The 144179-nt window shown below is 39.3% G+C and overlaps 2 protein-coding genes across 2 annotated transcripts; both read right to left on the bottom strand.

The window, feature by feature from the left end:
* Nucleotides 1-3299: 3299 nt before the first annotated feature.
* Nucleotides 3300-4524, bottom strand: LOC132155478 (uncharacterized). The gene is made up of 4 exons (XM_059564284.1): nt 4455-4524; nt 4090-4347; nt 3750-3921; nt 3300-3453 (listed from the first exon to the last, which is right to left on the bottom strand). Exons 1-4 carry the CDS (start codon nt 4522-4524, stop codon nt 3300-3302), a joined length of 654 nt encoding a protein of 217 aa, XP_059420267.1.
* A 56-nt stretch (nt 4525-4580) lies between these two features.
* LOC132155477 (uncharacterized) lies at nt 4581-5859 on the bottom strand. Its single transcript, XM_059564283.1, has 5 exons — nt 5665-5859; nt 5458-5584; nt 5007-5305; nt 4826-4916; nt 4581-4738 (listed from the first exon to the last, which is right to left on the bottom strand). Exons 1-5 carry the CDS (start codon nt 5721-5723, stop codon nt 4598-4600), a joined length of 717 nt encoding a protein of 238 aa, XP_059420266.1. The 5' UTR covers nt 5724-5859; the 3' UTR covers nt 4581-4597.
* Nucleotides 5860-144179: the final 138320 nt, after the last annotated feature.

Raw genomic sequence — 144179 nt, 5'->3', positions numbered from 1 at the left:
CTGCATCTGCATGTTGAGTTAGTAAATGATGTAACTCGCTTTTTATCCAACACAAATGTTCCTAAAATTATCAATATTGCAAATGGACAAATAAAATAGATAACCTGTGTTTAGTTACTGTATGTAGATTTGTTTGATTGCATGACTTACACTCATCTAAAGCAGTGTTGACAGCAATGAGTGAACTCAGATGCCTGTTTCATGTCTGTTAAATGTGCTCACCTGCGATACTTATCAAATACTATCCTGTCAGATGATAGACATTTAGTAATAGTCTTCAAGATGTATATATGGTTTATATAAATCCACTTTTGAGTCGTGTACTTAATGGAGCTCCCCTGTTAGTTATTCATTATAAAACGTGTTTTTACAGCACAATCACAAATATGCTATATTATGTAAGTAACAAACAGGGTTTAGATTAAGCCAGGATCAGGCCATGGCTCAATTAGTCTTGCCTGTGAAACCGGACAATAGCGTCTTTACACCTTTTGCTTATATGTTGCTGACTTTACACCTTAGATTTAATAGATTATTAACTCCAAAATCAATACCACTGTATGAAAATAACTTGTACTCTTAAATTTAAATAATTTGTTCGTGAAAAAAATATATTCTCACCATTGTAACTCACAGCAAGCCGTCATATTCGTCGTCTTCCCAGTTTAATGGCGGTTGGCATCCAGCTTATTGGTGCAATACCGCCCTCTTCTGTTCCGGAGTGTGGATCAGATAATATGTTTTCCTACTAAACGTACACATCACTCACATTGTTCCCTAACATTAATATCTACATACACTAGCGTACTCTTCAAATACAGTTTCTCCAAACGTGTTTATTATTTTAGGTAGTCATTATCACGATAATCCATGTCCAAGAGTCAATTTCCTCGGATGAGATGATTTTTATTCGTTCCTTATTTAACACGATGCTATAAACACACACTGACCTCATCGAGCTTTTATATTGGCACTTCCGGCATTTTGAATTTGCATATTAGCTAAATATTTAGTTTCAACCGAAACATTTAGATTCAACATTTAGATTTAGATTTAACATTTAGATTTTACATTTAGATTTAGATTTAACATTTAGATTGAACATTTAGATTTAGATTTAAAGCCCATCTTTCAAGTTGAAGATCCCTGTGAATGACCGTGTAGATAAATAGTGTAGGAATTTGACTTGCGTGAAGAAATTAATCATAAATGTGCATTAAAACAGTTTTTTAAAAGAAATTGTGAGTAAAATTACTTCCGTTGTGAAAAAAGCTCTGATCGGAAGTGACGCAACGGCCGGTAAACATCGTCTCTTCGTAAGGGAGTCAGACAGTGAAGAGGTTGCAGTAGGGATGAATGTCAACTCTTACGATGGGCCATTGCCGTATAATTACGAGCCGCCTAGGCGAGAGAGGGGTCAGGCAGAGTTAAGGGGAAGGGTAAATGGACAGAGGAGAGAGATAGAGTTGTGGTGTGAGGAGAATCGGTTGAGAATTGGGCAGGTGTCTTGGTGAGTGACCACAGGCTAAAGGTAATTGTGGCTAACGTCTCCATGTTTAACACATTGCAGTATCTTTAATAAATCATATTTAGCAATATTGCTGTCGACTTTGTTGTTTTTCAAGCATCCATGTAGATTGTCACCATTTATGCCAGCAACATGTGTCTTAAAATAATTAGTTTAGATCCCAGATTTTAAATGAATGTTGTAGGATGTAGGATATAGCTTACATTTGTGATGGTCAGCTAGTCTGGATAGGGATAGAAATTCTGTGCATTTCTACACAACACAGTTTATCGTGAAATTTTGTAGAAATTGCTAGCTGATTTTTAATCAGTAACTGCTTTTAGACCTAGGTGTCCGCATGTTCTGCTTCTGCAGATGTCAAGCGTTTGGGCCGTATATCTAAACAACATAAGCGGCCAGCTGGAATTCCGAACTTAGTCGGCTGTTATACTACTCACCTCTTAGTATTTCCGACATTATGTAAATGAGTTCACATGTACTGTGGAGTACGTGTATGAAAGCAGTTAGTCTTCCGGCTAGGACGGGAATATGCTGTTCATGTAAATACAGTCATTGTAACAAGGATATTTTATTGTCACGTGAAGGGATACTGGTTGTAAGGCATGCAGATAAATGCATCTAATTGACAGCCTATACTGTACAGGGGGTGTGTCTTTTTACAGTGCATATTTACCCAAGTTTTAGGAAGTAAGTAGTCTACATGTCGTTTCTTACAAGGTCTTACACCAACCATTAGAGTTACAAGGAGGGAAGGAGAGTGAGTTTATCTTAGCACATTTGTTTAACAGGTGCTTGTGTGGTAGATGTGAGGCTATGCCATCAGCAGTGGAGAGTGTGTGCTGTAGGGAGGTCGACATCTATTGGTCCCTTGTCCAAAACCTAGATCCCCCAGAAGACATTACCTGCCTCACACTCCATCCAGGGTTTGAAGCATCCTGTCTGAATCCTTTTGTGCTGCAGATAGCATACATGAACTTCAGACAGGAGCATGGCCCTCTTCAAGCCAGCAGACTAGAGTAGGTTTTGAGCAAAAATTATATTACACTGCAATTCAAAGAAACAGCTTTTCTACACCAAAATAGTAAATCCTGTTAAGCAGGTTTTTAAACTCAGTGGTTTCCATATACTTCCTATAAAAACAACTTTGGTGTTGTGTAGTACAGTAGAATATCAGCCAACAGGACATGCAATATTTACCATTGGAATTGTTTACTATGAAAACATGGTATGATCAAAATGTAATTATGTCCCAATCTACACCACAGGCAGTTCCGATACACAGCATACAGGCAGGTTGTCCGCTGGACGTACGGAATAATAGGCAGGAACATTAGGAAAGCCATACCTTCATGTGTTGTGTCAGCAATAAGGAGGCAGTTTGCAGAGGAGGGACAAACATACAAAGGTTTCCAGTGGCCCCGCTTGGAAGACGATTAATAAATCCATAGTGAAACAAACTGTACTGGTAAAATTGATCTTTTATTACATTTTAAAACGTGAGTGACGTGCGAGATGGAGGCTGACTGCCTCATCCATGGCAACCTTCTGGACGGAAGGGGTGAGGGGGGGCGGTGCAGCAGAGGACAAGACGGCACTGCTTTCTTGTAGGGCCTGTGGTGACTTGCAGTATTCCTCTACCAGAGAGACCATAGGATTTGTTGCGTATCCTTGAGGAGAGAAATGTTTAGAAAACATTTAGTAACATGGATGACTCGCATAAAAAAGTGAGAGATTCACACAAAAAAAGATATTGAAAAACTAAGTGAAACTACTAACCGTAAGATGGTTTCTCCTTGATGGGGTGGACTACCCAGCCACCTTTCCGAAACCGTGGGTAGCGAACAGCGTAGCGTACCTCACCCTCACTAGTTTGCGCTACATCTCTGTTGCCATTACTATTGTAATGTAAGGCTGCCAAGAGAAGTCTGTATGAGATAAGTAGATAGAACATTAGGTCTCCAAAGCTAACCCAATGCAGTGAAATGCAACAGAAATATATGACATTAATGTTTTCAGTTCAAATGGGTCTAAGACAATGACTCATATTTGCAATTATTTTTTTGCAAACAATATGTAATGCTGTTATCAATCTATAACATTTTGGTCTGCTATACAAGACTGCATTAGTTTTTAGCCATATTCATTCTGTCATAATTTCCTGAAATTGAAAAAAAAAAAAACTAATTTTATTAGTATCGATACTTTTAAGTGATAACACTACCTGCTGTACATCCCAAGAAAAGAAAAGCCAGTGTGTTTGGGAGCAAAGTGCAGAATTAGGGAATGGTAGGCCTCCAGGGAGAATGTCTGATGCTGAGGTGACAATTGTCGAATATCCTTTACCAGTGCTTTCCTGGCAGCTACACTCTCCAGTTTAGTGGCTGCTGGTGATCCTGAATAAAACGTATTCTGTCATATAATCTCTCGCATTTCATAACACAAGTAATTATAAGTACACATGGGGTTACGTATTGATAAAACCAAACTAAAATTTACAAGCACTGAAAAAAGTTTAGCCTCAAAACATTTGACATCTTTTAACATAGGCTATTATGTTGTACCTGGTTCCAGCCACTCCTTGTTTCTTGCCTCTCCTTCCAACGGTGGATGTGCGCAGCTGGTAAATGCAGGAGAGCTGTGTTCATGTATGTCCTGTACATGATTTATCATACTCTGCAATTTTGCCTGCATCTCATCTGGATCTCCTGTAGGGGTGGAAGATGCGGTCCAGTAGAGATGGTTGATAATGGCAGGCCTCCACAGCTTCAGATCCTCACAGTCCCTCTCTTTTGCAGCAGCATCCAGTGCTTTCTGTACACCTGTTCCAGAGCAGACAAACAGAGCAGAGCAAATAAATTATTAGGAAAGTGAATTTAACTACAAAAACAAGTCTGTTATATAGAACTACCAACATCACAATACATACTTTTCCCAATATGCCAGATGTCAAAGAAAAGCTTTGTTCCTTCTGAACACATTTTCTCACGTACCCACATGGCCACCTAAAACACAAATTGATTTTATAGAATTTATTTTGAGTGATACTGTGCCTGTCAATGCTGTTCAGCTTTAGATCTCTCCTAGCATCATTACCTGCCGATTTCTGTCTGTTATCAGAGCAGACACTTGCATGTCTTGGTCCATCAGGAACTGCATACTCCGCTTTAGACCCTCTAGCTCACACCAAGAGCTGCTTGGGACTTCTGAGCTCTGTAAAACCAACTGATTATTACTGAACAGTAACTGTAATATCAGTAACTAAATCAGACACAAGATTTCTGTGTGACATCAACTTACTTGGACAAGCTGAACATCCAAAACTTTGTTAATTCGATCCTCAATCAAGGAGTAGCTACCATACTTGGCACAGTGTCCAGGAGAATCTGATCTAAGAACGTCAAAAACAGTTACATTTATAGGTTAATGCAAAAACACATTGACCTGTTCTACATCAGTGACGTGAGCTGGACCATTCTACCTGCAGTCACCAGACAGGATCAATCCACCTCCAGTCTCCTTCAACTCCCTGATGATCCCACTCTGCTCATTCCTCCAGGCCTGCACGATGGTAGGGATAGTGTAATAGCCCTGATGGCGGAAAAAAGTGCCGGGACTTATGCACTGCACTCCAAACAGCTTCAGCATCCTGATTGTCTGAGTAGCCATGCAACCTGAGAAGTGGATGGCACCGCTGAGTAAAAGGTTGCAGGCAGGCATGTTTCGATGCACCTTCTCTTGGTTTTGCCAGTAACACTCATTGCCACAAGTTCCGCAGGCCTGAAAGATGATAGAAGATTCAATACTCAAGCAGCTTTAAGATGAGCCAGTAAAAAACCTGTATAGTTAAGACACAAATAATTAATATACACACTGTACATTCACAGACTATAATTCAGCTCCTAATAGACAGTTGACAATTAAGACATTACCTGCTTGACTTTTATGAAAGTTCCTTCCGGGTGCATTATGTGTCCCTGGGTTTCCCCACAGCATGCAGGGCAAACTGTGAACAAGGACAGCAACTGCCTCTGGCAAACAATGAACTTGTCAACAGCACTGAAAACAAGAAAAGGAAAACACACATTAATTCTGACTATGACATCAGAAACAGTTTCCAATTATAAAAAGGTTTTTACTTTGGGTTACTGAGAGATTCCAGCTCTTCTGGTTCCTCCTCAGAGGACTCTCTAAACATCTCCTCCCCTGGACTCCATGATATATCACCAGAATGGTTGACGATATCAGAAAATGATCATTCATCATCACTTTGTTCAGGACTGGCCAGTGGAGTTGATCTGCGATGCTCAAACCTTTCGGTTTGAGTCCCCACATCCACCATCTGAGGCTTTACCTGAACACCTTAGATGAAAGAGATTCATCTTAATAATTTTTCACCATTGTACATTCATTGGTAACAACACATGCACTATCTAATGCAACCCAGTAAAAAATTTATTTTTCTAACATTATGAAGTTCTTAATTTTTTATGTTTACTGTCTGAAAAGTGGAAATGACAAAATAGTAACCATGGAGATCATGAAAATTTTTGACGTAATCCTTATTTGTGATTGTTTATGGCATGTATGGTGAATGCTAGATATATAAGCTAACTACCTAATGAACGATGTAAACATCTTATGTTGCACTGTGATCCACGATGGACCAGTTCTGGCTCTGGGTCCATTGTAGAGATGTCTCCATCTCCATAAGGATCTGAAGTGGCAGTTGCACCCGCCCCGTCTTTGCCGGCAGCACTCTCTCCCAAAATCTGAAAACAGACCGAGATTACAACTTTGAACTCTAAAAAATGTAGTCCTTTCATGAAAATCCCCCATTCATGCATTATTTAAAAGACTGTTAATCTTTTCAAAATCTTTTTAAAGTACGTTAGTCCCGAGCTGCATTCCCTCGCATGTGATTTGTTGATACCAGCTTCGATTTGTCAAAGAAAACCAAGGCAAATCCGATTGAACTAAGAAAACTAATATTGTAAAGAATTACATGGATGCGTTTTGGAGACGGTGAAAAGTGCGCGCTCTTTCTTTCAGTCAAACATGCGCCCTGTCACAAGGGCAGCAGTTCATCTACATTACTCACCGATCAAATAAGACTTTGGCGGGACAAAAAAATCAATTTGGCGGGCGCTAAAACAAGTTAAATGCTGGAAAATTAATGCGTGAATTTAACCGAGTAGTAATATGCGAATGCGACCACATAAAATTTTAATTAAAAAAAATACAATTTTCTGGAACCCTGTCTTAGTAGCTCAATAAAATAAGTGGCAGGAGGCTCATGTGCAGCCTCACGGGGTGTAACAAGAGTAAGCTGACGGCAGCTAGGTGGGCTTTCGTGCCATGCCAAGACTAATCCATTATAACGTCAAGAAAAATACATTTGCAGAAATTACATGCAGAGCTACATTTCGATGCAACAATTTGTATATGGTATTATAAGACTTACTGTGCAAAGCTCCCGTTTTCGACGCGCAGATTCTCTGCTAGTGCTAACATTAACGTTAGACTCTTCACTCCCGCCAGATTTTGCAGGTGGACTTGCATGCACCGATGGCACAGCTCCATTTGCCAGCCTAACCCACTCTTTTCGTCGAAATCCCATGCGAAATTCCATAAGATCTCCTTGGTTGTAGCTGTCCGGTGTGAAGTGTTTTTCACATACCACCGTGTGTCTTGTCAACGAAGAGTCAGCGAAATTGCTTCTCTTTGCCTGGACGAAACGTATCCAAGCACGGAAATCTTTGTGTTTCTTGTTTGGAAATCGGTGGACCCGATGGCCAGACAAGTTGAAGTTGTTGCATCCAAAACAAACACAAGAATTCACCATTGTGACAACTCAAACCTACTATAACTATAATAACGATAACAACAATCTCTATTTTCTGTTTCCACCTCTCAGACTACGTAAACCCACACTGAGAACCAGGGCTGCAGCGCCTATGTTTGCCTGTCGTTACGTCATATGACGCGTTCTCTGGGAAAAGGCGGTTTTTTGGAGCGTAGCTTTTTCTTAATTTCTGCCCGTGGGTGTTGTAAAACATATGTATTCTTATGTACGTCTTTTTAAATTTACATTTTCATACAATATTCTGTATAAATTAAGTTATAAAATTAAATTGAAAGATGGCCTTTAACATTTAGATTTAACATTGAGATTTATATTTAACATTTAGATTTAACATTTAGATTTATATTTAACATTTAGATTTAACATTTAGATTTAAATTTATATTTAACATTTAGATTTAGATTTAACATTTAGATTTAGATTTAACATTTAGATTTAGCATTTAGATTTAACATTTAACATTTAGGTGTAACATTTAATATGTATGTTTAACTATTTAAAATATCTCTAAGTTAACAAATATTGTTGTAAATGTGCTAAAAAGTGACCATCAAAAATTCATACCAGTTTTTAATGTTTGAAGCTAAATGTGACAAAATGTTGCTGTTATTTTCAGCATGAGCAGCTTTACAAACAACACCCGATAGCAGACAAGAGTTTGGAAGAGAGTGGTTGAAAGCTTTCATATCCTAATCCGTACTATTATAATAATGCTGTAAGCTTTTTAATTGAAGCAGACATGCAGTTGTGTAGTATAAATAACTGCATTATAGTTCTTGTCCATGTCCTGCAGCATTTGCAGTAGTTTCTGGTTTTCTCTAACCATACAGTATGTGGATGTCACCAAGCTTTTTAATTCCTAACATACCCTGTTTTGTAAGTCTTCTATCCCTGTTATAGGCAGGTGATTTACTGTGGATTTGTAAGCAGTGTGGTTTCTATTCTCTTTCTGTTGATTAGCTCTTCTAAGACATTGAAATTAAGAAAGGAGACATTCACACTGATGAGCCACAGAAGATGTAATTAAAATAATATTCTGTAGCGTGCATTAATCTCTATTCTTTGTGAAGACCTTGACAAGATTGGTGAGCATAGGGTAATAGATTAAAAAATCTTGTCATTGTTTGTATCTGTGTATGTGATATCAGAGTCCATTTGGGTGAAAAAATTTGTTTAAATAAATAAATAAAACTGGCAATTTTGATTGTGTTGTTTTGAAAAGGCTACAGATTCAGAGGGCTATTGGAGGCAAAAGCAAAAGGGATTTGTTACTGAGCAAGCTGGAAAACAGAAGTCACAGCCTATGGCATCACTTCTTGTTATGAACTGTACCTGTTTTTGATTAAATGATTATTGTGGACTTTGTGGCAAGTTTGGGACAATAAGACTGATGGCATCTAGTTTAGAATAACCAGACATTTATCTTGCAAAATTTAATCTGATCAAGTTTATACTGGTAGTGAAAATATTTTAGCAAGAAACACCCACATAGGTCATAATTTACAAATTATATCACATTTTGCACCTAAAAAAGGCCTTTGACACTGTTAATCACAGTAATTTAATAAATAAATTAAATCAATTTAAAATGTCATCCGAAGCCATTCAGTGGTTTAGGTCTTATTTGGGTGGAAGACAGCAGTGTGTCAGGGTTAACGGGGCTAAGTCTCCTTTGCAGATAAACAACACGGGAGTACCGCAAGGTTCTGTACTTGGCCCTCTGCTGTTTACAATGTACATTAATGACTTACCAAATTGCTATCCAGGTGTTGGCTGCCAGATGTATGCTGATGACACTGTCATCCATGTGTCCACTACAACACCCAGCCTTGCAGGTGAGCACCTGACTCAGGCATTACATAACATCTCTAAATGGCTTGAGTTGTCTCATTTAACTCTTAATGCTAAAAAAAACTGTTTCCATGTGCTTCTCCATAAGCAATAGGCCTACAAGGGATGTATTTGAGGTGCAGATTAAAAATGAAGTAATTAAAACCGTGACTAAAGTCAAGTATCGAGGGATTATTCTAGATAAGAATTTAAAATTTGACAGTCACATTGAGTACATCTGTAAGAAGGTCAAACCAAATCTTAATTGTTTTCGTGTTATTGGAAGAGATTTGTCATGTCAAACTGCAAAACTTTACATGCATGCAGTGATTTTTTCACATTTATCATATTATGTCACATCATGGTCCCAAGTCTCTCCAAATAAATTAAAGCCTATTGTTTCAATATATAAACAGGCAATAAAATTTATGGACCAGAAAACCCATGAGATGGCATCATTGAAATGTTTTAAGAAAGCATAACCTTCTTAGTTTTGATAGTTTCACTGATTTTAATTATCTCAAATTGGTTTTTAAATGTCTAATGAATCATGTTTCACCACTGTTTTCTGAATTGGTCAGTAGGCGTCAGAACTCTAAAAGGGCAAACACACTAGCCACTATTAGTGGTGACTGTCTTGTTCAGTTCAGTTTCAATAATATCTGTGCAATCAACTCTAGCACTTTTCCTGTTCTTGTCTTTTCATTTATATAAAAAAAAAAAAATAAAAACCTGGCTATGTGTTCAATACTAGACTAATTGAGACTTGTCATGGCACTTGTATACTGTAGTTGTTCTCTTGTTGACCTGACTGCTTCTATTGTTCTCATTTGTAAGTCGCTTTGGATAAAAGCGTCTGCTAAATGATTAAATGTAAATGTGTGTAATACCCATGCGATCGGAGTCATCGGACTTGGAGAACACCCGGCCGTGATCAAACACTGCTTGTGTTTTTTGTAACTTGCAACTTGTAAAATTAGGAAAAGACAAGAGTGAGCCAAAAAATCTCTCTCTCTCTCTCTCTCTCTCTCTCTCTCTCTCTCTCTCTCTCTCTCTCTCTCTCTCTCTGCCCTTAGAATCAGAGCGTGCAGACTCTGAGTTAATGAAAGTGCAGGCATGGTGATAATGCTTGCAGACTTGACACACTAATATTTAATATATTTCAAATCAGCAACACAATCTGAGGTTGATACAGCTAGCACGCATGTGCAGTCTCGATCGCGTTTCATGTTTCTATGGCAACCAGTGAGGGACACTTTGACCGCCAAACCGCGCTTTACATTTTCTTCCATTTTTATAATAATATAAATGAACTGTTTAATCTTAAAATTTTATTGGTTTTATTACGGGTTCGGGTCCAGCTTTCAAATAATAGACGAGTCCGGGTCGGGTCCGGGTAGGCATTTCTCGGATCTACACGGGTCCGGGTCCGGGTCCAGCTTTTGAAATATTAGACAGGTCCTTTTTTCACATTTATCATATTATGTCACATCATGGTCCCAAGTCTCTCCAAATAAATTAACGCCTATTATTTCAATATATAAACAGGCAATAAAAGTTATGGACCAGAAACCCATGAGATGGCATCATTGTAATGTTTTAAGAAAGCATAACCTTCTTAGTTTTGATAGTTTCACTGATTTTAATTATCTCAAATTGGTTTTTAAATGTCTAATGAATCATGTTTCACCACTGTTTTCTGAATTGGTCAGTAGGCGTCAGAACTCTAAAAGGGCAAACACACTAGCCACTACCCAGATAGCAAACGGATGTGGGCCACTTCAGGCAATGATGCGGCACTGCAGGCCTTTTTATGGCCCAGACAAAATGGATGTAAATCTGAAGTGGTCCATATGTAAAAAAGCAAATATGGCCCAAATATCTAAAATCACATGTGGGCCTTCTTAGGCAAAGATGCGGTGCTTACGGCAATGTGTAATTTGAATGTGACCCTAAAGTGGCCCATGTGGTAAATAATAAATATGGCCCAAATATCATAAAACAATAGTGGGCCACCTTTGGCAAAAATGTGGCACAACCGACAAAGGCTAATCTGGACAAAGGCCAAATATGGCCCACATATATTAAAGCAATTATGGCCCTGTTATCTTAAAATGTATGTGGGCCAGTTTTGGCAAAAATATGGTACAGTGAGCACTGGCTTATCTGGTTGTGTGCCAAAAGTGGCCCGAATATAATGTTGCAAATATGGCCCATTCATCTTAAAACATATGTGGGCCAGTTTTGGCAAATATATGGCATATCAACCATTGGCTAATCTGGATGTGAGCCAAAAGTGGCCCACACATAATTCTGAAAATGTGGCCTATTCATCTTAAAACATATGTGGGCCAGTTTTGGCAAATATATGGCATATCAACCATTGGTTTTTCTGGGTGTCAGCCAAAAGTGGCCCACATATAATGCTGCAAATGTAGCCCATTTATCATAAAATGTATCTGGGCCAGTTTTGGCAAATTTATGGCATATCAACCATTGGTTCATCAGGGTGTGAGCCAAAAGTGGCCCACATATAATGCTGCAAATGTACCCCATTTATCGTAAAACATATCTGGGCCACTTTTTGCAAATATATGGCATATTAACCATTGGCTCATCTGAGTGTGAGCCAAAAGTGGCCCACATGTAATGCTGCAAATGTGGCCCATTTATCATAAAATGTGTCTGGGCCACTCTTGGCAAATATATGGGATATCAACCATTGGCTCATCGGGGTGTGAGCCAAAAGTGATCACATATAATGCTGCAAATGTGGCCCATTCATCTTAAAATGTGTCTGGGCCACTCTTGGCAAATATATGGCATATCAACCTTTGGGCTCATCGGGGTGTGAGCCAAAAGTGGCCCACATGCAATGCTGCAAATGTGGCCCATTCATCTTAAAACTTATGTGGGCCATTTTTGGCAAATATATGGCATATCAACATTGCCTCATCTGAATGTGAGCCAAAAGTGGCCCAAATATAATGCTGCAAATGTGGCCCATTCATCTTAAAACTTATGTGGGTAATTTTTGGCAAATATATGGCATATAAACCATTGGCTCATCGAGGTGTGAGCCAAAAGTGGCCCACATATAATGCTGCAAATGTGGTCCATTCATCTTAAAACATATGTCGGCCAGTTTTGGCAAATGTATGGCATGTCAACCATTGGTTCATCAGGGTGTGAGCCAAAAGTGGCCCACACATAATGCTGCAAATGTAGCAAATTTATCATAAAACGTATCTGGGCCAGTTTTGGCAAATATATGGCATATTAACCATTGACTGATCTGGGCGTGAGCCAAAAGTGGCCCACATATAATGCAGCAAATGTGGCCCATTTATCATAAAATGTGTCTGGGCCACTTTTGGCAAATATATGGCATATCAACCATTGGCTCATCGGGTGTGAGCCAAAAGTGGCCCACATATAATGCTGCAAATGTGGCCCATTCATCTTAAAATGTGTCTGGGCCACTCTTGGCAAATATATGGCATATCAACCATTGGCTTATCAGGCTGTGAGCCAAAAGTGGCCCACGTGTAATGCTGCAAATGTGGCCCATTCATCTTAAAACTTATGTGGGCCAGTTTTGGCAAATATATGGCATATCAACATTGGCTCAGCTGGATGTGAGCCAAAAGTGGCCCAAATATAATGCTGCAAATATGGCCATTCATCTTAAAACATATGTGGGCCAGTTTTGACATATATATGGCATATCAACCATTGGCTCACCTGGATGTGAGCCAAAAGTGGCCCACATAGAATTCTGCCAATGTTGCCCATTCATCTTAAAACATATGTGGGCCAGTTGTGGCAAGTATATGGCATATCAACCATTGGCTCATCGGGGTGTGAGCCAAAAGTGGCCCACATATAATGCTGAAAATGTGGCCCATTAATTGTAAAATGTATCTGGGCCAGTTTTGGCAAATACATGGGATATAAATCATTGGCCCATCTGGGTGTGAGCCAAAAGTGGCCCACATGTAATGCAGAAAATGTGGCCCAGTTATCGTAAAACATTTCTGGGCCAGTTTTGGCAAATATAGGGCACAGCATGCACATCATGTGGGTGTGAGCATAAATATGGTAGGATGCAGCAGACACTAGGTACAGGCTGTGAATGTGAGGAATGTGATATATTGTATTGGCAGGTCTTATAATCAGCTGACATATGTTGTGTAGATAGTATCTAGAAAAGTTCAAGTGTCTAGGTTCTAATACGTTTTTATAGTTTTGGGATGTGCCTTTAAATATTTGTATGAGATCATTTTGAGTTGCTATTTGTGCAAAACCTGGGTCGCAATGATTTTGCAAAGTAGGACATATTCCTGTATCAACATATTTTGTTGATTTTGGAGGTACATTCCTGTTCAAAAAAATAGTGCTAACCTTTTCCCCTCTAAACCCACAACCCTAGTCAGGTGAACAACACTGATGTTGAAGCACCTTACCCTGGTTATACGCCTAAACTTGACATAAACTGCAAACTTCAAATCAAATTGGTTGATTTGAATGTTGTTTCGGGATAAACAAGGTGAGATCAGATAAAATGTTTCTAGCAGTGTCATTTAACTTCTGAGGTGCGTTCCATTTGACCGTAAGTGTACTGCGAAGTGGACTTCACAGGGTATTCCCTTGTGTGCGATTCCAATCCGAAGGAAGCGAACATGTTCAAGTTCGAAGGGCACTGCGCACGGCACAGAGAATAAGGGAACATCGATATATCACTTCACAGGAAGTGGAGAGCGATAATCCCCCAACTGTCATGAGCGGTTATTGTCAGTGAAGTCCACTTCAACTGATATACCGTGCTCAGGGAGTAGGGAGCAGTGAACACTGCATAGGGACCCTGTCGAATGGAACGCACCTCTAGAATGGAGGTTCCAGGGGGCCTCAACCATCTTCCAAAAGGGAATCAAAATGAATTAAAATTATTTAAAGAGTAGGTAACACACAGTTTCTGACAATCTAACGTTAAACTTGAATACCTAGTATTGCATCCTTCATATCTCCGAAAAGTCTTTAGTTTTACAGTATTTATAAAAGATAGATATGCGCTGTTCTGAGTCTTTCCGAAAAAGCTCCTCGACATATTAGATCCCCCATAAAAAAATAAAAAAATAAGACAAAACAAGTTAAAACAACCAAAAATAAAGATATTTGTTATTTGGTATTTTTTTTTTATAGCAAATGTACATCTTTTTTAAATTTTTTATTTTTTCAAGCTCTGTAATATTTTATTAGGTAGAAGTTGTGAGTGAGGGGGGCCTTCAAATAGGGGGCCTAGTCGTAAAAAAAAAAAAAAAAAAGGTGATGTGTCAAGTGTGTCAAGTGACCCCTAAAGTGTAATATTCTAACAAGCTAACAAATAAATAAATATTTTAATTTGTCTAATATTTTGGCTAAATATTGTAATAATATTGTAATTTATAACAGTCATCTTTATGAACAACAGTTTCTTTCTTAAAGATTAAAACATGATAATACTAATTAATTAACTGATGAGAATGTATCAGTACATATTACTCAAATCAGTGTGCTAAAACGCTCAAGCAGATACATATGGTTCGTCCACTTTTTTTTTTTTTTAGCAAACTTCTTAGAGATAAAAAAATAAAATTTTTAGCAAGACTGTATTTGTAGTTTATTATGTCTGTGGGCAAAAAAATTATAAATTATAAATAAATTAATTAAACATTCAAACTGGAACGATTTTCCTGTTCCCCGCCTTTTAAATTCAAACGTAGCCGGAAGGTGTGGAAAAGGCGCCCCAAAAAAAAAACGTTAGTTGGAAGGAGGACAGAACCTGCAGAAATTCAAGGTAAGGTATAGGTTAAATATTAATAATATAAAATGTAATAATGTAAATAGCCTATAAATAATAATATTAATAATAAAAAAACATTGGAGCGTGAACTTAACTCATTAATTAATTTATTTATTCCCCCACATTTAAACAACCGGAAGGCGTGGAAAAAGGCGCCCAAAAACAAAACCTTAGTTGGAGGGAGGACGTCGGAACCTGCAAAAAGTCAAGGTAAGATAACTGATAAATGTGTCTTTTTGTTAGCGATTACATATTCAGTTGGAGTCCACATGTTATGTGATGTATAGAGGTAATGGCATAATTTAGCAAATTTGCATACTTTCTATTTGAAGATAAATTATTATTGTGGAACGTGCAAATTTGGCTAGATTAATGCTGCTCATGTATTTACACAAAATAACCTATAAAAAAACTAATGAGGATGAATCATGAATATTGCTCTTGATATAATTTTTATTAATGTTGGTTATTAGTAATGCTGTGTTCCATACATCCATATGACGATGTATCGTCAGAGATTTTACGATACCAGTAATAATACAGCTAGCTTGCACGTGTGCAACTGTGGACCGCGCTTAATTTCAATACAAGAACAACAAAATTAAGTAGAAAGGTGCAGGTTTCTAAAAATGAAAAGAGCAGAATAGGCTACAACAAGGTTTATTCTGGCTGCAGAGGCACAGAACCGGGTTGCCTGATATAAAGAGACAAATCCCCGGAACACATCTTCACACTTGCGCTATACGGAAATATCTACTAAGTGTGCTACTTATCTTTGTCAACCTGGCAACCATGTGTACGCGTGCTCTCTCTCCAACGGACAAACGCGCTTGCAGTTTACCAATTTTGTGGATACAATCGAAACTGGCTAATATGAATTAATTTATTATTTATAAATCATTTCATCCCATCCAACAGTCTTTTAAGTACATTTACTGATTGTTTATTTTTTATTTAATATTTTACATTATCATTGTTATTATTATTGTTGTAGGTTCAATTTTTTTTTTAAATTTATTGTTATGTATATGTAATACTTTATTTTCTCCTTAATTTCCTGTATATCTTTTTCCTGTATATCTCATTGTAACCAGTCACACCTGTTTCTGTTGAACTTATTACTGCAATGTCCAATAAGAGGTGATATTTTATGTTCATGGCTATTTGTGTTAATTTACACAGATTAAAGCTGCTCATGTATTTACACAAGCATTGTATAACGTAAAAAAAGCCTAATTTGATTATTGTTCTTGATATTGTAATTATTAATGTTGATTATTATGAAAATCAAGGCTTCAACCTGGTTATTTCAGCAGCATTAAAAACAAAGGTTAAACTGGGAATAAAGTATAAAGAAAGTGAGCAAAGAACACTGAAGCGGTTCATGAATTCAGTCTAAAATGATGTTGATGTTTTATGCTTAAATAATCACTGAAGCTGAATGCACTACTTTAGCAAATGAAGATTCAGAATTCAGAGCGCGCTCACTGAACAATTCAGCGGTGACTAATCAAAATGCCTCTGATTGGACATTGTGGTCATAAGCTCAGCACAAACGTGTGTAATCCTCAACGCTGCAAACCGCTGAGATCAGTCTCCCAACCCGTAGTCAGTTCTGCACAGTGAAAGTATTTAACTCATGTCTTATAAAATTACATGGTTAGTTCGTGTTACTTAATACATTAACTACTGTTAACAAATGAGACCTTATTGTAAACTTTTACCAAACTGTTTAATGCGCAGGTAGTTCCAGTCCATTTACTCACCATTCAATATTTATGTGATGCTTCCAATAAAGGACACACATACTGCTGTTTTTGAAGTTTTTAAAACTTGCAGCTTCACTTTTACAACCCGAATTCCGGAAAAGTTGGGACGTTTTTTTAATTTTAATAAAATGAAAACTAAAAGACTTTCAAATCACATGAGCCAATATTTTATTCACAATAGAACATAGATAACATAGCAAATGTTTAAACTGAGAAAGTTTACAATTTTATGCACAAAATGAGCTCATTTCAATTTTGATTTCTGCTACAGGTCTCAAAATAGTTGGGACGGGGCATGTTTACCATGGTGTAGCATCTCCTTTTCTTTTCAAAACAGTTTGAAGACATCTGGGCATTGAGGCTATGAGTTGCTGGAGTTTTGCTGTTGGAATTTGGTCCCATTCTTGCCTTATATAGATTTCCAGCTGCTGAAGAGTTCGTGGTCGTCTTTGACGTATTTTTCGTTTAATGATGCGCCAAATGTTCTCTATAGGTGAAAGATCTGGACTGCAGACAGGCCAGGTTAGCACCCGGACTCTTCTACGACGAAGCCATGCTGTTGTTATAGCTGCAGTATGTGGTTTTGCATTGTCCTGCTGAAATAAACAAGGCCTTCCCTGAAATAGACGTTGTTTGGAGGGAAGCATATGTTGCTCTAAAACCTTTATATACCTTTCAGCATTCACAGAGCCTTCCAAAACATGCAAGCTGCCCATACCGTATGCACTTATGCACCCCCATACCATCAGAGATGCTGGCTTTTGAACTGAACGCTGATAACATGCTGGAAGGTCTCCCTCCTCTTTACCCCGGAGGACACGGCGTCCGTGATTTCCAACAAGAATGTCAAATTTGGACTCGTCTGACCATAAAACACTATTCCACTTTGAAATAGTCCATTTTAAATGAGCCTTGGCCCACAGGACACGACGGCGCTTCTGGACCATGTTCACATATGGCTTCCTTTTTGCATGATAGAGCTTTAGTTGGCATCTGCTGATGGCACGGCGGATTGTGTTTACCGACAGTGGTTTCTGAAAGTATTCCTGGGCCCATTTAGTAATGTCATTGACACAATCATGCCGATGAGTGATGCAGTGTCGTCTGAGAGCCCGAAGACCACAGGCATCCAATAAAGGTCTCCGGCCTTGTCCCTTACGCACAGAGATTTCTCCAGTTTCTCTGAATCTTTTGATGATGTTATGCACTGTAGATGATGAGATTTGCAAAGCCTTTGCAATTTGACGTTGAGGAACATTGTTTTTAAAGTTTTCCACAATTTTTTTACGCAGTCTTTCACAGATTGGAGAGCCTCTGCCCATCTTTACTTCTGAGAGACTCTGCTTCTCTAAGACAAAGCTTTTATAGCTAATCATGTTACAGACCTGATATCAATTAACTTAATTAATCACTAGATGTTCTCCCAGCTGAATCTTTTTAAAACTGCTTGCTTTTTTAGCCATTTGTTGCCCCCGTGCCAACTTTTTTGAGACCTGTAGCAGGCATTAAATTTTAAATGAGCTAATTAAGTGGATAAAAGTGTAAAATTTCTCAGTTTAAACATTTGCTACGTTATCTATGTTCTATTGTGAATAAAATATTGGCTCATGTGATTTGAAATTCCTTTAGTTTTCATTTTATTAAAATTAAAAAAACGTCCCAACTTTTCCGGAATTCGGGTTGTAGTTCAAAGAACCTGCAGAGATGCAGGTAATTCATGAACGCATCTCTCACTCTGTCTTAGGCATGTCGTGATTGTTAAATAACTGATTGCGTTATCCAATCTAAATTGTAATGTTGACATGCACTCCCTGTAAATTTGCTTTGAAACGATATGTATTGTGAAAACCGCTATGCAAATAAATGTGAACTGAACTGAATTGAATTTTTTATTAGGCACAAGGGGGAGTCAGACCAAAAGACATTTTGATTTCCCCTTAGTCAAGATCTTTCTTAAATGCATGTTCGCATTTATTTTCAGATCATGCCACCCTTGCTAGATGGTGTAAAAAGTTACATAGTGTACCTGTAACAATAACACAAAATAAATACAATGCCTATCTTTTTTGTTTTGTTTTTTATTTTTTCTTGTAATTTTATTTTGTTTAGGGAATTTTGGCTTCTAAATTCTTACTGAGTCAACTGTTTTTTTTTTCTTCTTCATTTTTGTGTCCTTTAAAGGCCTGCAAGATTGCCATGATGCCGATGGGCCCAGTCAAGGAGGTCAATAAATCCTATAAGTTTGGATTGTTCCTGTTGCCAAGGTTCTGCAGTGTTCACTTCTACAATGTCGGACAAGTTTGTTTTTTGGATGAGCTAAGCTATACATAGCTACTGGAAACATGTTTTGTTTTTATTTCATTTCTACAATATTTTCTATACACATATTTTGTGTTTATTGTACTGTTTTTTTTTTCTCCATGTTTAGATTGCTTCCCAGTTTTGGAAATGTAATCATGCAATGGGTTTTTCATTGGCAATATTAATAAATAATGCAATTTTTTCAGAAATGTGTTTGGATCATCTGTTGTAAAATAATATTTAGGTAGGCCATTTTTACATTTCTCTTGACTGTATGTTGAATAATGTTGATGCAAAACTCACTTAGTGTCATTGATATTTTGTCACTGAGTTTCCAAAGTTTTAATGGCACGGCATGCACACACATGCCGTACACATACACAGTTACAGTTAATTTGTTTCATTATTAGTGGACCAGAACTGGTAAACAGGAGTGGATTGTCAAAGTGCCATCGTTCCATGCTGCAGTGGGCCACATTAGGCTCATGTGTGGTTTATGTGGTTTGTTACATGTGGCATTGCTATGGCTTCCATGAGATCCAAATGTGGCAAACAGGAACTGGCCGCCCAGTTGCCATCATTCCACGTGGTATGTGGGCCAGGGCAAGGTATTGCATTTGGGTCAAATCTGGGCCAGAATTTAAAATAACTGTGGCCCAGATTTGGGCCAGTCCTACTTTATTTGTTTTGTCCTCGGCTGACATGTGGCATTGCTATGGCTTCCTTGTGGCCGAGATCTGGTAAACAGGAGCGGGCCGCCCAAGTGCCATCATTCCACGTGGTGTGTGGGCCAGAGCAAGGTGTCGGATTTGGGCCAAATCTGGGCCAGAATTCAAAATAACTGTGGCCCAGATCTGGTAAACAGGAGCGGACCGCCCAAGTGCCATCCACGTGGTGTGTGGGCCAGAGCAAGATATCGGATTTGGGCCAAATCTGGGCCAGAATTAAAAATAACTGTGGCCCAGATTTGGGCCAGTCCTACTTTATTTGTTTAGTCCTCGGCTGACATGTGGCATTGCTATGGCTTCCTTGTGGCCGAGATCTGGTAAACAGGAGCGGGCCGCCCAAGTGCCATCATTCCACGTGGTATGTGGGCCAGAGCAAGGTGTTGGATCTGGGCCAGCATTAAAACGTAACTGTGGCCCAGATGTGGGCCAGTTCTGCTTCATTGGTTTTATTCATGGCTTAAATGTGGCATTGCTATGGCTTCCCTGTGGCCCAGATCTGGTAAACAGGAGCGGACCGCCCAAGTGCCATCATTCCTACAATATGTGGGCCAAATGAAAGTGGCAAATTTGCGCCAGATCTGGGCCACAGCTATTTTGCTATCTGGGTATTAGTGGTGACTGTCTTGTTCCAAAGTATAAGACCTCCTTTGGCCAATCTGCTTTCTCTGGAAAGGGGCCCAAACTTTGGAATGCCTTACCAACTAATTTTAAACTAGAGACCAATGGTAATGCTTTTAACAGAGGACTTAAACAATGGTTAAAAAAACAAACAACAGTGCTCACATGAATAGTTCTTTACATCATATTACTATTGCGATATTGTCTGATTATGTTGCCTTTGATTTGTAGCTTCTGTATAAATGTTTTTTTCTTCTTCTCTTAATTAGTATCATTACTATTAGTTTTATTGTAACATTGTTATTGTTATTTATTATTATTAGCATTGTCTTGTTTTTGTTTTTTAGTTTTTCTCAGAAAAATCTCCTGTGGACTGGTGTTGAAAATTAGAATGCGTGCTAAAACATTTAAACAAGTGCATATGGTTTGTCCAATGTAACTGTGATGTCCATGTTAAATAAAAAAAAAAATAATAGTAAAATAGTAGATGCAGTACCACTATAATAAAGCCTTATAGAAAATGAATTCACATGACAAGTAATATCAGTCCATGTACAGAGAGGAAACAGCAGATATGAGGAATTTGTGATCACAATTTCTATTTCTATTTTGAGTAATTATTATTTGCAGATTCTACCTTAATGGCCAGGTACATCTTGACTCCTAGATGTTGCATAACACAATCTAATCAAATCGGAGCTGATTATATTCACACATAGTCAGTATGTGTGCTTAAGAAAATTGGTGATTTTCATTATTAATAATATTGTTATAAATATAAATGTAATTATATTTCTATATTTATTATTTAACATGATTGGGTGTCATTAAAATAATCAAGTCACCTTTATTTATATAGAACTTTTAACAATACAAATTGTGTCAAAGCAACTTTACAGTATTAAATAGGACATTTTTGTGTCAATAATGTAAAATGACGATAGTAAACACTCAATTTTCAGTTAAAGGCAGTTCATCACTTAATTCAGTGATGTCATAATCCAGTTCAGTTCAGTTTCAATAATATCTGTGCAATCAAGTCTACGATATTGCTAGATGTGGCCCCAACTAAGCAAGCCACAGGCAACAGCGGCAAGGAACCAAAACTCCATCGTTGAGAGAAAGGAGAAAAAACCTTGGAAGAAACCAGGATCAGTTGGGGGGCCAGTTCTCCTTTGGCCAGACAATACCAGCAGTTCAATTTCAGGCTCCAGCAAAATCACATTGTGCGGAGGACTCATCTGGTTCCTGTGGTCTTGTCCCAACGGCCCTATAGGATACAAGGTCTTCACTGGTGATCTGTATCTAAGGTAGAGGTCTTCACAGTGCACCCGAGACCCGTCGACCCGTGACCCGACCCGGGACCTGTACGGGTTCGGGTCTATATTTTAAATGATCAGCCGGGTCCGGGTCGGGTTCGAGTCTATTACATCGGGTCCCGGGTCTGTTTAACATTGTGTTTAACATAGTGTTAACCAACTAACACAAGCACTTTTCCTTTTCTTATCTTTTCATTTATAACAATTTTTTTTTTTTTAATTAAAAAAAAAAAAAAAAAACCTGGCTATGTGTTCAATACTAGACTAATTGAGACTTGTCATGGCACTTGTATACTGTAGTTGTTCTCTTGTTGACCTGACTGCTTCTATTGTTCTCATTTGTAAGTCGCTTTGGATAAAAGCGTCTGCTAAATGATTAAATGTAAATGTAAATGTGTGTAATACCCGTGCGATCGGAGTCATCGGACTCGGAGAACACCCGGCCGTGATCAAACACTGCTTGTGTTTTTTGTAACTTGCAACTTGTAAAATTAGGAAAAGACAAGAGTGAGCCAAAAAAAATCTCTCTCTAATGAAAGTGCACGCATGGTGATAATGCTTGCAGACTTGACACACTAATATTTAATATATTTCAAATCAGCAACACAATCTGAGGTGAACTGTCACAATCTGAGGTTGATACAGCTAGCATGCATGTGCAGTCTCGATCGCGTTTCATGTTTCTATGGCAACCAGTGAGGGACACTTTGACCGCCAAACCGCGCTTTACATTTTCTTCCATTTTTATAATAATATAAATGAACTGTTTAATCTTAAAGTTTTATTGGTTTTATTACGGGTTCGGGTCCAGCTTTCAAATAATAGACGAGTCCGGGTCGGGTCCGGGTAGGCATTTCTCGGATCTACATGGGTCCGGGTCCAGCTTTTGAAATATTAGACAGGTCCAGGTCGGTTCGGTGTAGTACATTACGGGTCTCTTTCGGGTTCGGGCATGAATTTTTGGACCTGTGAAGACCTCTAATCTAAGGCTCATCTAGTTGTCCTGGTCTCCACTGACTTACAGGGCTGTAGAGGTCATGTCTACACTGTAAAAAAATCCAACTTACAGTTTGTATTACAAACTCAGTTTTTAAAGTTAATTCAACTATTTAACATCAAAAAAGTTGAGATAACACAGAAAAGTAAGTTAAATAGAAATTTAGATCAATTTGTTTGACCAAATTAATATTTCAAGTTAGAACAACTAACAACTTTATAAGTATTTCCCACAAAGGCTGATGAGCATGCGCAGTTCAATCACTTTTTTTATATACACAGCAAAATCTCTGGTGTAAAATTTTCAGGGACGGTGTAAAATTAACAGAGTTGACATTGTTTTAAGACTACATGGTGATAAAATAACATTGCTGTTGTTATTTGTAAAACAGTGTCAGTGTGAAATGTAAGTGTATTTTCAAATTTCACCCAAAGTGTAGTAAAAGGCCACGCCTCCACTTAACGCTAGGCCACCAGTCTGTGTCTGCCATTTTCTTTCAGTTGAAGCTGAAGGCGAAGAAAAGGCAGGTAGATCAGATTCTCACACGATATAGCTAAATTAAATACTTATTTTTTTATATTCACAGGGCCATGCACATGAGTAGATGTCATGGACAACTTTGATCAAATCGTTCCCTCGTTTAGAGAAATCGGGGCCATGTTGTACTAATTTGATACCTCAATAATTCAGATCATGGACGCGATTTAAAATAGTGGACTAAGTTATCTGTCCGTGATTTACCTAAAACGAATATATGTATTAATAAATCGTAAATTTATTAAACAAATTTCTAAATCGTCGCCACGACATTTAGGCTTCCCTTCTCTACATTATGCCATTTACACATTAAAACCACACAGTTGATCATGAGCAGAACAAATTTAATGTTTGTAACTGTAAAAATGCTGAGTTGTACAAAAAGATAAAATATCAAGGACAGGAGGAGAATTTACAGGTGCTAAAAACTATTGAAAGAATTGAGGCCTAATAGGTGGATGAAGCCGTGACACACTCTAAATTGGCGGGCAGGCACGCAATGTCACACGTTGTTATAAAGATGTTGCTTGACCAGCTTCAGGATGTGTCGGTTAGGAGAGTTCCTTTCTTAAAACCTCGTCGAAAAATGTTTAAGGTGTTCATGTAAGCTGCTGTTTTATTTAATATTGTCTGTGGAAGAACAAATACATGTGCTGTATAATGCTAACGTTAGATTAACAAAGCTTCTGATGGGTGCTGCAGGATTTGCTTTTGTGTGGACGTAAGTTAAACATTTACATTTTACATTTATCTGACGCTTTTATCCAAAGCGACTTACAATTGCTATATATGTCAGAGGTCGCACGCCTCTGGAGCAACTAGGGGTTAAGTGTCTTGCTCAGGGACACATTGGTGTCTCACAGTGGATTCGAACCCGGGTCTCTCACACCAAAGACGTGTGTCTTATCCACTGCGTGCACCAAAGACGTGTGTCTTATCCACACCAAAGACGTGTGTCTTATCCACAACACCACCCCGCAAACGAGAGCAATATCTCCAAAACGTGACTCAATTTAATCATTTATAAGCGAAACTTGCATAGTTGGTTTAAAAAGTTTATTTTACAAGTTAGATGTAACGGTGTTTGTGTGTGTGTGTAAGTGTGTGTGTAAGTGTGTGTGTTAGGTTTTCATATTAGCGTTATCTAGATGAGTGGCAAAAGACCTAATAAATGTGCTAGCTTATCTTAATAGTGAGAGTGTCGTTCTGAAGAAATGCTGGTCCAAGTCGAGAGTAAAGGGAACCCGAAATGGATCCGAATACCAGAGAAAAATGACTGTTTTGACTTCTGTGGATTCATTAAAGAAGGTACGTTTTTCACATTTCGAATAATTCTAAGCTCATTATGACAGTTTTATTCATAAGTATTAGTCTTAATACGTATACATTTTGATGTTGTTGTGGTGTTTTTTTTTTTGCATTAGACAATGGACCTCATTTATCAATCTAATGTAGAAATGAGCGCATATCCCTGTGATCAAATCAGCTTATGACAGAGTTCACGTGTGATTCACGAAACCTTTGTATGCAGCCAATCTCATCGTATGTACCAAAGATCGCACGTTCATAAATGTGGCAGCAGAAAGTAATCGTCACTTGAATATAACGCCCATAAAACACCCCAGTTTAGAAAGTTCGTCCCTGAGTTTGAACAAAAGTTCTTCAGCATTTATTAATCTTAGTTCATGTTAATTTCAAAATTTACTAATGCATTATTAAAATCAACAGTTGTGCTTGTTAAGAGTTAATGCATTCTAAATTAACATGAACTAACAATGAACAACTGTATTCTACAACTGTATTCTCTTCTTCATTTATTAACATTAAGAAAACTGTAATGTATTCTTCATTGTTCATGTTAATACATTAACTTAGATTAACTAATGGATCCTTATTGAAAAGTGTTACCTTAATATTAAATATCAAAACTTTTAAATATAACATTATTAATATTAAATATTCAATTATATGTAACAGAATCAGATACAAGTTATTTATTGAACTAATTATCCAAATAATTTATAGTCCTACAAAGCTATTATTATCAGAGCATATGAGCAGAGCGTCACTGAAGGTATCATTTTAGCAGCGTTGCCCAGTACAGCTGGACACCATGCTATAATCACAGTAGCGCTACTGCAAACAGGAGCAAGTATCATGCATATAAATATCCTGTCAGCGTTGTTTGAGCGGACTTTGTTTTCCTGGTGAGCATGAGCGGTACACAAGCACATTAATAGAGTGGAATACTGAGCAGAGAATCAAACCGTGCAGTGATGAAGAGAGTGACACATGCGCGCTGAACCCTGCCGGGCAGGGCGTGCACGTATATAATATTATTATTATGTAGCCTATTTTCGGCTTTGCGATTTTTATTATTCTACCAAATATTATAATTAAAGCTTGATACCTGGCATCCGTGCATTGATGCGGTACTGTCGCAGAAAATATTGTGATGCTATGCTGTATCTGTAACGAGGAGTCAGGGACATTTAGGATCAATGAGCAATGTTTATTAAGAACTCGTAGTGATAACAGGCAGGGTTCAGACAACAGCGTCAGCGATATCAGAGACAATCAAAGACAGGGTCGATGACCAGGCTTGAATCGGGGCAGGCGGCAGACAGTAGACAAGTCGTGGGTTCAACTTGCCGCATGGTGCCAATGTGGTTCTTAAAGACTCTGCAGGAGTTGATGTTGATGCTGATATTTTTGATGAGCTTGTAGGAACATCTAAGGTGTCCTTCAAAATTTTCGGATGGTGTTATGTCCAGAGCCGTAAGGTTCTGTTTTTGTGTTCAAGCTGTGTGGTTTCTCTCCCTCCCTGTCTTTTCATAGGAGAAATGGTTTCCACCTGGTTCAGCTAATCAATGCCCTGCTGCCCTGCTGTGATTGGATGCTGGGAGTATTTAAGCTGCAAATACCATCAGAGTGGCTGGTGGTGGCTTGACTATGCAGCAGCAGCAGCAGTTTTGAGGTCCCATCTTCAACTCCAGACCAGATACTTTGTTGAAGCCAATAGTTAACTGTGTATTTCTACCTTATATTGTGTGCGCTACTTATTGAAGTAGTTCTTTCTTTTTAGTCTTTCTATTACACTTGGTGCTTGAGATTAAAAAGGCAGAAGTGAATGTTCTCTCTAATAATTATTTGTATGATTTAATTAATCTGTTTTTCTCTTAGTTTATTTGAGGTTTGCTTGTTAAACAGTTATTTGTGGGGTTAGTAGGGAGGTGGGTGCCATTTATTTTGAATTTGACCTTTTTCTCCTGTTTATGTTAGTGTAACGATAAAACCTTGTTAACATCGGGAAGGAGGCGGGAACCGGCGGACAATCAAACAACATTTTAATAAAGCAAAATAAACACAAAACAGCGCACCAGCCCCTCACGGACGACTGGTGCGCGCAAATAAAAACCAAAACACAACTAAAAGCCCAGGCCTGGTCCTCTCTCGTCCTTCACTGTCGTCGCTCCAGTTTTATATCCTTCCATCTCCTCCATGGGCCTCGAGACCGGCGGGTCGAACAGGTGTAGCTCATCTCCAATCACTCCACCGGCCTCGCTCCCATGTCCCTCGGCCCCGCCCCACTCGTCACAGTTAGTAAGGGAGTTAGTTTATCTTGCTGTACTTTTTCTTTTCTTTTCTTTTAGTTTAAGTAGTTTGGTTAATAAGGAGTAAGACTGATTATGTATGTTGTTTTGGCAATGCCCCCTTCTGATTTGGATACCCCTCTTTTTGCCTAATTTGTAAATACACTATTTTTAATGAGATAACTATGTGGTTATTGTGAAACGACTCTGGGTCTGGAGACGGGGTGGCTTCATGCTGCTGCACATTCATTTCACCACCATCCATTTTTGCGGTTTCATTCCTCCCCTAGACCAATCAGGAAAACGTAACCGTAAATGGGGGCTCGTCCCTTGTTGATTGGTAGTATTGCAAACCTTTTGTGACAACTATTTGAGGAAGGTGTTCATTCTTTTGCATTGTTCACATTTGTTTACCTGGCTGATTCACTTTTTGATGAGGGAGGAGTAGTTTTTTGTAGGATATGGAATTTGATCTAATTTCCTTCACATTATATCCTTCTTGGGAAGTTTATAATCGTTGCAGAAAATAAGATTTAATTCATATAGCAGATTTCTTCTGCTATTAATATTAATATTCCAAAAGAAGCGAATAAACAGGTAATCAAGGAGGAGTTATTTGGAGAGCTAGTTAAAAATGGCGTTCTAGTACCACAAGACGAGGAGCGTATCGTTGGGGTGGAGTCTGATGCGATGGTGGAGACAGCAGTTTCTGATTCTAGTCCTAACATGGGGCCCAAAGATACTTGTTCTGAGCCATTACTAGCCATTAAGTTAAAGGAGATAGAATTGAAGTTGAAACAGGAAGAATGTGAGGCAGAGCATATTAAATTGCGTATGGTGGAAGTGAAAGGAGATCGTGATATCGAATTGCGTAGGTTAGAGATAGAAGCTTTAAAACTGCGTAGGCCTGTTCCATTGCCTCGATCCAGTTTAGCTTCTGCCTCGGTAGTGAAAATGCCAGAAGTGGATTCTGCTAAAAACTCTAGGTGTAACTCTTCTGATTGCCCGTTTGACTCCCCTCCTGATTTTGATGTAGCTAAATTCATTCGTTTCGTACCATCGTTCAGAGAAACCGAAGTAGACTCATATTTTACAGCATTTGAGCGTATAGCTGCAAAAGGACATGTGGGTTCTACTTTTGCAAAGTAATTTTGTAGGGAAGGTGCAAGAAGTCTCCGCTGCATTGCCAATTGAGCAAGCTCTCGATTATGATGTAGTTTAGACGGCGGTTTTGAGAGCATATGAACTAGTGCCTGAAGCGTATCATCAGAAATTTCGATCGCATGTGAAATCAGCCACAGAGACATATGTCGAATTTGCCAGAGAGAAGAAAACACTATTTGATAAGTGTTGTCTTTCCAGTGGGATCACAACCTTTGAGCAGTTTCAGGAGTTGATCCTGCTGGAAGATTTTAAAACGTGTGCACCAGAAAATGTTGTTGTATATCTTAATGAACAAAAAGTGCAGGCTTTAGCTGATGTTGCTATTGCAGCTAATGAATTTGTGTTAACGCATTGAAATGTGATTTCAGGAACTCTATTATATAAAAGCCAGCCTTCCATGGGGGGAAGTTCTGAAGTTTCTCAACCATCTAGCTGTAATATCAACACCAGTCAAGACTATAGCTCACGACATAAATCGAGTCCTAAACGTGCAGGTGATGGGCGAGCATGTTTTTTTTGCCTTGACCCCAATCACTTAATTTCGGATTGTAAGGCGTGGAGGCACAAAAATGCGGCTAAGTCCAAAAGTGTGGCGCTCCTGCAATCGGTTCCAAAAACATATGATGTGAATGCTACCATTTTTATCAACCATTTATTTGTACTGGTACTGTCTCCCTTTCATCGGAGTCAGAGGAACAACAGTTAAGGATTTTAAAGGATACTGGTGCTGTACAGTCTTTTATTTAAGAAGATTGGCTCCCTTTTTCTGCCGAGTCGTATACAGGTACGGATGTGCTAGTTCATGGTTTTGGAATGGTTTGTGTCAATGTTCCTCTTCATCAAGTGTATTTGAAGTCGGAACTTGTTACTGGGTTAGTGACGCTGGGGGTATGTTCACAGTTACCAGTAGATGGGGTTGATTTCATTCTGGGAAATGATCTTGCAGGTGGCAAAGTCTTTCCTCGTCCTATTGTTACTCATGAACCTGATACTACTGAAGTATCTGAACTTGTGACTCTGTATCGATCTGTATTTCCCGGCCTGTGCTGTAACACAAGCTCAGTCACTGAAATTTGGTGAGGTTTCAGATCTCTCAGATACTGTGCTGTTTTCTCAACCTGAAAATATAGAGAGGGTACCAAAAGTTACATCTAAGGTTGAGTTAGAAAACATTGAATCCCCTGTGTTAATGAAAATCACATTGAAAATGGGTAAGGAGGAGTTAGCTGCTGCACAGATTACTGATCCTTCCCTGGCCACTTGTAGAGATGCTGTAGTAGACTGCAGTCAAGTACCTAAAGCTAGAATTGCATATTTTTGGGAAAATGTAATTGGGATACACAAGTGGAAACTAGGGCTGTCAACGAATATTCTAAATTCGAATATGTATTCGAATAGTTTTAAAAAAACGAATTTCGAAGGTCAAAATTAATATTCGAATAAAAAATAAATGTGGCAAAAAAGGCCCGCGGTAGTAGAGGCGTGGTTGTGTGCTTTGCGAGTGAGCGCGCTAGCGTGCCTGAGGGTTCAGGGACAGGTCACAGCCTCACAGGAGTCGCACTGTCTGGCACAGCATCACTGCTGAAAGTTGACGCGTCTTCATGGAAGATGCCAGCAAGTGCAGAGCCCAACTCGACCACAGCAGAGAAAATGAGGTAAAATTGTTGACCCGCGAGATTGTTGTATGCAAGCTATTTAAGATACAGTTAGCAAACCATTCAACAACTAGCAACATGAGATCACATCTCAAAAATGTGCACCCAAATGAGCATGGCATAATGGGTGGAACTCCAGCTAAACATTCACGTCTTTACACTTAACGTTACTTTGCATCGCCCGCCACAAGCTCTTTGTCTGCAACATGACAAGAGGCCATAACGGATAAAATAATTTCGTTCATTTTTAAGGACATGAGACCGATCAGTATCGCGGATGGGGCACGCTTCGGGGAGTTCTGTCAAGCAATGGATCCGAGGTTTGATTATTTATCGTTTCATGTCAAGGAAAAGTTCCATGTTTACCACAGCACAGCTCGCTCGGAGCATTCAATGTCAGTTCTATATGCTGTAAAACTTCAATTAATATTAATAATATTTGTTTCAATCACTGAATGAAGCCTGCTATATTTGGGACAACAGTCGCGACCTTAAATTGCTTGCACAAAACTTTGTTCATTTAAACCATTATGCGCAGAGAACGTAAGGGTGAGAGAGCGTGAGGTCTGCAGTCTTGGCCATTAGTTGATTTCCTTGTTTTTGTGTAGGTAATACGTTGTCATATATGTTTAAACATAAATAGACTATCTATACAAGTAGTTATGTCTCTTTGTATTATTTTTGCCTGTTATTGACGTAATGCGCGTCATTGACAACATGCGCAACCAGATGTTCGAATAGTTCGAATATTCGTGTATTTTTTAGAGGGAATATTCGAACATCATTTTTGAGCAATTTTGACAGCCCTAGTGGAAACCTCTGCGTTGTGATGCAAAGTGGCAAGAGGTTCGCCAGATTGTATTACCAACTGATTATCGACACCATGTACTGGAGTTAACTCATGAGAATGTTCTAGCAGGACATTTAGGAGTAACAAAAACATTCCACCTAATCACCAGATATTTTTTTTTTTTGGCCTGGTTTGATGTCTGCAGTTTCTACCTTTGTTCGTTCATGCCATACATGCCAGTTAGTGGGGAAACCAAACCAGACCATTCCAGTAGCTCCTCTAAGACCGATTCCTGCCTTTCACGAACGGTTTGAACGGCTGCTGATAGATTGTGTAGGTCCCTTACCTAAATCTAAATCTGGGCATCAATATATCTTAACCATCATGTGCACTGCAACTCGCTATCCAGAAGCAATTCCTCTCCGCACCATAAAAGCTAAATCTGTAGTTAAGGAGATAATTTGCTTCTGTTCTCTCTTTGGTTTGCCTAAAGTTATTCAATCTGACCAGGGTTCAAATTTCACATCAAGAGTATTTTCACAGATGCTGAGTGAATTAGGAGTTAACCCTCTGGAGTCTAAGGGTATTTTTGGGGCCTGGAGAAGTTTTGTCATGCCCTGACATTAGTGCATTTTTGAAGCTTCTTATAAATATCTAAATGGGTAAAGTCTAATCTCACTGTAATCAGCACAAACTGGGCTATAATAATATGTGAAATGCATGTATGTGCATGATTGTGTTTTTGAGAAAAAAATTTTTATGCGTGATTAGTGAAAAACTAAAAATTTAAAACACTTGAATAAGGCAAAAAAACACATAAAGAACAATGGTTCCCGGGATTTTTGAGAACTGGAGCCTAGAATGTTTCTTTCTAAATTATGTGAAAATCATCTGGTTTACTCACTTACAGAAAACAATATATTGATTTACATTTTCTAAGACACTTTTTGTTGGTAAAAGTCATATGCGAGTAGGCGTCAACTATCATGAATATTATTGTGATTTACACCTGAGAAGACAAAGGCCCGCATAATGAGCTGCATAATGAGCCTTTCACTCAGGTGTGTGTGACTGAGAGGGAGGAGTTACAAGAAAGAATGTGAGAACAAAATAAATGTATATAATTTTATGTTTGTAGTTTATTTAGAATATATTTAATTATCCCACAACATAATTTAATATCCACTTGGGGGAGCAGTTAAACAGTTTATTAGAACAATCAAAGCTGACTTTCAAACTAATTTATTTGCATCATTACTCCAGTCAAACAATCCTTCAGAAATCCTTTTAACAATCTTATTTTCTACAAAAAAAAAAAAAAAAAAAAAACATTTATTGTTATTATTATTATCATCATTATTATTATTATTAATGTTGAAAAGAGCTGAGGATATTTTTCAGGTTTTTAGGGGGGGTAAATTGAAAGAACAGCATTGTTTGTTACATTTGTTACAGTTACATTTATTTGTCACATTTGTATAATTTACATCATGCTTAAATAATCACTGAAGCTGAATGCACTACTTTAGCAAATGAAGATTCAGAATTCAGAGCGCGCTCACTGAACAATTCAGTGGTGACTAATCAAAATGCCTCTGATTGGACATTGTGGTCATAAGCTCAGCACAAACGTGTGTAATCCTCAACGCTGCAAACCGCTGAGATCAGTCTCCCAACCCGTAGTCAGTTCTGCACAGTGAAAGTATTTAACTCATGTCTTATAAAATTACATGGTTAGTTCGTGTTACTTAATACATTAACTACTGTTAACAAATGAGACCTTATTGTAAAGTGTTACCAAACTGTTTAATGCGCAGGTAGTTCCAGTCCATTTACTCACCATTCAATATGTATGTGATGCTTCCAATAAAGGACACACATACTGCTGTTTTTGAAGTTTTTAAAACTTGCAGCTTTACTTTTAGTTGAAAGAACCTGCAGAGATGCATTCTGCCAGATCTGTACAAACTCCTTGCATTCATGGCGCAGCCCGTCAGCTAGCTGTCTTATTTTTTATTTTATTATTATTATCATTTTTGTTTTATGCTGTGACGGATTTAATTCTTTACAAGAGGTGTTGCAGTGGTTGCATCTCATGCTGAGAAAAGACCGGTGGTGCTCTGTCATGTTATTTGAATGCACTGTGGTCCTCAGGACTTGAGATGTGAGGCCAATAATCACAGCAAAGATATTAATGTTTACATATTGATTCTAAACATAATGCTAATAAACCCTGACTATCAGTATATTTGTTATACTGATTTTATTTGAAGGCACTACCTCCAGTTGAGCATGTTTCATTCAAGCAATCCAAGTGTATTTCTTTACTTGCAAACCTAGCATTGTAGGTAAAAGTTTTTTTTTTTGACAGGCAATGACAGACAATGTGAATCTCTGAATGTGGTATTGGTGTTACAATCACAAAACTTGATAAACCCCCATGTACATCGGAATTTAGTCCTGGTTACTTTAGTCTGGTCACTCAAGACAGGTGTTAAAGTCAACCTGAGTTGCAAACTTACTGCTTATTTCGCTTTTACAGTTTCTAAGTGAACCTTGGAACCATGGAACATTCTCGGCTGGGAACTAATTGATTGGTAAAATGTGAAAATTCTATTCTAAATATGTAAAACAAAATACATGAAGACCAACAACAACAACTGGCTATGTTTACATGCCCAGTTTGTGTTTTAATCGGATTGAATTCATTCCGGTTGATTAATCTGATTGTAGAGTTTACATGAACAATAAATAAAGTGATCGGGTCGAAGTGCGCATTTTTATGTCACAAGGAATTTGTTTCCTTGTTACATATAGAGTTTGTCACTTTTTGCAAATAATAACCACTCTCCTACATGGTTTCTTTATTTGTTTTTAACAGCAGAATTAATATTTATCCATTTATGGATAAATATACATATAAACCGCTGTGCTGTGCTGTGCTTCTCATTTTTATCATAAAAAAATAGCCCATGCCTGTGGATGAGTATCCAAAACAAGGTTGTCCTGCTCCACTTCACAGTTGCTGAGTGAAAGGAGAGCTTTATATTGACAGGACAAGCATTTATATGACACTTTATTCAAAAAGAAGAGCCACTCGTTCCACATGGCATCCGTCATTATGCTATTTATGCATTACTGCACATGCACAGTCCTTTCAGTTTCGGGATTCAGTCCGATCAAGTTTTTAGATGCACTCTCAATCGTATCAGAAGAGAAATAAACCACCCTCTTCAATCTGATCGAAATTTCATTCCAGTCGAGTCCGAATGATTAAGGTGTTTACATCAAGGGTTTTCAGTCCAATTGAGCTTTCAATCCAATTACAAACAGATTATTTGTTTACAAGTAAATGTAGCCGGTAGGGGTGTCCCCGACTAAGGATTTTCATTTGAATCGGAATTTTCGAATCTTGCTGATATTCGACTGATTGTCGAATCATATGTTTGGGGGCGGAGCAAAATACATTGAGTCAAGTCAGACATTTAACAGTCATAATTACTGATGTTAACACCAGTGATGCGCGGGTTGATCCAAAATGAGCGGGTGCCTGCGGTCACCCGCAGTTACCCGCGGTTACGAGTCATCCAAAAATATTTTTAATGAAATTCGGGTCGCGGTCGGTCGGGTCGTTTGAAATAAAGATGCCAATTAAACTTTTGTAATTTATATAGTACTAGACACAATTTTGAAATACATAGGCCTACACTTTATTGGCTGAATAACTGGCGCGATTATAGAGTGACCACCTGTCGCGTTCTTCATGAAACAATGTGCAGAAACACGGCAGCTAAACTCTAAAAATTCAAAGCATTATAATGGTGTTCTCATTATAATGGTATGGGTGTCACAGTCCAGTCATAGTTATTAATATTCAGCATTGTAGTTTGACCTACTCGTGCTGTGCGCTGAAGAGATTTCACCGTAGTATACAATGAAGCGCTTGACTCCACGATATATATACACCGGCTGAAATGTTTTTAAATCACTTGTACCCTACCTGTTCGAAAAATCCAGTCTCTGTCTGTGTCAGTTTGAGTCTTGGTAAAGTAAAAAAAAAAAATCTACAGGGGTGGTGGGATTTATTCATGCACTTTAAAATATAAATTTGAAGCTTCTTTCTTTTCAGATTCGTATTCACAGCTGTAACAAATTATGGTAGTGCTAAACGTAAAACAAAGTGCAAGAGGAGGATCTGGAATAAATGAGGAGTTTACTGACGACGAAGGAGAATACAGACAATATACTAGATAACATTCAGCATTAACATACAGATGCACATTCAGGTAAGGCTACAATACATTTACTTGTTACCATGCACATACAATCGAACAAACAATCACGGACGAGGGATAGCTCAACAGACCAGGTATTTAAACACAGGAGGTAATGAGGGAACTGGGGACAGGTGGGGATTAATCAATTAACCAAAACTAGAACAGGAAGACCAAAAACGGAAACAGATAGTTCATAAACGTGACAGTTCGCCCCCTCCCGGAACGGTGCGTCCTCGCACTGCAAGAGGAATACCCGCGGAGGGAGGGTGGGGGTTCTGGAGGCGGCGAGGAGCAGGCAACGAGGGAGCATGGAGGTAGGGACCAGGGCGGAGTGGATGGAGGGAGGAGCCAGGGAGGAGCCCGGAGCAGGAGGAGTCAGATGGTCCACCAGAGACCAGCCAGGACGGAGATCCATGGTGGAGTCGACGGCGGGAGGAGCCATGGTGAAGGGGCCGACGACACCAGAGGGCTGACAGGCGGAGACTGCACCGGTGGGTGAGGAGCCCAAGATGGAGCAGCACAGCCGCAGAGCCAGGGTGACGTCGAGGATCCGGAGGGCCTAGGTGGAGCAGAAGGCTCAGGCGACCAAGGCGGAGGCGGGGTCCTGGGAGACCGCTGTGGAGCCGGAGCGACCGAGGATGGAGGTGGAACCAGAGGGAAGGAGGAGCCTGACAGAGCCGGAGGGATGGAGTGACGAGGTGGAACCAGAGGAGTGGAGTCCCGAGGAGGCGGATGGTCGACAACTGACCAAGGTGGAGCCGGAGGGACGAGGGAGCCCAGTGGAGCAGGTGGGATGACAGGCCATGGTGGAGACGAGGGAGCTAAGAGCCAAGGTGGAGCCGCTGGGTCGAAGGACTGAGGAGGAGTCCATGGCTCGGAGGCTGGATGCGGAGACAGGGCCTTAACGCGCCGAGGCGGAGCTGGAGACTGGCAGTCCAGCGGTGAACCATCGCGTCCAGAAGGCACGGACTGAGGGTGAGCTGCGGGACTGACTGGCACCAGCAGGGATGACGAGGAACTGGCTGGTCTAGGAGAGAGAGGAAGGATGGGAGGGAACACAGGAGGATCAGGGCTGGACGGAACCAGCGGAAGTGGAGCAGAGGGACTGGCAGGTTTAGGAGGAGGTGGGAGAGGGAGGCCGGGAGGGAATACCGGAGACACAGAAACTTCAGAGCTGGGCGGAACCAGCAGAGACACAGAAGATTCAGAGCTGGGCGGAACCAGCGGAGACACAAAAGATTCAGAGCTGGGCGGAACCAGCGGTGACACAGAAAATTCAGGGCTGGGCGGAACCAGCGGAGAAACAGAAAATTCAGGGCTGGGTGGAACCAGCGGAGAAACAGAAAACTCAGGGCTGGGCGGAACCAGCGGAGAAACAGAAAACTCAGGGCTGGGCGGAACCAGCGGAGAAACAGAAAATACAGGGCTGGGCGGAACCAGCGGAGAAACAGAAAATTCATGGCTGGGCAGAACCAGCGGAAATGGAGCATAGGAACTCACTGGAGGAGGTAGGAGTGGGAGACTGAGAGGGTATACAGGGAGATCAGGGCTGGACGGCACCAGCGGAGAAACAGGAAAATTAGGGATTACCTCCATAGACCAGTCCATAAGATCCAGAAGTTGCTCCATATTTTCCGAGACCGGATACGGCTCACCCTCAGTCGCGGGAGTGTGGGCAGGGCTTTCCTCCACGCCCTCGATCTCCACGAAGACTCCCACGATGCACGGTGTTGCCGGTTCACACACCTGGTCAGTTGCGCTCTCGAGATCCTGCTTCCTGTCAGTGAATGGCTCGGGCACTGCGGCTGCGGCGGGCTCTGGCTCCGTGTGTCGGGATGGTGGCTGGCTGGTCTCTGGGTCGGGAGTGGGGCTGGAGATACCCTCTTCGGCGGTGCTGATGGTAAATGAAGATCCATTTTTCTCCAGCACCCACTCCACAAAAGCGGCGAAATCCTCTCGGGGACCGTTCGCAGGTAGGCGTGCCTTACTCCGCTCGCTCAGGCCGGTATAGAAAAAGTTAAGAGAGCGAGCGGTCGGGGAAGTGGGTAAGGCACGCCAGATCTAAAAAGTCCCTGGTATGGTCCTCCAGCGAACGGTCCAGTTGCTCCAGGCACAGGAGACGGACTGCTGGGATGGCCATTCCGGGAGAGGGAGGAAAACAAAAATAAAAAACCAAAAGGAAAGAAAAACGCCGCTAAATTAACTAAACTGTTTCGATCCGTGATTCTGTTACAAATTATGGTAGTGCTAAACGTAAAACAAAGTGCAAGAGGAGGATCTGGAATAAATGAGGAGTTTACTGACGACGAAGGAGAATACAGACAATATACTAGATAACATTCAGCATTAACATACAGATGCACATTAAGGTAAGGCTATAATACATTTAATTGTTACCATGCACATACAATCGAACAAACAATCACGGACGAGGGATAGCTCAACCGACCAGGTATTTAAACACAGGAGGTAATGAGGGAACTGGGGACAGGTGGGGATTAATCAATTAACCAAAACTAGAACAGGAAGACCAAAAAAGGAAACAGAAAGTTCATAAACGTGACAACAGCTTTATCATAATAGGCTGCATATTAACTTATTAGGAGAAAAACGCAAGTTCTATGTGTAATCAGACATTTGAGCGCTCACATATAGTCAGAATGGCATAATCATAACAGCCTGTGAATATTTGAATGTTAGATTGGTAGTCGAATCAGGCTCCTCGAATCAAAGCATCAAATCGTCGACTATTTGGGGTCACCCCTAGTAGCCGGCAATGATCGAGCTAATTAAATTTTTTGTCAAACTATAATTTGCCTAAAAAGCAGTCATGGTTTAAGTACACACTTCTATATAATGCAATGCTGATGATGATTTGTGACTGTTTTGTTCATGACCGTAATGCTGGTCTGCACCTTCAGGTCATGAACAACAGTGAGGAGAGTATTACATTTTCACCTTATTCACAGTCTAAATGCACTATTAATTTCAAAACAAATAGCTGTTGTTAATTTTGCATATCCAAACACAAAAAGTACTAGAATGTGAAAGAAGTGCTAAACTGTAATTTTTGTTCTTGTACAAAGTGTTAAAGTAAATGTATACAATTTTTTTTTGCTCTGTGATTTTACCACTATTACCCAGCTAGTTTCTAGTCCTCATGTCTTGCTTGTTCTATTGCCTGTATCTGGATAGCACACTTTCAAGTATATTAACACATTCTTCTTTCTGATGCCACATATACTTAATGGAGTGAAATAGAGATCTCGCTCCCGCGCCATGGTCTGCTTCCACATTGCCTTCTGTCATTTAATCATTTCGGATTAATGATGCTTGGTATTGGATGCAAACTTTGGGTAAAATCAAGGAAACTCTTTTACTGCTTTTGAAATTAGGATTCAAAATGCTCTGTGACAAATGTGACTTTAAGAAGTTCTCTGCTGCTTCTCACGGAGATATTTATAATCATAGACCAGAAGTCTCATAAAAGAGAATTAATTTGTCTGTTGGCACAGCCTGCCTACTAGTAGCTCAGAATAACATGCTGTAGGCTTGCACAGTGATAAATGACAGCGACATAGACTGTCTTTAGGATTGTGGTAAAACTGATTCTTTCTCCACCTATAGCTCACATTCTCTCTGATTCCCTCCCCCTCCCTCTTTATTAATTTCTTATCCTAACAAATGAGGCTTCATGTTCAGTTTATCTTGTAGCAGTGTTGTGAGTTCTGACCCAGATCAGTTCTCTGAGGTGTGGACTGATTACACAACCACTAGTATCTATCCATTGTTTGGCTCTTGTCTTTCAGCACTATGCCTATCTCTGTCAAATACCCATCAATAAAACAGAATGCTGTACAAGCAAATGTTTGAGATCCACAATGCTATTGAAAAGTTTTCCAGTCCACCTGTAACTATGTGTACAGTTATTACACAGTACCAAATTATTTCAGATAGAGCTGCCTTCACAAAGAATGAATGCTGTTGCAACTCAACTATACCAGGGGGTAACAGACTCTGTCCTGGAGGGCCGGTGTCCTGCAGCATTTAGCTCTAACTTGAATCTCACAGAATGCATTCTGTTTCCAGCATGTTAAAGGTTATAATTACCAGGGCCACTTATTGCTTTCACTGTTATGGGGAATTTGTAAGAATTAAATAAATCTGAATAGCTACTTAGACATTAATTGAACTGAAAAGCCTTCATGTAAACACCTTAATCAATCCGATTGAGCTGGATCAGAATGAAGGGGATGGTTTATTCCTTTTCTAATATGATTGAGAGGGCATGTAAACACTCAATCGGATCGAACCCTGAAAGGACTGCAAAAGTGCAATGATGCAGAAATAGCATATTGACGTATGAAGAGCTGCTCTTCCTTTTGAATAATTCGCACATTGCAATTTGAGCCTTGTGACATATAAACGCACACATCAACCCGATCACTTTATTTAGGGTTAATGTAAACACTACATTCAGCCTTATCAATCAAATGAATGAATTAATTAATTCCGATTGAACCAAAAATTGTGCATGTAAACGTAGCCAGTTAAAATGGGCAGCTTGCATCTTGGACCAACATTCCTGAGCCTTGAGGTTAAGCTGAAAGCTCTAGGCTGGAAGACATTAGGAAGAGGATCATCCATGAGCTGTAGCAGCACAACAATAAATATCATATAATAGTGTTAAGTCTCTAAGTTTGAATTCCAATTGTTTGTGTATGTATGAAAAATAAACCAAGTATGACAACAATTTCAGTTGTACTGACTATTCTGAATTCAAACATTGGAAAATTAATTCAGTTTATGCTAAATGGGTCTAGTCTTGACCATAGTATGGAATTTAAAGGGTATTACATGATGAATTAATAAAATGGTTAAATTATGCATATTTACATCTCAGTTGAATTTGCTGTCAGTGTGTTTGTGTGTGGTTCAGGTATTCCCTACTTTATTAGAAGGGGACCACATTTGTGTTTCAGTCTGGTTCTCATGAGAGCACCTGGAGATTTGGTTTGGTGCTCACTCTCCATGTAGTGTGTCTCATTGAATATAACTACTACTACTACTACTAATAATAATAACATCATTACACTTAATTTATTTAGTTTTATATAAAATACAACCCGAATTCCGGAAAAGTTGGGACGTTTTTTAAATTTTAATAAAATGAAAACTAAAGGAATTTCAAATCACATGAGCCAATATTTTACTCACAATAGAACATAGATAACGTAGCAAATGTTTAAACTGAGAAATTGTACACTTTTATCCACTTAATTAGCTCATTTAAAATTTAATGCCTGCTACAGGTCTCAAAAAAGTTGGCACGGGGGCAACAAATGGATAAAAAAGCAAGCAGTTTTGAAAAGATTCAGCTGGGAGAACATCTAGTGATTAATTAAGTTAATTGATATCAGGTCTGTAACATGATTAGCTATAAAAGCTTTGTCTTAGAGAAGCAGAGTCTCTCAGAAGTAAAGATCGGCAGAGGCTCTCCAATCTGTGAAAGACTGCGTAAAAAAATTGTGGAAAACTTTAAAAACAATGTTCCTCAACGTCAAATTGCAAAGGCTTTGCAAATCTCATCATCTACAGTGCATAACATCATCAAAAGATTCAGAGAAACTGGAGAAATCTCTGTGCGTAAGGGACAAGGCCGGAAACCTTTATTGGATGCCCGTGGTCTTCGGGCTCTCAGACGACACTGCATCACTCATCGGCATGATTGTGTCAATGACATTACTAAATGGGCCCAGGAATACTTTCAGAAACCACTGTCGGTAAACACAATCCGCCGTGCCATCAGCAGATGCCAACTAAAGCTCTATCATGCAAAAAGGAAGCCATATGTGAACATGGTCCAGAAGCGCCGTCGTGTCCTGTGGGCCAAGGCTCATTTAAAATGGACTATTTCAAAGTGGAATAGTGTTTTATGGTCAGACGAGTCCAAGTTTGACATTCTTGTTGGAAATCACGGACGCCGTGTCCTCCTGGCTAAAGAGGAGGGAGACCTTCCAGCATGTTATCAGCGTTCAGTTCAAAAGCCAACATCTCTGATGGTATGGGGGTGCATAAGTGCATACGGTATGGGCAGCTTGCATGTTTTGGAAGGCTCTGTGAATGCTGAAAGGTATATAAAGGTTTTAGATCAACATATGCTTCCCTCCAAACAACGTCTATTTCAGGGAAGACCTTGTTTATTTCAGCAGGACAATGCAAAACCACATACTGCAGCTATAACAACAGCATGCCTCCATCGTAGAAGAGTCCGGGTGCTAACCTGGCCTGCCTGCAGTCCAGATCTTTCACCTATAGAGAACATTTGGCGCATCATTAAACGAAAAATACGTCAAAGACGACCACAAACTCTTCAGCAGCTGGAAATCTGTATAAGGAAAGAATGGGACCAAATTCCAACAGCAAAACTCCAGCAACTCATAGCCTCAATGCCCAGACGTCTTCAAACTGTTTTGAAAAGAAAAGGAGATGCTACACCATGGTAAACATGCCCCGTCCCAACTATTTTGAGACCTGTAGCAGAAATCAAAATTGAAATGAGCTCATTTTGTGCATAAAATTGTAAACTTTCTCAGTTTAAACATTTGCTATGTTATCTATGTTCTATTGTGAATAAAATATTGGCTCATGTGATTTGAAAGTCTTTTAGTTTTCATTTTATTAAAATTTAAAAAACGTCCCAACTTTTCCGGAATTCGGGTTGTACTATATATTTTTTCCATTATATTTCCTTTATATACAGTCGTGGCCAAAAGTTTTGAGAATTACATAAATATTGGAAATTGGAAAAGTTGCAGCTTAAGTTTTTATAATAGCAATTTGGTGAGAATGGTGAGAATGTTGATGAGCACAAGGCTGGAGATCATTATGTCAGGCTGATTGGGTTAGAATGGCAGACTTGACATGTTAAAAGGAGGGTGATGCTTGAAATCATTGTTCTTCCATTGTTAACCATGGTGACCTGCAAAGAAACGCGTGCAGCCATCATTGCGTTGCATAAAAATGGCTTCACAGGCAAGGATATTGTGGCTACTAAGATTGCACCTAAATCAACAATTTATAGGATCATCAAGAACTTCAAGGAAAGAGGTTCAATTCTTGTAAAGAAGGCTTCAGGGCATCCAAGAAAGTCCAGCAAGCGCCAGGATCGTCTCCTAAAGAGGATTCAGCTGCGGGATCGGAGTGCCACCAGTGCAGAGCTTGCTTAGGAATGGCAGCAGGCAGGTGTGAGCGCATCTGCACGCACAGTGAGGCGAAGACTTTTGTAAGATGGCCTGGTGTCAAGAAGGGCAGCAAAGAAGCCACTTCTCTCCAAAAAAAAAAAACATCAGGGACAGATTGATCTTCTGCAGAAAGTATAGTGAATGGACTGCTGAGGACTGGGGCAAAGTCATATTCTCCGATGAAGCCCCTTTTCGATTGTTTGGGGCATCTGGAAAAAGGCTTGTCCGGAGAAGAAAAGCGCTACCATCAGTCCTGTGTCATGCCAACAGTAAAGCATCCTGACACCATTCATGTGTGGGGTTGCTTCTCATCCAAAGGAGTGGGCTCACTCACAATTCTGCCCAAAAACACAGCCATGAATAAAGAATGGTACCAAAACACCCTCCAACAGCAACTTCTTCCAACAATCCAACAACAGTTTGGTGAAGAAAAATGCATTTTCCAGCAAGATGGAGCACCGTGCCATAAGGCAAAAGTGATAACTAAGTGGCTCGGGGACCAGAATGTTGAAATTTTGGGTCCATGGCCTGGAAATTCCCCAGATCTTAATCCCATTGAGAACTTGTGGTCAATCCTCAAGGCGGGTGGACAAACAAAAACCCACTAATTCTGACTCCAAGAAGTGATTATGAAAGCCTGGGTTGCTATCAGTCAGGATTTGGCCCAGAAGTTGATTGAGAGCATGCCCAGTCGAATTGCAGAGGTCCTGAAAAAGAAGGGCAAACACTGCAAATACTGACTCTTTGCATAAATGTCATGTAATTGTCGATAAAAGCCTTTGAAAAGTATGAAGTGCTTGTAATTATATTTCAGTACATCACAGAAACAACTGAAACAAAGATCTAAAAGCAGTTAAGCAGCAAACTTTTTGAAAACTAATATTTATGTAATTCTCAAAACTTTTGGCCACGACTGTATATAGGTGGACAAGGAGATGGCATAGGGATGGTGAGAGGCAAAAGTGTGGGGATTATCTCACGAAGGGATGGTGAAGGGAGGATGACAATTATGCCCTGGCAGTTAAGTTGGTGTTTGGCTCATGACACGCATCCAGAGCATCCCAGTGCTGACAACACACAGTGGAGTTGAGGTGAGGACCCAAGATGTACTAGATGGTGTGGCTTCCGACTGATGGAGACAGAGCTCATGGATCCGAAGGCGCAGACGGAGGGCCAGTGGAGCTAGACATCATTGCAGGTTCCGGAGACCTGGGCACAGCCTCAGCGACGAGCATCATTGGTGGAGCCAGAGTACCGACTGGGACGATGCCAGTGTGACCGAGGACTGTGGTGTACCAATGGGAAAAACACATTGCAGCTAAAGAGGTGGAGGTTTGGAGCGCAGCAGATGGCCTGCAAGTCTGTGGCAGAAGTAGAGTGACGACTGACCAAGGGGGAGCCAGTGGGACGAGGTCACTTCTTAAGTACGACTGGCATGTTCTGCAACTAAGTGCTTGCAATTCAGACACTGAAGTATGAAGACTGCTTTATCACATGATCTGTGAAAGGGAATAATAACTGATATAAAATTAGCCAATAACAGTTTTGCTTCCATGACTGAATATATGCATTGTAATTTGCATTGATATTAGAATTTTGTTGACTTCTTGGTTTACCTTTTGACAATATCCTCATTAAGCTTGACATATGAGTGTCCATTCTTATCCTCGTCTCTCATCACTGTACAGACTTTAACTCTGTGAATACTCAACGAAGAGACAGGAGAGAGATATCTACAGAAAGCTTGACATGTCTACTTTTACACTAAACAAGTGCTGTCGAAAACAAATATTCTGTGATAAAGTAATCCAAATGAAAACAACGCGATGTCCGTTTTTCACGTCTCCCTTCATTATATCTAATGTGACCACGCTCCCGCGCTGAATGCGCTATTCAGATTCAAACTGAAGCGCGCAGCTTGAATACGCCCACACAGAAGAAAAAGCAGCAAGACTGTTCTTCAAGTTCTTTTATTTTACTGTTTGCTTCGCGATGAGAGGAATAAGACATAATTCACCCCAAAAAGATGCGATGTGGCTGAGGATTTGAGAAATGGATTTCCTCAGGAAAAAAAGAATGAGATACTTTATTCAGCAGAGATCATAAACAGGAGTAAGTCTCTTTTTATTCATTTATATACTTGTACTAGTTTTCACATAATGTGTAAACATTTTACTAGTTAGACTTTTTCCAAAGACTTTTTTCAAACTATAATTCCTGACTAAATGTATAAGCAAGTGAAATATTATGAAGTTTCAATAACAATATACGGTAGCACTTTATTTTACAGTCCTATTCCTCATGTACATACTATGTACTTATTATAGTACTTACAATAACTATGTAATAACTAGGTACTAACCCTGAACCTACCCCTAAACCTAACCCTACCCCATGTAGTTACCTTGTGTTACCAGAACTTTCTTAGATAAATACACTGTAAGTACACTATAAGTACATGTTAGTACACGTACTGTAAAATAAAGTGCAACCCAATATACAATACTATATCATTCATAAAACATCAACATCATTTTAGACTGAATTCATGAACCGCTTCAGTGTTCTTTGCTCACTTTCTTTATACTTTATTCCCAGTTTAACCTTTGTTTTTAATGCTGCTGAAATAACCAGGTTGAAGCCTTGATTTTTATAATAATCAACATCAATAATTACAATATCAAGAACAATAATCAAATTAGGCTTTTTTTACGTTATACAATGCTTGTGTAAATACATGAGCAGCATTAATTTGTGTAAATTAACACAAATAGCCATGAACAAAATATCACCTCTTATTGGACATTGCAGTAATAAGTTCAACAGAAACAGGTGTGACTGGTTACAATGCTCAACACTGTAAACCTCCTGCTAAAAATATAAATATTATGCAACATGAGCAAATCTACTGTATGATTCAGTATTAACATAATATAGGCCCACAGAAAGGTAAAGATATACAGGAAATGAAGGAGAAAATAAAGTATTACAAATACATAACAATAAATTAAAAAAATTGAACCTACAACAATAATAATAACAATAATAATGTAAATTATTAAATAAAAAATAAACAATCAGTAAATGTACTTAAAAGACTGTTGGATGGGATGAAATGATTTATAAATAATAAATTAATTCATATTAGCCAGTTTCGATTGTATCCACAAAATGGGTAAACTGCAAGCTAACCGGTGTTTTTTGAATGCAAGCGCGATTGTCCGTTGGAGAGAGAGCACGCGTACACATGGTTGCCAGGTTGACAAAGATAAGTAGCACACTTAGTAGATATTTCCGTATTGTGCAAGTGTGAAGATGTGTTTCGGGGATTTGTCTCTTTATATCAGGCAACCCCGGTTGTGTTCCTCTGCAGCCAGATTAAACCTTGTTGTAGGTAGCCTATTGAGAATGAGGAGATGTCGTCATGACACAGCGCCCCGCCCCCAGAGACCGCGTCTCCTCCCCTTTCCGCCATTTTGGGAGGATACCCGCCAGCACAGTTCATTGTTTACATTGGTAGTAGAGGAGGTTGTCGCACTATTCTAGAATGCCTTGAAAACACTGCTGTGTAAAAAACTGCTCGAGTGTCTCACATACCATAGGAACCATATGGAAACCATAGGAACCATTTGTTACAGTTTTTTCGTTTCCCTACATGGAAAAAGCATGAGGGAGAGCATGTCTCCGATGTGACAAAGAGACGTCGGATTTTTTGGGTGTCTGTAAACTTGATTTTTTTTCCTCACACCGTAATTTTCATTTTGGGTGAACTATACACACTAGCTGCTACATATTGTCACTATCCACGATATATATTGTTGCATTTTTGTATTGCAATATATTGTGACACGATATTGTTACACCCCCAATTGACACTATATCATTTGAACTGAATGCCATCACTGTTTGATCCAGAGCTGCTGTAAGTTACAGCAGAAACAAACTTTGTTATTTTACTGTTATTATTATTATATTATTAATCTGCTTTGATACAATCTGGATTGTAAAAAGCACTATATAATTAAATGTGACTTGACTTGACAAAGAGTGCAACTGTGTTTTCACAGTTTGGGGGCTTGAAGATGACCAAGTCGCGCACCCAGCCGCAGCATAATGTCTCGTAACTTTCCAAGGATTTCAGGCTTTTGAATTCTAGCATAGTGTAATAACTGATGCCAAAAACCAAGTAATTAACTATTTCCATGTAAGTGCAAGGTGGTAAAGAGTCTAGGTCTTTGTTCCATTCAGTTGCAGGCAGCTCGTATGGGTCGACGTTTTTTATATTAGCCAGTTTCTCTAAATACCTCTGTTTGGCATTGGTAGTAAGTTTCTCCCTGTAAGGACCCTTTTCTTTTGCCGCATTCTTCTCCATTTCTTCTTAATTTCTATATTATATATATGTATTTATATATATATTGCCCCTGGCAACCGATAGCGTATCCTCCCAAAATGGTGGACGGGCGCAATTCGTCACATGACAGCAAGCTAACGTGACGCATCTCCTCATTCTCAATTGTGCTCTTTTCATTTTTAGAAACCTGCACCTTTCTACTTAATTTTGTTGTTCTTGTATTGAAATTAAGCGCGGTCCACAGCTGCACACGTGCAAGCTAGCTGTATTATTACTGGTATCGTCAAATCTCTGACGATACATCGTCATATGGATGTATGGAACACAGCACTACTAATAACCAACATTAATAAAAATTATATCAAGAGCAATATTCATGATTCATCCTCATTAGTTTTTTTATAGGTTATTTTGTGTAAATACATGAGCAGCATTAATCTAGCCAAATTTGCACGTTCCACAATAATAATTTATCTTCAAATAGAAAGTATGCAAATTTGCTAAATTATGCCATTACCTCTATACATCACATAACATGTGGACTCCAACTGAATATGTAATCGCTAACAAAAAGACACATTTATCAGTTATCTTACCTTGACTTTTTGCAGGTTCCGACGTCCTCCCTCCAACTAACGTTTTGTTTTTGGGCGCCTTTTTCCACGCCTTCCGGTTATGTTTAAATGTGGGGGAATAAATTAATTAATTAATGAGTCACGATTCACCCTCCGATGTTTTTTATTATTATTATTATTTATAGGCTATTTACATTATTACATATTATATTATTAATATTTAACCCATACCTTACCTTGAATTTCTGCAGGTTCTGTCCTCCTTCCAACTAACGTAATGGTTTTTTTTTTTGGGCGCCTTTTCCACACCTTCCACTCATCTTATCTCTAAGAAGTTTGCTAAAAAAAAAAGTGGATGAACCATATGTATCTGCTTGAGGGTTTTAGCACACTGATTTGAGTAATATGTACTGATACATTCTCATCAGTTAATTAATTAGTATTATCATGTTTTAATCTTAAAGAAAGAAACTGTTGTTCATAAAGATGACTGTTATAAATTACAATATTATTACAATATTTAGCCAAAATATTAGACAAATTAAAATATTTATTTATTTGTTAGCTTGTTAGAATATTACACTTTAGGGGTCATTTGACACACTTGACGCATCACAACCTTTTTTTTTTTTTACGACTAGGCCCCCTATTTGAAGGCCCCCCTCACTCACAACTTCTACCTGATAAAATATTACAGAGCTTGAAAAAATAAAAAAATTAAAAAAGATGTACATTTGCTATAAAAAAATTACCAAATAACAAATATCTTTATTTTTGGTTGTTTTAACTTGTTTTGTCTTTTTTTTTTTTTTTTTTATGGGGGGTCTAATAGCCTATGTCCAGGAGCTTTTTCGGAAAGACTCAGAACAGCGCATATCTATCTTTTATAAATACTGTAAACTAAAGACTTTTCGGAGATATGAAGGATGCAATACTAGATATTCAAGTTTAACGTTAGATTGTCAGAAACTGTGTGTTACCTACTCTTTAAATAATTTTAAGTCATTTCGATTCCCTTTTGGAAGATGGTTGAGGCCCCCTGGAACCTCCATCCTAGAGGTGCGTTCCATTCGACAGGGTCCCTATACAGTGTTCACTGCTCCCTACTCCCTGAGCACGGTATATCAGTTGAAGTGGACTTCACTGACAATAACTGCTCATGACAGTTGGGGGATTATCGCTCTCCACTTCCTGTGAAGTGATATATCGATGTTCCCTTATTCCATGTGCCGTGCGCAGTGCCCTTCGAACTTGAACATGTTCGCTCCCTTCGGATTGGAATCGCACTTAAGATGGCGGAATACCCTGTGAAGTCCACTTCGCAGTACACTTACGGTCGAATGGAACGCACCTCAGAAGTTAAATGACACTGCTAGAAACATTTTATCTGATCTCATCTTGTTTATCCCGAAAACAACATTCAAATCAACCAATTTGATTTGAAGTTTGCAGTTTATTTCAAGTTTAGGCTTATAACCAGGGTAAGGTGCTTCAACATCAGTGTTGTTCACCTGACTAGGGTTGTGGGTTTAGAGGGGAAAAGGTTAGCACTATTTTTTTGAACAGGAATGTACCTCTAAAATCAACAAAATATGTTGATACAGGAATATGTCCTACTTTGCAAAATCATTGCGACCCAGGTTTTTTTCACAAATAGCAACTCAAAATTATCTCATACAAATATTTAAAGGCACATCCCAAAACTATAAAAACTTATTAGAACCTAGATACTTGAACTTTTCTAGACACTATCTACCCAACATATGTCAGCTGATTATAAGACCTGCCAATGCAATATATCACATTCCTCACATTCACAGCCTGTACCTAGTGTCTGCTGCATCCTACCATATTTATGCTCACACCCACATGAGCCATGTGCATGCTGTGCCCTATATTTGCCAAAACTGGCCCAGAAATGTTTTACGATAACTGGGCCACATTTTCTGCATTACATGTGGGCCACTTTTGGCTCACACCCAGATGGGCCAATGATTTATATCCCATATATTTGCCAAAACTGGCCCAGATACATTTTACAATAAATGGGCCACATTTTCAGCATTATATGTGGGCCACTTTTGGCTCACACCCCGATGAGCCAATGGTTGATATGCCATATACTTGCCACAACTGGCCCACATATGTTTTAAGATGAATGGGCAACATTGGCAGAATTATATGTGGGCCACTTTTGGCTCACATCCAGATGAGCCAATGGTTGATATGCCATATATATATATATATATATATATATATATATATATATATATATGTATATATGTCAAAACTGGCTCACATATGTTTTAAGATGAATGGCCATATTTGCAGCATTATATTTGGGCCACTTTTGGCTCACACCCCGATGAGCCAATGGTTGATATGCCATATATTTGCCAAGAGTGGCCCAGACACATTTTAAGATGAATGGGCCACATTTGCAGCATTATATGTGGGCCACTTTTGGCTTACATCCAGATGAGCCAATGGTTAATATGTCATATATATATATATATGTCAAAACTGGCTCACATATGTTTTAAGATGAATGGCCATATTTGCAGCATTATATTTGGGCCACTTTTGGCTCACACCCCGATGAGCCAATGGTTGATATGCCATATATTTGCCAATAGTGGCCCAGACACATTTTAAGATGAATGGGCCACATTTGCAGCATTATATGTGGGCCACTTTTGGCTCACACCCGATGAGCCAATGCTTGATATGCCATATATGTGCCAATAGTGGCCCAGACACATTTTATGATACATGGGCCACATTTGCTGCATTATATGTGGGCCACTTTTGGCTCACGCCCAGATCAGTCAATGGTTGATATGCCATATATTTGCCAAAACTGGCCCAGATACGTTTTATGATAAATGGGCTACATTTGCAGCATTATATGTGGGCCACTTTTGGCTCACACCCTGATGAACCAATGGTTGACATGCCATACATTTGCCAAAACTGGCCCACATATGTTTTAAGATGAATGGGCCACATTTGCAGCATTATATGTGGGCCACTTTTGGCTCACACCTCGATGAGCCAGTGGTTGATATGCCATATATTTGCCAAAAATGACCCACATAAGTTTTAAGATGAATGGGCCACATTTGCAGCATTATATTTGGGCCACTTTTGACTCACATTCAGATGAGGCAATATTGATATGCCATATATTTGCCAAAAATGGCCCACATAAGTTTTAAGATGAATGGGCCACATTTGCAGCATTGCATGTGGGCCACTTTTGGCTCACACCCCGATGAGCCAATGGTTGATATGCCATATATTTGCCAAGAGTGGCCCAGACACATTTTAAGATGAATATGCCACATTTGCAGCATTATATGTGGCCACTTTTGGCTCACACCCCGGTGAGCCAATGGTTGATATCCCATGTATTTGCCAAGAGTGGCCCAGACACATTTTATGATAAATGGGCCACATTTGCAGCATTACATGCGGGCCACTTTTGGCTCACACCCAGATGAGCCAATGGTTAATATGCCATATATTTGCCAAAAGTGGCCCAGATATGTTTTACGATAAATGGGCTACATTTGCAGCATTATATGTGGGCCACTTTTGGCTCACACCCTGATGAACCAATGGTTGATATGCCATATATTTGCCAAAACTGGCCCAGATACATTTTATGATAAATGGGCCACATTTGCAGCATTATATGTGGGCCACTTTTGGCTCACACCCAGAAGAACCAATGGTTAATATGCCATGTATTTGCTAAAACTGGCCCACAGATGTTTTAAGATGAATGGGCCACATTGGCAGAATTATACGTGGGCCACTTTTGGCTGACACCCAGAAAAACCAATGGTTGATATGCCATATATTTGCCAAAACTGGCCCACATAAGTTTTAAGATGAATGGGCCACATTTGCAGCATTACATGTGGGCCACTTTTGGCCAAAACTGGCCCACATACATTTTAAGATAACAGGGCCATAATTGCTTTAACATATGTGGGCCATATTTGGTTAACACCCAGATTAGCTTTTGTCGGTTGTGCCACATTTTTGCCAAAGGTGGCCCACTATTGTTTTATGATATTTGGGCCATATTTATTATTTACCACATGGGCCACTTTAGGGTCACATTCAAATTACACATTGCCGTAAGCACCGCATCTTTGCCTAAGAAGGCCCACATGTGATTTTAGATATTTGGGCCATATTTGCTTTTTTACATATGGACCACTTCAGATTTACATCCATTTTGTCTGGGCCATAAAAAGGCCTGCAGTGCCGCATCATTGCCTGAAGTGGCCCACATCCGTTTGCTATCTGGGAATGATCTCCTAAAGGGTACTGAATAGAGACTGGCACTGTATGATGAGGTGTACACTCAAACCTGCCAACATGTACGCATTTTTCGTACTCTGCACGCATTTTGACCCATTAATACGCTTGTACGATTCGATGCTCTCTAGGTACGCATTTTGTTGTTTCTCGCATTTCGCAGATTTCAGTTTGCAACCTATGACGCTGATTCTGCCGCTGATCCACAGTGTGTAAGTGGAGTGAAAAGCTTTCGGCCAATCAGAGCGGTGCATGTTAACCCGCCGCCCACCTGCCCCTCCTATCCGCAAGCTTATTTGGTAGTTAGAAAAGTGGTGGAATGGCTTGAAATCTAGAAGGTTTTAGACAGGCCGGGTGCTGATTAACGTAAGATAAAGGTAACAGTTAGGCTATGTTTAGCCTAATTCAATTTATGAACATTAAAAATGACCTTGACATCATAACAAGCAGTCCAGCTGTGACGAGCTCAGTTCAGTTCACGCGTTCATGTAGGCTAACATGTAAGGGTGGCACTGCCAATAACGCACCTAAAAGCTGGTAAAAGTAATGATTATGAATATTTTATATTTTATGAATATAATTATTAATAAACAAGTGTTTTCTGTATCAATGTCATGTCGACTGCAAAGATAAAGTTGACGTCTCGCGATCTTCGCAGTAGTGAACGCTCCAGAGAAATGCACATTTCATACTGATTAATGTTACATAAGCAGAGAGCAGTCAGTTTTCTTTCGTTTTGAATTGTTCTGTTCAACCCTCTTGAGTCGGTTAACGCGTATACGCGTTATGAGTCATTTTCTCCTGATAACCCCGAAAAGAACTTAAATTACACTTTCAGTTTTGATCATACAGATAAGAGCAAAATCGAATCTGTAAAGGGTCTACTTTTTTGTATACAGACATAATAACAACAAAATTTGTGCACTTATAAAATAAATATAACAAACAAGGTGTGCTGTCTGCAGCCTTTGTCTGCGCTGATCTTCATTTACAAACACGTCATTAAAATGAACTGTAACTCAACGAAGAGACATGAGAGATATATCTATAGAAAGCCTGACATGTCTACCTTTAAACTAAACAAGTGCCGCCGAAAACAAATATTCTGTGATAAAGTCATATGAAAACAACGCGTTGTCCGTTTTTCATATCTCCCTTCATTATCTTCTAATTCGACCACGCCCCGCGCTGAACGTGCTATTCAGATTCTAATGATTTTAATAAAAAATTAAAATTAAATAAAGTTGTTTTTTTTGTTGTTGTTTTTTTGCTGTTTGCTTCGCGATGAGAGGAATAAGATATAATTCTCCCCAAAATGTGATTTGGTTGAGTATTTGACATTTGGATTTCCTCAGAAAAAAAGAATGAAGCACTTTATTCAGCAGAGATAATAAAAATGAGTAAGTCTCTTATTATTTATTTATATACTTGTACTAGTTTTCACATAACGTGTAAACATTTTACTAGTTAGACTTTTTCCAAACTATAATTCCTGACTAAATGTATAATCAAGTGAAACATTATGAAGTTTCAATAACAATATGCAATACCATACCATTCAAAAGCTTGATGTAAATAATATAAATGTAACAAATAAATGTAACTGTAACAAATGTAACAAACAATGCTGTTCTTTCAATTTATTCCCCCGAAAAAACCTGAAAAAAAAAATTCTCTGCTCTTTTCAACATTAATAATAATCTATTAATATGAGCACAGAGATGTTTAGTTCTCTGGTGACAAGAAAAGTCATGATTGCCTCCAAAGGCAGCATTTGTTACAAAGAGACTTTCACTGATGCACTACTTAAAAAAGCCAAATCTGCAACCTTTAACAAGTTAAACAATGCAAAAGTTTAAACACTATGCATGGAAAATTATAAAAAAAAAAAATTTGTTTGTTTTTAGCAAACTGATTTTGATATTGATTGCTGGTTTTGCACATTTATTTAATGTTTTGATTTATTTATTTAGAAAGAATGTCCTCAGTTTACTTTTATTTCTGACAAGATTTTCAGGTGGAAGAAGTTTCCATGGGCTATGCCTCCTGTACAAAATGTTCGGAGTGATTGCAGTAATTGTATAACATTTATGGTCTACTTGTATATGTTATGGAGTAACTAATAAATCTTAATCGGTAAAAGGATATTATGTGTTAGGTGTTAGGTATCTCATAGGTTTCTCACAGGTGTGTGTGCAACGGTGGAGCATACATTTACGGTGGGCTGTCAGGTTCTCGTGTGCGTGCTGGGTGGGGGGGGTTGTAGTACTCATAAAATTTCTTCAAGGTTGGCAGCTATGTACACTGCTTTTCCCCAAATGGGCCTGCCCTAAGACGTATTAAGCCATGGGCATCAAGACTTTTTGCCTGAAGTCTCCTATTGAAAAAAAACAGTCCTCAGACCTGTCATTTCCTTGAAATACTTAGACTGACACAACAAGAGCCTGCTCGGGGCAGGACCCAATGAGATACCTTTAGCAGGGGCTCCCACAATGCCAGGTGACCTAAGGGACCCAGTTTCTTGAGACTGGTCTCTGGTGTATTTAGAGCTGCTAGCTCAGTGTAATTAGCATATATTTAGAATAGTATATTGCAGTAGGGAAAGCACACATCCCGAGGAGCACCAGTGTTGATGGTATGGGTGTTGGATTTGAATTTACCATTTCTCAGTAGCTGTTGTCTATCTGGCAGAAAACTGGTTATCCAATGACAGACAGAGTTAGGAACAGGTTAGGTTGGTCTGGAGGAGTGTTGGGATGATGATGTTGAAGGCCAAACTAAAGTCACCAAACAGGATTATTTCGTAAGCCCCTGATTTGTCCAGGTGTTGCAGGATATATGTTGACTACAACATCCACAGACCTGTTTGCTCTGTAAGCAAACTGCAGGGGGTCCAGTAAGGGACTAGTAATGTCCTTCAGACAAGCCAAAACCAGTCTTTCAAATGACTTCATGACCACAGACGTTAAAGCAACAGGTCTGTAGTCATTCAGTGCTGTGATTTTGGCTTTCTTTGGGATGGGGATGATGGTGGCGCTTTTGAAGCAGGCAGGGATTTCGCACAGCTCCAGTGATCTGATAAAGATCTGTGAAAAGATGTGGGCCAGCTGATCAGCACATGATGTAAGACAAGTTGGTGTAACGCCATCTGGACCTGGTGCTTTTGCTCTTCTGTCTCCTGAAGACCTGATGCACATAATCTTCACTGATCTGAAGTGAAGGAGTAGGGAAGAGGGGTGTTGCTGAAGGTTTTAATGGTTGTGTAGAGAGATGGTCAAGGCATGTGTGCGGTGAAAGACCTGCAGTTTCGAACTACAATAAAACTCATTCAGGTCGTCAGCAAGTTGTTGATTCACCTCAGTGCTGGGAGATGGTGTCTTGTACTTTGTAATGTCTGTCAGGGTTTTCAACACTGAAGCAGGGTCATAGGCTGAAAACTGGTTTTCCAGCTTTTTAGTAAAGCTTCTCTTAGCCACTCTAATCTCCTTATTCAATGTATTTCTGGTCTGATTGCTTAAGACTCTGTCCCCACTCCTGCAGGCATCTTCTTTGGTTTGTCCAAGCTGTCTGAGTTTTGCTGTGAACCATGGTCTGTCGTTGTTGTAAGTTAAATGACTCCTGGTAGGAATGCACATAGAGACTGATGTATAACAGCTTCTAAATCACTCCAATCAGTGCAGTCGAAACAGGCTTGTAATGCCTGCTTTGTTTCAATGGTCATCTCTTTACAGTTCTTAAGACAGGCTTGGCAGATCTAAGTCTTTTGCCTGTAAGTTGGAAGAAGATGAATCAGACAGTGGTGAGAGAGTCATCTGTCCTCCTTCTTACTCTGTTCAAAAATAGATTTTAACAACGTGCTAAACAATAATAATGTGTTTCTCAGATATAAAATGCCTTGTTAACGATGGTACAAAGCATGCGTGAGTCTATAGCCCTATTCGGACGGGACTAGTTTTACAGGGGGTTGTTGGAGAAATCTGTGTTTCACAGACATATTTGGTGATTTTAATCCCGTCCTAATCTGCAACGTCTGTGTTTTTCTCACACAATCTCTGTGATAATTCCAGAGGAAATTACCTAATGTTTTTCAGTAAACTCAGTGATCCTCTGAGAAAACTAAACCTGTCCGAATGTGAATGTCTGTGATTGCCGGTGATATTTTATTTCACAACGCGTTTACTTGTGTTTTTTGGCCAATGTAAATGACCGTTGATGCTCTTACCGCACGCATGTTTTATATATTTGCTTCCAGCAAAGAAAAATAATAATAAAAGAGAATAATAATAAAGTCAAGAGCCAGATCACATAAACTCTTAATACTGGTTGCTCACATTAATTTATGCACTCAGTTACATAATGCTTTAATTACAGATGTACCTTTATGAAAATTAAACATGGGTTTAGCCTAATAGAAAAAAAAGGAAAACAAGTTCTAAGGAAACCACACATTAACCTGGTTTTGCTATACTAGCCATTTAGTATTTAGTATTTATTGTGTAATAATACTAATGGTAATCAATCCGAATGACTATATGCAATGCACGCATACAGAGCGTGTGATCTCTGTGACACCCAGATGCACAAAACAGACCCTCCCACCTCTGTAATAAACACGGAGGTGTTAGTCCCGTCAGAATTGGTACATGAAAATCACAGACGTCAGGTGGTAAGATTAGAAACTCAAACGTAGTTTAGAAAACTAGTACCGTACGAACAGGGCATATGACTACACTATCTATCTATTAGGGGTGTAACGATTCACTCGTTTTCTCGATGCATCGATTACAAACCCTGTCGATTCATATGCATCGATCTTGAAACATGATTTTTGAATCGTGAATCACCGATCTTGGAGAGTAATCGATGCAAAATGCTAAGAATCGAATGAATCGCGATTTCTATAGCGATTCAATGCTTTCAAAATGTATACACTTTAAATTACTACACGCACAAATTAATGGAGACCTTGAAGAGTGTTCATGAATCGTGCCTCTTATCTGTCCTTCACGCGTTCCACTGTTTACCGACTGAGACTGTCACAGGATTGCGCTCGCGCTCCGTTCGTCTGTGATGCAGCTGACGTGTGATCTATAGGACTCGTGGCCAGTAATGCTAACATGAAGTAGTTTTACTTTTCTGTAGTTTGTTAATGGCTCTCTGCATCTTAGCGACGGAGTTACCGGAGCCGTCGACAGCTGTATTTATTGCATGGACGGAGCAGAAATGTAAGTGTCTAAATCATACGCACAGATCCATTGAATGATAAATGTTTTTAAACAATGCAGATGAACCGAATATACGAAGGAAACTTTTAAAATTAACCACAGCATTAACAACGACCTTGAAATAAGAGCGCGAGATTTATCTGATAATCAGATGCATGAAAGTAGCGTTTGTTTCATTAGCAAACAGACATCTGGCGCGTTTTCTCTCAGAATCATTCGCTGATGGAGAGGAAAAGTTAAATAGAGATGAAGACGTTTTCACACTGAAAGAGAAGCGATCTCGCTCTCATAGATGTGCCAGGCTATATCTGCAGCTAAACTGAATAAAAGCAGAATGAACTGATGAAACTAAAAAAAACCCACAAACAATTTATGAATGATGCAGTGCTAATTGACATTTATTACAGTACAGAAACTATAAAGTATATTTTCTACCTTATTCTGTGCAGAAAATTTAAATAATTGCTAATTAAATGTAGCCTAGTATATAAAACAATCATAAAATTGCCATTAGGAAAAAAAATATAGATTACAAATGATTGATTATTGTCCAGCAGTGTATTTGATTTATTACAGCTAATTAAAAGTAATTAAAAAAAGAAGATAATTCCTTGTAAAAAAATAATAAAATAAAATAATAATAATAATAATAATAATAATTATTATTATTATTATTATTATTATTATATAGGCTACATACATAAAATGATTGTATTTGACATTTCTGTCACTTCTGAAATTATGGCTACGCCCCTGGTGTGACAAAATGTTAGCTTATACATAATACTCTTTAAGCTCTTTTTTAAAAACTTGGCTTACATACATTTTTACGTATGCCATGTCGCATCATTAAACTAGCATTTAACAATGGACAAAATTTTTTTTTTTTTTCTAACCTATGGTTCTCTAACCATAAATGCTACTGTAATTTGCCCCCTGACTAAGCATTTAAAGAATTTAGTAGAAGCATTTAAATAATCCCGTGAATGCACTTAAAGAATGCAGAATCGAATTGTTATAATCGAATCGAATCGAATTTAATTGTGAATCGAATCAAATTGAATCGTTCTAAATTTGCAAAAATCGTTCTTGAATCGAATAGAAAACCTATGAATCGTAATCGAATCGAATTGCTGCCTTGCCAAAGATTCACAGCCCTACTATCTATCTATCTATCTATCTATCTATATATATATATATATATATATATATATATATTTATAAATATATTCCACTATTGTGGGTGTTAAGGCGCAGGGATATGTGTTGATGCCTCAGGTCGAGGAGATGCTCGTGGGCTATTTCTTCCCTGGGAGTTCATCATCACTTAAAAAGCCAACTCTCCCCACCAAGCCATGCTCGTGGGGTATTTCTTCCCTGGGAGTTCATCATCACTTAAAAAGCCAACTCTCCCCACCAAGCCATGCAGAGTAGTATCATCGCTGGTGGGGAAGGCATTTCAAGCAGCAGGTCAGGCTGGTGCTACCCTGCACATCATGGCGGTTCTGCCGATGTACCAGGCTGACCAGCTGAACAGCCCAGCAAGAGGCCAGATCTGAGGATGATTATTTTTTCAAAAAAGAAGTCCTGAGGGTCAAGCACTCTGGCCCGTGGGGGTGTGCCCCCCCAGGGAGGGGCGCAAAAAGTTCCAACAGAAAATAGATGCTCCTTCCTGGCACTCTCAGGGGGCTGCTGTACAATCGCCACCGCCATTGGTGTTACGGGGAGCAGTGGCCTCCGACAAAATGTTACATGCTCGATTGCCTCCTGCCACGTTTCAGGACACCGGACATCTGACATCCCCCCAACAAAATGAAGTGTCAAAATTAGTGCCCTTTTTGGAGAAGCTGGCAGCGTGGAAGCTACTGCCAAATATCTCCCCATGGGTAGAAAGGACTGTAGCCCTAGGCTACAGGATTCAGTTTTTGTATCATCCTCCGCATATCAATGGCGTTGGTCTCCACTTTTGTGAAACTGGAACGAACACATTTGTTGACGCAGGAATTGCAAACGCTGCTGGACAAAGGGGCCATAGAATGTGTTCCCCTGCCAGACAGACAGTCAGGCTATTACAGCCGTTATTTTCTTGTTCCAGAGAAAGACGGGGTTGCATCCAATTTTAGATCTTCATGGGTGAACCACTACCTCAGGACATACAAGTTCAAAATGCTGACAATCAAGATGATTGTGTCTCAGATCTAGTCAAGTGATCGGTTTGTAACTATCGATCTCAAGGATGCGTATTTTCACATCGAGATCTTGCCACAACACAGGAAGTCCCTGAGGTTAGCTTGCAGGGGCGAAGCTTACCAGTATCGGGGTTTTCTTTTCGGCCTAGCCTTGTCACCCCGATCTGGCTCCTCTACGACTCCGGGGCATCCTCATTTTGAACTCAGAGATGACTGGCTGATTTTGGCTCAGTCTCAAGAGCATGCCTTTCGACATCGGGATGTCGTTCTATCTCATCTATAATACCTGGGGTTGAGACTCAGCGCCAAGAAAAGCGTTCTCTCTCCTGATCAGATGGGATTCGGTCACTATGCGAGCACAGCTTTCTCCTGCACGCATCGAATCCATTCTAAACACCCTTCAGAGAGTTCTAGGTCTGATGGCAGCTGCATCAACGGTGATACCTTTGGGCCTCATTCACATGAGGTCATTTCAGTTGTTGCTCAGAGCCAGGGTATTTCATCAGGCAAATAAAGGTTACACGGCAGGGGCTTTGTACCCTATCTATATGGTTCAGACCCCGGTTTCTGACTTTGGGTCCCACTCTACGTCCGTGTTGTCATTGCAAGACTGTAACGACAGATGCATCGCTCACGGGCTGGGGAGCGGTCTTAGATGGCTGTCCAGCCCAAGGGATCTGGAGAGGTAATCTTCTTGAATGGCACATCAATTGCCTCGAAATGAAGGCTGTATTTCTGGCCCTGAAATACTTCCTCCAGCCGTTGAGAGGCTACCATATCCTAGTGTGGTGTATCCTAGTAAAGACTGCGTCTTTACACCTTTCCTCTGATTGCTCTGCTCCCGGTAGTCCAGGCCAAGGTCTGGGGCCTTGCCTCTTACTGATAGCACCCTGTTGGCTGACCAGAGTATGGTTCTCAGATCTAATATCCCTCCTCGATGGCTTGCCATGGGCGATTCCGGTCAGGAGAGATCTTCTCTCTTAGGCACAGGGGACAGTATTTCATCCCCAACCCAAACTCTGGAACCTTCACGTCTGGCCCCTGAGGGGGACCAACTTTTCTTATGGTCAAATATCCATTTAAATGGCATGCAGACTCCCTGAAATATGTAGGCGTAACCCTCCACAAAGATTTATCAAAAACTCTGGAGAAGAATTATAACCATCTTTACTCAAATGTGAAAAAAGATCTTGAAAAGTGGAATCTCATCCCATATCTTAGTCTAACAGCAAGGATTGAAACCATAAAGATGAATGTTTTGCCCAGGTTTCTTTACTTATTCCAAACTCTTCCAGTTTACATCCCAAATCACTCATTTGCTGAATGGGACAAAGCAATTTCCAGATTCATTTGGCAAGGAAAGAAACCTCGTATTTGTTATAAAACAATGCAGTTGTCAAAAGAGAAAGGAGGATGGGGCCTCCCTTGTCTTAAAAACTACTTCATTTCAGCTCAAGTTCGTACACTACTCTATTGGTGCGATCCAGAATACGATGCTAAATGGAAGGATATAGAATGCAATATGCTCTCGGATGTCCCCTTACAGGCCATACTGGCAGACATGAAACGACTGGAATCAATTGACAACTTGGGGAATAGATGGGTAGAATCTGTACTTACAGTTTGGAAAGAGCTGTTGAAAACATATAATTTGAAAAATGATATTAAAATTCTGAGTTGGCCGGCATATGATCAAAACTTCATACCAAACAGCACTGACTCCAGATATAAGACTTGGATAAATAAAGGTATAAAAGTATTTTTCCTAATTGTAAATGATAATCAATTAGATAGCTTTGACACACTGCAACACAAATTTGGTCTTGAATTAAAAAAAGGTCTTGCATTAGTTTTTATGTACAGAAATTAAAGTAATCAAATGTAAAACAGCATTGCATTTTGGACTATAAATTAAAGATTATTCTTTATTAAAGTTAAAAAAGCTTTTTAATCAAGAGCAGTGAGTGATTTCTTTGTTGTTACTGTTCGATTAATATAAAGACTGTCACTTTAAGAGAATGCACTGATCCAGTGTTCGTATTAGTATTGAACAAGAGTTAATGATTTGTAGAGGGGTTTTTTTTTATCGCTGTTGTAATGTCTGGGAATCCAGAATGCGCATGAATCAACAGAAACATATATTATGTGAACCCTGTTTGTTTTTACGTGTTATTTATAGTAAACCATATTACAGTTGCTTTGTCAGATTTAAGTTGAACAGCGGTCCCAGCGCGTGCCGAACCTTCCCAGATAGCACACGTACATCGCGGAGACGTCTTTGAAAGATCGTAGCGTCTGGTAAACATCGCATTCGAACGACCGTTTTTTAATATTAATGAGCCGTCTTCCTTACCTCTATACGATTAATCTTAAATAGTTTAAATTGTATGCTGCCACGCGGATCGAGCAGATCAGACGCGGCCGGGTGTCTCTGGCTTGCATTGTGCCACTCGCATCCAAAACACGGAATATATATTTTTTAAATAATTATACATACATGGCTCATTATTCGTCGTTGATTAGCATACAATTCGACAAGCATTAAAAACATTGTTGCATTTTTCCCTTACCAGTACATGTGAAAACAAAACATGTTTGCGCTGCCTAATGCAGTTTCACCATTTTGTCTTACTACATTACGAGGGAACTTAACTTTTTGTTTCAGTACAGAATAATAAAATACAAGCATTACACACATGGATTTATTTAAATAATGCTTTCAATGAGTTGTTAAGGGCAACTTTATCCTTACTGGATACAAATCTGAATGTATTTTGCAGAAAGCATAAATTAGACCCTACAACCATGCCTGGCTGCTGCTGCTTAGAATGTAAAATGTAGCATAACAAGCTTGATAATTTGAGTAACAATTTAATTTATTCCATGATCCATGGCTTTGTGTCAGGTGGTTCTTTTACTATGCCATGCATGGAAATAGTTAAACACACCAATCCATTTTCATATTTTGTTCCAAATAATGATGCTTACAAACTCCCAATGAGCAAGGCAAAGCTGGCAATGGTAAAGAAAACCCTTGTAGATAAATGAGGAAGAAGCCTTAAGAGTAAACAATATGCAAATGTTAATTTGATTCATATTACCTCATATATTTAATATTTAATGACATTTACTTTCCAGAGAATTGATTCAACTTTAAATATATATAAAAAAATTAAGGACACAATGTAATGTAGTAACTGCTGAGAGCATAAAGGTGAATATAGTCTCAAAGTCTGGCTTCTGCTGATGAGCTGGTGCTGATTGGAGGATCTTGGAGCGATATGACCATAGAGGATATGACCCACAACTTACTCCTGCTGGACGAGTTCTGCCAGAACACCTACACGAAAGATCCCTTCCCTAGGAAGTGTTGCAGCTACCATAATACCATTCTCAAAGATTATAATGAGCTTTAATAGAACAATCTAAAACATTTGCAATGAACAAGGAACAGATCGTGCATGGCAGACACTGGCTATGGACTGCATATTTATTATTTTATTGCATATTTATTATTTAATGAAACATTAATGGCCAGGTGGTTGTGGGAATGAAGGTGGACTAGAGGTAGATCTGCATCTGAGGATGAACTCTCTCCTAAGCTGTTTGGTAGAGAAAAGAAAATGAAAAATATGTTAGAGCATTCTATAAGGAAAGTAACTGTGGGTTATAATACTTATTTCTTACAAACAACATTGGTAGAAAAATGAACACAATACTGCCAACAACCTTCTTAATAGATACTTTAACAGCTGTGGAATTGAAATCAGATTGAACATGATTCTCACAGTATTTAATTTAAAAATGAAAGGTGCTCTAAGCGATGTCACATTTTTTAGGCCAAAACATTTGTCACATACAGCAAACATCTCCTCACCATCCGCTAGCTGCCTGTCCCCTGAAAACTGTAAAGAAACGCAGTCTCTGTAGACAGCCCAGGTTCCACAAACAGCAACAAAAACAAACTATGCTCACCCACACCACAAAACCAACAAAATGTTCCAGCCAATAACCAACAAGGAGGGTTTGGGGGGGTTAGTGTGCGGATGAGAAGGAGGGAGGGTCGAGCTAGCCTCCATTTTGTTTGACAAAACTTTCAGCGTCAACAAGTAGTGACATCACCCAACATCACTTTGAGCACCTTTAAAAAAAAAAACACTTTGTTTTGCTCATTTACCAGTATTGCTGAGATCTAATGTTAACTGGTAGGAGCAGCACCGTGTCCTAACCAGACAGGATAAGATTCTAGCGACAAAAATTTGTCTCAGTGGTAAAAATCACAGCTAATCAGAAGAGCGTGAACTCAGCAAGCACTCTCAACAAAATGGATAATTACACAAATCCATGAATATTACACCTTTTTTTAACATTATTAAAAATACATAGTAACTGAAACAATTGTGTTAACAAACAGTTTGAACGTTCTTGTTCACTTTTTTTTGTTCACAGGTGAGTTGCTTTCAGTACAGCTATAAAAGACAAACAAAATGATTTTCAAACTTGCATACTCTTTTAACATTAAAGAATGCACATATACAGTACTATACCTGAAATCGTCACACTTTTGTCCCAGCGGTGACGTCGCAGAAATAGTCTGGTGAGGACACGGTGTTGCACATATTCACTCGTCTGAAATAAGTAAATGAACATAGTCATTGTATTACATGTAACAATTGTGGTAATTACATGTATACCGTTAACAGTTACGGCTCATAAATACATGTAGAATATCAAACCTACATTTCATATAAATATTTTAGCAAAACTTATGTTTTAGTCAGAATTACTGCTCTCTCATCAACACACAACCATCAAATGCAAGTTATACTGTGGTGTCGTGGTGTTATATTTTGCCGATTGTACCCCTGTGTTAAGTACCTCTTTCTGCTTTTTTAGAGCAATTCTGGAGAAAATGGGTCTGTGGAAGGTAACTCCCATACAGGCAAAAAAAATAAATAAATAAATAAATCCTTCCAAAGAAGATTAATACACACATCTTTGCTGAAATGTATTGTGTTGTTGTTACTAACAAGCCATGGTTCATTTGCTCTGCCTTTAGGATTGCAAGTGTCCTGGGACAGGAGAGAGTGTGAGTGGGAAACCCACTGCTGAAACTTGGCCCTGGTTTGTCCTCATGGATCAGGTGTTGGGACAGAGGCATTGCACCACCCCCCGTCCTCATCGCCTTAATCCCTGAGGACACACCAGCAGTGGAGTTCAGCAGTGGGTGCCCACAGTGAGGAGCCGCCAGGGGCAGCAGCATCAGGAGCACGAAGGCAGAGGCGAGACAGAGGGCAACTAGAGAGGGAGGCAGAGGCGAGGACAGCACAGGAGAGTAGGGAGAGGATGGACAGATTGTTTACTCTTCTTAAGAAAACGATTGAAAATATATACATTTTTTCTACATATTCTTGTTTAACTTTTTTTTAGGGCACATCTAAAGTAGGGCTGTCACTTAACGTTCGAAAATTGATTGCACAATCAATCGGACCAACCAGCACAAGTTTCGAAAACGAAAATAGGGAATTGATTTCAACGGTCTTCTCTCTGAGCTCGTCACGATACGCCCGCAGCGAACGCGCATCACACAGCAACTGCAGGTTCTGACAAACACACATAACAGCAAATTATACTTCTGCATAATGTGTCTTTTTACAACAAAACTGTGAATTACTCTGCCAGTATTCAGACAGTCTCATGCATAGAGATACAGATTCGGGCTACGGTCTACAATCACCTACGTAGGCTAAATTTGTTTGACATTTCTAATCGTAAACAGCCATGTTGAAGCCTGCAGTGAGGTTTTTCATTGATGTTATGGCAGTTCACTCCAGTGTTTCCCACACAGACAAATTCGTGGCGGTGCGCCACAGAATCAACACTGGCCGCCACATTGCGTTTCGTAAAAAAAAAAAAAAAAAAAAATACACTATTTGAAACACACAGCGAACCATTCAGCTGAATTTCCTTTTCCCTGCTCTCCCTCCGTCTCTGTCACTCACGCGTCTCTCTCACAACACAAGCGATTTTTTTGTCTCGCCAAGACCTTATTTGATCGGTGAGTGATGTAGTAGATGACTGAAAGAACGAGCAGAGAGAGAGGCCCGGTCGCGCACACGTCCCCTCACCGTCTTCAAACTGTCTTCTCTCTCGCTCCCTCGTGCATATTAATCAAAATCAATTAAGAATTGGCACGATGGTAAAAGATCGGAAGACCGAAGTTTCACATGAAGTATTCGGGTATTTTTTTCCTGAATTACTGCTGGGTGTTGTGCTAAAAAAAATTTTTTACATTGCCTTATCTTTCTTGAAAAGCATTCCGTCCATTCAGCTGACATGAAAAACACTTTCAATAAACAAAACAAAACCTATCCAATGATTAAATGTTTTCTGTGTTGACAAATCTTGTGCGATGTCCTAACTGCCGGGATAATCACACAATGTGCACAAGTCCGCTAATGACACGTCCGAGTCGCGAACTAATGACTCCTTTGAACCGATTCAACCAAAACAATCTTTTAGTTTAGACTGGTTGCGGTAAATGCAGTTGGGTTGTCGAGGTCAAATAAACTTACTATAAATTATGTTGTCATTTTTTTTACTCTAATGCTGCGTTCACACCAAACGCGAATATGCGTCTGGCGCGAGTGATTTAAATGTTAAGTCAATGGTAAGACGTGTTTACGCGCGTCTGGAGGTCTTGCGGCGCAAATGAGGCATTTAGCGCGGCACAGTAGGCGCGAATTCGCATAATTCACGCGTAAATTCGCGTCTGCCGCCCGAGTTGAAAAATCTGAACTTCTGCATCAATTCGTGCTGCGTTAACCAATCAGGAGCCTGCCTGCCTGCTGCTGTCACGTGGTGAACTGACAGTTTAATGTTATTTTATGTTTGGCCTAAATAAATTATTTTGTAATATGACTAAAATGCACAACAAAGCAAATAATCTTTCACATAAAAACTCGATTTCAATATGAGATACTCATTTTGTATTGATATCTATTCTAGATTATATGAAACTTTATTAATCTAATGTACAGACAACAAACACAATATAAAAACTTTTCAAAAAAAAAATCACAGGACAGGTTTCACTTTTGGAGGCTGGCTCCATTTATTATCAAAACAAAAATAAATGACAGATTAGGTGCGGGAGAGGGTAAACTTCGAGCCGGGCTGTACAGCGCGGGCTCGTCATGCAGAGACCACTAGAGGCCGAGGCCTATATGGCATACGCTGTCCTCGTCAGCATCATCACCGTCAGGTCCACCAAACCTCCTCCTGGAGCAAATTGTGAAACTCCTGAAACCCCCGGAGGGTTTGGTGGACCCGAGTACTGCGACGATGTCCCCTATGCAGCTGTTTCTAATGATCGCGTTTACATGCACGTTATTAACTCGATTATGCTGAATAAACTGACACTGCATGTGGTCATGTAAATGGATTTAACCTGCATTATTGAAGTGCGGTGCGCATATGTGAAGTGCATCCAGACAGAGAGAGCACTGGTAGGAGGACATATATCGCAGACTCCGACTCTTTCTTGACCCAAGAAATTAAAACGTGGTCACATCTCGTGCAGAAGTACAGTCAAAATGCTGACATGTTGAAATACTCCGAGTCAAATACAAGAATGATTAGGATCTATTTTTTTACCTCACTCACTTTACCATGAAATAACCTGATTTAGCCTATTAATAAACACTCCACCTTTGCTAGCAAAATAGAAAAAGATTCTCATTTAAAACTAAGTAATAAAACAAGCAAACTGATGAGTAAATAAGTTAATAATCAAATAAGGGAAGGGTTTTCCAGACCATGTCATGTGAGTTTATTTTGATTTGACTCTAAAATGCAACTGATGTTTATTGTCATCTTCTAAACATCTATCCAGTATATTGTCTCTATTGTTTTGTGGTGCAAACCATGGGCGTAGATTACACGGGGGACGCGGGGGACGTGTCCCCCCCACTTTTTATAAAATGTAAATTCGTCCCCCGCACTTTTTCATAGGGAAAGTGTCCAACGACAACCTACTAACGTTACATCGAGATTTAAAATCCAAAGAGTCAAGGATAGTCTATCTACATACGTGACTTTCACGTTTCCATGGTAATCAGTCACTCGCGCAACACGACACGCCTTTCCGCGGCCAATCCATTTTTTTCATAGAGGTCGTCGCAATGAGTTCAAAACGGCAAAAAAACTCTTCACTCCTTTTTCACGAAAAAGTCAAGCACTGTAAGTAAGTTGTCATGTGGTATCCGAATTGGGTTGCACAATGATGAATAGCCTAACTCTTGTCTATTTCTCTGGTTGAATAATTAACAAGTTTACTACTAAAAATATTCACAACCCGCGAAACGTGCACTTATTTTCAATCTTTTTTTATTCGTAATGTGTTTTATTTTCACAGATGTTATCAAAGCTCTTCAAATTATAAACATGGTGATTGTTAATGCTGAATTAGTATTTTCATTCTACAGCTTGCTTGCGTTGTAACGTGTACATGATAGGGGTGGCACGGTTCACAAAACCAACGGTTCGGTTCGTATCACGGTTTTAGGGTCACGGTTTTCGGTTCTGTACGGTTCTTGTCATTATTTTTCTTTTAACCTTTAACACACTCCAAAAATTTACTTCAGCATATTATATATATAGCTTAATTATCTAATTATTAATTTACTTATTTATTTTATAAATGGGGCGTGTTTGTAAAACGCAGCTTCTCATTTCCCATTTCGAAGTAATATAGTGAGTGAGCGGTTACCGTGAGGAAACTTTCAGTGGCCCAGGAGGTCCATCCATCTGTAGCGAGAGCTACGTGGGCTGTGCCGGACAGTTCTTTATCAATTTCTCCTCGTGTCTCGTCATCATAGGCGTAATTTGCGAGGGGGACATTTCCCCACCATTTTTTGCCAGGGTCGATATTTAGCCCACCACTTTTGTGGTGGGCACGGATGTATGTACCAATACAAATAAATAAAGCATCTCCAGTTAACTAGCAAAGTATTATTTTTGTTCGTTTGTTAAATAAGAAGCAATCTAGCGCTGAAATGTGTTTTTTTTATCAAGTGATCAAAGTGAGTTATTAGAGTTAGAGTTATTTTAATTTATTCTGGTTCTTCCAAGCTTTATAATGGTAGTCAATGGGGGGCCAACTGAAACCAACAGAAGCACATCCATCCGTTATAAAAGTGCTCCACACGGCTCCAGGGGTTAATAAAGGCCTTCTGAAGTGAATCGATGGGATTTTATAATAAAAATATCCATTTTTAAGTAGAACTATCTTCTGACAGACTGCCTTGCGTATTAAATTTGAAAGCGTAACTGATGAAGTGTATGACGTAGCAGAAGCATTTTGAACTGCAAGAGGTGTTGTTGATTGTGAAAATCTGTAGATTAAATACATCATTACTGCAAAAAAATTAAAATAAAATTAAAATAAAGTACCTGATAGTGGAGTTTGTGGGAGAAGAGACAAGATCTATAGCAAAATGATGGCCTCTCACAGCGGTTCCATACAAAGATCAGTCGCCGATGGAGGTGCCACAGCCAATCAAGACTGGAGTTCTGCAGTTCTGAGTCAGGTAAGCAGAATAAAATACACTGTAAATAAACAGTATTAAAATAAAAAGTAAAATCACTAGTACATGACCTTCCATGGCTTAATTCTTCCATAAATTAAAGTATCATATTTTATATCATTAAATTATGTTTTTCAGGATTGGTTGTTGAATAAAATGTTATGCTAGTAACAATTAATAACTACTAGATATAATATAATAAATACAACTCCCGATTTGATACTATCACGATACTTGGGTGCAAATACAATATGCATTGTGATTTGACACATTTCATCCTCTGTTGGAACAAAAGTGGCTAACTTCTATCAACCTCATCTATAAGCAAGGACAAAAATAAAACAATTTAATTTTCTACTAAGCAATACATTAAAATGTAGCAAAATTAATAAACACTAATCATGAGCATATTGGATTTTTATTATGTAGCTCAGAATAAATAAATAAATAAAATAAACAATGAATGTCACGTGACCTTAGGCTATATATAGACGACGACCATTGTAATTTGCATCAGATGACCGTTATTATTTACTCAGCATACTGTACCCTCAACATTTTTGTGAATTTTTCCACATCAATAACTTGTAATTAGCAATTAACTGTATATATTTTGTATCTGTGCATTCGTTATAGGCGTTTTTACTTCTGTTGTTTTATTCATTCATTATAAGCCGGCTTTAGTTTGTTTGTAGTTAGTTTGTCGTTAGTTCGTCGTCAGTTCGTCAAATTGTTGGTAAGTATGAATTAAGCAGCCTTTTGATATGTTGAAGTTTATTATAAAGAATTATTATACATTAATATAACACACAGACACAATAAACCACAAATATAAAAACTAAAAACAAATACCGGAAAAAAAATTAGGGTTCTTTTTTTTTCCTTTCCTCACAAAACAGCTGTGAGTGACGACACTTGGAGCGGGAAAAAAAAAAGCTGTTCTGATTGGTTTAGACCGGGGCGTCCAAACTCGGCCCTGGAAGGCCGCTGTCCCGTAGAGTTTAACGTTAGCTCCAACTCGCCTCAACACAGCTAGTAAAAAGCTTGATTAGGTTGTTAAGGTGTTTAATTGGGGTTGGAGCTTAATTCTTCAGGACAAAGGCTCAACAGGAGCAAAATTGGACGCCCCTGGTTAACGTTAGACGATGAGAAAAGTTAACGTACAAATGTGAAGCGCTGTTCTACTTAACACTGGTTTTCGAAACCTTAACGTCAGTGGACGTTATCGAGTGTACAATCAGTCCAATTTTGCACACTCAACGGCTGTCCAAAATAGCTTATTCATTTTCCTTCACTCCTCCAATTTAACTGTGTTAAGTGAGCCATACCGTACCATGCAGTGGAAAAGCGCCATTAGCGGCCCAATGTAGGGACGATGTGTGCACGAGGCGAGGGAGACAGCGGCCCGATAACAAAAGCGTGCACGAATTAAGTTAAACAAGCACTAAACATATATGATGGTCATTATGCAAGACACACTATTTGTTAACATGCATGTTAATATGTCGTGTTAAACACGATTACCTTCATGGCGATGGCACACATCTACGCTCTCCGTCGACTCGTCTCGAACGCCTCTCCTCCTCCTGATCCGGAGCTGATCCGGAGGCGCGCGCGCGCGCACGCACAAACACGCAAACGAAAAAGTGACATCAGCATCGAACAGCCAATCGCATGCCCTGAAACAAGAGAATCGGAATTCACTTCTCGCAAGAGACTAATTCAATACTCTCATCTGAAGATTCGATTGAAGAATAAAATACATAAATGCATTTAGACAGCAAGAAGAAAATATCTTGCTATAACGAGAACATGTGTTTGTCTTATTTATACTCCACAATATAAACTAACTAAATACTCAATTTATTTAATAAAAAAACCTCTTAATAAAAAAACCTCTTAATTTTAAAATGCTATTTATTCCTGGGAGGCAAAGCTGAATGTTCAACATCATTACTCCAGTGTCACATGATTCTTTGGAAATCATTCTAATTTGATTAAATGCCCAATTAACATTTTTTATTATCAAAGGATTATCACCATCATCACTGGAATAAATAACATTTTTAGATATTTACATACAATTATTTTAAATTGTAATATATATATATATATTTGCAAAAGATACTTATTTCGGGGTTTCCGCGGGGTCTTAAAAAGTCTAAAATTCTGAACTTTAAATTTAAGGCCTTAAAAAGTCTTAAAATGGCCAGATTTTCATTCTAGGTCTTAAATTTAATTTAGTCAGGTCTTAAAAAGTATTTACCCTCGTTAATTTCCAGAAATGCTGGCCACAGAAAGTTATTATAAACTAGCAAAAAAAGTATCAATTTGTAGCCTACAAAGCGGAGCCCTAGAGCAGGGGTCTCCAACATGTGAAATATGAGGTTTATCTTTGTATAAAACCTTTTTTGTCAAAACTTTATTTGAACTTGTACATGTTAGTAGATTGCATGTTGCAAGACACTCTTTTAAAATCTGGCTATCATTTTTAATGGTATTTTAATGTTTAAGTAAACAAAAAGTGCATATTGATGCTAATCAATTTGTTATTTGCTGTTTTTGACATAAAACTTGTTGAATTGACTTCATTCTGTAGTATTACTTAGTATTTTTTGAACAGGATTCTGTGATAACCGTGATCATTTTGGTCACTTTAATCATCTCATCATTTCCTCAGTCTAGTTATGATCAACTATGATCAATAAAAAACAACAATAATTGTGTTTTTACAGTATAATATGCAAAAGTACAATTTTCTATTCAAAAAATATCTACCTCTCTCTCTCTCACACACACATCAGATAATCCTAGATAGATAGAGAAAGATAGATACTCTAATGATACCGTTATCTAACTTGGATAATTCGTTGTGTACTGTAGGTCTTAAATTTCAATCTTTATGGTCTTAAAATGTCTTAAAAAAACCTTACTGAAACCTGCAGAAACCCTGTTATTTCAAAAGCTATATACATATCTTTCTTACCAGTCTTAAACTTTTGTGCCTGTGTAAACTTAATATGCAAAAGCCTCTAAGGGCCGTCTGACAATTTCTTATGATTTTTATAAGACATTTCTTTGGTTCAGTAATTTCACTTTAATGGAAAGGTAAATGTCCTGTTCATCTCCATTAAAAACATAGGAGCCTGCTAAAGAAACTCACATTCAGAAAATTTCAGACGGAGCTTAGAGGCTTTTGCATCTAAAGTCTTCATCCTTTCAGTGCAAGTGAGGATGTTTTGAAGTGTATGTACATCAGTTGTGTTAATGCAGTTTAGCTAGTCTAGTCTTGGTAGGCCAGTCAACAAACAACAAAAAAGGGTTTTTTTCTGTTAAGGTCTTAAAACTATGGCTTGCAATGAACCATCCTATTAGACACTGAGAAGAAGAGCAAAGGACAAGGTGGATCAACAACTGCAGACAATACAAACTACAGCTTGGGGAGAGGAGTTGGGCTGCATGCACAGTGACAATACCTGTCAATGTCTAACTGAGGATGAAGACACATTTATGGACTGTGTCTCTCATATTGATGAGAATGAAGGTGTCAATATGGCAAGTCTTCTTGACGACAGTGAATCAGACACGGAGTCCGAATCTGATCCAACTTCCCTGGAAGACGATTTGGCAACTTGGGCAGCTGAACAAAAAATCACACACGTTGCATTGAATTCATTACTAGATATACTGCGTCAGCATAGTTTAAATCTGCCAAAAGACTCAAGGACATTGCTGGGAACAATGCGTTTGAACCCTGAAATACAAGACAAGGCTGGTGGCCAATATTACCATTTCGGATTGCTGAAGTCCATTACAGAGGTGCTACATCAGAACATCGACATTCTGAGCAGCATTGACATGCTGGAGCTTCAGGTCAACATTGATGGTTTGCCCCTCTTTAAGAGTTCAGCAACACAGTTCTGGCCCATTCTAGGAACACTGCAAAATATCAGACAAGAGGAACCAGTGACAATAGGCTTATTTTGTGGTACATGTAAACCTACCTCGCTAACTGAGTATCTTGAAGACTTCATCACTGAAGTAAATGAATTGGCCAATGGATTTGAATTTGAAGGAGTGAGGTTAACTTTACAACTGTCATCAATGGTTTGTGATGCACCTGCTCGTGCATTCCTGAAAAATGTTAAAGGTCACACAGGCTATCATGGATGCGAAAAATGCACAGAGGATGGCGTGTACCTGGAAAACAGGATGACATTTCCAAGAAGTGACTTGCCTAGAAGAACAAATGAGAGCTTCAGAAACAAAATCGATTCTGATCATCACCGTGGTATCTCACCCCTTGAAGAAACGTCCCTGGATATGGTCTCTGGCTTCCCCCTCGACTACATGCACCTTGTGTGCCTCGGAGTCATGAGACGGCTTCTCCACTTGTGGCTGAAGATGGGTCCTCTCACTTGTAGGCTGTCGGGTTTTCAAATAAACACATTATCAGAAAGGTTGGTGAATGCGCGAAGATATGTGCCCATGGAGTTTGCACGAAAACCAAGGGCACTGAGGGAAATTGATAGGTGGAAGGCAACAGAGTTCAGGCAGTTTTTACTGTATACCGGACCGGTCATGATGAAGGATCTCCTCACCACCGAGGTGTACAAAAACTTCATGCTGCTTTTTGTGGGAATCTTCATTCTGTGCAACAACAGTTTCATTGATGATTACTGTGATTACGCAAATGAAATGCTAGGTCTTTTTGTCACTCACTTTGGGCAACTGTACGGTCCACAGTTCTTATCGTATAATGCACACTCCCTCGTACATCTTGCAGATGATGCAAAAAAGCATGGCATTCTTGACAAATTCAGTGCTTTCAAGTATGAGAATCACCTAAACAAACTCAAAAGACTTCTGAGGAAACCAACATGCCCTCTGAGTCAAATAATAAAAAGATTCTCAGAGATGCAAAGAAGCTGCAAAACACCTCAGAAAACCAGGCCACATCTGCTAAAAAAAAACAGCATGAGAATGGTCCTCTCCCTGCATCCTTTCATGAGGCGACACAATATAAAGAGTTGAGGACAAGCCCTTACAATCTTAAACTAGACCAGGCAAACAGTCACGTCTACATCGGCGGCAAAGCTTCTAAGCTCCAGAACATTATTTCATTCAAGGATGAAGTTTATGTTGCCTACAGTACCTTCAACAACCAGGAATCTTTCTTTGACTATCCTCTACCATCCTCTACACTCGGCATCCATTTCGTTGGCGACCTCTCAACAACCGTTGAGTTCTGCAAGTTTGAGGAGATAGAGAACTAAATTTTTCTTGTCCCATATCAACATCATTTCGTTGCAATTCCTCTTTTACATACAAATTAATCCTTTGTCAGTGCTTTTTGTAACATAGTTGAACATTTTATTGGAGTAATTAAATAATATGGGTTTCAGGCTTAAAAAAAAAAAAAAAAAAAATGTACCTAATAGTGGAGTTTGAGGGAGAAGGTACAACTGGACCAATTGCCAAGTCATGGTACGCAGACGGCTACTCCTGGTGGCCTCCATATAAAGACCTTGACAGAGTGTTGAAGAGCGTCAGAACCATGGAGGAACCACAGCCAGAGAAAGGGTGGACCCGTCACAGAACCAGAATCCTGCATGAGTCAGGTAAGAGTAAATTATACATGATCTTGCCCAGCATACCTGCATTTCATTGTTCAGAATCTTATTTCTACACTGTAAAATGTGATCTCACATAACTCTAATAAACAACATGTAAAAGCTGTATTTCATTTGTCAGCATCTTTTCAAAATGTGGCCAAAAATTGGAAGGCGGCCAGCTACACATCTGACATAAATTCAGAACCTGAAATTGCCAGAAAAAGGATTCCCAAGTAAGTAACAAAAGACAAAATAAATGGTTTAACACATGAAAATCAATAATTAAGGTATTTTTGATGAAATCTCTGAGCATTCTGACCATTCAGCATATTTACGTAGCTTTGTCTTTAACCAGTGAAGAGCATCCAATTGTACTTTTTCTTTGTTTTCCTAGAAAGAAAACATACTCTGATAACATCTCATCAGATGATGAGGCACCAGAACCACCACTCCTTAAAAAAAGAAAAACCGCAGACAAAGAGAGTGTTCCTCCAGCACCGAAACCTCCAGCACTTCCAAAACGCACCAAAAAAAAGGTAATGGAAAATAACTTAAAAAAAATAAATGTTAATTAAATTAATGCTATGAATAACAATACACTTTCCATGTCGACTCAACCAAAGGTCGAAAAAAATATATATCTACGATTCTGCAGAGGGTGTGTGGGGTGGGCTTAAAATTACGATTTTGACCTGAGATTTTGAGCCAAAACACATGGGGGTTAGAAAGATAGCAGCATCGTTATTTTATTTTTACAGAGAGATTGGTAGTCTATTAGTAAAATCTGTCGACGTCAGCAAAATGATGACAGTTCCAAAAAAAAATTCATCCATGACATTCAATATTATACTATTTTTTATTTTCTGAAATTTGGTTGATTTGATGACTGATGAAATAAGTAAGATTAAAAGTGCATAACACCCAGATTACAATAAACGAAACTTCCTTATTATTAGGTCCTGTTGTGCAAACTCAGGTTTTCCAGAGCAAAGCTGTAAACCCTTTAAGCAACTGTAAGTTTTTAATTTTTTTTATCCAAATCTACAATGATTACTCAAAGCTAAAACTATGTCAGTGGTTCTTAATCCTGTTCCTTGGAACCCTCCACTCTGCACATTTTGTTTGCATCTCTTATCACTTCAGACTATTCAACTGTGGACTTCACAGGATTCCAGTTCGAAGGGAGCATATATTTTACATTCAAAGGGCATAAAAGTGCACGAGACATGCGCTTAAATTGTAGTTATTTATAGAGGTATATTACATCTCACTTCACACTTCTCTAATACATTTTGTCTGTGTGTGAAGACCCTGCAGAGGCGTTGTGAAAATCTGTGAATAAATGTTCCTAAGTGAAGTAAACTTCAACAGATTTCCTGTTAAGGAACAGGATTAAGAACCGCTGATATATGTAATTGTTGAAACATGCAGCTGAACAAATATAGCTATCAAAATGAACATTGCTAATGACCCCCCCAACTGTCAACAGTATTTGTCAATCAGCAACAAAGGGAAACGGAAGAGCAACAGCAGACCTGGTGTGAGAGTCTCCCAAGCTTTCAAGGTAAATTATTAGTTGTATCTGGCTGTTGGGTATGCTCAAATGAAAATGCTTTTTTGAAGTTTGTAAGTTATGGGGTAATGCCCTGTCACAGTTACACATATTACAAGTGCAACCTACCCACTCCACCTTTTGCAGCTCCAGTGCGTGTGTCTGAGGCAGACCATTACGGAGATGGCTGGAGTGTTGATCCACCTAACACAAAAGGTACAATAGCATAATCAGGGATGAGTAAATCAGAAACACATTCACAGAATTTAAATGCAATATAAAACTAAATAACATCATATGTGTGTTCAATCCATAGAGCACACATTCTCTGTCCTGAGAACATCAGGGGACGACCAAGGAAGAACACGGAGTAAGATTACTGCACATAAATTCACTTGAGTAAATTTTACAATTTGACATCCCTCACCCAAATAGAGTCAGTTAACAGATCACAGTTCAAATTGCAATTGAAATGCACTTTACAGTAAAATAACTGCAAAATGATTTTTGGACAAATGTAGCCAGACTCAAGGCACTGGGATGACTCAAAATTATCCACCCTTGTTAAGATAGATTCTGAAATGAATGTGTCCCGATGAGTGTGAGGCCTTAGAGTGTTAATTTGCAAATTTAACAAGTGAATCTTACCTACTCCACCTTTCTCAGCTCCAGTGGGCGTCTCTCAGGCAGAGCATCATGGAGCCGGCTGGGGTGGTGATCCACCTAACACACAAGGTAAAAGAGCATTTATTACAGTAAGTAGGAGGAAACAAGACAGGCTTGTAAAAAACTGGTAGGGACTACACAAGCTTCCTCCAGGGTTAGTGACATCACTAACCCTAAAAATTACATAAACCCTGACCCCGGGAACACACAGTCCATGTTAAGAATTGTTGTTGTTGTAGAGCACATTTGTGAGTCTGCTCAAGCTGTCGGATCCGTCTTTTCACATGCAATACAGTATTAACACAAATGCAATAGCATGTCACTCTGTAGGCATCTTAAAACAGTTCCCACACAACCGATTTATAGATTATCATGACAGAATATGCTAATTGAAGATAGTTAACTTCACATCAGCAACATAAATTCATCAACTGACCATTCAGAAAGGTCCTTTTGCACTACATGTTGTCACTTCTTTTTGAATCTCTCCATCTTTGTCCAACTCCAGTGTTTTATTATTTTCTGATATTTCAATTAACTACACATTTACATATTTTAGTGTGTGTTAACTTGTGTTTGAAACAAGCCAATCTTACCTACTCCACCTTTCTCAGCTCCAGTGGGCGTCTCTCAGGCAGAGCATCATGGAGCCAGCTGGGGTGTTGATCCACCTAACACACAAGGTAAAAGAGCATTACTTACAATAGAAAAGGGAGAAAAAAACAAATCTTATTCACAGCACTTCAACAAAATCTAAAACTGTATATTTCATGATCTTTTCCACTCCATAGAGCACACATTCTCTGTCCTGAGACCCTCAGGTGATTGTGACCACCAAGGAAGATCACAGAGTAAGATAAGAAATAATGAAAATAAATAAAAACAACAAATAACTGACAGTGTCCTTACCAGACACAGGCTGCGTTTACACTTGGCATTAACATGCTTTCACAGTGATCCAATCAAGCAGATTGGATCATTAGCCAATCAGGACATGGCACATTTACATTTGTTCACATTAAGTGGCCACTGTATCTGGATAACCGATTGGATTTCTAAAGTGTTGTCAATTTTTTATTGGCCATATGAGTGTAAAATTAATTTGAAGGAATATTAGACTGGTTCAAACTAAGCTTCTGTACTGTATATGTTTGATTTATGTTGTGTTTAGGACAAAACTTGTAATTAGGCTCTCTAAGTATATCAAATTTTGGATTTAAGATTTATCGTCCAATATATCGTTATTGGCTTTCAGATATAAAGAATTAATGGTTATCGGTTTCGGACAAAATTTTCATATCAATGTATCCCTATTTTGGAGAGCAACTACTCCTAGTCACCCCTTGTCATTTCAAAGATTTGTATAATAGAGAGCATGTCAAGTAGAAACGCCTCATCCATTTTGTGATTTTGCACCCATTTTGGGAGATGCGTGCGCAGTCAGTAGTGAGGAGCCAGGCAAAAGTATAAACATTACACTTGTTTCAAACGGATTTGACAGAATCAAGTGACGAGACCAATGCTGCAGGGGGTGCCAGGAATAGTCACACTCACATTTGGAAATATTAGAGTCCTAACTGTACTCAAAAGAGCACTGATATACTGACTGGTGATTGTTGGTAATGCCAGTGTAATAATTAATAAATTAACCATACTGTTTTTATAAGAAGTGAACAAAAATCTGTTTTATGCTTTTCGGTTTTATATTTTAGTGTGGTTTAACTTGTGTTGGTAACAAGTGAATCTTACCTACTCCACCTTTCTCAGCTCCAGTGGGCGTCTCTCAGGCAGAGCATCATGGAGCCGGCTGGGGTGTTGATCCACCTAACACACAAGGTAAAAGAGCATTCATTAGGCATGAGGAAATCAACATTTAAAGACAATCTAATATATATATATATATATATATATATATATATATATATATATATATATATATATATATATATATACACACACACACACACATATAATTACATTATCTGTTCAATCAATAGTGCAAACCTTTTCTGTCCTGAGACCTTCAGGGAACCACCAAGGAAGAGAGGAGAGTATGTTTCCTACAAATTATATTTTTACATATATTGTGTTATGCTGTTATGAAAATCATCATCAGCATTTAAGTTTTTACTTACCAAAATCCAGTCTTGAGTATTGTACCATGCAAGTCATTTATCGATTTAAATGATCTTCTGTATTGCAGCAAGGGCAATTCTGGAAACACTAGAAAAAATGGACATGAAGATCAACCACCTGACTTCACTTGTCCAGTCTCTAGTGGGAAAGAGACGCATTCTACCACAGATGCAGAATGACGAAGAGGATGACGTCTTTCCACTTGCATCTATTGAAGAGCTAGACCGGCTGGAACAAAGTTTAGTTGACAGAGGGTTTATGCAGAGAATGGTAAGAATCAACTGAATTTTCAACCTACAACTAATAATGAAATACTGTGCATGTTTACACGCTTGTCAAAAGTCTGAGATTATCAAGATTGTAAAAAAAATAATAATAATAATTAAAGAAGTTTCTTCTGCTCAGCAAGGCTACACTTTATTTCAGAAATGCAGTGAAAACAGTAACAGTTAAATATGATTAAACCTTCCCATTTTAATATATTGTCAATGTCAAATGTATTTTTTCTGATCAAAACTAAATTGTCAGCATCATTACTCCAGTCTTCAGTGTTATATTATATTCTAATATTCTGTTTTTCTGATTGGTTAACAGCAATTATTATTGGTGCTCAATTATTGATAATGGTTATTATCAATGTTAAAATAATTTTTGCTGCTTCATATATTTGAAGAAACGGTTATCCTGTTTTTAGGATTATTTGATGAACAGTTCATTATTTAATGAACAGAAAGTTCAAATGAAAGTTCAAATGAACAATTTATTTGAAATGTGAATTGCCGACGTTCTAAATTATTTACGTCTTATTTACATAGCCTAGACGTCGTTCTAACAGCTGGCAATGATGTCTCGGCGACGTAAACCATATGAGCACACGCCCTAATATAAACGTCTTCCAGATGAAAACGACGACGTCACACAGATGTCTGCGCGACGTGCGTGTGCTATCTGGGTTGGTTCACCACACAACCCAGATAGACATCATTGCCAGCTGTTAGAACGACGTCTAGGCTATGTAAATAAGACGTAAATAATTTAGAACGTCGGCAATCCGCTCTTTTAAAGATGTTCAGCAGATGTTCATACATCTCCAAGACATCTGATTTATGTAGCCCAGACATCGTTTTAATATATAATTCCTTCCATTAACAAAATTAATTCCCATAAAATGCAGCCGCTTGTCACGCTGTACGAGAACTAACGCAACTTCAGCAGGCGTGTACCACGTTAAACACAGCAAACAAAACAATGTTTCATAGCAACGGCAAACCGCGCTAAAATCTAATGAGAAAACATAACACTTACAATCTGCTGTTCTCTTCTGTTGCTCGACTGCTTTTTCTAAAAATTACTTGCAAAGGTAAATATGTAGCCTACTTTTACCTGGCTTTGGACATACTCTTCCTGCGTGAGTCTAGTCTACATTAAACCACGTGCTGCTGATGCTGCAATGCTGAGTGCGTGGAGAAGACGTGTTGACGAGTTGTGAGGAAACATATGTGCTTGAGGTATAAAACAAATATATTTTGAATACTAATTGTGACGTTTGTGATCGGTTATATCTTTAAAATTACGTTATGTTGATTGGGTTAGATAATCAGCTAGTTATAGAAGTTGTTGTGCAGGTGAAGTAACCACGCTTTCTTGAACCTAGAATAAAACACGCATTTGCTGTCGTTTTTAGAAATACATTTATTATAGGCAATATATTTATAATTAATCATTTATATTCATTTTTAATTAATTATAAAAGGCCACATTAACAGAACGCTATATTATCATAGGCTATTCAAATAAAACAAAACAAAACACTCTATATTCCTACAATATACTATTACACCCTCCCTGGGGCCAAGCGTAGGAAATCTTTGATGTATTTCTCTGCCTCTGCTTCCGTTGGTGACAACAGGACGGGATTCCTCATGGCTGAAGCTGCATTAAAAAAAAGAAAAAAGACACTTTAATTTTTTTTTTATCCGAGTACATTGGTCAAAAGATATCAAACGTGCAGAGAGTTCATGCGTCAAGCTCTTCCTGAGTGAGTTTACGTAAAACTACTGAAGCTGCGTGGAGAATGCGTAAGGAAAGATTGGCTTATAAATCAAATTGTAAGGAAAGATTGGCTTATAAATCAAATATCAAATATATCAAATAAATCAAATATTTTTTATACTACCGGTAATTGCGTTTGTGATCGGTTATGTAATAACTTTGAAATTACGTAGGCCTAATGTTAAATTGAAAATCACCAGTTAGGTAGTGAGCACGTTGTTTCGTGCACGTTTCTGTGGTTGGTCAATACTTATTTAACTGAACGTTTAAACCTCATTTTAAGTTCTTAACAAACTATTATAATTGCTAACTATTTTTGAAAACGACACGTTGCTGTTGGTATTACCACATGTTTGATTATTACCTCATATGAACATGTTAGCAAGTACTTAACGTACCTGACTGGCTAACTTCCCGCCATCAAATCTAATGCATATCTGTACAACATTTGAACTTGCCTATTAAGAGTGAGCCGACGTTCGATGCCTTTATTCCCCGCTTGTCTCCTCTCCCGCACCAGTTCAGTTCCCTGGCGACGTTCGTGGTTCTCCACACGGTCTTCTTCATTGTTGGCCCGCCACTGATGGATAATCTCCTCACCTTTAACAGGTAAATTTTAAGTAATATTTGAGCATATAGATGTACCTCTTCTGTACTTTTCTTAGTATCCGTCAAAAGTTTGGAATAATTCTTATTTTGTAATGTTTTTGAAAGTCTGTTCATTGACTATAAGAACTGTTTTCTATTTTGAAAAGCAATTCCTGCTTTGCAAAGCTGAATTTTCAGCAGCACTTGATCCTTCAGAAATCATTATGCTGATTTGCTGCTCAATAAACCTTTCTGATTATTATCAATATTGAAAACAGTTGTGCTGCTTCATAGTTTTGTGGAAACTGAACTACCATTCAAAAGTTTAGGTAAGTAACCATTTTAATCAGCAATGTTAAAAAATGACAAACACATTTATTACATTTCAGAAGATTCACATTTCAAATAAATTGTTCATTTGAACTTTCATTTGAACTTTCTGTTCATTAAATAATGAACTGTTCATCAAATAATCCTAAAAACAGGATAATCGTTTCTTCAAATATATGAAGCAGCAAAAATTATTTTAACATTGATAATAACCATTATCAATAATTGAGCACCAATAATAATTGCTGTTAACCAATCAGAAAAACAGAATATTAGAATATAATATAACACTGAAGACTGGAGTAATGATGCTGACAATTTAGTTTTGATCAGAAAAAATACATTTGACATTGACAATATATTAAAATGGGAAGGTTTAATCATATTTAACTGTTACTGTTTTCACTGCATTTCTGAAATAAAGTGTAGCCTTGCTGAGCAGAAGAAACTTCTTTAATTATTATTATTATTTTTTTTACAATCTTGATAATCTCAGACTTTTGACAAGCGTGTAAACATGCACAGTATTTCATTATTAGTTGTAGGTTGAAAATTCAGTTCATTCTTACCATTCTCTGCATAAACCCTCTGTCAACTAAACTTTGTTCCAGCCGGTCTAGCTCTTCAATAGATGCAAGTGGAAAGACGTCATCCTCTTCGTCATTCTGCATCTGTGGTAGAATGCGTCTCTTTCCCACTAGAGACTGGACAAGTGAAGTCAGGTGGTTGATCTTCATGTCCATTTTTTCTAGTGTTTCCAGAATTGCCCTTGCTGCAATACAGAAGATCATTTAAATCGATAAATGACTTGCATGGTACAATACTCAAGACTGGATTTTGGTAAGTAAAAACTTAAATGCTGATGATGATTTTCATAACAGCATAACACAATATATGTAAAAATATAATTTGTAGGAAACATACTCTCCTCTCTTCCTTGGTGGTTCCCTGAAGGTCTCAGGACAGAAAAGGTTTGCACTATTGATTGAACAGATAATGTAATTATATGTGTGTGTGTGTGTATATATATATATATATATATATATATATATATATATATATATATATATATATATATATATATATATATATATATATATATATTAGATTGTCTTTAAATGTTGATTTCCTCATGCCTAATGAATGCTCTTTTACCTTGTGTGTTAGGTGGATCAACACCCCAGCCGGCTCCATGATGCTCTCTGCCTGAGAGACGCCCACTGGAGCTGAGAAAGGTGGAGTAGGTAAGATTCACTTGTTACCAACACAAGTTAAACCACACTAAAATATAAAACCGAAAAGCATAAAACAGATTTTTGTTCACTTCTTATAAAAACAGTATGGTTAATTTATTAATTATTACACTGGCATTACCAACAATCACCAGTCAGTATATCAGTGCTCTTTTGAGTACAGTTAGGACTCTAATATTTCCAAATGTGAGTGTGACTATTCCTGGCACCCCCTGCAGCATTGGTCTCGTCACTTGATTCTGTCAAATCCGTTTGAAACAAGTGTAATGTTTATACTTTTGCCTGGCTCCTCACTACTGACTGCGCACGCATCTCCCAAAATGGGTGCAAAATCACAAAATGGATGAGGCGTTTCTACTTGACATGCTCTCTATTATACAAATCTTTGAAATGACAAGGGGTGACTAGGAGTAGTTGCTCTCCAAAATAGGGATACATTGATATGAAAATTTTGTCCGAAACCGATAACCATTAATTCTTTATATCTGAAAGCCAATAACGATATATTGGACGATAAATCTTAAATCCAAAATTTGATATACTTAGAGAGCCTAATTACAAGTTTTGTCCTAAACACAACATAAATCAAACATATACAGTACAGAAGCTTAGTTTGAACCAGTCTAATATTCCTTCAAATTAATTTTACACTCATATGGCCAATAAAAAATTGACAACACTTTAGAAATCCAATCGGTTATCCAGATACAGTGGCCACTTAATCTGAACAAATGTAAATGTGCCATGTCCTGATTGGCTAATGATCCAATCTGCTTGATTGGATCACTGTGAAAGCATGTTAATGCCAAGTGTAAACGCAGCCTGTGTCTGGTAAGGACACTGTCAGTTATTTGTTGTTTTTATTTATTTTCATTATTTCTTATCTTACTCTGTGATCTTCCTTGGTGGTCACAATCACCTGAGGGTCTCAGGACAGAGAATGTGTGCTCTATGGAGTGGAAAAGATCATGAAATATACAGTTTTAGATTTTGTTGAAGTGCTGTGAATAAGATTTGTTTTTTTCTCCCTTTTCTATTGTAAGTAATGCCTTTTACCTTGTGTGTTAGGTGGATCAACACCCCAGCTGGCTCCATGATGCTCTGCCTGAGAGACGCCCACTGGAGCTGAGAAAGGTGGAGTAGGTAAGATTGGCTTGTTTCAAACACAAGTTAACACACACTAAAATATGTAAATGTGTAGTTAATTGAAATATCAGAAAATAATAAAACACTGGAGTTGGACAAAGATGGAGAGATTCAAAAAGAAGTGACAACATGTAGTGCAAAAGGACCTTTCTGAATGGTCAGTTGATGAATTTATGTTGCTGATGTGAAGTTAACTATCTTCAATTAGCATATTCTGTCATGATAATCTATAAATCGGTTGTGTGGGAACTGTTTTAAGATGCCTACAGAGTGACATGCTATTGCATTTGTGTTAATACTGTATTGCATGTGAAAAGACGGATCCGACAGCTTGAGCAGACTCACAAATGTGCTCTACAACAACAACAATTCTTAACATGGACTGTGTGTTCCCGGGGTCAGGGTTTATGTAATTTTTAGGGTTAGTGATGTCACTAACCCTGGAGGAAGCTTGTGTAGTCCCTACCAGTTTTTTACAAGCCTGTCTTGTTTCCTCCTACTTACTGTAATAAATGCTCTTTTACCTTGTGTGTTAGGTGGATCAACACCCCAGCCGGCTCCATGATGCTCTGCCTGAGAGACGCCCACTGGAGCTGAGAAAGGTGGAGTAGGTAAGATTCACTTGTTAAATTTGCAAATTAACACTCTAAGGCCTCACACTCATCGGGACACATTCATTTCAGAATCTATCTTAACAAGGGTGGATAATTTTGAGTCATCCCAGTGCCTTGAGTCTGGCTACATTTGTCCAAAAATCATTTTGCAGTTATTTTACTGTAAAGTGCATTTCAATTGCAATTTGAACTGTGATCTGTTAACTGACTCTATTTGGGTGAGGGATGTCAAATTGTAAAATTTACTCAAGTGAATTTATGTGCAGTAATCTTACTCCGTGTTCTTCCTTGGTCGTCCCCTGATGTTCTCAGGACAGAGAATGTGTGCTCTATGGATTGAACACACATATGATGTTATTTAGTTTTATATTGCATTTAAATTCTGTGAATGTGTTTCTGATTTACTCATCCCTGATTATGCTATTGTACCTTTTGTGTTAGGTGGATCAACACTCCAGCCATCTCCGTAATGGTCTGCCTCAGACACACGCACTGGAGCTGCAAAAGGTGGAGTGGGTAGGTTGCACTTGTAATATGTGTAACTGTGACAGGGCATTACCCCATAACTTACAAACTTCAAAAAAGCATTTTCATTTGAGCATACCCAACAGCCAGATACAACTAATAATTTACCTTGAAAGCTTGGGAGACTCTCACACCAGGTCTGCTGTTGCTCTTCCGTTTCCCTTTGTTGCTGATTGACAAATACTGTTGACAGTTGGGGGGTCATTAGCAATGTTCATTTTGATAGCTATATTTGTTCAGCTGCATGTTTCAACAATTACATATATCAGCGGTTCTTAATCCTGTTCCTTAACAGGAAATCTGTTGAAGTTTACTTCACTTAGGAACATTTATTCACAGATTTTCACAACGCCTCTGCAGGGTCTTCACACACAGACAAAATGTATTAGAGAAGTGTGAAGTGAGATGTAATATACCTCTATAAATAACTACAATTTAAGCGCATGTCTCGTGCACTTTTATGCCCTTTGAATGTAAAATATATGCTCCCTTCGAACTGGAATCCTGTGAAGTCCACAGTTGAATAGTCTGAAGTGATAAGAGATGCAAACAAAATGTGCAGAGTGGAGGGTTCCAAGGAACAGGATTAAGAACCACTGACATAGTTTTAGCTTTGAGTAATCATTGTAGATTTGGATAAAAAAAATTAAAAACTTACAGTTGCTTAAAGGGTTTACAGCTTTGCTCTGGAAAACCTGAGTTTGCACAACAGGACCTAATAATAAGGAAGTTTCGTTTATTGTAATCTGGGTGTTATGCACTTTTAATCTTACTTATTTCATCAGTCATCAAATCAACCAAATTTCAGAAAATAAAAAATAGTATAATATTGAATGTCATGGATTAATTTTTTTTTGGAACTGTCATCATTTTGCTGACGTCGACAGATTTTACTAATAGACTACCAATCTCTCTGTAAAAATAAAATAACGATGCTGCTATCTTTCTAACCCCCATGTGTTTTGGCTCAAAATCTCAGGTCAAAATCGTAATTTTAAGCCCACCCCACACACCCTCTGCAGAATCGTAGATATATATTTTTTTCGACCTTTGGTTGAGTCGACATGGAAAGTGTATTGTTATTCATAGCATTAATTTAATTAACATTTATTTTTTTTAAGTTATTTTCCATTACCTTTTTTTTGGTGCGTTTTGGAAGTGCTGGAGGTTTCGGTGCTGGAGGAACACTCTCTTTGTCTGCGGTTTTTCTTTTTTTAAGGAGTGGTGGTTCTGGTGCCTCATCATCTGATGAGATGTTATCAGAGTATGTTTTCTTTCTAGGAAAACAAAGAAAAAGTACAATTGGATGCTCTTCACTGGTTAAAGACAAAGCTACGTTAATATGCTGAATGGTCAGAATGCTCAGAGATTTCATCAAAAATACCTTAATTATTGATTTTCATGTGTTCATTTATTTTGTCTTTTGTTACTTACTTGGGAATCCTTTTTCTGGCAATTTCAGGTTCTGAATTTATGTCAGATGTGTAGCTGGCCGCCTTCCAATTTTTGGCCACATTTTGAAAAGATGCTGACAAATGAAATACAGCTTTTACATGTTGTTTATTAGAGTTATGTGAGATCACATTTTACAGTGTAGAAATAAGATTCTGAACAATGAAATGCAGGTATGCTGGGCAAGATCATGTATAATTTACTCTTACCTGACTCATGCAGGATTCTGGTTCTGTGACGGGTCCACCCTTTCTCTGGCTGTGGTTCCTCCATGGTTCTGACGCTCTTCAACACTCTGTCAAGGTCTTTATATGGAGGCCACCAGGAGTAGCCGTCTGCGTACCATGACTTGGCAATTGGTCCAGTTGTACCTTCTCCCTCAAACTCCACTATTAGGTACATTTTTTTTTTTTTTAAGCCTGAAACCCATATTATTTAATTACTCCAATAAAATGTTCAACTATGTTACAAAAAGCACTGACAAAGGATTAATTTGTATGTAAAAGAGGAATTGCAACGAAATGATGTTGATATGGGACAAGAAAAATTTTGTTCTCTATCTCCTCAAACTTGCAGAACTCAACGGTTGTTGAGAGGTCGCCAACGAAATGGATGCCGAGTGTAGAGGATGGTAGAGGATAGTCAAAGAAAGATTCCTGGTTGTTGAAGGTACTGTAGGCAACATAAACTTCATCCTTGAATGAAATAATGTTCTGGAGCTTAGAAGCTTTGCCGCCGATGTAGACGTGACTGTTTGCCTGTTCTAGTTTAAGATTGTAAGGGCTTGTCCTCAACTCTTTATATTGTGTCGCCTCATGAAAGGATGCAGGGAGAGGACCATTCTCATGCTGTTTTTTTTAGCAGATGTGGCCTGGTTTTCTGAGGTGTTTTGCAGCTTCTTTGCATCTCTGAGAATCTTTTTATTATTTGACTCAGAGGGCATGTTGGTTTCCTCAGAAGTCTTTTGAGTTTGTTTAGGTGATTCTCATACTTGAAAGCACTGAATTTGTCAAGAAAGCCATGCTTTTTTGCATCATCTGCAAGATGTACGAGGGAGTGTGCATTATACGATAAGAACTGTGGACCGTACAGTTGCCCAAAGTGAGTGACAAAAAGACCTAGCATTTCATTTGCGTAATCACAGTAATCATCAATGAAACTGTTGTTGCACAGAATGAAGATTCCCACAAAAAGCAGCATGAAGTTTTTGTACACCTCGGTGGTGAGGAGATCCTTCATCATGACCGGTCCGGTATACAGTAAAAACTGCCTGAACTCTGTTGCCTTCCACCTATCAATTTCCCTCAGTGCCCTTGGTTTTCGTGCAAACTCCATGGGCACATATCTTCGCGCATTCACCAACCTTTCTGATAATGTGTTTATTTGAAAACCCGACAGCCTACAAGTGAGAGGACCCATCTTCAGCCACAAGTGGAGAAGCCGTCTCATGACTCCGAGGCACACAAGGTGCATGTAGTCGAGGGGGAAGACAGAGACCATATCCAGGGACGTTTCTTCAAGGGGTGAGATACCACGGTGATGATCAGAATCGATTTTGTTTCTGAAGCTCTCATTTGTTCTTCTAGGCAAGTCACTTCTTGGAAATGTCATCCTGTTTTCCAGGTACACGCCATCCTCTGTGCATTTTTCGCATCCATGATAGCCTGTGTGACCTTTAACATTTTTCAGGAATGCACGAGCAGGTGCATCACAAACCATTGATGACAGTTGTAAAGTTAACCTCACTCCTTCAAATTCAAATCCATTGGCCAATTCATTTACTTCAGTGATGAAGTCTTCAAGATACTCAGTTAGCGAGGTAGGTTTACATGTACCACAAAATAAGCCTATTGTCACTGGTTCCTCTTGTCTGATATTTTGCAGTGTTCCTAGAATGGGCCAGAACTGTGTTGCTGAACTCTTAAAGAGGGGCAAACCATCAATGTTGACCTGAAGCTCCAGCATGTCAATGCTGCTCAGAATGTCGATGTTCTGATGTAGCACCTCTGTAATGGACTTCAGCAATCCGAAATGGTAATATTGGCCACCAGCCTTGTCTTGTATTTCAGGGTTCAAACGCATTGTTCCCAGCAATGTCCTTGAGTCTTTTGGCAGATTTAAACTATGCTGACGCAGTATATCTAGTAATGAATTCAATGCAACGTGTGTGATTTTTTGTTCAGCTGCCCAAGTTGCCAAATCGTCTTCCAGGGAAGTTGGATCAGATTCGGACTCCGTGTCTGATTCACTGTCGTCAAGAAGACTTGCCATATTGACACCTTCATTCTCATCAATATGAGAGACACAGTCCATAAATGTGTCTTCATCCTCAGTTAGACATTGACAGGTATTGTCACTGTGCATGCAGCCCAACTCCTCTCCCCAAGCTGTAGTTTGTATTGTCTGCAGTTGTTGATCCACCTTGTCCTTTGCTCTTCTTCTCAGTGTCCAATAGGATGGTTCATTGCAAGCCATAGTTTTAAGACCTTAACAGAAAAAAACACTTTTTTGTTGTTTGTTGACTGGCCTACCAAGACTAGACTAGCTAAACTGCATTAACACAACTGATGTACATACACTTCAAAACATCCTCACTTGCACTGAAAGGATGAAGACTTTAGATGCAAAAGCCTCTAAGCTCCGTCTGAAATTTGCTGAATGTGAGTTTCTTTAGCAGGCTCCTATGTTTTTAATGGAGATGAACAGGACATTTACCTTTCCATTAAAGTGAAATTACTGTACCAAAGAAATGTCTTATAAAAATGCTCTTTTCATAAGAAATTGTCAGACGGCCCTTAGAGGCTTTTGCATATTAAGTTTACACAGGCACAAAAGTTTAAGACTGGTAAGAAAGATATGTATATAGCTTTTGAAATAACAGGGTTTCTGCAGGTTTCAGTAAGGTTTTTTTAAGACATTTTAAGACCATAAAGATTGAAATTTAAGACCTACAGTACACAACGAATTATCCAAGTTAGATAACGGTATCATTAGAGTATCTATCTTTCTCTATCTATCTAGGATTATCTGATTTGTGTGTGAGAGAGAGAGAGGTAGATATTTTTTGAATAGAAAATTGTACTTTTGCATATTATACTGTAAAAACACAATTATTGTTGTTTTTTATTGATCATAGTTGATCATAACTAGACTGAGGAAATGATGAGATGATTAAAGTGACCAAAATGATCACGGTTATCACAGAATCCTGTTCAAAAAGTACTAAGTAATACTACAGAATGAAGTCAATTCAACAAGTTTTATGTCAAAAACAGCAAATAACAAATTGATTAGCATCAATATGCACTTTTTGTTTACTTAAACATTAAAATACCATTAAAAATGATAGCCAGATTTTAAAAGAGTGTCTTGCAACATGCAATCTACTAACATGTACAAGTTCAAATAAAGTTTTGACAAAAAAGGTTTTATACAAAGATAAACCTCATATTTCACATGTTGGAGACCCCTGCTCTAGGGCTCCGCTTTGTAGGCTACAAATTGATACTTTTTTTGCTAGTTTATAATAACTTTCTGTGGCCAGCATTTCTGGAAATTAACGAGGGTAAATACTTTTTAAGACCTGACTAAATTAAATGTAAGACCTAGAATGAAAATCTGGCCATTTTAAGACTTTTTAAGGCCTTAAATTTAAAGTTCAGAATTTTAGACTTTTTAAGACCCCGCGGAAACCCTGAAATAAGTATCTTTTGCAAATATATATATATATATTACAATTTAAAATAATTGTATGTAAATATCTAAAAATGTTATTTATTCCAGTGATGATGGTGATAATCCTTTGATAATAAAAAATGTTAATTGGGCATTTAATCAAATTAGAATGATTTCCAAAGAATCATGTGACACTGGAGTAATGATGTTGAACATTCAGCTTTGCCTCCCAGGAATAAATAGCATTTTAAAATTAAGAGGTTTTTTTATTAAGAGGTTTTTTTATTAAATAAATTGAGTATTTAGTTAGTTTATATTGTGGAGTATAAATAAGACAAACACATGTTCTTGTTATAGCAAGATATTTTCTTCTTGCTGTCTAAATGCATTTATGTATTTTATTCTTCAATCGAATCTTCAGATGAAAGTATTGAATTAGTCTCTTGCGAGAAGTGAATTCCGATTCTCTTGTTTCAGGGCATGCGATTGGCTGTTCGATGCTGATGTCACTTTTTCGTTTGCGTGTTTGTGCGCGCGCGCCTCCGGATCAGCTCCGGATCAGGAGGAGGAGAGGAGTTCGAGACGAGTCGACGGAGAGCGTAGATGTGTGCCATCGTCATGAAGGTAATCGTGTTTAACACGACATATTAACATGCATGTTAACAAATAGTGTGTCTTGCATAATGACCATCATATATGTTTAGTGCTTGTTTAACTTAATTCGTGCACGCTTTTGTTATCGGGCCGCTGTCTCCCTCGCCTCGTGCACACATCGTCCCTACATTGGGCCGCTAATGGCGCTTTTCCACTGCATGGTACGGTATGGCTCACTTAACACAGTTAAATTGGAGGAGTGAAGGAAAATGAATAAGCTATTTCGGACAGCCGTTGAGTGTGCAAAATTGGACTGATTGTACACTCGATAACGTCCACTGACGTTAAGGTTTCAGAAACCAGTGTTAAGTAGAACAGCGCTTCACATTTGTACGTTAACTTTTCTCATCGTCTAACGTTAACCAGGGGCGTCCAATTTTGCTCCTGTTGAGCCTTTGTCCTGAAGAATTAAGCTCCAACCCCAATTAAACACCTTAACAACCTAATCAAGCTTTTTACTAGCTGTGTTGAGGCGAGTTGGAGCTAACGTTAAACTCTACGGGACAGCGGCCTTCCAGGGCCGAGTTTGGACGCCCCGGTCTAAACCAATCAGAACAGCTTTTTTTTTTTCGCTCCAAGTGTCGTCACTCACAGCTGTTTTGTGAGGAAAGGGAAAAAAAAGAACCCTAATCTTTTCCGGTATTTGTTTTTAGTTTTTATATTTGTGGTTTATTGTGTCTGTGTGTTATATTAATGTATAATAATTCTTTATAATAAACTTCAACATATCAAAAGGCTGCTTAATTCATACTTACCAACAATTTGACGAACTGACGACGAACTAACGACAAACTAACTACAAACAAACTAAAGCCGGCTTATAATGAATGAATAAAACAACAGAAGTAAAAATGCCTATAACGAATGCACAGATACAAAATATATACAGTTAATTGCTAATTACAAGTTATTGATGTGGAAAAATTCATAAAAATGTTGAGGGTACAGTATGCTGAGTAAATAATAACGGTCATCTGATGCAAATTACAATGGTCGTCGTCTATATATAGCCTAAGGTCACGTGACATTCATTGTTTATTTTATTTATTTATTTATTTATTTATTTATTCTGAGCTACATAATAAAAATCCAATATGCTCATGATTAGTGTTTATTAATTTTGCTACATTTTAATGTATTGCTTAGTAGAAAATTAAATTGTTTTATTTTTGTCCTTGCTTATAGATGAGGTTGATAGAAGTTAGCCACTTTTGTTCCAACAGAGGATGAAATGTGTCAAATCACAATGCATATTGTATTTGCACCCAAGTATCGTGATAGTATCAAATCGGGAGTTGTATTTATTATATTATATCTAGTAGTTATTAATTGTTACTAGCATAACATTTTATTCAACAACCAATCCTGAAAAACATAATTTAATGATATAAAATATGATACTTTAATTTATGGAAGAATTAAGCCATGGAAGGTCATGTACTAGTGATTTTACTTTTTATTTTAATACTGTTTATTTACAGTGTATTTTATTCTGCTTACCTGACTCAGAACTGCAGAACTCCAGTCTTGATTGGCTGTGGCACCTCCATCGGCGACTGATCTTTGTATGGAACCGCTGTGAGAGGCCATCATTTTGCTATAGATCTTGTCTCTTCTCCCACAAACTCCACTATCAGGTACTTTATTTTAATTTTATTTTAATTTTTTTGCAGTAATGATGTATTTAATCTACAGATTTTCACAATCAACAACACCTCTTGCAGTTCAAAATGCTTCTGCTACGTCATACACTTCATCAGTTACGCTTTCAAATTTAATACGCAAGGCAGTCTGTCAGAAGATAGTTCTACTTAAAAATGAATATTTTTATTATAAAATCCCATCGATTCACTTCAGAAGGCCTTTATTAACCCCTGGAGCCGTGTGGAGCACTTTTATAACGGATGGATGTGCTTCTGTTGGTTTCAGTTGGCCCCCCATTGACTACCATTATAAAGCTTGGAAGAACCAGAATAAATTAAAATAACTCTAACTCTAATAACTCACTTTGATCACTTGATAAAAAAAACACATTTCAGCGCTAGATTGCTTCTTATTTAACAAACGAACAAAAATAATACTTTGCTAGTTAACTGGAGATGCTTTATTTATTTGTATTGGTACATACATCCGTGCCCACCACAAAAGTGGTGGGCTAAATATCGACCCTGGCAAAAAATGGTGGGGAAATGTCCCCCTCGCAAATTACGCCTATGATGACGAGACACGAGGAGAAATTGATAAAGAACTGTCCGGCACAGCCCACGTAGCTCTCGCTACAGATGGATGGACCTCCTGGGCCACTGAAAGTTTCCTCACGGTAACCGCTCACTCACTATATTACTTCGAAATGGGAAATGAGAAGCTGCGTTTTACAAACACGCCCCATTTATAAAATAAATAAGTAAATTAATAATTAGATAATTAAGCTATATATATAATATGCTGAAGTAAATTTTTGGAGTGTGTTAAAGGTTAAAAGAAAAATAATGACAAGAACCGTACAGAACCGAAAACCGTGACCCTAAAACCGTGATACGAACCGAACCGTGGGTTTTGTGAACCGTGCCACCCCTATCATGTACACGTTACAACGCAAGCAAGCTGTAGAATGAAAATACTAATTCAGCATTAACAATCACCATGTTTATAATTTGAAGAGCTTTGATAACATCTGTGAAAATAAAACACATTACGAATAAAAAAAGATTGAAAATAAGTGCACGTTTCGCGGGTTGTGAATATTTTTAGTAGTAAACTTGTTAATTATTCAACCAGAGAAATAGACAAGAGTTAGGCTATTCATCATTGTGCAACCCAATTCGGATACCACATGACAACTTACTTACAGTGCTTGACTTTTTCGTGAAAAAGGAGTGAAGAGTTTTTTTGCCGTTTTGAACTCATTGCGACGACCTCTATGAAAAAAATGGATTGGCCGCGGAAAGGCGTGTCGTGTTGCGCGAGTGACTGATTACCATGGAAACGTGAAAGTCACGTATGTAGATAGACTATCCTTGACTCTTTGGATTTTAAATCTCGATGTAACGTTAGTAGGTTGTCGTGGACACTTTCCCTATGAAAAAGTGCGGGGGACGAATTTACATTTTATAAAAAGTGGGGGGGACACGTCCCCCGCGTCCCCCGTGTAATCTACGCCCATGGTTTGCACCACAAAACAATAGAGACAATATACTGGATAGATGTTTAGAAGATGACAATAAACATCAGTTGCATTTTAGAGTCAAATCAAAATAAACTCACATGACATGGTCTGGAAAACCCTTCCCTTATTTGATTATTAACTTATTTACTCATCAGTTTGCTTGTTTTATTACTTAGTTTTAAATGAGAATCTTTTTCTATTTTGCTAGCAAAGGTGGAGTGTTTATTAATAGGCTAAATCAGGTTATTTCCTGGTAAAGTGAGTGAGGTAAAAAAATAGATCCTAATCATTCTTGTATTTGACTCGGAGTATTTCAACATGTCAGCATTTTGACTGTACTTCTGCACGAGATGTGACCACGTTTTAATTTCTTGGGTCAAGAAAGAGTCGGAGTCTGCGATATATGTCCTCCTACCAGTGCTCTCTCTGTCTGGATGCACTTCACATATGCGCACCGCACTTCAATAATGCAGGTTAAATCCATTTACATGACCACATGCAGTGTCAGTTTATTCAGCATAATCGAGTTAATAACGTGCATGTAAACGCGATCATTAGAAACAGCTGCATAGGGGACATCGTCGCAGTACTCGGGTCCACCAAACCCTCCGGGGGTTTCAGGAGTTTCACAATTTGCTCCAGGAGGAGGTTTGGTGGACCTGACGGTGATGATGCTGACGAGGACAGCGTATGCCATATAGGCCTCGGCCTCTAGTGGTCTCTGCATGACGAGCCCGCGCTGTACAGCCCGGCTCGAAGTTTACCCTCTCCCGCACCTAATCTGTCATTTATTTTTGTTTTGATAATAAATGGAGCCAGCCTCCAAAAGTGAAACCTGTCCTGTGATTTTTTTTTTTTGAAAGGTTTTTATATTGTGTTTGTTGTCTGTACATTAGATTAATAAAGTTTCATATAATCTAAAATAGATATCAATACAAAATGAGTATCTCATATTGAAATCGAGTTTTTATGTGCATTATTTGCTTTGTTGTGCATTTTAGTCATATTACAAAATAATTTATTTAGGCCAAACATAAAATAACATTAAACTGTCAGTTCACCACGTGACAGCAGCAGGCAGGCAGGCTCCTGATTGGTTAACGCAGCACGAATTGACGCAGAAGTTCAGATTTTTCAACTCGGGCGGCAGACGCAAATTTACGCGTGAATTATGCGAATTCGCGCCTACTGTGCCGCGCTAAATGCCTCATTTGCGCTGCAAGACCTCCAGACGCGCGTAAACGCGTCTTACCATTGACTTAACATTTAAATCACTCGCGTCAGACGCATATTCGCGTTTGGTGTGAACGCAGCATTAGAGTAAAAAAAATGACAACATAATTTATAGTAAGTTTATTTGATTCACAGCTTATTTAGAGTTTTGACCTCGACAACCCAACTGCATTTACCGCAACCAGTCTAAACTAAAAGATTGTTTTGGTTGAATCGGTTCAAAGGAGTCATTAGTTCGCGACTCGGACGTGTCATTAGCGGACTTGTGCGCATTGTGTGATTATCCCGGCAGTTAGGACATCGCACAAGATTTGTCAACACAGAAAACATTTAATCATTGGATAGGTTTTGTTTTGTTTATTGAAAGTGTTTTTCATGTCAGCTGAATGGACGGAATGCTTTTCAAGGAAGATAAGGCAATGTAAAAAAAATTTTTTAGCACAACACCCAGCAGTAATTCAGGAAAAAAATACCCGAATGCTTCATGTGAAACTTCGGTCTTCCGATGTTTTACCATCGTGCCAATTCTCAATTGATTTTGATTAATATGCACGAGGGAGCGAGAGAGAAGACAGTTTGAAGACGGTGAGGGGACGTGTGCGTGACCGGGCCTCTCTCTCTGCTCGTTCTTTCAGTCATCTACTACATCACTCACCGATCAAATAAGGTCTTGGCGAGACAAAAAAATCGCTTGTGTTGTGAGAGAGACGCGTGAGTGACAGAGACGGAGGGAGAGCAGGGAAAAGGAAATTCAGCTGAATGGTTACGCTGTGTGTTTTAAATAGTGTATTTTTGGTTGTTTTTTTTTTTACGAAACGCAATGTGGCGGCCAGTGTTGATTCTGTGGCGCACCGCCACGAATTTGTCTGTGTGGGAAACACTGGAGTGAACTGCCATAACATCAATGAAAAACCTCACTGCAGGCTTCAACATGGCTGTTTACGATTAGAAATGTCAAACAAATTTAGCCTACGTAGGTGATTGTAGACCGTAGCCCGAATCTGTATCTCTATGCATGAGACTGTCTGAATACTGGCAGAGTAATTCACAGTTTTGTTGTAAAAAGAAACATTATGCAGAAGTATAATTTGCTGTTATGTGTGTTTGTCAGAACCTGCAGTTGCTGTGTGATGCGCGTTCGCTGCGGGCGTATCGTGACGAGCTCAGAGAGAAGACCGTTTGAAATCAATTCCCTATTTTCGTTTTCGAAACTTGTGCTGGTTGGTCCGATTGATTGTGCAATCAATTTTCGAACGTTAAGTGACAGCCCTACTTTAGATGTGCCCTAAAAAAAAGTTAAACAAGAATATGTAGAAAAAATGTATATATTTTCAATCGTTTTCTTAAGAAGAGTAAACAATCTGTCCATCCTCTCCCTACTCTCCTGTGCTGTCCTCGCCTCTGCCTCCCTCTCTAGTTGCCCTCTGTCTCGCCTCTGCCTTCGTGCTCCTGATGCTGCTGCCCCTGGCGGCTCCTCACTGTGGGCACCCACTGCTGAACTCCACTGCTGGTGTGTCCTCAGGGATTGAGGCGATGAGGACGGGGGGTGGTGCAATGCCTCTGTCCCAACACCTGATCCATGAGGACAAACCAGGGCCAAGTTTCAGCAGTGGGTTTCCCACTCACACTCTCTCCTGTCCCAGGACACTTGCAATCCTAAAGGCAGAGCAAATGAACCATGGCTTGTTAGTAACAACAACACAATACATTTCAGCAAAGATGTGTGTATTAATCTTCTTTGGAAGGATTTATTTGTTTATTTATTTTTTTTGCCTGTATGGGAGTTACCTTCCACAGACCCATTTTCTCCAGAATTGCTCTAAAAAAGCAGAAAGGGGTACTTAACACAGGGGTACAATCGGCAAAATATAACACCACGACACCACAGTATAACTTGCATTTGATGGTTGTGTGTTGATGGGAGAGCAGTAATTCTGACTAAAACATAAGTTTTGCTAAAATATTTATATGAAATGTAGGTTTGATATTCTACATGTATTTATGAGCCGTAACTGTTAACGGTATACATGTAATTACCACAATTGTTACATGTAATACAATGACTATGTTCATTTACTTATTTCAGACGAGTGAATATGTGCAACACCGTGTCCTCACCAGACTATTTCTGCGACGTCACCGCTGGGACAAAAGTGTGACGATTTCAGGTATAGTACTGTATATGTGCATTCTTTAATGTTAAAAGAGTATGCAAGTTTGAAAATCATTTTGTTTGTCTTTTATAGCTGTACTGAAAGCAACTCACCTGTGAACAAAAAAAAGTGAACAAGAACGTTCAAACTGTTTGTTAACACAATTGTTTCAGTTACTATGTATTTTTAATAATGTTAAAAAAAGGTGTAATATTCATGGATTTGTGTAATTATCCATTTTGTTGAGAGTGCTTGCTGAGTTCACGCTCTTCTGATTAGCTGTGATTTTTACCACTGAGACAAATTTTTGTCGCTAGAATCTTATCCTGTCTGGTTAGGACACGGTGCTGCTCCTACCAGTTAACATTAGATCTCAGCAATACTGGTAAATGAGCAAAACAAAGTGTTTTTTTTTTTAAAGGTGCTCAAAGTGATGTTGGGTGATGTCACTACTTGTTGACGCTGAAAGTTTTGTCAAACAAAATGGAGGCTAGCTCGACCCTCCCTCCTTCTCATCCGCACACTAACCCCCCCAAACCCTCCTTGTTGGTTATTGGCTGGAACATTTTGTTGGTTTTGTGGTGTGGGTGAGCATAGTTTGTTTTTGTTGCTGTTTGTGGAACCTGGGCTGTCTACAGAGACTGCGTTTCTTTACAGTTTTCAGGGGACAGGCAGCTAGCGGATGGTGAGGAGATGTTTGCTGTATGTGACAAATGTTTTGGCCTAAAAAATGTGACATCGCTTAGAGCACCTTTCATTTTTAAATTAAATACTGTGAGAATCATGTTCAATCTGATTTCAATTCCACAGCTGTTAAAGTATCTATTAAGAAGGTTGTTGGCAGTATTGTGTTCATTTTTCTACCAATGTTGTTTGTAAGAAATAAGTATTATAACCCACAGTTACTTTCCTTATAGAATGCTCTAACATATTTTTCATTTTCTTTTCTCTACCAAACAGCTTAGGAGAGAGTTCATCCTCAGATGCAGATCTACCTCTAGTCCACCTTCATTCCCACAACCACCTGGCCATTAATGTTTCATTAAATAATAAATATGCAATAAAATAATAAATATGCAGTCCATAGCCAGTGTCTGCCATGCACGATCTGTTCCTTGTTCATTGCAAATGTTTTAGATTGTTCTATTAAAGCTCATTATAATCTTTGAGAATGGTATTATGGTAGCTGCAACACTTCCTAGGGAAGGGATCTTTCGTGTAGGTGTTCTGGCAGAACTCGTCCAGCAGGAGTAAGTTGTGGGTCATATCCTCTATGGTCATATCGCTCCAAGATCCTCCAATCAGCACCAGCTCATCAGCAGAAGCCAGACTTTGAGACTATATTCACCTTTATGCTCTCAGCAGTTACTACATTACATTGTGTCCTTAATTTTTTTATATATATTTAAAGTTGAATCAATTCTCTGGAAAGTAAATGTCATTAAATATTAAATATATGAGGTAATATGAATCAAATTAACATTTGCATATTGTTTACTCTTAAGGCTTCTTCCTCATTTATCTACAAGGGTTTTCTTTACCATTGCCAGCTTTGCCTTGCTCATTGGGAGTTTGTAAGCATCATTATTTGGAACAAAATATGAAAATGGATTGGTGTGTTTAACTATTTCCATGCATGGCATAGTAAAAGAACCACCTGACACAAAGCCATGGATCATGGAATAAATTAAATTGTTACTCAAATTATCAAGCTTGTTATGCTACATTTTACATTCTAAGCAGCAGCAGCCAGGCATGGTTGTAGGGTCTAATTTATGCTTTCTGCAAAATACATTCAGATTTGTATCCAGTAAGGATAAAGTTGCCCTTAACAACTCATTGAAAGCATTATTTAAATAAATCCATGTGTGTAATGCTTGTATTTTATTATTCTGTACTGAAACAAAAAGTTAAGTTCCCTCGTAATGTAGTAAGACAAAATGGTGAAACTGCATTAGGCAGCGCAAACATGTTTTGTTTTCACATGTACTGGTAAGGGAAAAATGCAACAATGTTTTTAATGCTTGTCGAATTGTATGCTAATCAACGACGAATAATGAGCCATGTATGTATAATTATTTAAAAAATATATATTCCGTGTTTTGGATGCGAGTGGCACAATGCAAGCCAGAGACACCCGGCCGCGTCTGATCTGCTCGATCCGCGTGGCAGCATACAATTTAAACTATTTAAGATTAATCGTATAGAGGTAAGGAAGACGGCTCATTAATATTAAAAAACGGTCGTTCGAATGCGATGTTTACCAGACGCTACGATCTTTCAAAGACGTCTCCGCGATGTAGGCTACGTGTGCTATCTGGGAAGCGGTTCAGATTTTTTCAGAGAACCGTGCCATTCCTAGTAAATATAAATGTAATTCTAACCGACCTGCTCCCTTACTGGCGAACATGGCTGAGATTTTGCAGCAATTTGCTGCGTCTGTGGCCAGGGCTTTTCTCCTTTTTATACGTTCTGTCTCTGTTCCTCCTTTGCGTTTATGCTCCATTTTTTTTGCGCGATTTTCTAAGATAAAGCCTGCCTCTGGATATAGCCAATTAGGCAGTGCTTCGCTGATGTTTGGTCATGTGGTGGTGTCATTTTCACTCCGAGATCGCCTGATTCGTAGATTCATAAGACCGTCAATTATTATTTTTTTTATTGCGTGAATAACAATTACAGAACATGAACACACACACAAAGAAAATAAATAAAAAAAAAAAAATAAAAATAGAAAATAAAATAAAATGCCAGGGTTAAAGATACACAAATGTAAAATACAAAAATTGAATAGAAATAAGACTAAATAGACCAAACAGAGAATTAAAGGCTTTGACATTTCACAAAATCTTACAATTATTCAACAAATACATGATTTTAACAGCTTTTTTGTTTGTACTGTCCTTAATGGAAACCATATAATTTTCTAATTCTTTCAATACCACAGAAAAAAAAAGGTTTCTGATTAGAAAATTTGCACCTATGAATATGAAACTTAACTAAAATAATCAAAAGATTAATAATATACGCTTCCTTTCCCATACTCTTTTCATATTGTAAAAAAAACAAATATTATATGTTCTTATAACAAAAGAAAATTACAATCTAATTTGTTATTTATAAATTTAGAAACTTCCCACCACAGCCTTTTGGTATACTGACAGTGCCAGAAAATATGAGGTACAGTTTCTGGTTGCAAAAAACAAAATGAACAATTTACATCAATGTCTTTGTTAAATTCGGATAGAAAATGTTTAGCGGGGTAAAATTTATGCACTATCTTGAATGAAATTTCCTTGACCTTATTTGTAAGAATATATTTATTAGGTAACAACCAGACCTTATTCCAATTAATAGTTCCAATAAACCTTGACCAATAGGAAATGACATGTGGTTTACTGACAAGTTCTTTTTGAAAAAGGGAACGTATAGCCTTATTTTTTTTCTTTTCGAAAAACAAACTTTACCACAAATCGTTTCAGTTAGATGCGATAAAGACACATGTTTAGAGTATGAAATACCTCTACATAGAGAGACAACACCCAAAGAGATAGCACCAATTACAGAGGCAAATTCTTTAGGGGTAACAGGGAGGTTGAAGTATGAAAGAAACTCATCATAAGTCATTAAATACCCCTGATAATTCAGCAACTGACCAACCACAAGAATGCCCTTATCAAACCAAGTTTTCAAAAATATACTCTTATGTTTGTATAAAATATTACAATTATTCCAGATGTAATAATGATGTGGAGAAAAATTATGCTTGTAAATTAAATTCCAAGCCAAAAGTCCTTGCCTGTGAAAAGCTGACAGTTTAACTGGAAGTTTCTCGATTCTGTAATCACACGTAAGCAAAAATGAAAGGCCACTAAGTTTGTCAAAACCCGATTTAGAAATCATATTCCTCACAGAATCAGTGTTTTTTTAGAAAATATTTCAACCAGTTAATTTTGAAAGTGTTATTTAAAATAGAAAAATATAAATAATCAAGCCCTCCATTTTTATATGAATTAACAATTACAGATTTTCTAATATAGTGTATACGGTTTTTCCACAAAAAAATCAGCATAATTAGATCAATTATCTTATTTGTTTTATTATCTGAGTGTATTGAGGAAGCTATATAAGTAAGCCTAGAAATACCTTCCGCTTTAGCCAGCAGAACACGACCTTTGAGAGACAAGTCCCTCTGCAACCAAATATTAAATCTATTCTTTACTTTTTTAATCACTGGGTCGAAATTTTGTGAGATTCTCTCCTGCTCATTTTTAGTAATAACCATACCCAAATAAGTTGGAGAATCCTTTACAGGGATATTACATATATTTCTGTAATGGCAACTTTTTAAAGCAAATAGTTCACATTTTTGTAAATTAAGACAAAGCCCTGAGGCACTGGAAAAAACTTCAATGATCTTGACAGCTGACTGAATTTGATCAACATTTTTCAGGAAAAGAGCCGTGTCATCAGCCAACTGACTTATCAGGACACTTCTCTCTTCAACTTGAATTCCTTTTAAATTGGATGATTTAATAAAGTGTCAAAACACCTGAGCAACAATGAGAAAGAGGTAAACAGAGACTGGGCAGCCTTGCCTAACTCCTCTTTCCAAATTAAATCTTTGAGTAGTGCCATTATTTAATTTCACAGAACTATTTCCCCCCGCATAAAGAGTTTTCATAGCATTACAGAAATAAGCCCCAAACCCAAAGTGTTCTAAACAGTTGAAAATAAAAGGATGCTCAACAGAATCAAAGGCTTTGAAAAAGTCTAAAAAAAGTATAAAGCTATCATCATTTATAAGGTCAGAATAATCAATAATATCAAAAATAAGTCTAATGTTGTTACATATATCACGGTTTCTCATAAACCCAGATTGATTTTCATCAATAATGGAATCGAACACTAATTTGAATCTTTGGGCAAATACCTGAGCAAATATTTTATAGTCATTATTTAACAAACTAATGGGTCTCCAATTATCAATAAGTAACAAATCTTTCTTGGGCTTAGGAATCAAACTAATTATACCTTGCGTCATAGTTGTAGGAAGCTGTGAGTACTGTAAGCTTTCAGAGTATACTTCAAAAAGAAACGGGGCAAGAATCTCAGAAAACTGCTTATAGAATTCTGAAGTAATTCCATCATTACCGGGTGATTTATTACATTTTAAATGTTCAATAGCTTGCTTAATTTCCGTAATAGTAATTGGTAAATCACATAACTTTTGGTCCTCCTCAGTAATTGTTTTAACATTCTTAAGCTGGTTACAAAAAGAAGTCATATCTTGCTCACTAAATTTAGAAGTATATAATTTAGAGTAATAATTATAGCAAAAACTAGAAATTGCGTCAACATTATCTGTAATAGATCCATTGATATACATTTTAGAAACAGAGTTAAGTTTAGCTCTCGACTTTTCAAGATTAAAAAATTATGCTTGTTACAATTCGTGTTTGGTGAAATATTAATTGTAATTAATATGGCCTTATGGTCAGTTAATGGTGTTGGCAAAACATTAACCAAAATATTGTTCCCATCAAAATGGTTAGAGACAAGCCAAAAATCAATCCTAGAACGTCTACTGCCATCCTTGTTACTCCAAGTATACACAATATCATCTACATTTTTCTCTCTCCATATATCAATCAGATGAAATCTGTCCATAAACAGTTTCAAATTAGTATTTAAATTTGAAGGTCGTCTTGGAGGCCACCTATCTACTGACTCGTTTAACACAACATTGAAATCACCCCCTATAATTAAATAAGAATCAGGAAATTTGGATAACATCTGTGTAAGTCTTTCCTCCAACAAACATAATAACTGGTCATTTTCAGATTTACAATTATATCCATAGATATTAACTACTATAAAAATTACACTAAAAAAATGTATAATTAAGCAAATAAAGTGGCCATTTTCATCACTATCCGCATGCAAAACCTCACCTCTATAGTTATTTTTCAGACAAGAAACCCCTGCTGAGTGTTCGGTTCCATGAGACAGCCAAATATCACTACCCCATTGTGATCTCCAAAAATTAACATCAGAAGCAATAGAGTGAGATTCTTGAAAAAATACAAATTCATTTTTAAACCTTTTAGAGAACAAAAACAATGCCTTACGCTTAACGTTTTCTCTTAAACCCCTGGCATTCAAAGATATAATGGAAAATGACATAAACAACATAAAGTTAACTGTGAAACAACAAAAAACTTATAACCTCTTATAACAATCAATATATTAAAATAAAGTTGGCAAAAAGGTCAACCACAAAATATAGCATCATAAAAACTTGTATTTTGTGCAAATAAGCATCTCTTCAATAAAAAAAAATAAAATCTCTTGCTTCATTCATTGAAACAGTAACTGTCCAAAAGTGCAGATATGCATATAAGATCACGCAAACACGCGTCTTATGTCTTCAACAGAAATCAACGTGTCTTCAACAGCATTAGTTCCCAACTCAGTCGACAGTGAGGATAATTTCACCTTGCCCTTGTACAAAGGCTGAACGGTGACGGTGAACAACATCAATGGCACCTGGAAGCTTAACATTTTCGCTGGGAAGGACAGCTCGACAAATCTTGATAACCTCTAGACAAATATTTTCATTAGCTGCCTCTGGGATGCCTATGATCTTCAGATTGCGTCGTCTCATGTACGTTTCTAGATCATCCATTCTTCTCTCAATTTTGTTGACCGGCTTTTCAATTTGATCCACGCAGGTCGGAGATCTTTCGCTCTATCGCGTCAGAGCGGCAGTTAATCAGCTGCGTTATGTTCGCCAGCTGAGAGGAAATATCAACACTCGTATTATCACTGGCCTTTTTTTTAGCAGCTGGTGACTTGCTTGGAGTAGCAGGCAGAGCTGGGAACTCCTCTTCTGCCAGGCTAAATTAATCCTCTTCGCTCATGCTGACAACATAATCATGCCCGCTGCTAACCACTGAGAGTGTGCTTGTGCTAGCAGCACTAGCATTACCCTTTTCCTTTACAGAAAACGCTGAGAGCCCTCTTTTACGAACCATGGTGAAGCAAAAATAATTGGCCAAGATGCAACAGGCTGTTGAAGAACTATTACATCTAATTACTGCTTATAAGCAATATTTATAGGACAACTTGGTGCAAGCACTCAAAATTGCGACCGTTCAGGCAGCCATCTTGGTCACGCCTCAAGACCGTCAATTAATTCGCAGTTGCATACCAGCCTATTGCACGTCAGCCTGATCGACTGCACAGCGGCAGCCGGCAGGCCAGAATGACCGTCAGGCCACCGGGAAATGTCCCGGTGCTCCCGATGGCCAGTCCGCCCCTGGTCATACAGATGATCATCCTACAAAAATGGATTGTTGAGTAAAAAATAAATTGTGTATGAAAAGTTTTGGATGGAGTAGTGTGTGTAGAAGAAATGGAGGAAAATGGGTTTAAGATGAGTCCAACAGTGGTGATTTCTGAAAATTATCCATGGAGTTAAACAACTTCCCATATAGATTTACATTTGTTGGAAATTTTAAAAAAGCAGAAAGAGAATGTCTTCAGCATTCTCTGTACATTTTAGAACACAACACAATATCCTCAATACTTACAAATATTTACAGAGGGCTCAAAAGATCCAGAGCGTGAAACAACTAGAGCTGCTTTTTTAGTTCCAGAATGGGCAATGACAGTAACTCATGCAATACTTTAATGTAAGAAATATGAGGAAGAAAGAAGTAGTATGATAGTTGAAATCAAGAAGAATGGAATTTAAGTGGTACATTTAAAATGGGCAAGTAAAATAAATAGTAAAGCTTTCTTAGAATTTCTTAAAAGGACTGGATTAATAAGTAGAATATAATGCTCTGTTCCACACTCTGGAGCAGAAGGTGGCGATAATGCACCTAATTACGCTGGTTGCCAGCTGCCGTTAAAAACCAAGATGTAGAAAGAGTGGATCGGGATAGTATTTTCAGCGTTTAACAATTTAAATTATTCCTTGCTCCTCACAATTCTATTATATTCTGCCAGAGAGGACTGCAACTGAAATGCATCGTCATTTGGATTACTGTGGTACTGCTCTTTGAAACATCTGCAATAAATTATTATGATTAAGTTACATGTGTCTATCTGTTACGTTTTTCTTATAGACTGCATACTTTATACACTCACTCTTTATTGGTTGATTTGTTCTTTATAAAAATGAATAGAAAAACCAATGCAATACGTTTGATTTTTTTATTTTATTTTTTATTGCACAGTTACATGATGTGTGGGTTTTAAATCTGATTTTTAATTCAGTTTAATGTACTTTATTGGCATAGTTTGTGTTTCCAGGCAGCAAGCATTGTTGGCCCAGATCTGGCCCACATGTGGCCTGCATGGATTTCACGCGGGCCATATGTGGGCCGGATCTCGACCAACACTATGTTGCTGTCTGGGTTAACAAAGCATGTCACAAAATGAATAATTGTGATTTTACTAATATACAAGGCAATAATATGAAATATTAAGATTCTGTATTCCCAGTCAGCAATATAGTGTTGGCCCAGATCCGGCCCACATCTGGCCTGCGTGAAATCCAGACGTGGGTCGGATCTGGGCCGAAACTGCTTGTTGTCTGGGTTGGGTCTGGGCTATATAAGGCTCAGGTGTGGCTTTTTTTCCCTCGTCTCAAGAAATATCCGCGTCCACACGAAACCGATGTAGTATACATGCCAGACCAGCATGTGGCGCTGTAATTCTGCCACAGAGATAAACTTAAAACGGAGAAGAAGACATGGATTTGCTGATAAACCTTGTGCGTGGACTTTTATTTATGTTGCCTAGCAGCTATGGATTTTAATTTTACTTTAATTATAGGTGAACATATAGGTGCATATATACGTGCATACTAGGGGTGTAACGGTACGCAAAAATCACGGTTCGGTACGTACCTCGGTTTTAAAGTCACGGTTCGGTTCATTTTCGGTACAGTAAGGGAAAGAAATTAAACATTAAACTGCAGGTTGTTTATTACTATAAACTTTTTTTAACAATTTGTTTACACTTTTTTAAAATACTTTTCAATAAAATAAATAATAAAATATAATTTATAATAAAATAAAAAAAGAATAAGAAATAAAATACTGCTGCAAAGTTCTCCACTAAATAAAACTCTCAGTCTCAAACCAATATCATATAATAAAATATAATGAAAAATATAAATAAATAACTATGATTACAGTGCAGCATTACCAATCCCAGCTTGTAGGCCTGCTCATATAAAAAAAAAAAAATATAACTTTTCCCAAGTGTAAAGTGCAGCATCAACAGTTTCAGTTTTTAGACCTGCTCAGATTTCGTTATTGCGTTGGACTGATCGGAATTAAGAGCAAAGGTCTGTTTAAATGCCGACGGGAGCTGCGTTTGAATTACAATAGTTTTTTTCCTAGTTGTAGTGATGTTCACACTCGCGTGATGCCTTTTGAAAACCTTAGGCCGGTGACACACTGGCATATTGCACCTGTCAAACATAGTCTATTTTGCCGTCAATACTGTTGACTGTGTCCTTTATCAGTAGGCTTTATATTTATGCTCAACATGAAGTATAGATATTGTTGTCATAAAGACAAGATCCTGGTGTGTCGGCGGTCTCCCTCTATGTCACCTACAGTAGCAGCAGCGCGCCAGCGCCGCGTCAGGCACGATTCTGGTGTGTAAAGACACAGAAAACAGAAGCAACTGACACGCAGCAGAAACGCCACACTCACGCCACGCAGCCAGTGTGTCCTTAGAATCAGTGTGGCCTTAGAATCAGCTGCAGGGCGGGATTTGCGCTGAACGCGGAGACTTCCGCCACTTTATATGTTCGTTTGGAAACACGAAAATTTACCTATGTTCCGCAAACAAAATATTCAAAAGCCCTGTACCGAAACGGTCCGGTACGAATACACGTACCATTACACCCCTAGTGTACCTATGTAGTTATATGTATGCACATATATATGTGTACATACTGTATATGTACACATATGTGTAAATATATGTGTGCATATATGTAATATAATATAGGAAAACAGCCAATTTTACATATGTCACATATATTAAAAACCTATATCAAAACCTATATTGAAACATATATGTTTATATAGGTTTTTTCCATGTGGGACACGCCGCCAGCCCTGGCTCATCCAGCGCCCCTCCTCTCTCACACACTAGTGATGGGAAGTTTGATTCTTTTCCGCAAACCGGTTCTTTCAGACGGTTTGATTCAATAAACCGGTTGAAAAAACCATAGACAGTAAAAGAAATGGACACAGCGACCCCATTGGATTCAACGGAGACAAGTGAAGTCAATTAGAAGCACGCACTTCCTGGGGGTCAAGCGTACTGCGCAGACTCAAACTGAACTTGATGACGTAAATGTCACGCGAGCAACCTGTAAGTCTTCTAACCGCTGTGCCAAGAGAAATCTGAATCACCCACTGAATCTTGCAGACGTTGTTGAATAATTTTGTCCCGTTGCTTTTATGGACTCTCTATGGGCTTCTCCCTTGAGGTCATGCCTCCACGTCCCCCCGATTGCCTCAAAGACAGTAAAAGATTGCCTGCGAGCTTCTCCTCCTGTCCATACGGTAATTTCTCTACTGTGCGACAGAGAGTCGCAGGTTAATCGTTAGCCTATTTTTTATAAAAACTGCTTCTATGGGGCCACAACGTAAGATAGAAAGTAATGGGGCCTTTTATACATTTTTGTGTTTCTTTAGAAATAATGAATGGACAAATGGAGTCTTTTTATGCCTCAGATGCAAAGTGGCGCCAAAATGAATGGAAGTCAATGGAATGCTAACAGCAGTTGGGGGTCCGCTAGCCAATGGTGGCGCCCAGGGGTGCTTCAAAAAAATATGAAACCCTGCCCCCTGGAAAAAACTGGTTCACCGTTTTTTTTTACGCTCAACGTAATGACGTCATTGGCAATGAAGTAATGGCGTCAAGTCTATCAAACATTCAAATATATAAAGTCAGTAATCATAACTTTAGTCAGTTAAAAACCTCATAATCATGAATAGGTTACAATTAACTTTTGCAACAACGCACCCAAATACAGTAACAGCAATAATGTGCATACAAGGATTTAAGTCTTGAAGATATAAAGTAAATAAATTAGGTGTCATCAGCGCATAAACCATGATCAACTTACAGTACTATACATAATCAATTGCGATGTATTTGTTATTACATGAATTTACGTTTAGCCAGATTGCCCTTCATTCATTTTACCCGCGCTCATAACATTAGCACAGAATCAGTTCAGAATCAATCACCAAAAGAATCAATTCGGTTCAGATGTTCTGTGAGTCAGTCGGCTTCACGCTGTATCATGCATGCGCAGTAGCATCAGCTCCTCGGTTCTCAAATCGGTCTTGTCCAAAAGAAACGGTTTTCGGATCATCAGTACACTCAACCGAAAACCGTTTCTTTTGGACATGTCCGATGCAACCGGTTCTTGACTCGAGAACGAGAACCGCTCTAACCGGCACGTGCTGCAGTTCAGTATCATCAGCTGCTCTACTCGTGTTCATGTTCTGTTTACTACAAACTCAATTTGTGAATGTGTCATCATTATCTATAAATACAGTACAGATATTTCATATTAAACATAGAGATATTAAACATAGAGTCTTTAGAGTCTTAATTATTGTCCAGCTTCCCTGAAAACCCCTTTGGCCTATACATAATCTACAATATACAGATTAGAAACATTCATCTAAAAAAAAAAAAAAAAAAAAAGCAAAATAAATTATAGTTATTTTATCACACTTTCCGATGTTTAACAAAATACTTGAAAAATTACACGCATGTGCAGTATCATCAGTTCATCGGTTCTCAAATCGGACTCGTCCGAAAGAAACGGTTTTCGGTTCAGTGTACTGGTGATCCGAAAACCGATGCAACCGGTTCTTGACTCGAGAATGAGAATCAGTTCATCGGTTCTCAAATCGGATGCGTCCGACAGAAACGGTTCTCTAAGAAGAACCGGTTAAATTAAACGATTCATTCGCGAATAGGACATTACTATCACACACCCAATCCTGTCGGGAGCCTGGTGAAGGGCGGCGATATAGGACGGGGTGCCAATGACAATCAGAGAGGAGGCAGCTGACTCGTCACAATATCCATGTATGTGGTTACAGTCAAATCATATAATACCATGAAATAGCTACGGAAATCTGTCCTGTCTTGCCTGTACTCGAGACGGTGACGTGTGAGCGGCACTGATAGATTCTTCACTTCTATTGGTTGTCGCTCATGAAATTTGCTGCTTATTTGCATAAAGTTGAAGAATCCTGAACTTTTGTTGCTTGACTCGCATTGCTTGACACACCCACATTCTGTTGCCAACGGTTACTGTCACTCGTGTCGCCGGAAGTCGCCAGCTCTCCATTGAAAATGCATGTGATAATGTCGTTCTGTCGCTGGCGCTGTGAACGGGGCTTAAGGGTGTGAGTTTGAGACAATCTGTTTGTGCAGATGCAAGATATTCAGTGTTCCCATACAACTCCTTACAACCCTGTTGGAAATGGATGGAGGAAAAGGCTTGTCAAAAAATTTCTGTCCGTGGAAATGTCTACCAGATCAGGTCAATGCTGACTGACAAATATCCCTAAACATGTAAGACCGTGCCTACATTCACATTACAGGTTTTGCACCATGCTATCTCGTATAGAAGATGGTCACAGATACCCAGTGACATAATGTTTGGCCTAATGCCAAGGGCATTTGGTGCATAAATTATGTTGCCAAAAAGAGAAAGCACATGGCAGCATATGAGTTGTCATCAAGGACAGCCCATTAAGAGCGGAGTAGAGTGAAACAGGGCTATTACAGGAAGACATATGGAACAGAGCTCCAGCTGGGAAGCAGAGAGCTGGTGAGAAATTGTGGGAAGCATGGTCCAGGAGAAAAGAGACTTTAGGAACTACAGAATACCAAAACAATTGGGTCTTATTCACTAATAATTGTTTAGGTTAGACATCTGCATAAAACAAAGCCAAAATATTTCCATACAGTATAAGGTCTTTCTGCAAAACATTTCCTTTGTGGACTTTCCTCACTCGATCAAAGACAACCCCATATGCCACTCTCTACAGACGTGCTCTCACCAGATCCTTGACCAATGGCAAGTGTGCCATCCTCAAAACCAGTTAAGACTCATATCATATTTTATACAGACCAAATTTTACAAACTGTAATACTATTTTGTCAATATTACACCCATACTCGTACTAATTGTAAGTCTGTAAGTCTTGTAAGTCTTCTAATTGCTGTGCCAAGTGAAATCTGAATCACCCACCGAATCTTAAAGAGAAGGCGAGCGTGAACAGGAGCAAATTTTGGTAAGTATTCTGATTAATTATCTCCCATGACTTTATGCCTCCATGTCCCCTCGATTGCCTCATAGACAGTAAAAGATTGCCTGCGAGCTTCTCCCCCTGTCCATACGGTAATTTCTCTACTGAGCTTCAGAGAGTCGCTGGTTATGACGCAATCGTTAGCCTATTTTTTACAAAAACTGCTTCTACGGGACCATAATGTGAGATACAAGGTAATGGAGCCTTTTATACATTTTCGTGTTTCTTTAGAAATAATTAATGGACAAATGGAGTTTAAACGCTTCAGATGTAAAGTTATTCGCTGTCAAAGTGACGCCAAAATGAATGGCAGTCAATGGAATGCTAACAGCAGGTGGGGGTCCGCTAGCCAATCGCGGCGCCCAGGGGTGCTTCAATAAAATATGAAACCCTGCCCCCCTGGTGACCACACGTCCTGAAAAATTCGGGACAGTCCCAAAATCTAAACTGTTGTCCCGAATCCCGAATCTGGCCCTAATTGTCCCTAAAATTATACTAAAGCAAAATCTTGAGTAGTTATTGTCTGATAAACATTAAAAACTGTCTGCGGAGGTTGAGTCGTCCTGCAACCAGCCCCCGCCGGCTGTTCATTGGCTGCAGCATCTTTTTTCTAAGTTCTAAAAAAATACCTTAGGCGGCTAGGCACAAATTTAGATATTCATTTATCGAATTATCTATATGCACAAAGACAATACAACCTTTTTGTCCCCTTTTTGTTTTAAAGCTTGATGAAGAGAGCGCAAGTTGCTGCTGCTGCGAGGAGGACAGTGATGCACGCGTACAGGAGTGATTGACAGCTCATTAAGCGTTAGCGTTACAGAAAGGTCTGATTTATGCACTGTTACAACAGTCATTGTTTTTTTTTGTTTTTTTTACAATGACATTTGAGTTCATGATTTTAATGTTGTTGTTTCTTGTGGCAGACTAAAGAGTAATGACAGACGGTTGATCTTTGAATAAAAATGTGTTTAGTTAAGGTTTGAAATTCATTATCTTTTATTATAGGCTACGAAGTCTAATATCATAAGCCCCCATCCCGTCACCCAAGACCACAGACAACCCCCTTGTTGTAACCTCAGGGGATGAGGGGAGTCATCAAAAAAAAAAAAAAAAACTATATATATATATATATAGGCTATGATGGAGTACCGGCACCTCTTTTGGGCCACTTAAAGCACTGATTATACGCAATGCCATTCAAAAGCTTGGAGTCAATATCATTTTTTATTTTAATTTTTTTATTGGGGTGGGGGGGGGGGGGGGGTTATTGTAGAAATTAATACTTCTATTTAGCAAGGATGCTTTAAATTGACAAAGACATTTATAATGTTACAAAAAAATTATATTTCAGATAAATGCTGATCTTCTGAACTTTCTATTCATCAAAGAAACTTGAAAAAATTTTATTCAGCTGTTTTTAACATAATAATAATAATAATAAATTTGGAGTAGCAAATCAGTATATTAGAATGATTTCTGAAGCATCTTGTGACTGGAGTAATGATGCTAAAAATTCAGCTTTGAAATCACAGGAATAAATTACATTTTAAAATATTTTCAAATAAAAAAACAGTTATTTTAAATAGTAAAAATCTTTAAAAATTTCACTGTTTTTGATGTACTTTGGGTCAAATACATGCAGGCTTGATGAGCAGATGATACTTCTTCAAAAACAATGTTACTGTTCAAAAATGTTTGACTGGTAGTGTATCTTGTGAATAAAATAGTTTATCCAAAAATAAAACATCTAATCACTTACCTTTATCTTGTGAATAAAATAGTTTGTCCAAAAATAAAACATCTAATCACTTACCTTTATTTTGTTTCTTATCCATATTACCGTATATACTTATGAAAGGAGATGTTAGGCAGAATGAGTTGTCATTCAGTTCATTTTAGTAATTAAATATAAGTAATTAATATAGTAATTAAGTGTTAAATAAGAAGGTTTCTCTGTCATCTCATTTTGTGTGTCAAATATATTTATTTGTATAAATGAATTGTATAATGATTGTAATTACATATTATTAATTCCCAAAGCTGACGTGATTAGACTATCTTTTATTTATCACGTATAACAATATTTAAACTAATTGCAAGAGCTGAATAATCAATCAAATTCTACTGTTTAATCAGTAAAATAATCGATGATTAGATGATTAATCGGTCTAATAATCGTTAGATTAATCGATTATCAAAATAATCGTTTGTTGCAGGTATGTGTTATATCACAATGACACGAATCACGTGATAAAATTTCTATGTTATTATTTGTCCTAACCAGGCATCTACATCCGATGGGAGCGATGGGATCATGCATAGTGACAAAAGAACCCATTATATTCTCTCCTACTTGTAAGTCGCTTTGGTTAAAAGCATCTGATAAATTAGTAAATGTAAATGGACTACATAACTGATTATTGGGTTCTTTTGTCACGGTGCGCTGCTCGTTTCTGGAGTAGAATGATCCTTTCCCAATACAGCAAAGTTGTTTTTCTACAAATACTTATCGTATCTCATCGTATGTTATCATATTTTAGTACTTTAAATCATTACCGCTATGTTCATAACTTTACCCAGTCTGTAGGAAAGGCAGGCTGTGATAGAGTGAAGGGAGGACAGTTGCTTTAACTGGTGAGATTTGTTGAAAGAAAAGAATTGTCTATTTTAAGGCTGGTTGTTTTTTTTTTGTTTGTTTTTTTTGACTACTTGACAATGGTTTAAGGAATTAAACATATATATATGTCAGGAGAAAGCAGGCTGGATTCAGGTGCGGGTAAACTCAAGGCTTTATTCACAAAGCGGAGACAGAGAAGAAAGAGTCACGCTCCACAGGTTTCACTCGCAGTGACAGGATGAACAGCAGATGAGTCACGTTTCACAGGATTCACTCGTAGTGACAGGATGAACAGCAGATGAGTCACGTTTCACAGGATTCACTCGTAGTGACAGGATGAACAGCAGATGAGTCACGTTTCACAGGATTCACTCGTAGTGACAGGATGAACAGCTGAAGCTACTAGGAGCTCTGGGCTTGTAAGAACTAGAGCAGAGAAATAAGCCAAACACACTGGAGCCTGAGGACAAGACACGACAGGGTGAGTACAAAGAACTGCTAGATGATCGGAGCTATTGGAACGAATAACAACAGTCTGACAATAGACAGAGAAACACAGGGAATAATAAAGGGGAAAAAATTAGAAGGACATAGAGAACAGGTGGCGAGCAATTATGGTTAACAACGGGGAACAAGGGAGGCGGGGAAAACACAAACAGGCAGACGTGGTGAGCTGTCACCATCCCAACACACACACCCACACCAAAAAGACAGGTGATTAGCCCCGAGACCCGACAGTACCCCCCCTCCCAGGAGCGTCACCTGGCGCTCTAGGAAGGGGCCTACCTCGATGCCGCCGGAAGTCCTCAATCAACGAACGGTCCAGAATGTCCTGGGACGGCACCCAACACCTCTCCTCTGGACCATACCCCTCCCAGTCCACAAGATACTGAAACCCCCTGCCGCGGCGCCGCTCATCGAGTAATCTCTTAACCGTATAGGTAGGAGATCCATCCACAAGACGAGGGGGTGGGGGGGTGGGGCGACTGCAAGCAGGATTAAGGGGGGAAGAGAACACAGGCTTGACCCTGGAAACATGAAACACCGGGTGAACCCGACCAAGAGTAGGAGGGAGCTTGAGCCTGATCACCACCGGACTAACCACCCTGGTGATGCGGAAAGGCCCAATGAATCTGGGTGCCAGCTTACGAGAAGGCGCCCGGAGAGGCAGATCCTTGGTAGAGAGCCAAACCCGTTGACCACCCACATAGGTAGGAGGAGAGGACCGGCGACGATCAGCTGCAGCCTTGGTTCTGTCAGAGGCTTGGACCAAAATCCTCCTGACTCTCTCCCAGGTGCGACGGCAGCGCTGGACGAAAGCCAGGGCGGATGGAACCGCTGCGTCGGGTTCCTGTGATGGGAACAGAGGTGGATTATAACCAAGAGCACACTCAAAAGGGGACATACCTGACGCGGCCGCAGGAAGGGTGTTATGGGCGTATTCTGCCCAGGAGAGCTGCTGACACCAGGAACTCGGATTGTTGGATGCTAGACAGCGGAGCATTCTTCCTAGATCCTGGTTGGCCCGCTCACACTGCCCATTGGTCTGAGGATGAAAACCAGATGACAGACTAGCAGAGGCCCCAATCTGTCTACAAAATTCCCTCCAGAACTGGGAGACGAACTGGGGACCCCTATCAGAAACCACATCCACCGGTAACCCGTGGAGACGGAAGACGTGATCCACCACCAGTTGGGCGGTCTCCCGGGCGGAGGGTAGCTTGGGCAGGGGAATAAAATGAACCGCTTTGGAAAAGCGATCCACCACCGTGAGAATTACAGTGTTTCCCTTCTACGGAGGAAGCCCAGAGACGAAATCAAGGGCAATGTGTGACCAAGGACGGGAAGGGATAGGGAGAGGATGCAGTAGACCATCAGGAGGGCGATTGACAGGCTTACTTTGGGCACATGTGGGGCAGGCCAACACAAACTGTCTAACATCTGCGGCCATAGTAGGCCACCAAAAACGCTGTCGGATGGCAGACAACGTTCTCCGAATACCTGGATGGCAGACTAACCTGGATGAGTGACCCCACTCAAGGACCTCAGAGCGCAGCGCAGCCGGCACCAGCAACCTGCCCGCCGGACACTCTCCCGGCACCTGCACCCCTCGACCGGCCTCCTCAACTCCCTGCTCGATACCCCACGAAAGAGCCCCGACCACCACCCCCTCAGGAAGGATGGCCTCGGCCGCAAACTCCCCCCCCGGAGCACCGAACAGGCGAGAGAGGGCATCAGGCTTGGTGTTCTTTGATCCCGGCCGGTACGAGAGGGTGAAATTGAATCTGGCAAAGAAGAGCGCCCAGCGGGCCTGACGCGAGCTCAGCCTCTTGGCCGAACGGATGTATTCAAGGTTCTTGTGATCCGTCCAGACCAAGAAGGGCTGCGCTGACCCCTCCAACCAATGACGCCACTCACCCAAGGCCAATCGTACCGCCAGCAGCTCTCTGTTGCCGATGTCATAGTTACGTTCTGCAGGGCTGAGACGACGAGAGAAGAATGCACAAGGATGAACCTTCCCATCATGGAGGGAACGCTGAGATAGAACTGCGCTAACCCCAACGTCAGAAGCATCAACCTCGACAATGAACTGGGCCTCCGGATCTGGAACCATCAGAATAGGTGCAGAGACAAAACGGGACTTTAAAATGTCAAAGGCTACCTGCGCTTCCCGGTTCCACCTGAAAGACACCTTAGTGGAGGTTAAGGCTGTCAGCGGTGCAGCGATCTGACCAAAATTCCGGATGTAACGCCGGTAGAAGTTGGCAAAACCCAGGAAACGCTGCAGAGCCTTCCGGGAGTCAGGGACCGACCACTGGGCAACAGCTTCAATCTTAGCGGGAACAGGCTTGATCCCCTCCGTAGAAATAATATGGCCAAGGAACGTAACAGACTCAGCGTGGAATTCGCACTTCTCCGCCTTGACAAACAACTGGTTCTCTAGTAACCGCTGGAGAACCCGTCTGACATGCTGGGTGTGTAATTGGAGAGAAGAAGAAAAAATCAAAATATCATCCAAATACACAAAGACATATTGATTAATCATGTCACCCAACACGCTGTTGACGAGTCCCTGGAAAACGGCTGGAGCATTGGTCAGACCAAACGGAAGAACCAAGTACTCGTAGTGTCCCGAAGGGGTGTTAAATGCCGTCTTCCACTCATCCCCCTCCCGAAAGCGCACCAAGTGGTAGGCGTTGCGCAGGTCTAACTTGGTGAAGACCCGAGCTCCCTGTAACAATTCAAAGGCAGAAGACATTAACGGTAGGGGGTACCTGTTCTTGATAGTAATGTCATTCAAACCTCTGTAATCAATACAAGGGCGCAGGGAGCCGTCCTTCTTCTGAACAAAGAAAAACCCTGCACCAGCGGGAGAGGAGGAATGGCGGATGAGCCCAGCCTGAAGTGACTCACGTATGTACTTGTCCATGGCCTCTCTCTCTGGACCTGAAAGGGAATATAAACGACCCTTAGGCGGAGAAGAGCCCGGGAGGAGATCAATGGCACAGTCGTAGGGGCGATGCGGAGGTAGCGAGGTGGCCCGGGCCCTACTGAAGACCGCCCGAAGATCATGGTACTCCGCCGGAACACCAGTCAGGTCAGAGGGATCCTCCTGAGGAACACAAGACACAGAGACAGGACAAAAAGCAGCACCCAAACATGACACGTGACAAGACTGACTCCAGGCTAAAACAGAATTATAGACCCAATCAATGTGGGGATTGTGCTTGTGCAACCATGGGTGTCCCAGAACTAAAGGAGCCTTAGGGGAATCAATAATAAACAGTTCAATCCGCTCATGATGACTGCCAGCAATATGGAGGTCTATCTTGGGAGTGACGTGGGTGATGGTGGTAAGGGGACGGCCAGCTAATGACCATGCTGAAACGGGGCTAGCCAAAGGAACAAGCGGGATCTTCCAACGTTGAGCAGAGGCAGCATCAAGGAAGTTCCCCTCAGCCCCTGAGTCCACAAGGGCGAGTCCAGTGTGTGAATGACTCTGGAAGGAGAGTTGGAACGGCAGCTGAGTGCGTGTTGCAGGAGAGCTTGAGCTGAGAACCGTGCCCACCAGGACGCTCCGCCTCACTGGTGGACCCTGGCCCTTTAATGGGCACTGAAGGGCGAAGTGGCCTCCCTTGCCGCAGTATAGACACGCCCCCGACAACAGACGCTCCTGCTTCTGCCGTGGTGTAAGCCGTAGACGACCCAACTGCATGGGCTCCTCCTCCGAGGGCTGTCGGCTGACTAAACTGGCTGAAGAGAACTCTAGGCGGCGCCACGGGGCGGGTGTTTGCTGTTGTTTGCGGCGCCGGCTGAGACGACCCTCAATGCGGAGCACGAGACTAATGAGCCTATCCAATTCCCGCGGGAGCTCTATGGCCGCGAGCTCATCCGAAATGGCGAAATCCAACCCCTCAAGAAAACGAGCGCGCAGCGCGCTCTCATTCCAGCCGCATGCCGCAGCTAAAGTCTGGAACTGGATAGCATAGTCAGTCACGGAGCTCCTCCCCTGAGACAGTCGTGATAACTGGGCCGCCGCCTCGTCACCCTGAGCAGAGCGATCAAACAATTTGGCCATCTCTTGACTGAAAACCGCGAAAGTGGCACAACAGGGAGCCTGCGATCTCCAAACGGCGATACCCCATTCGCGGGCACAGCCCGAGAGGAGTGTAAGGACGTAAGCCACCTTGGTCTCTTCATTAGCGTAACGCCGGGGCTGCAGAGAAAACACCAGCGAGCATTGGGAGAGAAACGCTTGACAGGCGTTAGGATCGCCATCGTAGACCGGCGGATTGTTGGCATGGGGTTCGGACTCGTGTGACATACCGGTGTGAAGAACGGGACCCCGGCTCGTTGCCTCTTGCTGAAGATCGTCCACCCGTGTGAGGAGTTCGGAGACTCGGGCACTGAGAACTTCCACATCCAGCGCGGTGGTGTTGAGCTGAGTGGCATGCTGCCCGATCAACACTCCCTGTTGAGCGAGAGCCGCGCGAAGCGGACCAGATCCCGCTGAATCCATACTATGGTCAGACTGTTCTGTCAGGAGAAAGCAGGCTGGATTCAGGTGCGGGTAAACTCAAGGCTTTATTCACAAAGCGGAGACAGAGAAGAAAGAGTCACGCTCCACAGGTTTCACTCGCAGTGACAGGATGAACAGCAGATGAGTCACGTTTCACAGGATTCACTCGTAGTGACAGGATGAACAGCAGATGAGTCACGTTTCACAGGATTCACTCGTAGTGACAGGATGAACAGCAGATGAGTCACGTTTCACAGGATTCACTAGTAGTGACAGGATGAACAGCTGAAGCTACTAGGAGCTCTGGGCTTGTAAGAACTAGAGCAGAGAAATAAGCCAAACACACTGGAGCCTGAGGACAAGACACGACAGGGTGAGTACAAAGAACTGCTAGATGATCGGAGCTATTGGAACGAATAACAACAGTCTGACAATAGACAGAGAAACACAGGGAATAATAAAGGGGAAAAAATTAGAAGGACATAGAGAACAGGTGGCGAGCAATTATGGTTAACAACGGGGAACAAGGGAGGCGGGGAAAACACAAACAGGCAGACGTGGTGAGCTGTCACCATCCCAACACACACACCCACACCAAAAAGACAGGTGATTAGCCCCGAGACCCGACATATATATATATTGTAAGGTTTCAGAGCGAACCAGTCAGATTAAAGATTTGATCAAGAACATGGTTGAAATGGAGGAATAACCCAGGGCAAAGCCTAATCCAAACAGCAGAATACCTGTTATCATGGTTCCGAATAGGTAGATGTTGAATAGGTAGAGCCGCCAGACACACGACCTGCCAATTCGCCCACGCGTCCATCGTGTAGCCAGCTGCTAACGTTCCAGCAGGGCAGTCAGGTTCCCCCGAACCCAAGCTTCTCGTCCAGAAGATGGTGTCAATTGCGTTGAGAGACCAATTAATCAAATCTGTATTCCAGTTTAGGAGAGCAGTGCAGAGAGAGTCTATAATATACACAGTGACCTGAAGTATATGTTTGTTCATTCAAAGAAAGGTTTTCCTATGAACTAATTAGAGAAGAGTCCATTTTTATGGGCATTATGCATTATCTGTTTTAGAGAGACTTGAGTAAGAATTGCTCTGCCCGCATTCCTGTAAGCAATACAACTAGTGTAATCAGATGTTTTGCCCTTGTTTTTTGGTTTGTTTTATTTTGTTCTCTTAGGTGCAATTATAGTATTTCTATAGTATTGCTAAAAACTTTTAACATTTTATGATTAATGCCCTTTTTCCACCCTGTTTCTCATCTTCTGACTCAAACAGTCAGTTTTGGGGTGTTTTCCCCTTTAAGAATTCAGTTTTTCACCCACTGTTATGATTGGCTAATGTCAGTGCTTTAATTAATGCATTAATTAACCCGGGGCCTGAACATGACAGACTCTGAAAACAATATGCAAGTAAACTAAGTAAAAACACTATCAGAGGTGTCAAGTAACGAAGTACAAATACTTCGTTACTTAAGTAGAAATTTGGGGTATCTATACTTTACTTGAGTAATTATTTTTCAGACGACTTTTTACTTCTACCCCTTACATTTTTACGCAAGTATCTGTACTTTCTACTCCTTACATTTTAAAAATAGCTTTGTTACTGCTATTTCATTTCAGCTTGTTTTCATTCCGGCTTGTCATCATTCAAAAAAAAAAAACCTATCCAGATAAATCGCGCCATCCGGGTGGAGTGAATTTGATTGTGGTTGGATGAGAAGTATAAACATATACCATTCCGACACCCTATTGGTTTGTACGCGATCCATTGCACCTGCACATGACACAAATCACATCACACCCCAGCCAGGACATAGCCAATGTTGGGTTCGTTTATCAAAAATATATTTTTTTTAGACAAACAACTGGTTCTCTAGTAACCGCTGGAGAACCCGTCTGACATGCTGGGTGTGTAATTGGAGAGAAGAAGAAAAAATCAAAATATCATCCAAATACACAAAGACATATTGATTAATCATGTCACCCAACACGCTGTTGACGAGTCCCTGGAAAACGGCTGGAGCATTGGTCAGACCAAACGGAAGAACCAAGTACTCGTAGTGTCCCGAAGGGGTGTTAAATGCCGTCTTCCACTCATCCCCCTCCCGAAAGCGCACCAAGTGGTAGGCGTTGCGCAGGTCTAACTTGGTGAAGACCCGAGCTCCCTGTAACAATTCAAAGGCAGAAGACATTAACGGTAGGGGGTACCTGTTCTTGATAGTAATGTCATTCAAACCTCTGTAATCAATACAAGGGCGCAGGGAGCCGTCCTTCTTCTGAACAAAGAAAAACCCTGCACCAGCGGGAGAGGAGGAATGGCGGATGAGCCCAGCCTGAAGTGACTCACGTATGTACTTGTCCATGGCCTCTCTCTCTGGACCTGAAAGGGAATATAAACGACCCTTAGGCGGAGAAGAGCCCGGGAGGAGATCAATGGCACAGTCGTAGGGGCGATGCGGAGGTAGCGAGGTGGCCCGGGCCCTACTGAAGACCGCCCGAAGATCATGGTACTCCGCCGGAACACCAGTCAGGTCAGAGGGATCCTCCTGAGGAACACAAGACACAGAGACAGGACAAAAAGCAGCACCCAAACATGACACGTGACAAGACTGACTCCAGGCTAAAACAGAATTATAGACCCAATCAATGTGGGGATTGTGCTTGTGCAACCATGGGTGTCCCAGAACTAAAGGAGCCTTAGGGGAATCAATAATAAACAGTTCAATCCGCTCATGATGACTGCCAGCAATATGGAGGTCTATCTTGGGAGTGACGTGGGTGATGGTGGTAAGGGGACGGCCAGCTAATGACCATGCTGAAACGGGGCTAGCCAAAGGAACAAGCGGGATCTTCCAACGTTGAGCAGAGGCAGCATCAAGGAAGTTCCCCTCAGCCCCTGAGTCCACAAGGGCGAGTCCAGTGTGTGAATGACTCTGGAAGGAGAGTTGGAACGGCAGCTGAGTGCGTGTTGCAGGAGAGCTTGAGCTGAGAACCGTGCCCACCAGGACGCTCCGCCTCACTGGTGGACCCTGGCCCTTTAATGGGCACTGAAGGGCGAAGTGGCCTCCCTTGCCGCAGTATAGACACGCCCCCGACAACAGACGCTCCTGCTTCTGCCGTGGTGTAAGCCGTAGACGACCCAACTGCATGGGCTCCTCCTCCGAGGGCTGTCGGCTGACTAAACTGGCTGAAGAGAACTCTAGGCGGCGCCACGGGGCGGGTGTTTGCTGTTGTTTGCGGCGCCGGCTGAGACGACCCTCAATGCGGAGCACGAGACTAATGAGCCTATCCAATTCCCGCGGGAGCTCTATGGCCGCGAGCTCATCCGAAATGGCGAAATCCAACCCCTCAAGAAAACGAGCGCGCAGCGCGCTCTCATTCCAGCCGCATGCCGCAGCTAAAGTCTGGAACTGGATAGCATAGTCAGTCACGGAGCTCCTCCCCTGAGACAGTCGTGATAACTGGGCCGCCGCCTCGTCACCCTGAGCAGAGCGATCAAACAATTTGGCCATCTCTTGACTGAAAACCGCGAAAGTGGCACAACAGGGAGCCTGCGATCTCCAAACGGCGATACCCCATTCGCGGGCACAGCCCGAGAGGAGTGTAAGGACGTAAGCCACCTTGGTCTCTTCATTAGCGTAACGCCGGGGCTGCAGAGAAAACACCAGCGAGCATTGGGAGAGAAACGCTTGACAGGCGTTAGGATCGCCATCGTAGACCGGCGGATTGTTGGCATGGGGTTCGGACTCGTGTGACATACCGGTGTGAAGAACGGGACCCCGGCTCGTTGCCTCTTGCTGAAGATCGTCCACCCGTGTGAGGAGTTCGGAGACTCGGGCACTGAGAACTTCCACATCCAGCGCGGTGGTGTTGAGCTGAGTGGCATGCTGCCCGATCAACACTCCCTGTTGAGCGAGAGCCGCGCGAAGCGGACCAGATCCCGCTGAATCCATACTATGGTCAGACTGTTCTGTCAGGAGAAAGCAGGCTGGATTCAGGTGCGGGTAAACTCAAGGCTTTATTCACAAAGCGGAGACAGAGAAGAAAGAGTCACGCTCCACAGGTTTCACTCGCAGTGACAGGATGAACAGCAGATGAGTCACGTTTCACAGGATTCACTCGTAGTGACAGGATGAACAGCAGATGAGTCACGTTTCACAGGATTCACTCGTAGTGACAGGATGAACAGCAGATGAGTCACGTTTCACAGGATTCACTAGTAGTGACAGGATGAACAGCTGAAGCTACTAGGAGCTCTGGGCTTGTAAGAACTAGAGCAGAGAAATAAGCCAAACACACTGGAGCCTGAGGACAAGACACGACAGGGTGAGTACAAAGAACTGCTAGATGATCGGAGCTATTGGAACGAATAACAACAGTCTGACAATAGACAGAGAAACACAGGGAATAATAAAGGGGAAAAAATTAGAAGGACATAGAGAACAGGTGGCGAGCAATTATGGTTAACAACGGGGAACAAGGGAGGCGGGGAAAACACAAACAGGCAGACGTGGTGAGCTGTCACCATCCCAACACACACACCCACACCAAAAAGACAGGTGATTAGCCCCGAGACCCGACATATATATATATTGTAAGGTTTCAGAGCGAACCAGTCAGATTAAAGATTTGATCAAGAACATGGTTGAAATGGAGGAATAACCCAGGGCAAAGCCTAATCCAAACAGCAGAATACCTGTTATCATGGTTCCGAATAGGTAGATGTTGAATAGGTAGAGCCGCCAGACACACGACCTGCCAATTCGCCCACGCGTCCATCGTGTAGCCAGCTGCTAACGTTCCAGCAGGGCAGTCAGGTTCCCCCGAACCCAAGCTTCTCGTCCAGAAGATGGTGTCAATTGCGTTGAGAGACCAATTAATCAAATCTGTATTCCAGTTTAGGAGAGCAGTGCAGAGAGAGTCTATAATATACACAGTGACCTGAAGTATATGTTTGTTCATTCAAAGAAAGGTTTTCCTATGAACTAATTAGAGAAGAGTCCATTTTTATGGGCATTATGCATTATCTGTTTTAGAGAGACTTGAGTAAGAATTGCTCTGCCCGCATTCCTGTAAGCAATACAACTAGTGTAATCAGATGTTTTGCCCTTGTTTTTTGGTTTGTTTTATTTTGTTCTCTTAGGTGCAATTATAGTATTTCTATAGTATTGCTAAAAACTTTTAACATTTTATGATTAATGCCCTTTTTCCACCCTGTTTCTCATCTTCTGACTCAAACAGTCAGTTTTGGGGTGTTTTCCCCTTTAAGAATTCAGTTTTTCACCCACTGTTATGATTGGCTAATGTCAGTGCTTTAATTAATGCATTAATTAACCCGGGGCCTGAACATGACAGACTCTGAAAACAATATGCAAGTAAACTAAGTAAAAACACTATCAGAGGTGTCAAGTAACGAAGTACAAATACTTCGTTACTTAAGTAGAAATTTGGGGTATCTATACTTTACTTGAGTAATTATTTTTCAGACGACTTTTTACTTCTACCCCTTACATTTTTACGCAAGTATCTGTACTTTCTACTCCTTACATTTTAAAAATAGCTTTGTTACTGCTATTTCATTTCAGCTTGTTTTCATTCCGGCTTGTCATCATTCAAAAAAAAAAAACCTATCCAGATAAATCGCGCCATCCGGGTGGAGTGAATTTGATTGTGGTTGGATGAGAAGTATAAACATATACCATTCCGACACCCTATTGGTTTGTACGCGATCCATTGCACCTGCACATGACACAAATCACATCACACCCCAGCCAGGACATAGCCAATGTTGGGTTCGTTTATCAAAAATATATATTTTTTAAAAGTAGGGTTGGGTATGGGACCGGTATCCAATCGCCTCAGAGTCAGTCCCCTTAAATTTCATATGAAACCGGCGTCAGACCGGTCTCCTCTCCGTCTTTCAGCGCGCTTTTCAATCCGCAGACCGTGGCGGAGCAGCGGCAAGCGCACGTAAACACAAACAGAGGACACAAGGTATGTGTTTATTGATAGATTGTTAGAATATTAGTATCTGTGCAGTTCTTTGTCATAAATACAGTTTACAAAAGGTCACGAGGGAGCAGTCGGTTTCTCATCTAGCTACTGTAAAGTTTTCGTGTTTCCTCCAGCGAAAACCTAGCCCTTAACTCATACTTTAATTACACTTATTTAAATATACTTATACTAATCATACATACTTTATACATACACTGCTGTGCAAAAGTCTTATAGGCACGTTATAGTATTTTCACCCAAAAGAATGGTGTTCGGTGTAAAATATCAGTTTACATTTCCAAACATTCATTTTGCTGTTGTCAGACTGTTTGTGCATTCAAAATCGCACTAGATTATTATTAAAATTAATGGCAAACTAATATTTCCTACTGACACACTACAGTAAAAGATATAAATAACTGGCTAAAAACCCTTTTTTGGGGTAAAAATACTAATGTGCCTAAGACTTTTGCACAGTAGGCCTACTGTATTTTAAAAACGACATTGTTGCTACTTTATAAAGAATGACAATACAGTCATTCAAAGAACTGATTAAAGACAGTGACAGACAGCACTCATTTTAACTAAATATCAGAGTGAGTGACAGATACAGTAGAAACATTATGTGTGGTTTTGTATTAAATAATGACCCAGATTGTGAAATACGTGAAAAAACATTTATTAGCCTTAGATTAAGGGAAGCATAAATTGAGAAATGAGAGCATCCAAGGAGCGTGGGAAAGCTATGGATTTATTTTAAATATTTGAAATGTTCTTTAATGTTATCCATAGTTTTTTTTTGGACATAGCAGACGTATGTACCGAATACAGGAAGCTATCAATCAAGAAGGTATCAGGATTATGAGTTATTTTTCATTTTTAGTTTTTGATTATTCACTTGGATTAATCATTCATTTTGACAGCACTATAACGTTTATTGTAAATAGACAACCATACAAGAGTAATTGTTACTAAGCCTGCACCAATGTTCTTGTCCATTGCCCTCGCAGATTCCTGCAGCTAAGCTTGGATGATACATTTACATTCCATTAAAGGTTATTGATGACATGCCTCTGAAGTTTGACTTTTTGCACCAATACAATACTTATAGACATCTAGTCATCATATCTCTAGTTCTTTAATGTATTTGCATTGTACTAAAGTGCGTTCATTTTCAATGGGCATATATGCGGCTGAAACAGGTAACCTAGTGCATCCCAAATTTTTCAACATGAACATTTTAATATAACATTATAGTCATTATGGCCTTTAGAAAAATGTTTTTTTTTTGAGGAGGTGGGGTAGTGCACAATAGGCCCCTGTGGCGCGGCCTAAGCTTTGGTTCTTAATTGCATTTTTTTTCCCTTACATTACTTTTTACTTTTATACTTTAAGTAGTTTTTAAACCAGTACCTTTACACTTTTACTTGAGTAAAAAGCTTGAGTTGATACTTCAACTTCTACAAAAGTCTTTTTAAACCCTAGTATCTATACTTCTAGTTGAATAATGAAAGCCAATACTTTTGACACCACTGAACACTATTATTATTTATTATGAATTAAACTGCAATTAGCGTTTTTACATTAAATAAATTACTTATAGTGTGCAGCATCGAGGTCAGGTCCAGAGTAGTCATCATGACCTGATCTTTGAGGAAAAGTGTTCTGGCAAAGCCAGCATCATACTGCGATTTGTTCTCAAAACAGTCATTCATGTAGTAAACACATGTAAAACACTCACACTGTCCGATTTTGGCCACGGTTTGGTTATCTTTAAATTCTAAAAGATTCCTCTAATCCTAGGCTAAAATCTCTGATTTGACATGTTCACCGACAGCTGCTGTGATCAAATTTTACCTCAGAAAGAAATTCTGGCAGTGTCAGATTTGGGGCACAGTCCTGCAGAGTGACTTCTCCTACGACGAATGTAAACTGTCTTCATTTTTCAAGAAAAGCCATGATCAGAATTAATGCTAGAGAATTTTTCTAACTGCATTAACTTCCATTCTCTACTGATGGAATTCATATGTGTTGCCTTTGCTATGATAAACACGAGCCACTGTTTTCATGTGGCTGTGTAATGCTGCTTGCACTTTTCTTCTTAAATATGCTGGTATTGCCGCCATTCTTTTAATGATAGCCAACATTACAGCCCTGCGTGCAATGCAGCTCGCAGTCACTGAACATGTATGAGTTGATCATGTAGAACTGTACAGTCTGACATAAATGACAACTGAGATCCCACAGTGTGACATGATCAAAACGGCCTTATATGATGCCTGAGATGAGAACGGGTTAGTTCATACAGTCTGTCAAGTACAATCCTAAAGGTCACAGTGTGAGCATGTCTTAAATTAACACTGATGTGGCTAAGGGATCATTCTGTGGCAATGTCCTTTTTCTGTCCCTAGCCTTTACAGAGATATTACAATTGAAAAACACTTTAGTGTTACATTTATATATATATATTTTAAAACAAAACAGTGTGTTATTTGAACAATTACACCTTCTTGAGCCATCAGTTGTTGCAATATTTGTTTTTTTAATTAATTAAAGAATTCCAAGCACTATAAAACTGCTCGTCCCCATAGCAACGTACAAAGGGAAAGTGCTTTATTTTGAGGTCAAAAACAGGTTTTTCTACCATTCAAAATACAATGTATTCATAACTATCAGATATATGATATAAATGACATAAAACAAAAAAATGAAATGCCAAATAAGTATTATAACCACATATTGATAATCTCTATCAAAACCATAAGTAGTTTGGAGATCAAACGGCTTAAAGATGTGCAATTTCTAGTTCGTTCTCAACTATGACGGGTTCGTTCTCAAATTTATCTAGACTTTTAGTGCTATGTTTGTTATGGAGATGTTTTCTAAAGCCTGAAAAAGTCCAAAATCTCTAGCGGCATCCAGTCTGGTCACACATCAACTGAAACTTCTTACCAGGATAAAAGGCATGGAAAACTATGAGATGACGGATCAACATTTGAACGGTAACAAACTAGACTTGCAAACAAAGCATCTGAACATCATAACTCTTTAGTTGAGGAGCTTAGCTCTTAGGTCCTTGACTCTGGGAGTTTCATGAGAATGACCTACATCAATGTTGTAGATGGTGGTCTGCACATATGTGTACATGCCATTTAAGGCCTGGTCATAGGAGATGCCGAAAACTTAATGTGCTTTGAAAAGTTCATCAAAGGCTGACAGGGAAGACTTGCCCTTGCAGGGAAGGAACTCACCATCCAATGCAATGTAGAACTCGTGGATGTGCTTTCTTGTCGTCCCAACTGCCAGGATGTAGGGCTGCCTCCACTGGTTTGGAACAGAGTGCTCCTGAAAGCTGCGACATGACTGTAAGATAACAATAAACTGAAATGAATCTACACTGAACATCACATTTTGATGGATAAGTCACACTCTGATAGAACCCTTTTATGGCACAGTTAGCTTTCCCATGCAGGATATATTCAGCATGTGATAAGGCAACCAATGTTTTTGTACCACGGTCACTGGTACAAAAGGTCACACTGACCTTATGAAATTTGACTACATGGTCCACAGCTTTCCGGGTACTGATCTTTACAGCTCCCTTCTTTCCACTTGGAGCTGGTGGCAGTAGGTAGACCAGCAGTAGCAGTGAGGCCATGTCACTATCCCAACCTGAGAAGGCAGAAGCACCTGCTTAAAGCATGATATACATCAGACCAAAACTTTTGATACAACATGAATATTAAAACTCAAAACTCTTTTCAATAACAATACTAGTTCTGCAACTAACATTTTTTTTTTGATAATTGATTAACCTGTCAATTATTAATCAATTGGTTGTATTAAAAGGCCAATTTATCGAGGAGATTTTATTCTGCACAATGCTCTCCTTCAAACATTGTACCAATGGAAGCCTATGAAAACGGTAGTAAATTAATCTACGTGGGCTTCAGTCAAGGGTTATTGCGCTTCCATTCCCACCACCGTTTGATTGATGCATGGACTTGCGCTCATTCAATGAAGTTTACAAAGACTCAATTACTGACAGGACTTTGTGTAAAATGCTGAGGAAAACATCTTGAAACACATTAAACATCACACACATTTGTCGTAGCATTTGACAAGACAGGCCAGGTTAATACAATTACAAGTCAGTTTGAAGAACTTAATATAAAACATTCTCATGTTTTGTATTGTGCAATTTTCCTGCAGCAGTTAACTCTGCGACCTCTGCTCTGTTTTTCAGATGCATTTTATGCATAGAAATGTGTTTTACACCATTGTGAAGTGACATCACTGACTGGAATTTTCCACAGTTATGTCCAAGACCCAACTAATCAATAATTAAATTCTTTCTTGATTATTTTCATTATCGATTAGTTGCTGCAGCCCTAAAAAATATATTATTTGTCTACACAACTATTTGTCATGGTAAGTAAATTAAGTCGACATTTGAAAGATAACACAACAGATTCATGTAAATTATTTACCTGGGACCTCGTCATCCTCATCAGTGTCCTCCTCTGCAGACTGGATGAGATGGTCAAGCAGGGGTCTCTTGCTGATGTCCTTGGCTTGCTCTATTACTTTGGCCTTCAGGAAATCCCATTTCTCAAGGTGTTTTGATGAAGTCTCAGCTCCAAACAACAGGTCAAAGTCTTGCACCACCTAAAGGGGAGGAAGCAAGCATGTGTATATTTGATGATGGTGGTATAGTGGTAGGTGACCGTTTTCATCTTTGAACAGCTGTTCTTGACATTGCAAAAACATAATAAATGTGCTTACAAAAAAAAAAAAAAAAAACTTACCAGGCCTTTTGTGTCAAGAAACCTTGGGAACACTGTAAGCACTGTGCTGCATTGCTCAGGATCATGGATCAACTTTTGCCTGTGCTGGAAGGTTTCTCTCATTTTCATGAAGACCGGTTCGTTGTCTGTGCTGTGTTTCAGTAGAGATATGGCCTCACGACACTGGTCTCCCTCCAACTGCTGCACTTTAGTCACTTCTCTCTCTAAGTTTGGTCAGCTGCTGCCTCTGGTGTAAGAGCTCCTTCTCCTACCCCCATTGGTACCGCCATTGCTGAGTTCTCGTTGTGTGTTTTTAATCTTCCAGGCAATGTAGCCCTCATTGCTGTCGATGTCAAAAAAGTGTTCCTAAAGACAGTATCAACAAAGATAGAAATATATAAAAAAAAAAGTTTCATCATGAATCAATAGAGATCTTTAGAAAAGAGTGTTAGACTTCTAAAATGCACCAGAACATTATTCATTTGTTTATTAAGATTAACCTTACTTTTAAATATGTACTCCCATAGCCTTTTTTGGAGTAGGGATCTTTTAGAGAGGGGAACAGTTTTACTATCCCCAATGCATACTGTGCTCTTTTATCCATAGGGGGAGCACGTCTGTGGAATAAATGTTGTGTATTAAAACCAACACAATGGAAAACCTATGATCTGCGCAAGGCCACAGTTCATTGGCCACGGTTGTCATTTAATGATAATCACCTATTTGATTACAACTACCAAATCTACAATTGAATATTATGAATATACACTTTACCAAATCATGCACCATAAAGCATTTTATTTACCCATACTTTTCAAACTTTTCATGCTGATGAGATCACGGTGTGCTCGGTGTCTCTCCTGTCATTGCATATTTTGCAAGGATTTTCTCCCCTCCAGGCTTTTGTTCCAGAATTCTTTTGACAAGCTTGACAACAGGTAAAAATGTTATGGTAACAGTAATAGATAAATGTAATGTTTACAACATAAAAAGAAATTTTCTGAAAAAACATCACCTCTTTGGCTTAAAGAACTGTCATCAGTATGTAGACTTTTTGGGGACATCAGAGAAGCATCACTGTCCGATGAGGGTGATGATAGTGATAAGGTGTCTGTGCACGAGGACTGGATGGGAGAGTCTGAAAAGGGCAAAAAGATAATAATTTAAAAAAAAAAATATATATATATATATATATATATATTTCAGTCAATATTTCCACAGGTTTAAGTGAGGAGAGGATAAAAAAAGGCATGGTGAGACTGCTTCCAGGAAACTTTTTTCTTTGCCATCTATGAATTACGTGAATTTTGGTAGTTAATGTGGCCAGACTTTAAGCAGTTAAGGCCATGATACATTAATTACTTCTTTTTTGAGAAGTTCTCGGGTCAACAGTCTTACTGGATAATCCATTTTATCTCAAATTTAGTTTTCCACATCCTTATGTGAACACTGACAGATAAGAGATAAGGTTGGAAATATGCAAATTGGTCCTTTAACAGAGAAAGCAAATCGGACATTGGTGAGAAGCTACTGTTTTGGTTTTGTGATAGCAAATAAATTACAATGTTAACACATTGTTTTTTTTTACCCTGCAATGTACACTGTAATTGTACAACCATTTACCAGAAATTTAAAAAAACATTAACAATGGTCCACAGGATGTCTGCTTTTTCCTCCAAGATGTCGCTGAAGACCTCTTTATCAACCTCTGTTCCACTGTCATCCAGCACATACATGTTTGTCTCAGGGGGTATGCTGAACTCCTCTTTAGCTTTGAATACAGAAAAAACATAAGTTGTTGTGTTAGGGTTAGAAAGTGGGAGAACAATAATGTTTTTAGCACTATTTCTATCTTAATGGGCAAAGCAACGGTAGACTAGCATGGTGCTAAGAATAAAATTTCATATAAACGTACATCTAAACCAGTGGTTGTGTAAAACTTTCATATTGTCCTTTATTTTGATGGATATGGTCGTAAAAATTGCACCTTAATCTATTACTCTATTTTAATTTTCATATTTTAATTATAAGACATTTAATAGCTTTCGTTTTAATTCACATTTTCATTTTTAATCATTCATGAACTTACAGGATATAGGAGCATATAGGCTAGATTATGCATTTTTTAATAAATGAATCAAAAATTTAAATTAAATGTATGCATTTAGCAGACGCTTTTATCCAAAGCGACTTACAGTGCATGCAGGCTATCAATTTTTACCTATCATGAGTTCCCGGGGAACCGAACGCCCAACCTTGCGCTTGCTTGCTAACACAGTGCTCTACCACTTGAGCTATAGGAACACTATGTGATATGAAGAGTCACTTTTCATAGTCAGAGTTTGTACAGATTTTGAAGAGTTTAATTTAAGCACGTTTCAAGCATTTTTAAGGTCCCTAAATCAATTTTTCAAGCAGCAACAAAATTAAAGAATATAAATAGTATAAACAGCACCCCTTTAGAAAACTACAAGCTCTTCAAATATAAAGAGAATGAAGAGAAGAATGCCATTAACACTAACTTACCCTCCCTGAGAAATGCTGGATATGATGCTCCATTGAGTTTGGTGTATTTCTTCTTTCCTTGGTACTGCACTTTGAAAAGCATTGCTGTAGTTTTCCTCACATATTACTAAAACATAAAAATACAATTGGTTTATTGAACACGCACAATACCAAATGTAGTGCAAATAAAGTCAGACTCAATCATTTCAGACGGGAATCTGTAATGTTAGCTTTCAAGGCTATTTAGTCAATTTAGCCTGCACAAGACGCGAGATTGGGAGCGGCAGCTAACGTTAACAAATGATTGCTGCATTTACATTTTGAAATTTCATTTAATGGTCAATGATCAACGTTAACATTACCACTAAAAACTGTTTTACCAGATTTAACATTTACAATTACTTTAGCTACCACTGGTATAGTAAGTTAGCTAGTTAAACTAAATTACAAAACGTCAAACCTCTTCTACTTCTACATAAGCGTTTTTAGTGTTATAGTTATGAGAATTAAATCAAACAGGAATATTTGACATGATTCACTTGGTGAATTCTTACCTACGGTCCCGCAGAATCAATATGTCGACGACTTCGGATGTCTGTTGGAAACTGGTGTCCACGAAGCTGCTTCATGATTCAACCAATGACAACGCATAGTCAATCTGATGACATATCGAAACCTAAACTCACGTGCGGATGGGACAGCAACAGATTGACTCTCAAAGAGTTCATCATCCCACTATTTACACTACAACAGCTCCACATCAACACTGAACCAATACACTAACACTTGAGAGAGTTTCTGGTGAAACTTGACAAGTGTACTTTAAGCCCAGTTTACTCCAAAGTGTACAAATTATACTCTGGTCAAAACTGATCAAAACTCTGGGATTTTAACACTCTGACATATATATATATATATATATATATATATATATATATATATATATATAAATAAAATTAAGCTGTCATATATGTATATTCATTATGTCAAGAAGTAATTAAATAATGTGGTATAAGTTTAATTGTTACATTTTTTTACATAAAATACAACATTTTTAATACATCTTGCCATACCAAAAGTGGACGTTACTGTAGAATGAGCCTAAGACGTTTGCAAAAAAATAAACATTCCCTAACGTCTGGATCCTTGGGCATCATATTCAAACGTTGTTTTTTCCACAGCCAGGAATGACACATCTGCGTGGCATCGCAGTTTTATTGTAAACAGCTACTTCTTCAGACCCACTCGCTGCACGTCGACTTAAAACCTGTGGGCATGACAGCGATGTGATGATGCAAAATTATGCGCAGTGGTCTTGTGCTAGAGGCGGTCATATGCAAACGACTGGTGCTAGGTGACATTACCCTGCCCTATAGGATCGACAATGAGTCGTGTTTAGAGCTTGATTCAATAAATGTTTTGTTTATAATAGGGAGGACGTCTTAAAGGGTTAGTTCACCCAAAAATCTAAATGATGTCATTAATAACTCACCCTCATGTCGTTCCAAACCCGTGAGACCTCCGTTCATCTTTGGAACACAGTTTAAGATACTTTAGATTTAGTCCGAGAGCTCTTAGTTCCTCCATTGAAACTGTGTGTATGGTATACTGTCCATTTCCAGAAAGGTAAGAAAAACATCATCAAAGTAGTCCATGTGACATCAGAGGGTCAGTTAGAATTTTTTGAAGCATCAAAAATACATTTTGGTCCAAAAATAGCAAAAACTACGACTTTATTCAGCATTGTCTTTTCTTCCAGGTCTGTTGTGAGCGCGTTCACTGCAGTGTATGACACGTTATGAATCATTCGATGTAACCGAATCTTCTTGAACCAGTTCACCAAATCGAACTGAATCGTTTGAAATGGTTCACGTCTCCAATACGCATTAATCCACAAATGACTTAAGCTGTTTTTTAATGTGGCTGACACTCCCTCTGAGTTAAAACAAACCAATATTCCGGAGTAATTCATTTACTCAAACAGTTCACTGACTGAACTCCTGTGAAGAGAGAACTGAAGATGAACACCGAGACGAGCCAGATAACAAACAAAAGATTGACTCGGTCACGAGTCAAGAACCAGTTGCATCGGTTTTCGGATCACCAGTAGTTCTTTCGGACAGTTCAATTCAATAAACCAGTTGAAGAAAACAGTTTACCGGTTCTTTTGTGCTCGAATTATGTTATGTTATGTTAATTACGCGCCTGTCGCTGAGACCGCACTAAAGAGAACACGCTCAGGAGAGTTCTAACAGTTCAGACATTGTGTGAATCAGAATTAAAAAAACTATTTTTATTATTATGTGTTCCAAATTCATGATGGGTTTAATGCATAAGACCAGAGTCAGTGTAAATACATAAAACCTTGCTTTATTGTGGAATAATGCTCAAACAGGCATATTATTATAGTGATCCAGCAGTGGAGCACTACAGTGGGACTAAGGTTTCAACAAGGATTAGAATCAGGAACAGTGTGTTATGGTGGTAAATTGACATGTGCGAGTGCTGTGAGTATATGCCTGTGTAATGAAAAGCAGTAAATAAAATTAAATGTATCCATCATATAATGGAACTTCATGTAAATGCTTCATTAGCCTGCAGTCCTTCAGTTACTGCATCAAGGACAGCTTTCCTCCACAGCCTCTTTCTTTCAGTCACCATCTCTACAGGCAAACAACTTGCAAATTTGTTGGTGTTTTTGGTGAAAGTGTAAACTAGTCTTAACCTTATCAAAACTGTTATACCATTATAATATATACTATGGCTCCAAGCATGCACAGACATTGTGAAATAACTTAAAAAAGTGTTTCTGCACACATACACTTATGAAGAACGAACAGTTCTGAACACTGCTGTTTCGTTCTTTCATCATCCACACACTGCTGGATTTCTCCAGCACTGTAATTTTGTTTGTAGTGGGAGGAAATCTTTCTCCTTGTTTCTCTCTCCTCTTTTCTCTCTTCAGTGGACAAAGAAAACTAAGCTTCCCATGAACCCCCTATATGATAATAAAAGGCCAAAGGTGCCCATTCCTATTATGCAGTGTCTTTTGGACTTGGTAACTATATGCTTTTGCTGTAATTAAGAAAGCATTTCTATTTACCATATTTTTAGAAATATGTTCTTGTTCATGGTCAGACACCTAATCTTTATGAATCATGGCTTAATTATTCACACAATGGCAATACCTTTGACAGGAATCCTTAAATAACAGAAAACAGTTAAAATTTAAATAACTCATTTTGCTAACGTTTTTTTATTATTATTATTATTATTATTATGACATCAAATATACCCTCTGCACTTTGGTAAATATGGACATCCACAGAGACACACATTTCAAGGTATGTCCCCAAATGATATGAATAATTTATTTGACAGAGCAGGGGCATGGCCTCAAAATTCAAGGTGAACACTTTAATTTAAATTTAAAGACACAACAAAGCTAGCAAGGGTAATTCATACTTGATTTCATAATAATATAATATCTATAAAAGTGAAGATAGAACACAGCGATTGTTCAATCAGTAAAAAAGGGGTGAAAATGTTTGTGTGTGTGGACATGTTTTTGTGACATATCAGGACACAACTTTGTATAATGACATGGGTATGACACAGGTATTACAAGGAGAGGGTATTATGAGGACATAACCCATGTCCCCATTTTTCAAAACGCTTCTAAACCATACAGAATGAGTTATTTTGAGAAAGTAAAAATGCACAAAGTTCCCTGTGAGGGTTAGGGTAAGGTGTAGGGTTGGTGTAGGGCAATAGAATATACAGTTTGTACAGTATAAAAACCATTACGCCTATGGGATGTCCCCACTTTTCACAAAAACAAATGTCTGTGTGTGTGCGTGTGTGTGCATGCGTTTGTGTATATCAAAGATTAAAATTGGAGAACAACCTACAATTTACAAAATTTCAAGGTCACTGCTTTTTTTTTTTTTACATATTTCATAAAGTAATTGTATTCTGAAACAGTATAAGAAAACTTAAATGAGATATTTGAAAAAAAAGTGCTCTGATCAAAATTAGAGAACACTTACAGATACCTCCTAATTTCCTTAATTATTTGACAAACCCTATTTTCCCCAAAAAGGCTTGTCATCCATGTCAGACAAATGCACGAGAGGACAGGATAATACAGAGACTCTCAATGGGGAATCGGATCAACACTGTAGCTGAAATTGCTTGACAGTTTATTGTTGAACAAGGTATGTACCTGTCTCCGCACATTTAAGAGAAGTCGGATGGAAAACACATTCTGCAGTGACCAGGCCTCTCATCATCAGACATTATCAAAAGGCTAGGCTCAACTTTGCTGAGAAGCATGTTGTGTGGAGAAAGCAGTGTTGGGGAGTAACTAGTTACATGTAACGGCGTTACGTAATTTAAAAACAAAATTATTGTAACTGTAATTAGTTACAGTTACTAAGAAAAAATGAGTCATTAAATTACAGTTACTTATGAAATTTTTTACGATTACAAAGGGGATTACATTTGAATATTTACACACATCCACATACAGATTTAACTGATTTCTTTCCCAAATTGCACTGTCTAATCTGAGACATACCGCCCTAATAATTTCCGGGATGCGGAAATTCAGTCTGGTTCGTAGAATCCAGTCATAAAAACAAAATGCCTAACGCGGACGGAATATGCCACATTTTGGATGACTAAATCAAAAGTAGGTCAGTACACTTGAATAAGAACATGACATGGACTAGTGTCTGTGAATATTAAGCCCCAAAAATGCAATATATGACTTGCACATTCTGCATGTCTGTGGAAATCAGGCTTGACACCGGGAGAACCGGGACAATTCCCGGTGTCCTCGCAGCTGATTTTGCCCCACTATTTAATATCATTATTATATAATTGCCTGCCGAATGTACTAAAGCGATCATTTGCGAATCTGCCATTTGATAATTAAATCTCTAATAAATCATGAAGTGTTAGTCATGACTCGCGCGCTCTCCGCGCCTCCGCCAAATGGTTTGGATCAGACTCAGAGTAATTGTTACCGGTCTCAACAAAGAAGGATGAGATATGGTAACTGTATAAAATGATGAGAAAACACACATTAGTGTCTGCAGCGTTCTGGCGCTTTCTTTTAATGACTTTTTTAGGTAACAGGTAAGTATAACTCATTCATAACAGGTCATGCATACATAATTCAACTCACAGCATTTAAATGTATGTCCATTAAGCCCGCTAGTGTAATACATTTGACCATTTCTCTTCTATATTACACTTTTGAGCAACTTTAATAAACATCTGGATACAACTTTACATGTGTCTTGTCTTGTAACATCACACCGTTTTCCCTCAACACTTTAACGTTTCACTTTATCCATTTTATATATATATTAAAGTTCTAAACAAAGAGAAATCAGAATACTTTCTATGAAACCGACAGAATAACTCCGATGGAATAACCAATCCATAATGATTAACAGTCTCCACTAATGTAGATATGTTTTTAAACACTTACTAGTGTATATTTTTAGAGAAAAACATCATTTTGAATTTCACTTTTGCACATAACAAAATGGTGTGAGTAAACACAATACAACCCATTATACAGCTCAACCTGGAAAATCTATCAAGATTACACCTGAAATATAGTTGTTGTATAATTGTTTCAGACCTCTTACTTACACATACCATCATCTATGAGCTTCGTGAATTTAGACTGTTTACTCAGCTGGAGATTGCATCGATGGAATTACAAATAAAATAATCATTTGAACACTCACAATCAGTTAAACTGAACAAACAGAGTCTTAAAGCATTTATGAATGTCTCAATGATCACTGATGATCGATATTGATCCATACAAAACATTTTACATACCTGTATAAAATTATGAGAAAACACACATTAGTGTCTGCAGCGTTCTGGCGCTTTCTTTTAATGACTTTGCCCTTTGACCCTAACGTCATTCCTCATCACTCTAGTGCAGTGGTCTCCAACGTGGTGCCCGCGGGCACCTGGTAGCCCGCGTGGAGTCTCTGAGTCGCCCGCCGAGCACGTTCTATAAATAGCCTGAATTGTAATCTTTCATTTTTTTTTATGATAATGGCATAAAATGAGAAAATAACTATTGGTGACATTTCATATACCATTAAAACATAATAAAATAATTCAATAATTAAAAAAAAAAATAGAATCTGCACGTCTCTCTGTCTCTCTCTTTCTGCGTCTCGTGCGCGCACCTCTCTCTCTCTCGCTCTTCGTCTCGCGTGCGCGCACCTCTCTGTCTCTCTCGCTCTGCGTCTCGTGCGCGCACCTCTCTTGTTCTCTCTGCGTATCGCGCGGCAGAGGAGCAGCGTTTTAATTTAGTTAAAAACAGATATTATGTTGCTTTTCTAATTTTACATGCAAGTATGTAAAGTATATCATTCAGTCACTATTTCATATTTATGCCGTTGTTCTTTCTCCCTTTCCCCCGTGATTTTGTCTATATCGCGAATATAAGACGACCCCCCATTAGTAATATTAATATAGTTAAATATGACTATTGAATATATAATTACCGTAGTTTTTTGTCCTAAAAATAGGCTTTTTTTTGTTATACAACAACAAACTGTAATATTATATTACAGTTTGTTGTTGTATTTTTCAAAACTTGAAACTTTGTGTGTGTGTGTGTGTGTGTGTGTGTGCGCGCGTGTGTGTGTGCCTATATCAAACAAGTAGCCCTCAAGACTATTTTATCCCTTCAGGGAGCCCTCACTCACAAAAAGGTTGGAGACCCCTGCTCTAGTGCAATGCGCCACCTACAGGCCTCAATCAGAATACACTTAATTCTATGCAACCTTAGAATAACTTTTTAGACTCTTTTAAATACTTGAACTGAAGAAAGAGAGAAAAAATTATAATTTTGGGTTACCTATTATTACTCAGTACTTTTATCTTTCACTGTAATATTTTCAGTCCGTCACACTCTCCCCTATTTTTTTATATGACTCCTGACATCAAAATTAGGTCAGTCTATTTCCTCTCAGTCATTCATCTAACAAGTCCAGATAGGTATTGGTTGCCACCAAGGAACTGCATTAAATACCTGGTAAGTCATTGGACTTGTCATTGGAATCATGTAAGGCTGTACTGCATTTAAATGAGTTTGTCTGTAAGTCGGTTGACCTAATATGTCATAAGTCAGTATTCCTTTTGGCTTTGCTTGTCTGTTTGATCTTCGTAAAGTCTCTTGGTCCCCTTCATCAGCACTCTCCCATTGTTCATTTTGCCTTACAGGTAATTCTCGACTTGACGGCGGCAGCTCTTCTGGGCCATACCCAACCATATCCTCTTCTTCCATACCCAACCATATCCTCTCTAGAACCTGCTCCTCGCCTTCTGCTTGATCATCCTGTCTGGTCACTGGTTCTGACAATGGTGTTGCCGAAGGGTAAAACTCTCTCGCAATTGGTCTTAACTGAGATCTCTTTTCAGTCTGGGACCTCTGTAGTAGTTCAACGTGGTCATGATTTCCTGTAGTCACTGGCAAGTTAGGATAGTACCATTGTTCGTCCTCCGAGCCTTCCTCTTCCTGATCCACACTCGACTCTGTGACTTCCCTCTTATTCAGTGGTCTCTTCTTTACAGGTACTTTTAGAGTGTGATCTTCAACAGGTAAATCATTCACTGGTAGTAAAACGTTTCTGTGTAATACTCGAATGGTCTTTTTACCAGTTTCAGGTTGGATCTTGTACACAGGCCCCTCTTTGATCCTCTCCACTACTTTGTGCACTTCCTCCTCCCAGTAGGGACGAAGCTTGCCTGACCCTCCTCTCTCAGAAAGGTTCCTTACTAAAACCCGATCACCTGGCTACAGAGGTACTCCTTTCACTTTCCTGTCATAGTACTTCTTTCCTTTCGCCGATGACTTTTGGCTATTTTCGGATGCAGTCTTGTAAGCTTCTTGCATTCTGGATGCCCACTTCTCAGCAAACGTCAGGTGGCTTGGGGTCTCTTTTTCCGGTTTTAGGTTAAACATCAGGTCAATTGGCAACCTGGGGGACCTCCCATACAGTAAAAAGAACGGTGAGTATCCAGTGGCTTCGTGTCTGGTACAATTATACACATGAACCAGATGTGGAAGGTGTTCTTTCCAATCAGCCTTTTTCTCTTCCTCCAGAGTGCGAAGCATTTGCAACAAGGTACGGTTTAGCCTTTCAACTGGGTTACCCTGTGGGTGGTAAGGGGTAGTCCTTGAATGAGAAATCCATGCCAGTTGTTGCAGTGTCTGGAACAAATTATTCTCGAACTCCCGTCCTTGATCATGGTGGAGTCTCTCTGGATATCCGAAGCGTGGTATGAAATCCTGAAAGATCTTCTCTGCTGCCGTTTTCCCAGATTTATTCTTTGTTGGATATGCCTGTGCAAAGCGCGTGAAATGATCCACCAGGACGAGTATGTATTCGTGCCCTCCTCGGCTTGGCTCCAAGTGCAGATAATCAATGGAGACCAATTCGAAGGGTGAACTGGTGGTAATCGAACCCATGGGCGCTCTCTCAGGAACATTTGGATGGTTCCGTTTGATACAGTTGCACTTTGATCACATTATCATGAATTTCCTTCTGCATGAAAGGCCAGTAATATCTATCCCGTGCTAAATGGGTTACCTTGTCAGCACCAATGTGACCCATGTTGTCGTGGAGGTTCTTCAAGACCAATGGCTGCAGTTTTTCAGGTAGGACTAGCTGTTTCCGATTACCAGAGTGTCGGTATAGAATTCCTTCCTCCACTACTAGCTTGTTCCACTCCTGAACCAAACGTCTGGTTCCTTTGGTCATGACATTTTTCTCTTTGCTATTTGGGATCCAGCTGCTTTCCTTAAGCTTGATCACTTCCTTAATACTTATGTCATCCTGTTGTGAAGCTCTGATATCCTCCTTGGCTATTGGGGATACCATCTGCCCTTTCAACATTTCCTCTTCCCCATCACTTGCTGAGTAAAGAGTCAGTGAAGCCACCCACGGTACCTCCTCTTCAATGACAGCTTTGCTCCCTTGCCACAGGGCTGACACAACCTGCGATGGCACAGTCTCCGTGTAATCACGTAGGTGGTCTGTGATGTCTACTGGATATCGCGAAAGTGTATCTGCGTCTGCATTCTGTTTACCTGGTCTGTACTTTATATCGAAATGGAAATCGGACAATTCACCGACCCAGCGATGACCCACAGCATTTAATCTGGCGGTACTCAAGACATAAATCAAGGGATTATTGTCCGTGTACACTGTAAACGTTGGGGCATAGTACAAATAATCCCTGAATTTGTCACAGATTGCCCACTTTAGAGCTAAAAATTCAAGTTTACCTGAATGTAAATGGTAACTGCGCTCTGCTGGAGTCAATGTTCTTGAGCCAAATCCGATAACACGAAGTTTACCTGCTTGTCGCTGGTAAAGTACAGCACCTAAGCCCTCATTTGATGCATCGGTGTGCAACACGAAAGGCAAGTCAAAATCAGGGTATGCCAGAATTGGTGGATTGGTAAGCATCTCAATGAATTTTGACACAATGGCCCGATGTTCAGATGTCCACTGAATAGGGGTTCTCGATGGCATTTGTGCTTTGGTCTCATTCCTCACCTTCTGCTTACTTTGGCTGGTCTTTGCTACTTTCACAACCGACTTTTCCTTGGGGTTCTGCAGGAGCTCATACAGCGGCTTCGCTACTCTTGAGAAATCCTGGATGAAGGATCTGTAGTAACTTAGAAACCCTAATAAAGTTCTAACTTCCCCCACTGTTTTTGGTTCTTTCTTTTTCAATTGCAATACAGCCTCAAGATCCTTCAGGTCAATCTCAATGCCTTCTCCTGACACCATCCGACCAAGGTATCTGACCTGCGTCTTGAAAAGTTCACATTTCTTTGGTCGGAGTTTGATACCATACTCACGCATTCGGCAAAGCACTTGCCTCAGGTCTTCGACATGCTCGTGAAAGGTTTTTGAATAGCAAAGCACATCATCCAGGTAAGGAGAACAGCATTTGTCTCTTATGCCCTCTAGAACACTCTCCATACACCTCTGGAAGGCTGCTGGAGCATTAGTTAATCCAAAAGGGATCCGCTTCCACTCATAGAGCCCCCAGGGGGTGCTTAATGCCGTCATCTGCCTTGACTCCTCATCCACAAATCCCTGATGATATGCACTACCCTGGTCAAGAATGGAGAACCATGTGAATCCTCCTAGACTGTCCAGCAAATCTTGTATCCTCGGTAGTGGGTGTCTATCTGGAATCGTCTTCCGGTTCAACTCTCGAAAGTCAACACATAGCCGTAAGCTACTGTCCTTCTTCCAGACACAGACTACTGGTGAGGAGTACGCCGAGGAAGATTTCTTAATCCAGCCACGGTCGAGGAGGTTTTGTACATACTCTTTAACTTCCTTGTATAAGGGTTTTGGAATGGAATTGTAGCATTTCTGAACTGGAGTGTCATCTTTTAAATTAATCCTCAACTTCAGATTTGGGATGCATCCTATATCTCCATCATCATGAGCAAAGACATCAGATTCGTCGTAAAGCATTCGTCTAACTATCTCCTGCTCTGGTTTTGAAAGGTGTTCCAAATCGACAGGTGGGTGCCACTTAATTGTTTTGTTGATGGGTAACTGACTTCCCTTATCCACCTGGGTCAACTGATTTACATGAACCTCCCTTCCCTCCTTGTTGTTTTCTTTTCTAGCACCACCACTTGGAATGAGAGGTAGGACTTCAGATACCGGAGTGATAGTACCCAACACTGTCCTTGCAGGGAGGTAAATGTCATGTTGAGTGGAATTCAGGACAGGTATCTTCACTATTTTAGACACACCATTTGGCACATCAACCACAGTCGGAAATAGTTCAAGGCCATCTTGGACTGGCCATTCTGGGAGTGGTTCGAATGGCATGACTCCCCCTTCAGGCCCACCTCTAATTCTGCATTTGACTTCGCAGAGTTCGCCTCTTTTAACCGTGAGTCCTTTCTTCCCTACTTTTACCACACAACTGTCCCACATTTCCTCTGAATCTGCTAATTGCACGACATCATTGACAATATTGTTAGCTATGCCCTGTCTTACATTCATAGCTTTACTCAGCAGAATGGTTAGATTTTCAATGCTATTTGGCTGGTCACTGTTCCTCTGATCAATTCTTCAATGACATTAAAACCCAGAAGTGGATTGTCATTACAGCAGTCGCTTACTAGCATTGGTACCTGAATAGAAAAGGTTCCAGATCCATTACTTTTGAGTTCAAAGAGTACTTCAATCCATCCAACAAATGGAATCACACAGCCATTGGCAGCAGTAATTAGGAGCTGATGGTCGGAAAGTAAGTCTTCTATAGACTTGATAGGCACATTTGGAAGGAACTTTTCTACCCACGTCTTTCCTACCATGCTTACTTTAGCCCCTGTGTCCAACAGCATTTCAGTAAGAACCCCATTTAACCAACATGACAGCATACATTTTCTGCCAATCAGTTGTGCTGCTTGTTTTTTTTGGTGACTGACAATTTTTCCAACTTATATTTTCAGAATGGTGTGTGGGCACATAATTTACCTTTACACGGGACGGACAGCTTGATGTGGTCACTGGTTGTCCCGTACCAGTAACCGCCTCCCGTTTCCCACCTTCGTTCCCTTCATTAGGCAACCAACCACTCTGTGTCCTGCCTGGCCGCAGCGGAAGCAATGGCAGCAGTCCTGATTTCCTCGCTGGATGCAGTCGTCACATCTACGCTTGCTTTCAGGTTTGTCTGAAACTTTAACATTCATTAATGGTGCGGCAGTTTGGCTTTCAATTGTAGCAGAGGGTCTCATCATCCTTTCAAGGTTTTCAGTGAGAGCAGCAACCTGAGCTGTCAGTTCCATTAAGGCAGTGCGATTTGCTCGAGCTTCTCCTTCCATTCTCTTTTGCAATGTGTCATAGCTTTTCTCACTATCCTCTTGGGACTGGGCGGAACTAACAGTCAGAAGTTTGTGTTTATATACAGTGCTAAGACGCTTCTGTCTCTCCGCTTCCTCATAAGCTGATTTAATAACCTGCTCTAAGAGGAAGTCATCAGTCACTGTCAAGTCAGAGATGTGAGGCTTAATGTCCGATCTGATATTACCATTTTTCTCATTTAGCCCCTGATACAGTGTATGAAGGAACACTCCCTGCACCAGTCGTTTGTCATAGTTAAACTCTGATCCATGTTGTGATGCAGAGATAATTTTTTGTTTCAACCCCATTAGGCTATAGACAAACTGCTGTGGAGTTTCTTTATCATGCTGCTTAGCATTGCTAAGCTCCTGAAACAATTCAGTGCTACTTCGTTCTCTCATATGCGACTTTAAGAACCGTTTCAGTTCTGCAACAGTGAGATCATCTTTGTTGGTCAACATATCTTTAAAGTTACCTGGTTTGATCATTCTTAACACTGTGCGTATGATTTCAGATTCAGAGAATTTTTCTTTCAAACCCTCATCAATCTGTTTGCATACACTGTTGTAACTCATATCTGAACTAGCATCTGAAATTACACCACCATGCATTTTGAAATCTCTGCGGGGCAACAAAGCAGTAACATCAGTCAATCTAACCAGCCCAGATACCTGTTCTGCCATCGATGACCCACCACTAACATCTTTACCATTGTTTGCAGTGTCCATGTCTGATTCACTCCCCTTGCTGGATTTTAGTTCATCAATCTTGTCTTTGATCATCAGCAAACAAGACATACATTCATCTTCAA

Source organism: Carassius carassius, chromosome 13 (genome assembly GCF_963082965.1).
Source record: "Carassius carassius chromosome 13, fCarCar2.1, whole genome shotgun sequence".
NCBI lineage: Eukaryota > Metazoa > Chordata > Actinopteri > Cypriniformes > Cyprinidae > Carassius > Carassius carassius.
This window is presented reverse-complemented; position numbering and strand designations above follow the sequence as displayed.

Excerpts from the sequence above, each read along its gene's own strand:
- LOC132155477 (XM_059564283.1), bottom strand. The coding sequence starts at position 5,723 with ATGTTTAGAGAGTCCTCTGAGGAGGAACCAGAAGAGCTGGAATCTCTC. Across the intron at positions 4,917-5,006 it reads ATCCTGTCTGGTGACTGCAG|ATCAGATTCTCCTGGACACT; the intron begins GTAGAATGGTCC and ends TGACGTTCTTAG. Across the intron at positions 4,739-4,825 it reads TGGATGTTCAGCTTGTCCAA|AGCTCAGAAGTCCCAAGCAG; the intron begins GTAAGTTGATGT and ends TTGGTTTTACAG.
- LOC132155478 (XM_059564284.1), bottom strand. The coding sequence starts at position 4,524 with ATGTGGGTACGTGAGAAAATGTGTTCAGAAGGAACAAAGCTTTTCTTT. Across the intron at positions 3,922-4,089 it reads CAAGGAGTGGCTGGAACCAG|GATCACCAGCAGCCACTAAA; the intron begins GTACAACATAAT and ends CGTTTTATTCAG. Across the intron at positions 3,454-3,749 it reads TTTCTTGGGATGTACAGCAG|ACTTCTCTTGGCAGCCTTAC; the intron begins GTAGTGTTATCA and ends TATCTCATACAG.